The 121896-nt window shown below is 33.9% G+C and overlaps 3 protein-coding genes across 3 annotated transcripts; 1 reads left to right on the top strand and 2 right to left on the bottom strand.

Moving 5' to 3' along the window:
* Positions 1-12439: 12439 nt before the first annotated feature.
* LOC143912168 (progestin and adipoQ receptor family member 3) lies at positions 12440-30978 on the bottom strand. The gene is made up of 6 exons (XM_077431400.1): positions 30315-30978; positions 17033-17262; positions 16788-16944; positions 14148-14300; positions 13876-14064; positions 12440-13801 (listed from the first exon to the last, which is right to left on the bottom strand). Exons 1-6 carry the CDS (start codon positions 30399-30401, stop codon positions 13568-13570), a joined length of 1050 nt encoding a protein of 349 aa, XP_077287526.1. The 5' UTR covers positions 30402-30978; the 3' UTR covers positions 12440-13567.
* A 2079-nt stretch (positions 30979-33057) lies between these two features.
* eff (ubiquitin-conjugating enzyme E2 eff) lies at positions 33058-40719 on the top strand. The gene is made up of 5 exons (XM_077431399.1): positions 33058-33694; positions 37406-37469; positions 38207-38238; positions 38496-38679; positions 39014-40719. The coding sequence occupies exons 1-5, from the start codon at positions 33671-33673 to the stop codon at positions 39151-39153; spliced, it is 444 nt and encodes a 147-aa protein (XP_077287525.1). The 5' UTR covers positions 33058-33670; the 3' UTR covers positions 39154-40719.
* Cad88C (cadherin 88C) lies at positions 40684-55404 on the bottom strand. The gene is made up of 27 exons (XM_077431398.1): positions 55299-55404; positions 49083-49234; positions 48207-48425; positions 47839-48130; positions 47524-47696; positions 47139-47336; positions 46874-47067; positions 46595-46795; positions 46229-46506; positions 45998-46155; positions 45771-45926; positions 45521-45700; positions 45309-45443; positions 44958-45237; positions 44717-44881; positions 44476-44639; positions 44222-44389; positions 43999-44156; positions 43746-43927; positions 43294-43523; positions 43014-43202; positions 42658-42944; positions 42334-42586; positions 42076-42261; positions 41670-42005; positions 41382-41580; positions 40684-41293 (listed from the first exon to the last, which is right to left on the bottom strand). Exons 1-27 carry the CDS (start codon positions 55402-55404, stop codon positions 40938-40940), a joined length of 5595 nt encoding a protein of 1864 aa, XP_077287524.1. The 3' UTR covers positions 40684-40937.
* Positions 55405-121896: the final 66492 nt, after the last annotated feature.

Here is a 121896-nt window from a genome sequence, read left to right as displayed (position 1 = left end):
ATTAATATTTGCTTCCGATATTTGCGTTTTCCGGCATTTCACATTCCGGCCCGTGAGGTAGACCCGTTTAGATTGGGTCCAACGAAGAATTACAAAAATGCCTTCCGAACATAAATCACTTTCATATGATATGAGATTGAAAATAATGAATGTTTACACTTCGGCAACTAGAAGAATGAGAAGTGATCTAATTGAAGTCTATAAAATTATAAATAACCATTACAATAAAATTTTCCTATGATAAATCTCCTTATGTTTAACAATAACACTCATCTGAGAGAAAATAATTAGAGAATCCTTCTTTTCAAATAAAGTGGTTAAAATTTGGAATAATCATTCACTGAATTACTACTACATTCACTGAATTAAACCTTTTTAAAAACAAACTTGATTACCTTAAAAAAATGGGTTTTTGCATTTCTTCCTTTAAGTAACGTTTATCTTTTATTTTCTCTCGTACATTTTAATTTCATCTATTTTGAGTTGTTTATATTTTCTTTTCGGTTTTCTTTGTTTTCGATTTTTATTTTTATTTATTTGTTTTTTTTTTTGGTATCAAACAACAATATATTATTTGATATTAGTATTTTTATACTACTGTATGTAATATCAAACCCCTTGGGTCCATCGGCCAAGTATTATTAAATAAATATAGCAGCATGAAATAATATACCAAATTTGGTAGTTCTGTTATATATAATTCATTGAAAACAGTAGATTTGCACATAGAGAAAATAAATACAAACAAACAAAGAAAGTCACGGAATATCTTTACGATTAATTAGCTATTACTTGGTAATGCTTACAAAATAATATATTAGAGTCAAATTGGTCATACATATATTTTGTACTAGCTGAACCCAGCATGCGTTGCAATGCCACAATAACGCAGGCAATTCCCATTCCCGTTCCCGACCACATTCTAGTGCGAGGTAGGCGTGGCGCGATTATTGTCACACTCGCGGCGTGACGCGTTGAAGGCGGGAGGATAGCTTTACTTTCGCGTCAGTAAAATCGTAATTACGAATATTATTATAAAGAGGTTTTGTCCCGTTTTTTTTTTCACACAAATCTTCCCGGACATGCATACAAAAAATCCTGAAAGTTCCATCGTAATCGGTTCAGTGGTTTAGGAGCCCATTCGAGACACACAGACAGACAGACATTCATTTATTTATGGTTAGTTTTGGACCATTGTGGCATTACAGGAAGAACCTAAAAAAAAAAAACAAAAAAAAAATAAAAAAAAAAGGCAAAAATGCAAAGGCAGAAAAACATGATAAAATGAAAAAATAAAAATAAAGAAACAGAAAACAAAAGAAAAATAATACATAAGAAAAAGAATAAATAAACAAAGTTGTAAAAATCAAATAAATAAAATCCTCAAATCCTATTCTTAGTTTCACAATGAACAAAAAAAATAGTACCTAAAAATATACATAAGGAGAAAGAAATAGAAAAAGAAAAAGTAAAATAAAATAAAAATAAATAATTTATAGATGGAATCGTGTCCTTATCGTGTTTCATTTTTGAAAACAAAAATGAAAATGATTTTATTATTATTTTTCGTTTTCAAATAATCCTGAATGCATGTTAAAAAAAAAGAAATGTAAAGATATTGTGATCCTAAAAAAAGATAATGTAAATATATATAAATCAAGTAAATAAATGCTGTTACGTTTATATGTATGTATGTATATGTATGTGCGTGTTTTGTCGATATAAATAGATATAATAGATATAGACCGAGTTCGGCCCTTTCTCCGATCCGGCAGCTTGTTCTCTTCCGTTGCCATTCACATAATTAACTTGCCTTATTCCACCTCTGAGGCATTAAGGGCTCTCCGGGCGGCACCGCGTGTTCTGCCTTTACACAAATATCTGTCCCGGAGTCCTCCCTCCCGGTTCCGGGGCCCCCATTCCCCTCCAACCCCTCGGGCCCTCCCCGCGGGCCCTCTGTGCGAAATTCGCAGAGTTTGAGGAGCGGCGGGCGCACCGGGCCGCACTTAACCGGAAGATTTCCATTTCTTGCGGATTGTAATTATTCGATTACAGTTAAGCCCCCAGGCTCCACCAGGGATTATTGGCGAAACTTCGCTATTCAAATCAATGGGCCAAGACAAACTTGCCGACGGTGTTTGACAATAATTACCGACACCCCCTGCCTACCCCACCTAGACTTTTTCACGCATTGTCAATTCGAACGATTTGTCTTTCGATTTTTAGCCGTACTAAACGCCGGAAACCAAGTTGTCGGAAAGTTGGAGAAAAAATACGAACTCCTAGCTATATTTTTTAGCTACATATCTTCTATATATTCCTTGATATCTTTAGGTATATATGTATGTATATTTCGTTCGTTCATGGACATACTAGTTTGTTTATACACGAACCAATCTGGCCAGTTATAGTGTAGACAAAAAAAAAACAAATTGACAAATTGACTAGCATGTTCATGCACAAACTATTAGGCATAAATTAAAGTATTTTCAATCATTTGTCTCATTTGCTATGTATTTATGATTACCCTGGGTTGTAATATTTTAAATTTGGCTGACAGGGGAATTATAGAGACGTTGTAATGTAGTTACTATAAGATTTCCTCTATAAATACTTTTTGACATCACAAAGATTTTGACAGCTGAAAAGTTTTGACTAAAAATTTCATGCGATACCTGGTGAATGGGTCTACGTGACGAGCCAGAATGTTTAATTACAGAAAACACAAATATCGGAAGGCAAAGATCGAAAATCGAAAGATCTTTTCCTTCCCGAACAGGCTTTTCCTCCCGTATTCTGCGCGCGCACATTAATACGGGAGGAAAAGCCTGTTCCTCTTGTTCTTGTTGTATCCTGCTCACGCAAATTAAGTGAGTATATACCGTTTACCATGCACCCTTTTTTTTATCTTTCGACTTAAGATATTTCGATTTTCGATCTTTGCCTTCCGATATTTGCGTTTTCTGTAATTTAACATTCTGGCTCATCGCGGAGACTGCTAGTGAATCTATTTGAAAATAGCTTTTGACTTTCAGCACAACTAACACCAGTATTTTGCGTATGAACCAACTAAGGTGTTCATGAATGAACCGGAGTGAACACTTGGACTGTAAAATATACAATTTTTACCAGTGTGAAGCAAACCGGAAAATAGCATAATGAATTTAATACCCCATTGAAAAATCCCAAACGGATACTTTCACACGTTTGATTCAACTTTGGAATGGCTTTTCCGGAAGGAGGAGAAGACGCTCGAAAACTTGTTGAAATTCGCCTTCACCCGTGCGATATTTGAATGCACCGTCTCACCTGCATCATCATCAAATCAGCATTTACAGATTTGCGGCGGATTCGGCGGGATTCCGACGCAAAAAATAGACTGTTCTCCGAGTGCGATTGAGTCGGGGGGCTTCGCGTAATGATCCGGGAGCTTTGCGCTCGCGGGCTTGAGACACCGCCAAACCTCCGGAAGCTCGCCCGAGCCGAAAGGGTTAAAATGAAAAGTTGCCGGATGCGCACCCCCCATTCGAGCAGATATCTCGAACGCACGAAATGGATTCAATTAGACGGTGCATCACTATTGATTTTTCTACGGCTCGTGATATGTACGACCAATTTTTCAAGCTTCGTTAAAGTAAATTTGTGCTATTTTCCAGTGGAAGCACCCTCGCCCCCATTCACTTTATTCTTTTTAATGGTATTTTTAATGTTCCACAATCAATTTCTTCGCGGTGCGCCTCCCTAAGACTGTGTAAACTCACTTCAGCAAACCAATTTTTCGCCTTTAACTATTTAGCACATAAATTGTTATTTTACGGATTGATAATGTAAAGAGTTCGATTTTCGACGACACAGCTTGATTTTAATGTCATGAATTTATTTTCTACAAAATTAATATTTCACAGTACTCATTTTTGTATTACACTAATGTATGTATCATACGCCCAATTCATGAAATTGCTCAGTTCATAAACTTGTTGGAAAAATACTCAATTAACGTTACAAACTGAATGCTCTTTTAATAAATACTAGTTGTTTTATCCGGCTTCGATCGGTATTTGTAATATAAACCACTTAAACATGGCTGATCTTAATAGTAAACATTTTATTAAATTTATTTGAATAGTTTTGTTTTTTTATTAAATTTAACGTCACGGATTCTACGAACCAAAACTTACATAAATACAGTCTCTTTGGAAATTATATATTAAGATGTCGAAAATATCTGCTCATATACAAAATTTACTCAATCTTTTCAAATTAAATACTGCTTAGAGTAACTAAAAACACTTCTTCCTTATTTTTATTTATATAATCATTTTTACTATTCATTATCCTCTTCAACACGTTTCCATTCATCATATTTTGCGCAACTCTCGTCCATCGCATCCGGCACATTTTTTTCTAATTTCATCCAACCATCTTCCTTGCGTCTTTCCTTTCACGCTTTGACATTCTCTCGGGTACCATTACAGCACTTCCTTTGTTTACTTTTTATTCATTCTCCTAGGTACGAGACCCATTGCCATTTAAATCACATCACTCTCTCCACTACATATATCCACTACCATTTACAAATTGACTGCTATTTGCAGATTTCCATAGGATACTTTAAAAAAGGTTATTTCTTCATTGACTATATCATCATCATCACCATCATCATTTACAGCCATTCGCCACCCACAGCTGGATAAAAACCTCTCTAACACGCTTTCTTTCGTCTCTCTTTTGAGAAATTCGCATCCATTTCATCTCACACATTTTTCTGATTTCATTCACCCATCTCCCTTGTAGCCTTCATTGTACCTTCTTACAATTCTCTCGGGTACCATTCGGGCACTTCTTTCATCCATCTAACATCCGTTCTTCTAGCTACGTGACCCACCCATTTCCATTTAAGTTTCTTTACTCTAACCATTAACCACCTTTGTCATACTTCTCACCCACGTATTCTGTTTCCTATGTCTCCTTTTTATGCCGTGCATTGAAATTTGTGTAACATTTTGGCGTTCAATGTTCAAGTTTCACAAGCATACGTTATCACTAGCAAAACACATTGATCAAAGACCTTTTTCTTTAGGTAAAGAGACATTTTTATATGAAAACGGCGTTCATTCACTCAAATGCACTCCATCCTAATTTCATACGTGTCTTTATGTCATCTTTTTTACTACCGGACATGTCTATTATTTGACCTAAATATAAAAAAATTACTCACTACTTCTACTGTTTTATCATCCAATGAAATGGTATCAGGCATAAAACACACAAATATTGAATACTTTTATAAAATAACAGAAAAATACATATAGTCAACAACACTATAAAAACAATATTGAACTCAAAATAGTTTCAAATACAATCAATAAAATAATCATGAGAGGAGATTCAGGAATTGGATAAATGAAGAAGTTACAATAATAAAGATCTACGTAGATGAATGCAAGGAGTAAAAATATGACTCAATTTGGACAGGGACTATATTTAATGAAGAGCAAGATCTATGTGGGTAGTTGGATATATTTCCTGGCAGTATTTTAATATTAAAGAGGTGATGTTTTTCCAAATATCATGAAAATGCTAATAGTATGTAATGAAGGTCTCTATGGATGCTTCTCGAATTATTTTTACGACTATATCCATTCCATTTTACGTCAGTTTTTGATTATTTTATAAAAGGCAATTTTACTGGGATTTGTTTTAGACATAATTACTTCCTAGATACTAATGAATTGTAGAACTAAAAAAACGTCGATAGAGCTTTGTGTTGTAAAGGGATTTTTTTCAAATGAAAATGTACTGCGCGGGTAATTTTCTTTCAATTTTCCTGTATGATTTTGTGCGCGATGTAAATTACGACCGGGACACCCCTGAGGGATGAGTCCGCCCTACTGAGGGACAAAATGGCGCTTCAGAACCACGATTGTACAAAGGACGAGGTAAATAAGGGGACGGGGTGCGGGGGAGGGACTTCGACGGGAGGGGGAGGATCCGCGGAGGGTATGAGAGGGAGCGAAGAAGGAAGCTGAGAGGGTCTGGCTGCGTCTCCATGGCAACCTTCGCGTGCACCCAATTGCAACCCGCAAGGGTCGAGACCGACCCAGGAATACCCATGTTGCCATGCGAATTTACAATAGCGCCGATCCACATTAAAACCCAATTCGGAGGCCTTTTTATTAAGACCCAACAACGGTATAAAATAAAAATAAAATCTAGAAATGACAAAAACATCGCAACTTTACTGCTCTGAAATATACGACGCTTTATGCTAAATGTACGACTGCTGTATGTAAGTACTGATACCTCATATAAAATAATAAAATTTCACAAATTAATATAAGAGAGTATCATTTGACATATATATTATAAGCTGTTACATTTGAAAGTGGCGGAAATCAAATTTTCAGTTCCAAAAACACGATGTCTGTTTGAGTCTCACAAATTGTTATCACTTCCATTAATTCGATATGTCCAAATCTCGGAAAAGCAGAATAAACGTATTACAGACCAACAGTATTTTACAAGGCTTTTCTATGTTTTTAAATATTGCTAAACGCAAAACATTATATTTGATGAATTGCAAAATATTTCTCGAAATGAAGAAAAGAGGTCTTATTTCACTAGCAAATATGAAATATTGTATTGTGATTTTTTTAACGTACTATTATATAAGATCTAAACTCGATAAAATCATGAACAGCTTAATATGTTATGAATAGTGTTGTTCAAATAATTAATACACATGTAATGATATATGTAATTTATGACTTAATTTTATTCAAAATAATACATACATATATACACTTTTAATGGAGGCAAATAATAAATCATATGGTATTGATTAAAAAATGTTACATAATCTTTAATAGTAAATTCTAAAACTTTATATAGAAAAATGAAGACAAATAAAGATAAATCAAGTCATTCCATATTTTTATTATTCAATTCAATAATGAGTAGGTAATTATTTGAATAGATTTTCTTACAATTTGTGTCTTAATCGATCTAAATTATAAATACATAATTCAATTTTAGTTTAAATACACCTACATATCAACTATTTCTAATAATAGGTTTCTTTGTTTTATTTTATTTACAAATTAGCCACAGTAACATTACAGAGTACTCTAATGCGTCACTGTAACCAGACATATGTACATATTTATAAACATAATACAAATACTATATATATAAGAAAATAAGCAATACATCTATGTTATAGATAATAAATTTTTGAAATCATATTCAAATAGTGGTGACAGAGTGGGTAGGATGGTTTTTGCCAATTTGATGGAGGAACCGCTTCAATAATGAAATCAAATAAATTGGCAAACTTTGATAGGAAACAATCGACTTGGAGTCACAAATATCCAAGTCTGACCAGCAGCACGACAGATTGTACTCGGAATAAATTCTTTTCAATCAAGATCAACCCACGGGATTGAACCCGGCAACCTCTCAGTAGTTAGAATTAGCGCAACCACCGAGCTTTGCTGCTGGCATATAATATACGAATGTTTAAATATTCATAATTGTATGATATTTAGAGAAGTTATTGTATTATATATAGATATTGTTATAATCATAATCAGGGACGTCCTGAGGGCACGGGCAAGTATGGCCTAAGCCTAAGAGAGATTATACTCGGAATAAATTATTTTCAATCGTTAACAGCTCACGGGATCGAACTTGGTGACCTCTAATCAACGCAACCACTGAGCTATGCTGCGGGCTAATCAAATCTAATATCTATCTGTGATATATACGCAAAGTTTTCCTTTAAAAAAAATCTTACATAATGTAAAGATATCAAAACAAAATAATTGATATTGCAAACATCTTCGACAAACATATGTGCTTTAACCCTTTGAGTGCTGCCGTCTTTTCTGTTGAAAGCCCGCAACGCAGAAAATTCCGCAAACATTTCCAACTATAATTAATTAGAAATCCAATCGACAGCAGGTATAAAAATGTAGCTAATCCATACAGACCTGATCACTACCGCCGAGGAATTCGAGTTTTGTAAAGGTGAGTTTAGACTCTCTAATATATCTTGCAACAATATAAAATAAACAAAAGAAGTCTATTAATGAATGTATCTCTCCAAAACTAGTTCCATCTTCTTCACCGCTGTTAAAATGTAATGCTCACAATCTAAATGCCAAGTCACAATCTAAAATACTCAGCAGTTAGGGATTTCCATCGAGAAATTCTGCTAATATAAATTCAGAAATTCCAGTGTAAAATTGACACGGATTACGCGACTCATGTTCAATGCAATTTTTACTTTATCTATGTACGTAGTAACAATAGATGAAGTTTTGTGATCATGCGAAAATTCGAACTCGAGATTTTGACTGATTCGAACTCAGAATCGATTACTGATCACGTTTTCATGATCTAGAAAAAATGTGTGTGTGTGTGTGTGTGTGTGTGTGTGTGTCTGTGTATTTTTTGAACACCGTTAGTCCTATCGAACCAAAACTTGGTATCGGGTACTGAAATTCTTATAGACATGACGAAAATTTTTTTCAAATTTTTAAGTTGACCGGAAATGGTACCTCCCCTTATAAGTGTCCTCTTTTTTTAAGTTTTTGAATTCAATTATCTCCCAAACCGCTAACTGAATCGGATTAAATTTTTTTTAAATGTAATAGAAATAATAATATCTATAACCTTATATTTTTGAAATATTTTTATCTGAACCGGAAGTAGTAGTTTTATTTTTCAATGCTACCTGGAAAGGCTTAGTATTCTTGTTTATTTTTTAAACAACACTCTAAAAAAACAAAGCTCATTGGCGTTTTTCAGTTCCGTGGAATTATTGGAAAAACGCTGATCGGCGTTGGTCAGCATTCAAAAGGTTATATAATATCATTGGTTTCTAATTCCAAACATATACGTTTAAATAGAAATAAAATTGTACGACAAATTATTCATATCATCTTTGCGAAATCCTTGATACTAAACAGTACTGTATATTCAATGTTTATTGTAAGTCGTTTGAATTTTTCCTCAAACATTCGTAAGTACGCACGTAGTACAGATAATATTGTTTTAAAAGTAATAAGGATACGGTTAAGAAATGATAACGATATATGTATGTACGCAAGTTGATAAAAGAAATTCGATACATTTTTTCAGCAACCACATACGTACATACATACATATATCCATAATATATAACGGAGGTCTGGAGCCCTTAAACGGTAGTTTCCTGTAGTTCTTAAAAGTATGTCTGCGAGAGGAGAGGAGAGCTCGTCTGCGGCTTTATGATAACATCAACCGGGAGTGCGGCCACTTCACCTGGGGGCGGTGGCTTCCCGCCGCAATAAAAAAGAGTTATGGCCAGGAAAAAGGAAACTTGCCGCCTTTATCCCCGGTACTGGATCCTCGGGAACACTCCTAACCGCCATCCAGGATCACTGGATCAGGTACCTGCGGCCACGGGCGCGCGTTAATCATAATACCCGCCGTGATGTCGGATTTTCGCCCGCGAAAAGGTTGAACGCACCTGCTGACTAATAGTCGTCCTCTCAATACCTCACGTCGGCGTTAGTATTTCGCACAATCGTGTCGATATTTAACCCTGGACCACTTTGCCTCTCGTTACCCATGCTCTGTGTGGTAAATTGTCCGGTGCGTGAGCGTGTGCGACTTTCGTCGAGATCCCCATCCTCGTTTCGCGGCATCACGCATGGACCATTTGCCATTTATCATCGTGTATTCGCGCCGTACGCGACTGGCCCAAATATTATGTTGCCATGAGCGTTTCGGCGGATGTGCTCCGAATAAAATGATAGTCGAGAGCCGGCGGGGGTGAAAAATATTGCACGAGCTTGAGAAATAGGTCATCAAGTGTGCTTGTTCCGACTCGGTTGAATTCGTGATGATCGAATGGATTGGCTCTCAACGGTCGGGTCAGATGCTGAAAGGGATAATTCGAAATTTGCTCACCATGCTTGGGATGTTGACGGTCATTTGAAAACAGTTCGGAATTCAATTCTAATCTATATCAACTTTTTACTAATACAAATGTTAGGAAAATTTATATTTTTGGTAATATGTGTGTATCTATAAAAAGTTTTATAATTTTACAATCGGACATATTATTAAGAATTCTGATTGAAATTTTAAAAATATTTAAATTAATTTGAAATAATAGAATAAAATATATGTATAATATTTTATCATTCATAATAATTGTTGTGAATTTAAATTGTAATTTATAGCGACATCTTTAGAATTTTATTAAAACATTTACGAACTAAACGTGTACTTCAAAATATATATTTACCAATAGATGTCACTTTTTAATATATATTAATATTTTTTTAGTACTAAATAATTATAGGGTCCAAACCATAACGTTTCGAGTGCAGTTTAGTTTTTCAGGAGAGATTTAAAACTGTTTAATTAATAAATAATGTATAAATTCATTCTTGCGATATTTAATACTAAACTATAATTCTTTTGTGAGGTAATATAATCATTCATTGAGCATCCAATAAATCTTAGATATAATAAAAAATAAATAAAAATAATTAAGCGTTTAATTGCCATTATTTTTACATTTCATAATGTTGAATGTACTACTTTACTTGCACAACAGAATGGTTAGTGGGACGATTCATAATAATAAATGGACAACTTCTATAGCGTTGTCCGTGTGCCATAGTCCCTCGAGGACCGTGTACTAAAAATAATGTACAAACTAAACCATACCTATCTTTGACAAAATTTGAAATTATTTTAAACAAAATAAAACTCATTGTCAATTAAATAAAGTATATTAAAAATGAAAACATACAAAAAAACAAAAAAAACTACTTATTGACCTCTGGTTGCAGCAATGAAGTTGTAAGCCATGGGCTCATTTCACTACAAGCCTTGTTGTTTGCTCATGACGGCTGAAGATATTATCAGCTGTTGATGTTAATCATTTTTTTAGCAATATTCATCCAGTTAAAGAATGCCGTAGGACTCATTACCAAGAATCGATATTTCTATTCAGCATTTGCAATTAAGTCTGCCGGAACAATAGGAGCTGCACGTCTTTTCTGCTTCTCAAAAATCGTATAGTCTCAATCAGACTTTCGCGGGAAATTTATGAATGATTTCCGAAAAGTATCTTTTTGGCAACTAGAATTAGAAGCATTGAAAGTATGGCCTGGTTTTTGTTTTGGCCTGCACACTTATCAAACCACAGGACCAGTTTTGGTTTGTATATTCTATCTCATTACACGTGAAAAATTTGTACAAACAGGATTTGTGCAAACACTTATTTTCTCAGACAAAAGCTGCACACGGCGTTGAGTGATACCAAACGTTTCGCAAAATATCTTCTTACATACCTGTAATGAAAATAATAAATACAATAGATAGCAGAAAATTGAGGAACAAACTGTTTGATACACAAATAAATATTGACTTACCTGAACTTCAGACTTGCCTCTAATTATTAAAACGAATTTAAAAGTGTGTTGTCGTCGACTGTTCGCTGCTTCATCGTAATTCCCATGCCTTCTTCTTTTTATGAGACAAGACCGGATTAGATTTTTTAGGTAAGCTTGCTGCCCAAAAGTACTGAAATAGTCGTTTACGGCATTCCAAAGTTAAGCATTTGCAGGAGAACTGGCATTTACAAGATACCTAAAAAAAGTCTAACAGCAATAAATCTCACAACAGATCATGGTATCAGGCTACTTTTTCTCAATACATCTCTTTTGGTTCATTTTTTTCTGATACCACTATATTTTTCGAATTCGTATAAGATAATCCGCTGTTTCTGTTAATTTTTTTATAGTTTTTTTCCATTGGAGTTTGTTTGCAACAGGTTTTCTTGAAAAACTCGTTGTTGACGTATCCACTTCGTCTGCCATATTTACGAAACTGACGGTACAAATGACAGTGCAATTAATAAGGTACATACTTACAACGCTATGCATCACTATTTCGGTTTCTACCGCTAGAGGCGGCATTTAAGGTGCAAGTAATGCAAGGTGCAAGATATATGTGGCACTTACAACGTTATGGTTTGGTACCCCTCAGCTGTTTTTTATTCAGGTTTTTCATTCCAAATTGACCCTTTTTATTATTACATACCTCCTTTACGTTTCACTTACGATTACAATTCAGGAAAAAGTTTGCCTCTTATCCGATCGTTTTCATACTTTGCTATATTGCTCATTTTGGTCATCAATATAAGTAAATGGATCCTCCGCCATTACGATAGAGATAAAATTTCGTTTAAGAAGCTTTTCAAATCTGCCTGGCGAGATAGTCGGTGACGTTTACCGTTGACTTTTTTTTTTAGTTTTAAACATAGATGGCGGTAGAAAAAAAAATTATTGGTGTTTTTATTCAAAATAATAATTTTATATACAAATTATAGAAGAGGTATGTTTTTAAAAAACTGTTTTTTGCTTTTTATAAGAGTTTTCAAAACGAATTTGACAACTGCTTCTCAAATAACTTTACATTTATCTTGATTGTCTTACATGACATGATATACATGTGTATTGTTTTCCAAGGGGTTTTATCTTTTCAAATTAACTTCATTTCAATTTGAAATGAAAAAGGTTTAATTCGAAATGAAAATGGGTCGATTTGAAATGAAAAAGGGTCAATTTGGATTGAAAAACCTGTATAATTAATTATCTTAAATTTGTCTTTGTTTTCTTACGACTTTTCTGTAATAAAACTCGTTGAATAATTTTAAGTTTTTTATTCTTTTGTGTAAATATTAAAATTTAAGTTGTTTTACTAAGATAGGTGCTAACACAAATAATAATTAAAAAAACTTATACCTAAACCTAAAATAAAAAGAAACAACAACAAAAATAGTTTTTTTTTGGTCCGACAAGTAATAGTCTTAAACAAAACAAAAAAAATAATAGTAATTCAAAACTATGTGATGCACAAGATTCCCCTTAAGAATGTGCATTTGAAATATTTATATAAGGTCACCTAGTAGCTTCAGTTTATATTTATTTCTACATAAAATTTTACATATCCATAATAATAGCTCAACCCATTTAAAATATATACAAAAATAAAATAAATAAAATTCTAAAAAACACAAACTGTACATCTTGATAGATCTGTATGAAAATTAATTTTAATTTATGCGCACACTATGCACACTATTTTTACTATCACATGGAATGAGTTATTCAGTAAATGTATTCCCTAACTTATTTTCTGAACCCCTATGTATTTATAATATGGTAAATGGTATCAAGCAAGAAAAGTAAAAACTAAAATAAATATTAACCGAATGTCATTCAATGTGTGTGTGTTTTTTTTTATTACAAATAAATTTAAATTTAATCAAAGATCTTAATTACATTCAATGATACTGTACTATGCATTTCAATAAAGTAATTTAAATAATATTATTGGAATGATTCAAGACAATAAATAGACCTAAATCAATTCGAAGACAGCACAAGTACAGCATACTATGGTAATTTTTTTTAATATCATCATCTTTCACGCGTAGAAAGTTTACATTAGAAATTCGCTTGTTGTATCACAGGTGAGGAGTTCAGATTTTAACGATCGTTTAAAATATTCTCATAGTATTTGCACAGCCGTGGTTCATTCTGTACTGTACATATATCATACCCGAATTGTGCCAATAATAAAGTGCAAGGACGACAAACAAATGCCACCATTGATGGGAATGACCGATGAAGTCAAATTTACCGGCGCACCAACGCTCGGGCACTTTCAACAGATAAATAATAAACGCTATGCCGCTGATGAGGTACATGCCAATTACACGGGGGAACAACAACTGAAAACATTCATTATTAATAATACGGAGTAAACACATATTAAACCAAATTGATTAAACAGAATTTGACTCACTTGAACCATGGGATTGTCAAAACCTCCCATAGCAACTGCCCAATGCAGCGTAGGAACGACCCCGTATGCAGCCCATGCGACGAATATCAACATTTTAACATTGGCGTTGATTTTATATCTTGGTAATTGAACTAACATTGCAACAGCAAAGATCAATGTGACCGATATCAAATAAAACCACCTTAAAGTCTGGGAATAAAGATTCGTCAGTGATAATAGGACACACTCCAATAATTATGATTATAATGATATGTATAATATATAATGTATACCTCATGGCACCAAAAGGCGTAATAGACCCCTGAGGTGTATATGGCCAACAGGGATAGGGCAATTCCAAATAGATCATACATTAAGAAACAATTGTACGTGTCTTCTGATCTACATGAAAATGTATGATAGAGACTCGACGATATCATACAAACCTGTAATTACAATATTTTTCATGAGAAGTATACATTTACTCTATAAAAGATTCAATCTGTCGCAAAATAATATAATAATGGTTATATTTGGCTTATAAATAGTCATAATACATACATTCGAATGAAAAATACAATGTTTATTAAGATTTTAAAATCATATTCTATGTGTTATTTTATCAAACTATGAAACGTTGAGATTAACAGCTTCATTATACGTTTATAATTTGCTTGTGGACTACGGTGAGCATCATTTTGATCCATTGTTAAATATTTAAGTGTTAATTTATTAGTTACTTGCAAATATATCATTTTGAAGATAAAATTTTTATTGAATACATATGTATATGCAGTGGTGTCATAATATAATGAAATACCAAAATATAATGAAATACATATTATAATATAAATTTTAAAAAGCGCCACTAGTAATCATTCGAAATTAATAAGAAATACTAAAAAAATATGGATGTTCTAGTCAAAATAGAACAATTGGACAGTTTATTTCTTATGGAATGTTTTCTTTAGCGCCGCAGGAGGATTTTTTTCCGAAATATCAATATTAGTATAATAAGTTATTATTTATTACCCATGAAAAAGTGATGTGTTTGAGCATTTTTCGTTTATTATTATCGAAATTTACTGAAAATGGCTGCTCAAGGTAGATTGCATTCAAATTATAAATACTTTTTTTTGTTATAATATAATATATTAACCCCGCAAATGAATTTTTTTCTAAAAACGTTTGAATTTAATTATAATTTGTGGATTAATTTCAAGTAAGTGTTCCCAGCCTTTCATGGAGCTCGTAATTTTTAAACCTTGGAACTAAAGTAAAATGAACTACATATAATGTTTCTGTAAATACTCAAAAATATTAGTATTTTAAATAAACCAGTAAATTAATTATTTGTTTTAAATCGACAACTACTTTTTTTTTTAAATGAAAAGAGCTTCTCATTGCTAATAATGCTTATAAATGATTATTTTCTGCTGGGAAACCCGAGTCCATAGTGCATATTTCATTTATGTACTACCAGCTACACTATCAATTGTAAGTCTAACTTATCTCAACTATAGTTTTTTTCAAAGCTGTAATGAATTTTTATAAAAATTATGGATATTTTATTATTGGAACAACGGGTTTCCAGAAACTTAGGATTTTTAACAATGGGTTTCTGGAAACCCTCGGAAACGCACTGGGTGACAGCACTGAATTGTATGAAGGTTTAAAATGTATAAAAAACCTTGATTGATATTTCCTGACATGTAAAAGTATAAAATCGTTATTATTTAATGAATAAAATTTCCAATTTCACCACATATATTCAAGAAAGTATAAGAAATTCAATAATGTACTATTTGAAAATTTTCATATTACATATATTTTTTTAAATTTCACTATATATTTGCTTTTGTTTTGTTTATAATAATTTTAAATATTTGTAATAGGTATGGTGAGGTAATTATGATGCTGTTTCAACAGTATAACCTGTAAAATATTAGTTCTTGTTCAGCTTGAACAATATTAGTAAGTGAAAATCCCGATAGATGTCAATACTGAGATAAAATTTTCGCAACGTGCATACAGCACGGCTAATTGCACAAGATACGTATATTCTATGAGGAGAGAAAAAAAATGGTGTCGTTTCTCAACGAGTTGAATTTACCACGTCATTGTCGTTTTAGATTTTCGTTGAACGTGGACGTGATGTGATTGAAAGTGTCCTCGCGTACACGTGTTGTATAACACAGCCATTTTCCAAGTTTAACATTGGGTGTCGACCTTTAAAAACGCTTTCACTTTCTTCAACAAAACGAATTCCGACAAGTTCGACACTTCATCTCGCGTTTCTTGTGTTTGTGTGTATACATGTATAATCAATACTGTAACCTTTTATATAAATGCAACGTAACCTTCACCGTGTCCCTGGATATTGAGATACAATTTATGTAGAAAATCATTTGCATCAACATTTCACCAAAAACGAAAATGTCCTAATATTGAGCAACGATTTATATTCAATGCCTTTGCATAAATTTGAAAAACGATAATATTCCGCACCACAAATACTTTCTAAGAATTTCGTGTATTTTTCTATGAATACATCATTGACTTTCCAATTACATATATGCCTACGTACAACAAGTACATTATTTCAGACGGAAAATAATATGAAAGACGACTAATTACATTTGAAGTTGTAATTAAAATTTGTTTTATGACGCTACTTTTTAATTAAAAGAAAATTTTGAAAGGGGCTTCACATCAGAAGTATAATACATATATTATACTTTTAAATAAATAGATAATTAATGTAAGTTTTTCCGCTTTAGCGCTCCAAGACAATGCAAGATCAATATTAATATTTATAATAATAATACACCTACATACATACATATATCAGACTTTTCACTTTCAATTAAAAAGTGTAGATTATCAGTTAACGTCCACATTTAGAATTCGGCCAATCTGACAAGATGAATCACCTGAAAGCACGAAAGTAGAACGCCGACGACGACTTTATCTATGAATGAAGCGTGAATGTTCAGCAGCATCAGGTCGTTGATCGTTAGTCCGAGGAACAGGAACCATCCGAACACGTGGGACCATATGTTGATAGTCTCGTTCGTCCACCAAAAAATGCTGCAAAACATCACAACATTATATTAAAACGTAAAAATATCCACATGTATAATATATGTACATACACGTCAGCGAATCCCAATCGTACCTTTCCCAACATAGAATGGTTGGCAAAAATTTTCTATAACCGGTTCTGATGTAAGGATTGTGCTTGAGGTGTGGTGCAGCTTCTTCGAAAGGCAACAGCTGCCTCAGCTTGTGGTATTCTTGTTCTTCGGCGGTCATCTCGTGTGCCGTAGAAGAAGCTGCTGAACTCTTGCGCTTTATGCATTTCGACGTCGACCTATCTTTATCCAGTGGCTGCTTCGTCTGGTCGTTCTAAATTGACAAAATAAAAAATGAAAAAAAAATTGAGACGCATAAACACGGTCGGAATTAGACAGTGTCGTTGAAAATAAACAGTTTTCGTGTGTTAAATAAAAAGGAAATTTCGTTCACAATATAGACCACTGACCCAAAAGCGCGTCGAAGTAGTCTTCCGCGTTCAACGATAATACGAAGCAAGTTTATAAGAACACTGAACGCAATTTGAGAAATGGTGCAATGTGTTTATTTCCTCGTCTTTTGCAATCATGAAAATGTGCGAGTGTAACTTTCCGTTTATTATTTATCAAACAAAACTGTATCATCACCATTGCATACGACTGATCTGTCTCCTCGTTTGGTCATCGAAACATCAACGAATATCACAACGAGTGAAAGCGACAAAAATTCAACATTGCACACATCACAAAGTATCCATATTTAGCCGTACAAAATATCGTATAATGGTGCTTAAAGATTTTCCTCAATTAGTGTATGCACGTTATTAAGAAACGTTTGTATTGTATTGCATTTGAAAGAAAATCGTCTATTATACCATATATTTTTGCAACATTTCATATATTATTATGCACTTGAGGAATGACTTTTCAGACGTGACTGATGATAATTTTGATTCGTAATTGAATTTCTTTTATAATTAAATGTATGATTGAACGAAATAAAATGCCAATTTCAATAATTAAAATTTCCATACTGTAATTCTATTTAGTTCGACTTCAAAATCTATCCAGAAACAAATATATTTGTAGCACGTTTCTTCATATACAATGATTTGTTTAAGAAATGTTTTTTACTAATATTCTACAAGTAGAATTGTATATCTTTCGACCCATCATTTCGTGTCAGTATAAATATTAAGTTTAGTCTAGACAGGACAGTCATTTAGTTGACTTTAAGCCAATTCTATAATTCAAAGCATTACAATTTCTAGACATATAGTATCAATAGATTATTATAAATTAATGTGATTTTAATATATAATCATATATTGAGTTCTGTAAAGGGAATGGTCAAATAAATTATTCGAATACTTAGTCGACCGAAAATCATCTGTGACTAAAAACTTTTTAATTACTAAAAAAAAGTCGTAAAATTTCAAAAAGTGAAATTAAAAATGCCAGACCGATACACTAAATGTACTTAAACTTTTACTTTGGCGCAAACTGCTGCCGTTTTGAATAATACGAGTGTATAATTGACCACCTTTCACTATAGCTTAGAAGAAAAAAGTTTCATATTCGAGGTTTAATTTATATGATACGAAATTTATTCGAGAAAGTTCCTTCGAATTGATTGAAAGACGTTGTAAATAATCATATCTTAAAAAAAATATATATTTTTACTGATAAACGTTACAATAAATTACATAGTCCAAAATGTTTGAATTTTATATACATATATACACACTTAAAAAAAATATTAGATAAGATATCGGTTGACTCATTGCGAGTGTCTGCTGAAATTACAAAATTTCAATTAAACTTAACCGCATCGCGCGAACTGTGTCTGTTTGCATTTTGCGAAATTGTTTAACGCAAATTTTAGTAATGAATTTTAAGTGTGTCATGGTCGAGGGACATTTGACACGAAGAACTGGAACTGTCATTGTGAATACCAATGAAATTGGCGAGCCGATCCAAATGCAGATGATTCGGAGTGACGTGTCGGCAATTTCGATAATTCAATCGCTGAACATCACGGGAAAACGTCGGAAAATTTGCAAAAAAAAAATGTAACCAGGAAATGCCGTTTTCACGCACTTTCACAATCTGACAAAAACCGAAATTTTATTTACATGCGGCGAAGGTTAAACGAAATGAGATCGTAGCACGCACCTGTGTGTGATTCGAACACGCGAATCCATTATTATTAGTTGAATATTATGTTCTAGTTGAATTTTAGCACCATTTTAAGGAATATAGTTGACGGAATTCTAAAACAAACATACATGTATACATCTTGTAGTCCATTGTTCGAGTCACTGTCGGAATTTTGCAATGACATGTACCTACACGATTCGATCACGTTCTTACATATGTACATACGTTACAAATTGTATGAATTTTTTTTGATTATAGTAATTTTTCATTGCTGAATATATGCAATCATACGTATTATGCATTTGCGTGTATTGTGTCTATTTTGTTATCTATTTCCTAGTATCTAATGAGCTATTCAAGAACTTCATTCAAGGGGTGTGGTAAAAAAATATGATAATTATAGGTATTGCAAAAAATCTATTTAAATACGTCATCTTCAAATTAATACCATTGATTAGATACATGCTAATTTCAACAGTTATAAGAATTTCAAGTTCAATAATTCTATGAATCTACATGTTTCTAGCAAATGTATCTATCCGTTGACTATTCTTTTTATATGGGTACCATTTATCGACCCAGCAAATAAAAATAATGCCCCTCTCTAAAATAGCTCGCACGACAGATTCGGTTTTCGCCCGGCAAATCAAACGCCAAATAGGTTGCCAGTAACAAAAATAAAATTTGAAAAAAGTAAATACCGACCCTAACAACCTAATCTTAAATGAATAGGACCAACTCTAACTTAACCTAGCCTAACCTAATCCTTAAATAAATACGTGTTGGCTGCTAAGATATTACGATTACCCAGTGAAAATGTAACTGATTACGATTTCACTGAAACGTCAAATTTTATTTTTATTACTGAAAAACTGTTTGACGTTTGATTTGCTACGCGAACGCCGATTCTGTCGTGCGAGCTATTTTAGAGATTTTAATTTGACATTAAATGTCGTTTTGACTTTGGCCGTGTAATTTATTTTACAGACATGCCAAAAATATCATCCCTTTTTAAATTACATTACTTATATGTTGTAAAAATGCTATTAATACAGATCAGATCCGTTTTTAATCCAACATCCAAATCAGTGGCGTTTCATCATTGGACTAGAGGAGCTAGGCAAGTCCCTTAAAATATTTTATCTAAAATTTAAAAACATCAACAATTCAGTTAAAATAAATTGAAATCGTTGTCTACATTTGATATTGTTCTCCCGGATTAGCGAAGTTCAGAAACCGGAATCGTCCCTACATGAGGTAGTGGTAGTGGTTTGTTATGGTATGGTCCGCCGCAACGTTCGCTTGCACGGTCTCGCCTTCTCAATTCTGTTCTCTTCGAAGTATTGGCGTATTGTTATGTATAGGCGTTCCGTTGAAGACAAAACAATTTTTAATTTACTCTTCTCTAAAAAACATTTATGGATTTTTCACTAAGAATATTTTGATTTTTGTCTATCAAACATTATTCTGAACTATTTTTTGTTAAAATACATATTTGCACAGAACTTTTCGAGTAAAAATATGTCAAGGGACTCGGCTCACGAAACGATTCCCACAGAACAAATCAGTGTGGAGCGCGTGGAAACAAATAACGAGGCCTTGGAATGTTACATTCCCGTTCGATTGTTCGACAAATCATTCAGATGATTAAGTTTTGAAGACCAAAAATATGTTATTAAGAAAGGTAGGCTACTTCAGATATTTCTGCTAGCACGAAAATGAAAAAGTATACTCATCATTTGAAGACAGATTATTATAATTGAAAAATTAAAAATATTGTCCATACCTAGTCCCTTGTTTCAAAAGTCATGGCACGTCACTGATCCAAATCATTTAGTGATTACATCTTTTGGTATAATGTCGTGGTTGCTTTGGTATCCAAAAAGATTTCATTAAAATTCATAGAAAATACACAAACGCGTCGTACATAGGTAACATATGTATATTTGTACTTATGCATGTACATATATATATATCGGAAATTCTCTAGATATCACAATGATAGAGCCACATCAATACATTTTTTTTTTTTTAATTGCATATGCATGTGTAATACTTTTCACTTTTAAGCAATTCCACTAAATTTCGGGATGGATTAGACAGGTGAGACTTTTTTTTTTAATATGTTCGCATTTATTATTTTAGATTTATATTTCTTTCCATTTTTATTATTTTGCAAAGCGACTTACATCTGAAACGCAAAATTTTAGACTGCACGTTTACGAACATAAGTAGACCGAAAACGATTCGTGACTTTAATATTTCGTGGTGTACGTTTTTATAACGTCGTGTTTCATCTTGAAACCTATTTTGAACTTTTCACTGTCATTTACAAGAAAAGGTTCCAATATATTACGATTTTTTTTAAATATTTTACAGTAAATATTAATACAGGAAATAAATACAGTAATTAGCTGCGTTATAATATATGTATAAATATTTTGAACGCGTAAGTTTGACGTATTGCATTTACTTTATTAAGTTTCGATGAATACGACCTCATTACAATGAGCTTTACCGTACGTCACACGAGACCGTTACTTTCATTGAGTGCACGTTTTAAATGTATTTGCCCACTTCTATTTAATATTCACAAAAAATGTCTCGCAACAAAGATCTGGAGCGTTCTACCAACGATCTTGAATTATCCAAAATACCACAACGTTATCGTTTAACGGTAAAAGCTTCTACAGTGCAACCGCGAACGCATGAACGGCACGCAACATCTTCATACTAATTATTCATCGTTAACTTTGAAGGCGAATTGAATATTTTATTAGACCATTCAAAAAAAATATTGATACACTGAGCGTCATGTTATAATGGCGTGATAGCTTATCTAATGAGTCATAAATTAACCAATTTTCATATTACGGATGTCAATTTTGGATAATCGACTGAAAATGCCAAGCTTACAATTAATATATTTCTAAGATCGGTGGTATAGAAGCAATACAGCATCAAAAACGTATGGAAATCGGTATTAATTTGGCTGAGGTTTGAATCTACGGATGAGTGAAAGAAGTGTTATGAAGAAAGGTTATACTAAAAAAAGGAAAGAAAAATCTGAATTATTCGACAAAACTCGAATGTGTATTAATTTTTAAACTTTTCAATTTAAAAATTAATACACAGCTTAGTGCAGAAATTTATGCGAAGGAAAGCTCTTCATGACTACATATTTTTAATAACGAAATTAAATTATAATAAAATAATTAATAAAATATTATAAACTTCCACTAAGCAATCATCAAAATTTGAGTGAAAATACACATAAATTATTTCATTTTTTTATAATAAATATATACATGTGTATGTTCATACATATGTAGTACAAGTGTACATATCTACGTATGTATGGATATTAACACGTCCAAATAGTTTCTGAATAGGCATTTTTCATGGTTTTAGGAGGAACAAAAAGTTTGATTTAACTAAGTTCAATATTTGCATACATGTACTCTTAAAATTAGGGTGACCATAAGTCCTATTATTTATATTATTTAAGTTCGTCCCGTCATTTTCGTACAATTGATTGATTTGTCTCGCTTTGTTTGCCCACTGGTGCACAGAATTTTTTTTTTATAGGTACATATATTTTTCCTAGTTTTTCCACATCAATTTGTTTCCCAAAAACAAATTATATAAATATAACTATTATATAAATATTGATTTGCATGCAATATTTTAAATTAACAATCATTTTAAAATAACATTAAAATATTTTGTTATATGATTCATTTTATGTACATGTTTTTGAAAAAAAATCGCTTTGTGCTATTATTTTTATCATAACTAGTAAAAATATATTACTTAATAAAAGAATATATGAAAATGAGAGAATTCAAAATTTTCAGTTGCACATAATTTTTAGTTAATGAGTAGTTATTTTAATTATTAATTTACGCGTTTCAGGATCAAATCATCTAATATCACAATATTTTTTTTAACTTATTTCTATTTTCCTCGTACATTCCGAAAAAAATTATAGTTCCTTGACAATATTAATGGCTATTTGAGGGAAAATTATAAACACATCTTTTTTATATAAGGGGGGAAAATTTTTTTTGCGGAGCATCCCGTTTTGAGTCCTGAGAGATGTGCTCATCAATTATGAAATAATTTACAGAATCATAGACTTTAATCCAAATTCATATTTTTCTTTTACTCCGTGGATTTATATGCTTCATCTTCCTTTAGGTGGACCATACTGAGTCAAAAATATAATACAAAAATATGTTGTTAAAAAAATTATCAGTAAAACTTTGACTCAAATAAAACTTTGACTGTCCTAAAACCCAAGACAGTAAATTTTGTTTTTCCCATTATTAGGAGAATCTAGCGCATTGCTTTTGTGCAAACGGGATGCAGGCAAATTATCACAACACGTGTCGATTTGTCGTCTCGAATGATAGATCGACGACCAAAACTGGTTTGTTACGATTGAAGACAAGCGGGAAAGTTGAAATCCTACATTTCGCTATTACAGGCCGGCCGGTTCGTCGTGTCAATATAGCGTGTTGCGGAAAAATCGCCACCGTAATAAGTTGTATGCATTTTAATAAACAACGTAACCTGATGCAACGCTAAATGGTGCTGTTATAATTCGCTGTCTACCAATGCAATTTTCACTGTATTTTAATTATTCTTACACCGACATCTCAATCGACGCGAAGCCCCAGTCCATTGTCAGTTGGGCTGATCGATTTCCTCCATGCAAAGGTCGCTATTGAATAATGTAAAATAATAATTTAATCGATAGCACTATGGGTAGTTTGTACACATTCATCGTATGTAGATTTATATGTATAAATTACTAATTATTTACTAGGAATAAGCTATTAAAACAGTCGCCTTTGTTAAACTGGAATGGTAGGATTGTATGTATGTAGTAAGAGGTCAATGTGAATGTGAAGTAAAAACTTTCATCCAATTTTATATCAATCGATATTTTTCTATGTCAAATATTCTAAAATTTATAATATGTACTTACGTACATATTGGGATGTTTACATCGTACATATACATATACAATATATTGTATTTAGTGTACAAAATTCGTTTGTATATTACATACATATGTACATGTAGATAATGAAGTCAGATAAAAGTTAATAGTTATTTATATCTAGAACGAAATGGACACAAAAAAATGAGTTGAATGTTTAAAATTAGATTGTATAACATAGTGTTTTTAAATCTGAAATTCAGTTGAGTTTTTGTATGGATACATTAAGTTTATATGCAATATACATATGTATGTATTATATGTACATATTTATGTACATACGTACGTACGCAAGAATACTGTCTACGTAGAATCTAATATTCAGTGAAGGATAATTTGATAAGAAACGATCTGAAAAAAGTAACATGACTGAGAAACATGTCATTTATGTATGTAAATATATATGTACATAGTTGAGACACTGAGAATATTTAAGTGGTATTTTGTTGAATATGTACATACGTATGCATTAGCAATCAGATGAATAGACGTCAGATAGATAAATTATGGCATACAAGAGAACTTCATTACGAGATGTCATTACGGGCTACCCCTGAGCGACACATATGGTATTAAACTTGTATACCTATATATAAATTTATAGATTATAAATCTGAAATCATATTCAAATAGTGGTGACAAATAGTAGGTAGGTTGGTTTTTGTCAATTTGTTGAGGAACCGTTTCAACAATGAAATCATATAAATTGTCAAACTCTGAACAGAAACGATCGACTTGAAGTCACGTATACCCAAGTCTGACCTGCAGTACTGCAGAATAAATTATTTTCAATCGAGGTCAACGTAGGGCTTGAACCTGGCAACCTCTCGGTGGTTAGCATTAACGCAAACAACGAGCTATACTGTTGAATATACAATAAATTAATTTAAAAATGTGTGGAATATAGTGGATTAAGGCTGACCAAATGGTAGGAGAACTAGACATAAATGGTAGGAGAGCTATCTACAAATACATACATAAAAATGAATCTTAAATCTTTCTGTATTAAAAAATGTTTAAATTACAGCCGTAAGTTATACAATTGTTTTTATCGGGTCGGTAATAATTCCGCACAAAGCGATTTCGCACACGTCACTAAAATCTCGATCACGGAACATCTGGCACCCGAAAATTCCATCCATCGAGAGTTACCCACGTGAACTGACGAGAAATTGAGTGCCAGATATTCCGTATTCGCGATTTTCGTGGCAACGATTGTCGTGTGTAGAATAATCCGTTTACCGTTTTCATCACATCTTTTAAAATGTTTTTCTTTTAATACTGAGTATGTATCATACATAAGTATAGTAACCTGCATCCTGTATCCTGTATCATAACCTATATCCTGTTATATGTACATACATATATACATATGTACGTATGAAAATGAGGTATTTCACTGTCTTACTGTTTAATAAAAAAATTATGTAAGTAATATTTCTAACAATACTTCACATGAGTTCCAAAGTCTATCACATTTTTTACATCTATAAAATAAAGATCATGCTCAATTGTTATTATATCTATATTTCAATTTATTGCTTCTTAGAAAAAGTTTTGTGGTTTTCGATGTTAAAAAATTCGCATAAGAAATGCAAATACGTATTATACATATTATGTACATGCACTCAAAATGTAACGCAACCGGAATAATTTTATAATTAAATAAAAGAGTTTAATTTGTATTTTTACGTCAGATCAATTTTGCAAGATGTACATTTACGAGAGAAAGTCGGTCTTGGTCGAAAAGGCGAATTCGTTGTTAGGAATAAAATGAAACAAAAAATGATACTGCGCTTGAAGTGAGAAAGTAATTCGAAACACAACGAGAGAAATAAGAGTCGGTTGCCATAGAGAGTTTGTCGAATATAAGCAAGTGATATTACTTTATTTTGCTGATTAAATCCATTGACAGACATCACAATGGAGCGCTGATTACACTTTCAGGGAAAGCTTTCACGGCCAAGCTGGAACGTAATAAGCTTTTAATGCGGAAATTATATAAGTAAAAGCTGCGGAAATTGTCAACAACATTGACATATGTCATCTACTAACCAAATAACATAAACATGTGAAACCTTTGGTCATAGTACAATGCCTCTAATTCGCCGAAATAAAATGTTTATATGTATGTATGAAACTAAAATATAGTATGCATACTGTAAAAATAATTACACTTGTCAATGAAATTTTATGTTACGGAAGATATAGAATACGCGATTATTAGCTAGAAAAACTTAAAATTACTGTTTTCGAGATAAAACTTTGGTCTTTGGATGGAAAATTAAAATAATTTGATAATTAAGTTAATTGGACAAATTCTGTAATGAAACTTCTCGTATCTCAGTATCATTAAAATGAAACCGAATGCGAAGCTTTATACTAAAATATAATATATGTAGCAATTTGTGTCTGATTTTTATATTGTAAGAGTGCAAATTATTACATTGATTTACATTTTTTTAAATGTGCAAAATTCAAGAGATTTTATACATACATAGTATAAATGTAAATATTATTATTTTTTTGTTTAAAATCCGATCAACAGTGTAGTGCAGTGATGTACAACCCGCAGCCTAAAATGGTATACTTCAGTGTTTTATTGAATATGAAAAAACTTTTCAACAAATATCATAATATCGATAATATCATAATATCATAATATCACAATATCATAATATCATAATATCATAATATCATAATACTTAGATTTACTTAGATTTATTATTAAATTAGCAATTATTTAACATGAATATGTATCAATGATACTTCATTGAAATGCAAAGGTCCATTGGTCAGTCGAATAAATAATAAATTTTCCTAATTCGCACTTTGAATTATGTATTCCATTGTTTGTACGGAAAAATATTGAAAAACAAAGAAACCTAAATTAATCGCTTAAATTGTTTACCTGAAAGCGTGAGTGCTCAAAAATAGCTTTAATTGACCATTACATAAAACTTAGGACTTCAAATTAAAACTAATATCGTTGAACTCGTTAGCAGTAATTTACAAAACAGCTCGCTAAAAAATCGCTCATTCGTACTATTGCTATATTTCAGCCAAATTATAATACGTAAACTATTATTTAACCGTCGAAACATGTTAAATTGCTGTAATTTTGAAAGTTTTTGCACATACATATAGGTAAATTAAACATAAAATCATGCTATAGACCAGGGCAGCCCAATCTTTTTGTAGCTGTGATCTACTTATTTCCATATAAATTCATCGCAATCTGTCAATATGCAGGAGAGGGAATTGAAAATAATCATCTTTTTTTCTACATTTACATGGTGCCATTACAGGTTGCCTCAAGGTGACATCTATTGCCAAATTTGTACATACATATGTAAATTTGTAGCATCATTAAGCCAGCAGTATATATTGGTGGTTGCATTAAAGCTAAACACTGGGAGATTGCCGACTTCGATCCCGTGAGTTGACAGATTGAAAACAATTTATTCCGAGTATTTCTGCAGTACTGCATGACATTTGTGACTCCAAAGTCAATCGTTTCAATCGTCAAAAAATCAAAATATAATAAAATTAAAGTACTATGGCAAAAATTATCACACGGCGACGTTCAGGGCGACGATGTAAATCCTTTAATAATTTAATGCAATCGGAAATAACAATTAGTTTTGTTTGTTTATTTATATGATTTCATTGTTGAAACGGTTCCTCATCAAATCGGCAAACCCATCGTACCTACTATTTGAATATTATTTCAGATTTATAATCTATTAATTTATATATACAAGTTTATTAAACTTGTATATATAAATTGGTATTACCATGGTATTACCATGGGTGTGATGTGCGGTTGTTCTTGTACGATATTCATGAACAACCGTCTCGTTCTCCGACGAAAGAGTCTCTTGGACTGTATTCGTTGGGGGGGGGGTGGCCTCATGTTGAGGGCTTTAAGGGTCAAATTCCGTGACTTTAAAGCGGGCTTAGAACCATAGGTGTCGCTCAGGGGTAGCCCGTAATGGCCTTATGGTAAAATAAATTTATAATTTCCTGGACGTTCTCTTGGATACCATCTATTATTTGTCGCCATTATTTGAATATAACTTCAAATTATATATTAAATTATCTATAAATTTATATATGTACAATGTTTAAGTTTAATACCAAATATGTCGCTCAGGGGTAGCTCGATAATAGCATTATTGGAAAATACAAAAAAAAAATGGGTCCATCGGCTATGTCGACGAGAAATTGATGGTAGGTGGCCGATTTGATGAGGAACCGTTTCAACAATCAGATAAATTGCCAAACTCTGCTAACTAGGAAACGATCGATCTGGAGTACCATACAAATGTATATCCAAGGTCTGACCAGCAAGGTTTATATCCAGTAGAAAAAATACTATTTAAAATATAATCATATAAGAAATAATAAATAATTCAAAAAAATAGGAACAAAGACATCAATTTTGTGCTGCATTTGTCAGGACTTGGATTTATCTACATACATACATCACACATATGTACAAGTATCTGATTCATAAGTGAAATGAATACTTCAATTATGTTTCAGCTATTTTCAGGTTGCATTTATCAAAATAAGAATGGAGCAAAGATCGATTTAAAAGCACGACGCAATCGATTGGTTGGGCAGCCCTGCTGTAGATGAAAGATTATTTTAATTTATTCAAGTCAAAAAACGTCATAGACTTCTCAAAAAAATGTGATAGAAAAACAATATAAAAATAATAACAAACCCTCCATATGAAATATGACGAAATTTGCACTTGAACCAGTGTATACAACATGTTGCTAATCACAAACGAAAACAAATTAACAGCCACTCACACACAAACTATGTTTGGAAAAAAATAAACAATCGAAATGCAATATCTATAAAAATGTATAGCCATTTACTGAGTTACTACACTTGATAGCAATGAAAATATAAAGAATTGTTGCTCTTGAACCGAGCTTAAGAGTAGAAATGGCGTTCGGGAGATGAGCGTCAATCAGCTTCCACAATGACGCGATCAAACTGCGAGAAAGGCAACTTTCTTTTGCCCAACCGACGAATCAGCGAATCGAAACGACTTTTTGAAGTGGCCATACCGCCTTAAATATTTTTTCAACATTACTGAGGCAGTTGGAAAGAGAGAGAAAAATGATAATTTCTCCGACAAGCATTTATCATTAAATTGGTCTAGTCGCTCGGGGTCTAATCACTTTCTTTGATTGTTACTTCTCAGGTAACTGATTGTTTGAAATATTACATGCCATTACGAATAACAATCTATTTTTAAATCAATTCCAACGAGTATTTTGCTGTAAATATAATATAATTTATCAAATTCTGTTAATGATGGCCTCATTAAAAAGTTATATTGCAATTCGAAATTCCCATCTTATTTTAAACATTTATACGGATATTTTTATCTGTACAATTAACGACAATATATAGCATGTGTACAAATATTGAATATTTGTTAAATGGGTCTACCTCACGGGCCCGAATGTGAAACGCCCGAAAACGCAAATATCGGAAATCGAAAGATAAAAAAGGGTGCATGGTAAACGGTACATACTCACGTACATACTCACTTAATTTGCGCGAGCAGGGTACAACAGGAACAAGAGGAACAGGCTTTTCCTCCCGTATTCTGCGCGCGCACATTAATACGGGAGGAAAAGCCTGTTCCTCTTGTTCCTGTTGTATCCTGCTCGCGCATATTAAGTGAGTATGTACGTGAGTATTTACCGTTTACCATGCATCCTTTTTTTTTTGATCTTTCGACTTAAGATCTTTCGATTTTCGATCTTTGCCTTCCGATATTTGCGTTTTCGGGCGTTTCACATTCGGGCCCGTCACGGAGACCGTTGTTAAATATATAGTCGAATTTGACAGCCTCGCAGAAATACTCTATTAGTATTAATTAAAGAAAACGCAATACTACTTTATCTCTTCATTAAGTAATGATATTTTAAAATCAATTACACCTGCAAACTCAACTATAGATATACATATACTATATTATATAAGTTTGAGTGTATGTATGTAAGTATTCAAATAAAAAGTTGACAAACAAACAAACTACTTATTTGCAGATGATTGTGTTTACTAATAAAGTTAATCTTGAAGGTTAAATATCGCGTTGCATCTTATAATCATCGCGGAAACGTAATTTTATAACTTGTACATGCAAAATCATTTTCTGATTGACATTTGACGTCAATCGAAATTACCATTTCATTGAATAGTCCGTCGAAAGGCGAAAAGTCCATCTCGCTGCATTCTGCCAATTTGTTCGTCAAAGTTTTCGTAATCGACATGTTGAACTCGTTTACTTTTCAGCAGCTTAGGTAGAAATGTAACGAAACAATACGACGACAAAACGTAGTGGTTTAATTCATTTCGAATGCATTCCTTTCAGAAAAATGAAGACGTATAGGTAAACGTAAGTATCACACGAATGACACAAGGTGCACAGAAAACGAGACACTGGTTTAACACCGGCGCGTTTCGGATTTGAACACTTTCCAATTTGAATTCAAAATGATTGTAATTAATCAATCCCGGACTTTGCTATATTATAGAGGACAATGTCGAAACACCACTGGTAAAATACGTCAATCGACGCCGGCGTCTCACCACAAATGGCCAACTCGTTTATCAACATGATGGTGGAACAAGAGGCTTCGGAAACCATAGGTAGTGGGGGATTTTGCTCAGGTGGTATAAAAAAATCGAGTTTCGTAAACAAAAAGAAAAAATTGCGCAATATATCACCAACAAACTTAATGCATATTCAAAAGTAATTAGCGATTTCATATACAATGAAGATAGTCAATTATACACTTCAGTCATCTGTTTATCAAATCACTGTTCAGTAATATTATTTATAAAAATCTGCAAGAAAAATGTCTATTATTTACCGCACTAAATTTTATTAGTAAAATGCATTATGGAAATGCACCCAATGTGTTGTTATGCTTTGAAAATACGTTCAAGGTAAATGCATACGTATTTGATCCAAAGACGCCTATGAAAACATATGTATATAAACCATACATAGACAATTTATATTTGATTTTAATACAGAGTAGATATTTAATATGTATTAAAATCATAAACATAAAAAAATTCAATCTGCAAATGACGTAAATCGCGTAGTTGAGATATCATTATTTGTTTTCAATACTGAATTATCTCGATCTGTGCGCAAATGTACATACAATGTATCCATTATAAAATTTTCTTTTTATCAATTGAAGTCCTTGTATTATATGTCATTATAAGCATTTTCCTTCAGAAATCTAACGAGGCGTTTCAATTCCACGGAATGTAGCTTAAATTTAGATATCCGAATTTTTCAGGTTAAATTTAACCGACGATATTTTTACGATTTGTTGATTCGCATTCCGAAATTTGTGTTTGTTTAGATGCAATCCTTTTAAGTGTCGCGAGGTTATGGGGTCACTTCGCAATAAATCGACACGTGGATGTGACCAGAATAAGGAGTGCTATAAGTCCATTCGAGTTGAGAAATTTTCGAATGCAACCGGCAATAGAAATTCGTAAGTGGGCACAATGACTATCGCTTGCACAAATTGCGGCGAGCGTCAATTGCAGATAACGGAAACGACAATCACATCAGCTGAATCTTGACGACGATATGCGAAACGAAAAATAGGCATGACATTTTATATTCAGAACGCGAGAGTCGTTCAGAATTCCGACTATGCAACGTGTCTCGTGGGTTTTTCACGTTTTCAGCGACGACTCGCTCAAAAGTCACCGTCTGAAATATTTGGCATCACATGTGCCGATTAAGTCGCACCTGTATTCAGTATCTCAAATTGTCTCCCGGTGCGAATGAAAAGAAAAATCTAAATTTATACAAGCTATCTTCCACCATAAAGCGTCAAAAATATACTGTATTATTAAGTTCAGCGGTAAACAAAGTTTTTATTTCGACTGTTCTCGCCACGTGTGTTCCCAATATAATAAAACCGTGCAAGAGTGTGACTACTGCGTACAGGAAATAAATTATGCACCTTGGCAAGCTTTCTGAGTGGTAAGATCGGCAGAGAAAATACATTTTTTTTTAAATAACACTATAATGTGTTCTACTCCCGAAGATTATTCTTCAAAATCGTGTATAATTAAATATAAAATATATTATCGATGGAACCTATGGACAAAATATAGGTAGATACATTCCTAGATTTTCGGAAATGAAATCCATCTTGTTGATAGGTACTCTCAATGATAATATGAATGTGCAATTTCAGAGACGCAATAAAACGTTTATTGATGGCCATAAAAAGAGAAATTTAAGCAATTACAAACTTCAATCTCAGGGACGAAGCGCGAAGAGAATTCGTTTGTTCGTGTATGAAAATTGTTACAACATTTATTTAATGTGAAATTTTATGCGAGTAGAGGACACATTATAAAATAAAAGTTCACGCTAAATAAGATCTATTACCCATAACACACTGTAGTCACATTTTTTTTATTATTTTTTAAATACAAAGAGGTGCGTTTTTTCAGAGATTTATTAATATCTATTTGTCCCACTTAATCAAATGTCTATTTAGTTGGTGCTAAGATAAACGCACAAATATTTTTAAATTCTAAGACAAAGAAAAACGCACCGTGACAGTCAATATCGTATTTAATACAAGAATTAAAGGGAAAAGTGCTAGAAAGCGTTAATCGTTGTATACGGTTTGCGTCAAAACCGCGTGCTTCCTCAATGTGCCAAAAATACGAGCACTCAAACTTGAACCGAACCAAAAATAGCGCTCCTATACCGGTGACGTCACTTCCTCGTCATGTACCTTATCGCACTCGCGCACACGGCTGGCAGCCCTGCGTTCGAATTGTGTGTAACTTATTCGTCGAAAACGAATCGAACGTTCCAAATCGTAGAATCGGAAGCGTTCGCGAACGCCGCTCACGCCAAATATCGTTCGAAAGCGCATACGAGGTTTTTGAACGCAAAAAACACACAACGCGCAGAAAACAATGGAACAATTTTGGCCGTAGCGCTCAATTTTTCATCCAACCGGACGATGTATTTTTGCTTATTTATGAGTTATGAATATTTTAGTGGATTATTACGAGGGAAATTGTCTGTTTTGATTTATTTTTAAAATTTTCTGTGTTTTTATTTGTAGTATCGTTTTGCCCATCGAGGGGTGTTTTATCAGTGTTTATTTAAATTTTTGAGGTTTCAGGGTGAATTTAGATCGAATTTATACGAAGGCGAATGCGTTTGCACAGGGGCGCCAAGTGAGTCACACCCGTTCGGCGATTTTTTTTTTATCATATTGTGGCAGGCGAGAGCGAGAGCGGCCGGATTTCGCGAACGTCCCTCGGCTCGAGTACGTGTCATTCGTGAACGCGGTCGTCGCCAGTCGATCGCCGGCCAGCGAGCTCCCGCACCGCACCGCACCGCACCGCGCCGCCCCGCTCCTCGCCCTTCGCTCGTCTCTCGTCCGGCCGCCGCCCCGCGCCCCGCCGCCGCCCCCGTTCGCAGCGACCGCCATCTTGGTGAGACCGGCCGGCCCGTTCGGCCGCGCGCCCCGCAGACATGGCGCTCAAACGGATCAACAAGGTGAGCCCCGCCCCGCCCCGCCCCGTCCCGCCCCACCCCACCTCGCCCCGCTCCTCCGCGGCCCCCGCCTCGCGCTCGCCGCCCCCCCGCCCCGCGCGCCCCCCGCGGGCGCCTCCGACGCAGCGCGCCCCCCCGCCCCGTCTCCCCCCAGCGTTTTACATAATGCGCCGCCGCCCTCCGGGCGCTTTGTGCAAGCGCGTCGCGGCCCGCAGCGCCCCTTCGTAGCCGGAACGCAACGGCAAGCGAGGGCACGTGCGCGCTTTCGTTCGCGTTCGCCGCGGAGCACCCCTAATGGCCGCCTCCGCTCCCCTCTCCCCCCTCCCCCCGAGCGCGCCTCTGTCAAAATGTGGCGCTCGCGAACCCCGCACACGTTTTTACCAGATTCTCCTGCGGCCGCCTTTCGAATTCATGTCTTCGCATGACTCACGGTTTGACAAGCCGATGACCCCCCCCTCATCCCCGCGTATTTTCGTACCCCCGCCCCTCCCCGCTCGGCCGCCATAACCTTCGTCATCTTCGATGCGCTCGCGAACGGGACGCATTGACTTTTTCTTTCTTCTTCTAGAAGTTAGCGGTTCTCGACCGAGCGCCCCCCCCCCCTCCCTCCCCCCCTCAGATTGTACAATTTGACTAATTATGGATGTAATACAATCATGGTTGCCGATTCGAATTTTTTTTGGCCAAGACTAAGGCGGCCATTTTTTCCATATTCAAAGCCAGGACATTTTTTTCCTAAAACAAATTTTTAAATACTTCAATTGTTTAAAACGAAAATTAAAGAATTATGGATGCACCTTTAAAAAAAAAATTCATTTTCTAGAATGCTCTTATAAAATACTACACAAGGCTGGTTAAAATTATACCAAGTGATTAGCAAACATGTAAGGTTCCTCAAATTAAAAATCCTTTGGCCAATGCATTTGTTGCCGATAAATGGAAATAACATTTGACTAATTTGCCAATAATTTTGGAGGAGGCATCATTTTCGCCGAAGAATTTGTATATTTTTCCATCTATTAGATAAAAAAAATCAATTACATAAAACGGTGTACTGGTGTTATCTCACAACGTACCAGAACAGATACCAAAAAAACCAGTACTGTTTTGGTAAAATCAGTACGAATGGTCAGTACCTTAGCCAAGAAAAATAAAATAAATTAAAATTTGGCGCTCAACGATGAATATATTTTTTTTAGGGTTCTTCACTTATTCGAATTTTACTGATCAAAAAGGCACATTCGGTATGTTATTTGACTTATTTGCAGATTCATGTCCACATACAAAAATATGATGCATGCATTTCCATGTCGTGTATTAGTGCAGCTAAAACAATCGGGAGATACAATATTTTGAATAATTTTTGTTTATTTCCAACAGCATTTTTCACACTCGGATGAGAAGAAAAGAAAAATTGTCATCTGCTTGTTTCGACGACTCTCATCGTTTTTTATTTATTTGAATCTGAATTTTATTTCAATTTTTTTCTACTGTGAGAGCGTGTTATTGTATTATGTTCAGCCTCTACAAACAAATTAATGTTTTTTCTTCAAAAATGGATTCACACAATGGAGGGGGGGGTCACCACTGAGATGATTTTGGGCGAAAATACACTGTTGGTATGGGACATCACGTGTCCTTGTGAAAACAGTGGTTGTTCCCTAAACCGAATTTGGGTGTACTTACACGTGCAGAATGCATATGTTTGGAAGTTGGCATGTGTATGCATATCCATATGCATCTGACAAGTTTCTCCTACATGATACCACGTACCACTCAGTATGTTTTCGCCCTTGGTCTTAGTTGAGATGGTTTTTGAGTTGCAAGGTATTCTATATCCCTGGATTGTCCCGGTTTTAGGCTTCTTCTCAAACTGTTTGTCAATCATGACACCTCTCATTAGTCAGAAGTACCGGTACTAAAGATGCAAAATGTATGCAATTTTAATAGTTTAAATGTCCCATTTTGATGTTTTCAAACCTGACAACCCTAGTTTAGTCTAATTGTTTTTAAACGATGCACTTGAATCATTTCATTATTCAGTGCAGTATTTATTGATATACCTAGAGATATATGGAATAATGATTACTCTATGTAATAAAAAAAATCGGGAACATATGGCGATTTGAGTATTCAAACTATCGTACACACACAGGGTTGATAAAAGAAAGCTGGATAACCTTCAAGATTTATTTGAAATCTGTCCAAATGAAAATATATGTAGCGCCATGAACTGCCATTTTGTTAATTTCCATACATAACCATTTACATGCATACGAGTTCTTCAAATTATTTGATATAGTAACAGTACAAGAATGAAATTAGTACAATAATATAGCCAAACAAGTGCTCATTAGGTATTATGAGGTTACAGGTCAGACAACATGCTTTTGTTTGTAGTAGTGTAATTAATTACAAATGACGCTTGTTAGGTTTTTGATGCCAACATTAAAATTTTATAAGTTTCAAAAATTTCAATGTATAGTAAAAGTACATTTAATGGAAAAATCTCTACAATTATTGTGATGGATGGATGAAAAAACTTCCGAAAATATATACTTCGAATTTCGAAAATAATTCTTTAGTTGGGATAGGCATAGGTAGCAGTCATGGTAGTGTTTGTATGTTCCATCGGTCGATGATGATCCACATTATCAGCGTGTGTTGTGTAGTAGCATCACTGAAAGTGCACTCCTGACATTCTCATTCTTCACAATGCGTATGTTCGACACTTTCCTAGATTTTTGGTTATGTTTGTGATCAAACAAAGGATTTTCCATTAACTTATGTCTGTTTGTTCAAATTGAGCTTGTACATCTTGTTGATACTGTCTAATCACAGACTCCCCACAAAATGTGTTTGTGCAAGATTGGATAATGTTTAGCTGTTGTTTAGATAGCAAATAATCTTCCTTGGGAGTATATTGCTTATCCTTATACAAATGATGAAATGAGACTTGCTCATCAGCTGTTTTGTAATGCTATGTATGTAGTGTTTCGTCGTTTTCTTCTCAATTTGTGTTAAACATGCAAATAGATTACTCACACAAGTGATGTTGTTTGTGTAAATTTAATTTCGTATAATATAAATTATCTTGGGTCCCTTTGTAATACATACCTTTTTACATACCTCCTTTACGTTTCACTTATTGAAGATTGTTGTGGTTTTAAACAGCTCAATATTTTCCCTTGTTGATATCTATCTCAGGTCAGTTTTGGTCACATAGATTGTTAGGAAATAACATAATAAATGATTCGGTTATGGTTTATATTCCGTAGGATAAACACGTGTTTGAGATTTACGCAGAATAAAGTAAAAATATCCATGTCAATATGGAGCATATAAAATCTATAATTATAATTATTGTACATATGAAAGTCAGGCGTATGCTAATTATGCAGTCCGGTACAATTTGCTATTTCAAGTCGAATACGTAACTTTATTGGTCGTTTGCTTTCCAGTATTGATGCAATCAGCAAAAGATAACGATTTTGTGCAAAATTGTGAATCATTTTGTGTTTGTCCTTTGAACTTATGCAACTTTGTTTGTTTATTCCAGTACATGCAAAACGATTAAGTTTCAATCATGTTTAGCCATAATATTTTCTGTATATTTAGCGTAATGCTGCATCCATAAATTGTAACTTTTTGACCTATTACATTTTTATGCTACTGTTTTTTTTTATTTGTATTACAATTTTTTTTCCCCCCCAGGAATTACAAGACTTGGGTAGAGATCCTCCTGCACAATGCTCTGCAGGCCCACATGGTGAAGACTGTGAGTTTATCCATTTTTTTTTATTACACATAATTTGATGTGTTGTCACAGTTATTAAAATTTTCGTAACAAAACGTACCTCATGTTTTGCATTATATTGGTAATTTTTTTCTGATGAATTATCAAAAAAAAAATTTTGTTAGTAACATACATTTATCATATTAAGATATGAATGACTTCTTAATTTACATTAACCATTGTTTTCGTATTAATTTATTATTTTTAGTTTCAATTTTTGTGTTCGATAATTTTAAGTCGAAATTGATGTAATAAAGGCTTGACCCTTACTAGTTATTGACAACAGCATTTGCACTAAGTTATTCATAATCAAATGTTTTATGTAGCAATTTTCGTTACAAAAAATTGTTTACCAATATGATAATGATAAATAACTCACTGTGGTAATGCATTAACTGTTTTTTATTCTCTTCATAATTTAAATAAATACACATATTTGTGGCCACTTCAAATATATGTACATGTGTGTGTATTTTTGTGTACTTTTGATAACGAATGATGAGTAATCATTTAATTGGCTCATGTTTGCCTCATATATTATGAATCAATTGTTGAACTATTTTTAAAAATTGTAATTGGACAATATCATTGTAATGGTTGCTATCTCATTTTAGAAAATGATTATAATATTACATATGCATATAAGCATTTGATAACAAAAAAAATTGTAATTAATAATTTTCTTTCTAGTAATATATTTTTATTTTTGTGTTTTTCAGTATTCCATTGGCAAGCCACAATTATGGGACCTGTAAGTAGTCAAGTTTAATTTAAAAGCTATTTTTTTTTCAATTCCATTTAATTTATTAAAATGATGATTTTAATACAGTATTAATTGTTTCACAATTATATCTTATTCAAATTTCATTAATTTTTTAAAATATAAAAATGCGTAACTGATTTGTTTCACGATTCTTCAGAGCGCAATGGCACGGTGATATGACATATTTTACATTTATTTCTTTTGTGAGTGAACATTTCAATAAGTTTGTGTGTGTTATCTTTCAGGTTGACAGTCCTTACCAGGGTGGAGTATTTTTTCTCACCATACACTTTCCCACAGACTACCCATTTAAGCCACCTAAAGTAGCATTCACAACTCGCATTTATCACCCTAATATAAACAGCAATGGTTCTATTTGTTTGGACATATTACGCTCACAGTGGTCACCTGCGCTCACCATTTCTAAAGGTAAGAGTTAATCTAAATTTTACTAATAGCCATTTTGGGTATTTTTGTCATGTCAATCAAATTTAGTTTTAGAAATTTTTTACACCTTCATATTCAGTGATGAGTTTTTAAAGGGTAATATAATTTAAATTACACTATTAACAGTACAGGGATCTGATAAAAAATGATTATTAGCGCACATGTCAATTCTCAGAAGTTCCCTTGTCTAATTGTGGAGTGTCAACTCATGACTAATTGTGGAGTGTGCTATAAAAATATCGTTAATTGACATTATGAATTTTGATTTAAATTTAATTATCGATATACATTTTGAATATAAAATTTTTTGTTGCAGTACTTCTGTCAATCTGTTCTCTTTTATGTGATCCGAATCCGGATGACCCCCTAGTACCAGAAATTGCTAGGATATATAAAACTGATCGTGAAAAATACAATGAATTAGCTCGAGAGTGGACGAGGAAATATGCCATGTGATGAGCAGGCATCCCACAAAACCGCACTACCCACGCCTTTCCGTTATTTGGTCCCCTTATCCTAATCCCTTATGTCCTTCAACCCATGTCTTTCTCTCCTCTCCTGCACCACATTTTGTTACACAATTAATTGTTGTAAGAACGTTTTGAGCGGTTAAATGAATATCCGTAAATATCTGGAGTAATAATTTATATATCATAATGATTTAGTTAATTTTAATTTTTCAACTTGGTGAGTGATAAGTGTCCCATTTAAATTTACAATGAACTTTGTACGTCTCCACATCAGTTTGTCTTTTTGTGGTTCTTCAGTCACTTACATATAATCGATTGTCTAAAGAGACATGAAACACTGAAATGGATACTGCCTAGTTGCACAGAATCTGTGTGTGTGTGCGAAGGAATATGTATATGTTACTTGCTATTTATAATGAGAAAGTTTTATTTGGATGTGCATTTGTGGCTCGGCTAGGTAACTATTTCTCTCTGACCTCCGTGCCCATCATCCACAATATGCTTTTTGACAGTAAAATTTGGAGTGTACTGGTTAGATCTATTTTATCTGTAAGTATCTGATAGCTTTTTTCATTATGGCATTCTTATTATATTATTTAATATATTGTGGTTGTAAGGAGATATGAGTATTGATTTCCTCACCCATTTGTCTTATTCCTAATTCCTACCTTTCAGAATTTCCTAGCTGTAACTTGATAATTTAATCATTGTAATATGGATGCAAACGTTAGTGACTTTTATATGGTAGGGGACCGACTACACGGTACTTAACACAAGGCATTGTGACAAGTAATTGTCATACATTAAATAAGAATTTATTATAAGTCAGCTCACAACAGTCTTGACTCTGCCTAATCACCAGTTTATTCATGTGGGAGTTTTGTTTGGGTTTTCGAAACTGGTGTAAATTTATCGTAAAGTATGAAAATACATAATTATTTTTACTTGTATGCCCATTTTGGTCCAGCGGTCTACTTTTAAGCATATTCGTTGTGAAGAAATGAATGTATCCTTACATAAATATAAAAGGAGTATTATATGTATATAGCTTATACAATTTATTATGTTGTCACTCTGTTGAATATGTTTTATGATGATTATGGACCATTTGGGCTAGTTGTTAATTTTAGTAATCAAACTAATAGTCTTTTAAAAGGTGTACCCGAGCATGCTATCCATATTGAAAGATGCTCTCTGGAGAATTTGTAGCAATTCCTGTTATTCAAGTAGCCGATAAGATTTTTCTATTTGTAAAATAATTCTACTTTAAATCAAGTATTACGTATCATAATTTTTTTGCTCGCAAACTAGTTTAAATTTAGTTGATTGACTGATTCCGCTCAAGTGAAGGCTCGTTTGTCATATTATATCATTAACATTTATCATTTTATTCAATCAATACTCTTAATATTCTGGACTCAGACTTTGAAAATTTTATTTTATAATTGCATGTTGTATTTATTATGTTTTTTCATTGCTGATCAGTGGGCATATTTATGTAAGGAACAAAGAAATAAAAAATGCAAAATCTATTTTGCTTGTATATATTTACAAAATATCACGCATAATATTCCCAAACATTATTATAGTACTCCTTTGACTAAACATGTCTTGAGAATCAAAACACTGGTAGACGAAAATGCTAATACAAGATTTTACATAAAAAAAATTAGCATTTGTCACATCCGATCATTCTACCCGATTTTGTTTTTTATCCTTCCTAACACAATTTAAAAAAAACTTCTTATTTTACATTTTTATTCATTTATATTACAATTCTGTTGTTTCGAGATTTTTCATGTTATTAATTTGTTCTATTTGTTGGTAAACATTGTATTTTGACTGATTTGCCTGAAGGTCACTATTCAATGAATTTTCAGGAGAACGGAAATGCTCCGTGTTGATAAAGTATGGTTTTCCGTTTGCTATATTCTCAGTTACAACATTTTCATCCAAAGAATCCCTCTCCGATTGACTGACTTGATCCTCATCATTTTTATACCAGTCATTTTCATATGCCCTCAGCCAAATAGGGTTACTACCCTGTGTGCTGTGTTTGTTTGTGTTTGGGACTCGGCCACCCATACTTCTTATAGTCATATCAGATTCACCAGGAGTTGTCGTTTCTGCAATAAATACACGAAACCACACATGACATTCACACTATTACAATGAGAATATATATATTTTTTCAATTAAGTAAGATATACATACCATATGCAGTTGCAGTTGCTGCTTTAAGTTGTCGTACATAATTAGCTCGTTGAGTTAAACACAACATTACACACAAGATCAATAAAACACCCAAAAATAGACTTATTGAAACCAACCAAAACACAGTTTGATTAGCTGTCACCATATCTGCAGTCAAAGGTTGATACTCTGCAGGCTGCGTATCGAGTACGTTGAACTCCTGTAATGCAATAAAAACAGATACACATGTAAACTACATATAAATTATAATAAATAAATTACAAACATTGATGTAACGAGGCTGATTACCTTAAATAACGAATCCAACTGTTCAATATTTTTGTCTACAAGTGTCAGAACTTCATCCACTTCTAAAACGGAATGATCTTTACCATTCACCAAATGTAGATATAGATCGGTTTTAGTTCCATCGACTGATCCATCTTTGTTTTCATGAATTCTAAAATCATCAATATTAACTATGGCTCCTGTCACATTTGCTAAACTTTCTCTGAACGGACGGACTCTGTCTCTGACTTCGAATGGATGCTGCCTCAGCACGAACCTCACTCGTTGATCTTCCCTAAGCAAGTAGATGAACACCCTTGCTAAGTCTTGAAGACTTCCCGTATCATTTGCGAGTACCTAATATTTTATCATTGTTGAATATTAATTTAATAGAATACTTTTGAAATTACTAAAAAAAAGATTTTACCTTAAAATCAAAATATCCTTTCATGCCCTTCTGTGGATCGAAATTAAGTTGAACAGCTCCTGTATCTTTATCTACTAAGAATGGTGGTCCTTGTAAATTATCTAATCCTTCAGATAGTGTTTTTTGTATGTCACCGACTTGGTAATATGATATTTGTGCATTTTCACCGTTGTCTGGATCGAGTGCCTATAATTTTTACTAATTAGGTTTGAGATACGAGCTTTTGCAGAAGTAAATAAAAATGAAGATATTTAATACCTTGACGTGCATAAATTGAGTTCCAAAGTCAGCGGCTGTCGTAACACCACCAGTGAAGATTTCATTTATAAACTTTGGAGGATTGTCATTGATATCTGTTATGTTGATGTAGACGTATATAATAGTATCTTCGAAGTCGTCCAATTCTTCGTTTTCAGAATATTTAGGCGCCAATATACAATCTTCGGTTGCATGCACTATCAGCGAGTGATCGGCTTCTATCTCTCGATCGATTTCTTTTGCTAAAGTAAGTCTAAAATACGAATGATAACACTATAGTTACTGTGTTACGATTGTTTTACAATTATATTTATTATGCTTTACTTATGACTATCTTGATCCAAATCGAAAAGTTCTTTATGATTGCCTCTAATTATGAAATAACAAACTGGCACGGTCGGATCATCTAAAATATCAATTTCGTCCCTTTCAATGACGGGAGGTAGTTTCACCCATTCTTCACCAGGCGTGGAGTGTTCGGTGAAATTCACAAACATTTTTGATTGTGCAAAACGAGGTCTGTAGTGGTTTACGTTTCTAACATAGATAGTCAGATCCAAATCTGAACTCAAGGGTGTCGGTAAACCCAAGTCATACGCCTCAACTCTAATCTATAAAATAAAAGTATTTTTGTTAGAGCATGTTAACTTATGTAAATGCAAATGTGGGATTATACGTACGTCGTATATTTTTTGCTTCTCTCGATCCAGTGGATGCTTCAATTTTATTATACCGCTTGTAGAATCGATCGTGAAAGTTCTCCAATTTCCCGTGGCGTCTTGTTTTAGACGATACCTGACTGCACCATTGGGACCTATGTCACCGTCGATAGCATGAACTTCGACCACCATCGTTCCCACTGTAGCATTCTGCAATATTGGAAATGAGTAGGAATATTAGAAATGATTCAAGTTCATCTTCAAAATTTTCGAGAATGTTCTTCCTGTGTGAACACTTTACCTCTGGTATTCTAATTGTGACATTTTGAGGTGGGCTCACAAAAAGTGGAGCATGATCATTATAATCTGTCACACATATTGACATATCTTCCTGCACGCTATTAGTCGGTTCTCCAAGATCACTGGCTTCAATAGTCAATGTATAATTTCCATATCTGTCTTTTAAAGGCTTGGTTGACACTATTTGTGCACTTGAAAAGTCGCTTGGCAATTGATTTATTTGAAACAATTCTGAAAGTAATGAATTATTTAATTATTTGTCACTAGTGTTTTTAACCGGCTTCGCTCGGTATTTGTAATATAAACCGCTTAAACGTGGCCAATCTAATAGTAAATGTTTTATTAAATTTATTTGCATATTCATTTGCTTTTCTACGAACCAACAATAGTTACAAAATCTCTTTCGGAATTATATATTAGATTTGAAGTTTTTTGCATTCATTTTTATCTTACCTTGTTCATTTCCACCGACAATTTCAAAAACTATCTGTCCATTTTCCAAGCGAGGATCATCAGCATCTGTCGCATGTATGGCCATTATCGGATCACGCACCGAGTGAAATTCAGTAATAGTTATACATTCACGAGGTAGTGTTAGAACAGGGGCGTTATCGTTCACATCATCAACTTGTATACTGAATATAAAGATAAATAATAATTACAGATGTATAAAATAGAAGCCTATTATATTATTTTTTATACTAACAGAATTTGTTTGAAAGCGTTTCGGCTCTCTCCGCTAAGGTATCCGAATTGATAGTTGTCCCACGCTTCGACGACTAATGTGTACGTAGATTGGGTTTCTCTGTCCAGCCAATCGGCTACACTTAATGTTCCATTCTCAGCATTTATTGAAAATTTACCCTAATCATAAGATTGCTATATAATATTTGTCATTTTAATGTTTAAAGTGTTGCATATTGACGTACTTTAGTTGCAATGTGATCCATCAGGTATGTGATTTTTCCATATTCGCCAGAGTCCGAGTCTCGTGCCGCAATGACGGCTAACGGTGTACCTGGATGAGTATCTTCTAAGACGCTAATCGTTGTAGATTCAAATACAAAGTATGGATTGTTATCATTCTCATCTAATACCTTTAAAATGTTTTTTTTTTATTATTATAAGGTACATATGTTTGTAAATAAAATACTTTTTAAATTTTTTTTTCATTATAAATAACCTGGATGAACAAATCGACTAGTGAAGAACGTGGAGGAATTCCAGAATCGGTTGCTTTCACTGTTAAATTTAACCATGGATAAGTCTCGTGATCAATTTTATTAGCAACCAATATTTCTCCAGTATCAGGTTCTAAATGGACTAATTTAATCATTTCAGAAGGACCTATAATCGCATAAATAAATAGGTATCATTTTGAATATAATATTGATTAAAAAATTGTTATATAATTTGTTAATTACCTTCTAAGGAATATGTAATGGATCTATTTTTATCAACATCGTCTGCTACTATATTCGCTATTGTCGCACCATTCTTTGTATTTTCCGTTATAGATCGTTTATAAAAAGGTTTTCTAAACTTCGGATTGTTATCGTTTTCATCTTCTATGATTATAGTCAACGTTGCTGAAATTCAAATTTATTCACTCGTTTCATTCTTCAAGGTTTCTGAATATTTTGTATCTGCATTAATAATGTTTACCTGAAGCTGTTTGTTTATCCCCGCCTGTGACGGCTGCAATGTCCTCGACGACTATACCTAAACGTATAATTTCAACCTTCTCACGGTCCAACAATCTAACTACTCTCAACATTCCGTCTAACGGGTTCAAATCCCAAGCTGTCATATAATCATAATCTGAAATTTTGACAATAGTTCCCTCTTCGTTTTTTGCAATGCTGTTTTGAAGATCTAAATTGTATCTGAGTATCGGCATGTTGTCGGGATCGTTTGCAACAGCACGATATACGTATGTCCCAACCTTAATATTCAATAACATTAGTTTCATCAACAAAAATTATATTTTATTATTAAATCACATATTTTAAATACCTGTGTATTTTCTTTAACACTTATTGTTCCGGGTTCGACGAACACTGGTGGTTTATTATTCACATCAACTATAGATATATTTACTAAAACAGCCGCATTCAATTGCTGTTCTCCAATGCCACCATCCAAGGCAATCTGAATATTAAAATTTAATTTGAAATTTAAATTCAATTGAATTTATGTATTGTATAAATCTATATGAAACACTGTACCACAGTTAATGTATATTTATTGCTTTTAGGATTCGTCCTATCCGGGTCGAGATCAGAGCCCGGCGCAACGGAAATTATTCCATTTTCAGAACCAATAACAAATTTGTCTCCAGCTCCTTTTTGTATTCTGTAAACAACTTGATTGTTAGGCGACGATCCATCGCTGTCAAACGCTTGTACCTGAAATTTTATGCATTGTTTGAGAAAATGTCACCTTTCGTCTAGGTTAAAGCTGTATAAACGATCTGACCTCTAAAACTGGAGTGCCTCCAGGCATATCTTCAGGTATTGATCTCTTGTATATCATCTGTTGAAACAATGGAGCATGATCGTTGACATCTTGCACGTAAATAGTGACTGGTACTTCCGACGAAAGTGGTGGAATTCCAAAATCACGTGCACGTACCTTTGTTTAAATGAAACATTTAGTTTTGTGAATGCATGCATCATAGAAATAATGTAATGAAACTTCCTTACTGTTAATTGGATCGGTCTGACGTTCCCATTGTCGCCTGCCAATTGTTCAAAATCCATTGGTTCACTCGGCTGGAGTACACCACTTGTCAGATCTATTGTAAAATTATCCTTGTAATCTCCATTGACTATTGAGTATTCAATACGACTATTTCTAGTTCCTGTAATTATTTTTAATATGATTTTATTGAGAATGCGTCAGTAATAATTTTATTTAGTTTGAAATTTATTTACCGTTTAAATCAGCATCTCTAGCTTCTAACACAAGCGGCACTTCAAAATCAGATTCTCCTTCTAAAAGTCTTGTTTCATATTTATTTTGCAGAAATATAGGCGCATTGTCATTGACGTCTTCAATATTGATCACCAATTGTACAGTGTTCCTATTCCCTTGACCTAAATCATCCCGTGCTTCTACTGTTAGAAAATGTCTTGAAACGAGCTCTCTATCAAAACTGGTACCACCAGGTGATTTGACTGTTATTACTCCAGACAGTGCATTCAAACTCAAACTGCAAAAAGATTCGTTACAAGGTTTATATTATTTTCATTATTAAATAAAATAAAAATATAATACTACAACAATAACTCCAAACTTACAGGTGGGATATACCTCCTCCGAGATTAGTATATCGAATACCCCTAGTTCCATAATTTCCAGAATCATCATCGAGTGCTTGAATCCACGCGACAGTTGTGCCCACACCACAATTCTCCTGTATAGATACATCGTACATGGGTTCAGTGAATTCCGGAAAGTTATCGTTTCCATCTCGAATGTATACCGTAATTGGTACAACACTGCAAATTTAGAAATGTCTTAATACTACAGATTTAAACAAAAAAAAAAAATTAAAATGGGTTTTTATTTAGTAATACCTCATTTTGGGTTTTGTTAGAACGGTTTCCTTGGCTATAAGTGTAAAATTCATCACAGTTACTTGCTCGTAGTCTAAGAATGATGGGTTGTTGACTCGTATGAGGAAAGAAGCTTCATTTACACCTCTAGAAGGAGTAACTTCAAACACGTCTTTATCTCCTTCAAGATACAATTCGAACGTTCCATTTTTGCCCTTAAAATAACTTTATTAGAATACGTAGTTTATATGCGTTGTAGTTATTTTGATTTTCGTAAGTAGAATACCTGATCGTAGTCATAAACTTCTGGTATGGCATCTTGTAAAAATGTTATGGGAGTATTTTGCTGAGCATTTTCGATGACCTCGCATATGTATCGTTTACTGCGGAATTGAGGAGTCTCATCATTAACATCTGTCAATATTATTGTCACTTCTGTCATGGCAGTAGGAAGTGGTGTGATTGTGTGTGATTCCTCCGTAGCCTAGATCGAAAGTTTGCAATTTTTATTTATTAATATTTTTGATAATTTTTATAATAAATTTATTCTCTTCGATGTCAATATATTGGAAAATATTTAGCGACATCTTTTGGCTAAAATTAAAATTATAGGAAAATTGTGGTTTGTGTCTGGGAGAAGTGAACGATTTTCCTTCGGTGGTTTTACTTACTAAAATTTCCAAAATATAAGCGCCATTATTATTTTCAGGATCTTCCCTATCTAATGGATTTATGGTGAATATTACTCCAGAATTGCGATCAATATCGAATTGTTCTTCACCGCCGGATATGATACTGTACGATATTCTATTATTGACGCCACGATCACCATCAATAGCATGCACTAAAAGCATAATTAATATATTAATATATAATATATTTTATATCAACATTTCAGTTAAGTATTTGAGCTAACGATAAAATTTTCAGAAATGTGTAATGCACGAGATTTTCTCAAGACGTATGTATGTATATGGGATTTTCACCTTTTAAAACTGACGTGCCGACTGGTGAATCCTCACTGATTCTAGTAACCGGTGTGACACCTACGAATTGTGGAGGTTGATCTTCAACATCCTGAACTTTTACTAATATGGCTGCCGTTCCCGTGTTGACACGCCCTTGATTAGCTCTATCGATGGCTAAAATTCTTAATTGATACAAAGACTTGTTCTCATAGTCCAATTCTCCAACTAGCCGTATAACTCCTCTTCCGTTTATTGTTTGTATTGAAAATACATCTGAATCTCCATCCAATTCTTGCAAATTGTAAACAACCTGAAATTAATCAAAATATTTAGCTACATCATGTAATAATCGAATAGTTATTTATTTTGTTTATTATATTATGTACTTGTCCATAGGCGCCTTCGTCTAAATCTGTAGCTTCGACCGATGTCAATATTCCTTGTGAGGAATCTTCTTTTACACTAAGGGCAGTGGGGTATGGCTTAAATACTGGTTCGTTGTCGTTTACATCTTCCACCAACAATAATATACTTTGGGTGATGAAATTACCATCACCGAGGTGACCGTCTGTGAGGGTTAACACTAAGGCATATTCGTCTCTTATCTGTAAATACGTTTAGATATGGATTTGCTCAAATGTTTCAAATATAATACAAAATTTTTGTATCGTAGGAATATAAGGTGCACAAAAATAAGTAGAAAGTTTTTCAGAAAGATCAGTACCGTGTATGTATAACAGTTCTCATGTGTTCATAATGGTAAATTTGAGGACATGTGTACGATGAAAATCTTATAAATTAAATTGTTAATGTAATAATAAAATAATCTTATTTATGACGTACTAAGTGTATAATATTTTCGTGTGAATTTGACAGATCTTTTCGCAAGTGTAAATTATCTTTCACATCGGAAAAGTGAAAAAAAAATCACATTGTTATTAACATGCTGAGGTTCATTATATAACGACCGAAATGAATATAATTAATTATGAATAATGTTATGGGATCAAACATGGTAATAAATTTATAATTCATTTTGTACCCAGTTATGTATGGCCGCTTAAATTTTCATTGTTTTTCCCCTATGATTGCTGTTTAATTATAGTTCATAGGAAAAATCCTTGACACAAATTGTATACTGTGTATATTTAACTGGTTTTTTTTGATACTGAACACCATATTTGAAGACTATTGTATTTTGGAAACTTTATATGGAGGTGCACGTTATTGAATGAAATTGAATATTTCAAATCAAAGAGTACTTCTCTATCTAATTCTTTGGCTAGGAAAACATTGGCTTCGTTGGCTGAAGTGGATTCTATTCTAAATATGTCGCTTCCGGGCTGATCTCGAACTCCAAACTGAAGGCGATCCCCATCTGCATCGACACCTCTCAACCGATAGATGAGATTTCCTGTGAAAAAAGGCATATTAATTAAAAAAAAAATCAGATGTGACCAACCCATGAATATATCTATGTATTTGAGGAATATATGAAGGTCACAAAACAAAATTCGATAATTAGACATACATAAACGTTCACACATACCGGCTATGAGGGCATTTTCGATACAAATTAAGCGCAAATGTAGGGAAACTTACACAAAACAAAAGTTCTACTTCTGGTTGTCGAATTTTGTTCAAATTATTTTTTTAAAACAGAATCACTATAATTATTATACACATTAAATATCAAGAATATAAAAATAATTTAAAAGGTCAAAAGGAAATAATGAAAAATTGTTTTAAAAAAAAATACTACTTCCGGTTTACAAATTCTGACCAAAACCTTATCAGCTCTAAGTGAGTACATAAAAAATACAAATATAAATTTTCAGCTTGATACGTTCAGGGGTGTGGAAATAATCGTATAAAATTTATAATTTATATTACATGTAAAAAATTTTAGTCCGATTTGATTAGCGGCCTGGGAGATAATTGAATTCAAAAACATAAAAAATAGAGGACACCTATAAGGGGAGGTACCATTTCCGGTCAACTTAAATATTTACGTCGTTTTACTTAAAAATTTACGAGTAAAAATACTCGACTAGTATGTGAGCAAGCACCATTTTACGAGGTTATATTTTACTTAAAAATCCAAGTGGTCAACTTCTACAGGCCACCTTTCTGTGGTCTCACTCAAATATACCATCGAGCTTTCTCTTTTAATTATTTTCTTTTTCAATGCCAACACTTGTTAATAAATCTTGCAGTAGAATTGCGGAAGTATCAGACGAAGAGCAAGCACGCGCCCTTCCTGTCGTAACGGATGCTCCAAACCGGTTCATCGCATTTAACTCTTCTTTCAGTCCATATAAATTTATATTGTTTATATGTATATCCATTAATTTGAAAAGATTTCTATCGAATCACTTGATCGAAAGCAGTTAACACCGTTCGTAATTGTATGCATTGCACGTGTGTACGATGCCGTGTGAGAATCGTTACAAAATTGCCTTCAATTGAGCATATGTATCACGATAATCGCCCATTTCAATAAACCTGCAACGAATAGATGGTTTGAATCTTCGGTTCGACAAACTCAAGAGTTGCGTAGTATCATTAGCATTTTTAATCACAGACCTGCTTAATTATTGCACTGATCCGTTGCACGTTGGCCCAGAAATGTATTGAATCGGCAGACAATGTCCGCATCTCAGTCGAATAACTCACATTAAGTGTCATTTCTTTGAACGATGCTCTCGCATCTTAATAATTTTAATATTGTATTTTTTAATATGATGTTTTGATATCAAACTCGACATCTTCGGAAAAAATACTTCCACCTAAACGGTAATATTTTTTTTCTGTGAGAAAAATTTTTTTTTGTACATCTTTATGTAAAAACAATGATGTTGCCTTGTTTTTTTTTTCAATGTTATTACGGAACTGCTATATTCTCAAAATACAAAAACAGAATATCCATTCATATTTAATTGTATTTTTATTCATAGTAAACTTTAAATACATTTAATCTTAAATATGTCTATTATTATTACTGTACTGTTTAATCGTCGAAAAGATGTTTTCGGTTTTATTACTGTTATTTTTGATGATAATTATGAGAAAATTATATGCAAGACTATGTTTAAAGATAAATAAGGTCAAATCAATAAGTAAAACAATCTGTGTGTAAAATTAACATACAAATACCAAAATCTATGTATGCACATGTGTATGTATGTATGTTTCAGTGGCGTGCCGTGAAAATCTCCCCGTTTTTGTCGCACAATAGGGATTCCAATTTACCGTCAAATTTCGTGAACCGGTTAACGGTAAATGATATTTCCTACTACCGGTATATCGGTATTTACCGGTAAATGAAAAAACCGTGGATTAGATATGTAACTGTATATGATTATTTTTCTAAAAACATTAACCTAGATTGAATCATAACCAATTAAAATACATCTCAGGTGAATAATGGCATATAAATGTATTAAAGTAAATTCGTAATAATATATAAATTTAATTTTTTATTTATATATGTATATGTATTTAAAGTTTGCTCCATTTGAAATTTTCCATCATAATTGAAACAACCGTCCGATCGCATTTATTATGATTTGGTCGGTCTGTGTTACCGGTAAATTTATCAATTTTCCACATTTAATACTAAAAATAAATAAATTCCAGACAACCTAATCCACAATATGTACGTCATTTGCATCGATTTTTAATGTAATATTAATCATGCAATCATATGCCAATATGTATATACATACATATACTTAATTCGTGATAAAATAAAATTGGTTCCAGTAATTGCCGGTAAATTTTAAAATCTACCTGTGGCTAAATTTTGCCGATTTACCGGTAAACCGATTTATCGATATTATAATCCCTATTGCACTCCCTTATTTACAAGGGGCTAGGTGACAACATACCGAGTCCCCTCGTATCCTGCTCGTGCACACGTGAGGCTGTGCTACAAAAAAAAAACGGGCATTTTCACGGCACGTCACTGGTATGTATATATGTATGTTGACTAAATTGAAATTCGCAATTGCCATTTTGATATTTTATAAATTTATATTCGCCTTCATAAAAGCAATATTTGTATAAATTATAATTCGACGATACATCTGTTAGTACCGTGAAATGATAATTTACAATTTCGTTTTCATTATTGAAAAGCAATAATAACGTTTGGGCCAGTTTTCCAATTTCTTGGTGCGGCATTGATTGGCTTGACCGGCAATTTGTTTTAGTTCGAAATTCGTGTAATTTTAAACTAGCACTGTTTACTGATCCGAAATTGTGTATTTTTCACGGATTTAAAAGCAAACTTTCTCTAAATACAACATGTATTTCACACGCGTGTAACATATCAGATGTCGAATTGCAGAGTATCGCGTAATGGAGTGTGCACCATGATAATGACTAATTTGTATTGTTTTGTATCTAACTTGCGCGAGTTTTCTTTTTATTATATAGGTATACATATGTATATATATATATATTTCTTGTTTTATTTTCGTTTGTTTGTAGTCGATAACAAGTTGACAATGAAGAAAGTAGAAGGTCCAATTATATTTAGTGTGTCGCGCTGCGTTTTACCTGCACGACTTTTACTACCGAAACAATACCGGATCTATTTCAGCGTGACGCCATTGAGATATGTAATTACGTTTCTGGGTAAATAACGCGTTACAATTCTGACGATGAAAGTTGCGTAACACTGAGGTTAATATTCGACGGAAGCATCTGATCTGTGACGATATTGTGATGGTTTTCATCTCGTGTAACCTGTATCGAATGATTCAAATTTGGATTAGACGTGACACTCGAAGCATTATTTTTTTTTTGAAAATGGGTGGCTTTAAACTGGATATTATAAAATTAATGTCATTTGTTTTTAAATCAAATGAATTTTAATTTCCGACCATTAACAAATTTTCTTAAATTGGTGAGGCTATTTTCCATGGAGCAAATATGTAAGTAAAGTAAGAGAAGTAAACTATAAGAGAATTAAAGTGAGAGAAGTAAAATAAGATTTTTGTAAGTTAATAAATATACACATAAGATTGGTTAATAAGAAAATACGTTCAACTGGTGGTAGGTTTTAATAAAAAAATGATATATTGAATAAACGTAATAAAAATATAACTTTAATAAGAGATTGCTTGAAAAATTCTACTACGACTACAACTAACTCCGACTCAATATTAATGGATGAAAATGATATCAGATTTTTTTTATGATGTAAGTATATATTTTTTAAATATGACTAAAAAGATCTGAAGGCGCAAACACACTGAATCGAGTAGTACGGGCGCGTTCTTGGCCTCCTTCGGTGAAAAAGCATGTTTCACACCGCAGGGGGTTTTTTTTTCGACAAGTTTCTTATACATTTCTTCAAATATAGGACGAAAGTCAAATCTATGTCAATACTGAATTTTAGATCTGGGTGCCATAGTATTAAATATACGTCTTAACTTTTATTTTCCTTTTTTGCAAAACTATCTAAAAAAACGTGCCGCTTTCCTCTCTGTGTGTCTTGGCCCTTTCTTATATTTATATGATTTATATGGAAAATTTGGAAGAATTCTGTTAAAATAGTTGTGAAACTGGAAATTTCTCTATAGTTGGAAAACGATCAAAATTTCATTTAGATTCCTAACCATATTTCGACTTCATAAATTAATGTTGAGAGAATGTAAAAGGGAATAGGGGAGATGGATGAATGAAATCGAAAAATGTGTGGGATGAGATGGATGAGAGTTGCCCAAAACCGAGACGAATGGAACGTGTTAGAGAGGACTTCATCCAGCAGTGGATGGCGAATGCCTGTAAATGGTGATTACGATTAAATTAATATTAGGGTGGACCGCAATTTTTTAATAAATTTTTTATGCCTGTGATTCTTTTGCTTATGTATTCAATTTGAAATCAGTTGATCAGTTGCTAAGCTACCCAACAGCTAAATAGGTAGTTTAGTTTCGGTTGTCCGTTATCTGGGCTAAATTAACGACATTTGAATCGTTTTAAAGTGTTCGTGTGTTTCTAAATTTAAATAGTTAAAAGCATGCTTTAGTATCTGATAAAGCAATCGGTCATATTCATCAAAAGTATAAAGAAACTTTCGCTTACAATATGAATAACAGTATTTTTTCTTCAAATTATGTAGTACGGGGATTCATTTGTTTTTTCGTGTAAAAATTTGAATTTTTCGTTTTAAATAAATATAAAACGTAATTAATTAGTGTTCGCGTTATAAATGCTGTGTTTGTGAAAAGTAAATAGCCATTAAGTATTGTGTGTGTGTGTGTCAAATATGACGTTGACAAGAAATCATCAACAGTCTGCTCCACCTGATTTGAAAGATGCTGAACATATGATCAAGTAAATACATTGATACTGTTTTATTTTCTTGTTATTTTATATATATGTAAATATACATATATTTATATCATATTTATGTATATCATCTATGTATATAATATCGCTATTCTATGTGTATGTCTGTCTGTCTGAGATAACGCTCGCCGTACTATAATAGTCGTTTCGATTCGATATACATACATACATATGTGCGTTACAAAACTTCTATATACACTGTTAGACAACAAACGAAAAAAACTTCTATATATACTGTTTGCTACCAATGTTTCCTCTAGGCAAATAGACCTAAGTCTCGGTGCATTTACCGCCATCTGTTGAAAATTTATTTAATTAGTTAATTTTTCTATTGTTTATATGTAGGTAGGTAGGTAGTTTTTAGCATTTTTTTTTCATATTAAACAACTGATTGCGATGAAACATACACGAGTTATTGTGTGTATGCCCGCGATGGTTTCTGAAAAAAAATAGCCCAAAAAACGGGAACGGGAACGGGAAAACAGGAATGAGTGGCATTGCAACGCAATAATTTCAAATGTGTTCGCGTCGCCAACTGCGTTGTAAGGGTAAAATAAACAAACAATTGCATAATTTCAAATGTGTTCGCCGCCTGCGTTTTCCCGACAAATTATCATTACTGTAATTTAATTTGATTATTAAGTATTCATTTGAAACTGAAACATTTACTTATTGAAACACATCGATAAATAGGAATTGCATGCGTTATTGTGGAACGTTAAATATGAATATCAAATTAAATATATTTAAAAGGTATTAAAAAAAAAAATGCCTACACCCATGCGATGATATTTCATCGGGTACATTCTAGTAAATTATAATTATGTTAGAAATAATTTGAATCCCGTGTGAAATACTTGAAAGTCTTGTAACCACATATGTAATATGTTGATCGTTTCAAGAACAAACCGTGAAATCTCAATTCGTGTGCATATTACCTCACCAATTACATCGCACCGTGATTACATGATAATGCTCACGGTCGATTCTAGCGTGATAGTACACACCATACATCGCGCAAAATCATCGATTACGCAGCATCACCGTAAGGTTATTTAACACGGACCGAGGCGATGATTAAAATTAAAACAACAGGAAGTGATTTTCGGACTCACCGACAGGGGTGTCCGGTCCTTCCTTCAACCGTATCACAATTTCCGTCTGTCCGTCGATCAGGAAACGGGGAGGTCTGTTGGTCGCAGCGACACAAGTCGCGACCATACACCACCATATCCACACGCACGTCACGACACTTTTCCTTAACACTAAACTGCACAGGGCGTCCGTGATGCCACTCAATGTTAATAAAAATCGTCTCCGGGCCATTTGGACCTCTTCGCCGGTGACACTCCGCTTTAACCTAACTCTGGCGAAATTTTCGCGCATTTCGCTCATCAGTCATCGGTTTCTAATTTTTTCCGATTTTCCCAACGCCTTGTCGCCACCGCGGGCCGCACTGGTTTCCCATATCGCATCCTCGACGGCCGTGGAACAATGTGGAAAGTCACACATCGCAATAATTGACGTTTGTCATGGCCGGGACACAATCGAGATGAAAGTCGCCTCTCGATGACAATCCTCGAGCTGATGACGGCCGAGTGACGCGTGACGATGCTCCCAAGACCTGCAACAAAGAATGAAATCGTTTAGATCGAAATGGGTTTGTTTCTCATCGTATGTGGGTGAAGAGCGACATTTTTTTGCGCTTCTCGTTTGAGGTGATGATGTGCGTGCGTAATATTCGTATGTATGTATGTTGTACATATTACGCTCGTGAGAATTGGTTCATTAAATTAATATACTATTGTTATGCACGCAGCCCTAGTATGAGATGTGTTCGAATCTCCGATGAGTGCTCTCAATATTTAATTAACGAAGTCAAAACAGAAATCGGTGCCTGTTATGTTATGCATCACAATATGTATTTCAATCGACATATTTTATTTTAAAATAATGGTTTGCAGTGTCTTTACAGTTGCCCAAAACGACACTGTGGCCAAACATTTAAACAACAAAAAAAATTCACACGAAACAGAAAAAATACAAAAATAAGAAAAAAAATCAAGAAAGAACATGATAAACATATAAAAATTGTAATGCAAAACAAATTGAGAGAAAATAAATAAAGAAACAAATTTTAAAATTAAAAATAATATACATTCATATGTATGTACATATATAAAAACGGACGCGATCTGTGTATGCATGTGCGTATGTGCCAGACCGTGGATAAACAGCGAATCAGAGTCAATCGAGAATACGCGGGAAAGCGTGGTAGCGTGGAAGTGGGGGGAGGGGTCATGTGACGTCAGGCCGAGCTATGACAGGCATGCGCGACGTCAGGCTGAGCGACGGGTTACACACAAACACACACACACACATTCATTCATAATTTCGAACGGGTTGGACTAGTGAGCGTGTAATGCGCGCACTTTTTACTATGATTAATATTACGTACGCACGCGCGCCTATAAATTACCTTACATTATATTTATATAGAACATATAATTTTATTTTAATTCGTGTATCAATTCCTTTCCGAAACCACCCGTTGAAAAAAATGGGCACAACACTAGTAAGTAATAGAATTGGAAAGGTTCGTTGAAAAGACGTCGACGTGATTCGCTATCAGGTTCAGGCATTGAGAGCCTGAGCAATGGGTGTTCAGCCAGGATTCTAGTTCTCGCCTTGACTTCATAGATTAAGGGACGGGTGCGAGACTTGCGGAAGCATACATACATACATATGGTGGCCCATAGTTTCATCTCTTGAAGCACCGAATGGTTGTCAATCTCACCTCTCAACAATTTACCGAAGTGAGATACTACTCAGTAGTATCGGACTAGTACATAGTAAAGAGCGGACGGAATACTCCGATGTCTAGCAGCAAATCTCTACGAGAAGATAAGGAATCATAACCCACAGCTCCCTGTACAAATGCACTTAGAAATAGTAGGGGATAGTAGCCAAACTCTCTCATGTACATATAACGAAGAAACTTTATTTTTATTCGCACAATCTGTAGACAGTGTGTTACCTCCCTAGGATTCCAAATTAAGGATCCAGTCTCTAATATGCTGCGTATTAACGCGTTATATATATGTAAAGAAGATAACTATTCTCATATTGTTAAAATTGTGAGTGTTACGGACAACTAATCCCAACATCATATAAACATATTTGGCAGTTATCAACTATAGTAATGGCCATATTTTTTTGGAAAAAATAATGGACATATTTTTAACATTTATTATTAAATGTTAAAAATTTACCATTTAATTGTTAGATATTGTACGTATCGGAAGAGAAATTGACGCAACTCGCCCGTGAGACAATGCGGGACTCAAGGGGGAGTCGCTGGTGTACATACATTGAGGAAGAGACACGGAAAACGGGAGGTACATATATTAAGATTTGCTGTCATATTGGAGTGAATGAACATATTGAAATGTCAATCATGTTGAGGAATGGATGAAAGGTTGACAGAAGAACTACTACATGGAATGGTACCCAAGATAATATAAAATGATGCAAAGAAGGCCACACGCGAGATCGTTGGACGATATTGGGACATTGTGTTTGATTCGTTAGATGAATGTGGGTAGTGAACTGTAGCATATGATGATGATGATGATGTTGATAACTATCACAAATTTTCACCTTAATTTTAATTCTAATTCAATTAACGGTATGCTATTGTTTAATCGAAATTTATAATTAAAATTATCGTCTCGAGCTGTTTGTTCTCAATCCCCGTAAGTCGAGCAGATATTTATTAAATCTTGTATTTTATAATTTAACAGAAGTTTTCAGTTTGATAAGAGCAGTGCTTAAAATTAATGTTTTGTAATATGGAAAATGTAATACCTAATAAATATTTTTCTGCCGAAAATAATTAACCTAGACCTCTCGTTGTTCTCTAGAGTGAAACATTGATCCAAAAAAAAAATAGTTAAAACGGTATTTTCTAATTAAAACTTATTTGCTCAAACGTTCCACTTGTGCTGTGACCGTAAGTTTAGCGAACTGACGTTTTAACAAAATACATAGAGACATTGTACAACAGATTCACTTGCCGATATTTGTGTATGTACATAGTTTTAGCAATGATTATTATAATTGCTTGTACAAATTAAACACATGTTTTCACCTTAATTATATTTAATTTTTTTCAGACTTGAGATTATACTTGTAAATTCAAACATTCACTTTTATCATGCATTCACGTTTAATAGAACGCTAATAAATTGCCAATGAATTCATACAACCATCGGCCAGACGACTATTACGCGAATAGATTGGCGATGCAATTCCGAATTAAATTTTTGCACAATGGACAGACGGGTCGATCGCCCCAGGAATTCTCATTACACTTCATGCTCGGCATTATCATCATCTAAATTGGAAATGAGTGGATAAACAACCATACTGACAGTTATGTGCAAGTGGGTGTTGTGGTGTCCGAGTCCACCGCAACTGGAGCATGCTGGCTACAAACAACCACAAGCCCTAAATAAAACATTAATGATATAACAGGAAAATATAATCGATGCGCACACTGACCGATTCACATAACAATTGGGTCTCGAGAATGCGATGTACCAGATTGAACGGATAAATAGACCGAAGTTTAACCGAAAAACAAACCAGTGAAAAAATGGACCTTTGAATCATACTCATATATGTAGGTATACATACATATATTCCGATGTACCTGCATAGACTCTGAATAAATATGTATTTGAAAGTTTGAATGGCTTTCATTGAAAGTGGGTTTGTTTTTTTTTCTTTTAAATCACTATTGACTCACACTGTCTGTTTGGATTTGGTGAAAATTCGTGTTTTCCTGGGCGGTTGCGTTTTCGCCGGATCTCTCTCGATCTGGATCTGTTTCCCGGCAAAGTGTTGCACTCTGAATGGACATGAATTATGCAAAAGATGTCAGTAGATTCGTTTTTTAGTTTTTCAACGCGATAAGAACAATAAATTTCGCTGTGGGAACAATATTCAAAGAAGTTGCGTTCGAATGAATGAATAGCACAATACGAAATTTCGCATCGAAGGAAATCGCTCAGACCTGTGATATAGCGATATGAAAATAAAATTATTATTATTTATCACGAATTTACGAGTAAAAGATTTTCGCATTGCCGTGTGTACCCTGTATACGTTTTCTGTAAAGGATTTATTTACATATGGATTATACATTGGTTGTTGTTATGAAATATTATATAATCTGTAATTGGACTCGGATGTTATATATACATATATTATATATTTACTCTTTGTTTTTATGCATGTCTACATCTTGTTGTCTGTTGATTTTTCAAAAAATAAAATAAAATAAAAATAAAATATAATACATGTGTATTCTTTCATGTAACGCGATCCGATAGCGCTAAGAATTTATAAAATTGGTTTACTTCTTTGCAATTCATTGAATGTTTTAAATTTTATCCGTTTTGCGAAATTTCGGACAGTTATATATGTATGTATGGAGCGTAATGATGCTTAATAATTACTTAATCTGTCGGCCAAGGAAATTCTTTTGTTCGGAGCTTTTCTTGTGCTCATTTGCATATTATCAGTGAAGTATCAGAATTATTGTGTTTTTACAATTGAATTTAGTTTTTAGTTTTAAAGCGAATGTGAAACCAAGTAGGTCAAACGTATTAACCTACTTGAATGATTCAAATGTAATTAAATAGTATGTGCTTTTAATTTTTGTCCAAAATGCATCTAAACGACAACCAACGGGTTTATTGTCGAGTGTGTGAGCACGGTCTCCGAAATCGTGTCGAATAATTAGGTAAATATACTTATTCGTAATGAAATAATTTTATATTTTGATCAATTTTGAAATATTAACTACTTTTTTTTAAATTTTGAATTAAAATTAAAAAATGAATATTATTCATTGATACAGTATTATTTAATTACCTTTTTTATTTTTATTTTGTTGTGCTTTTTTAATTCGATCAAAATACATATTTAGTAGTTAGTAGACGTGATAAATTATGTTTAAGGAACATCGATAACATTGGCTTTTGAGGTACGCGCGACGAAGTTTCAGATTTATTTTCGTACCTGTAGCAATGTGAAGAAACATCACATGTGAGGTTTTTTAAATTTAAAATTAATTAATTTATATGATAAGGTGAATTAAAAATAATAAACTACTAAAAAGAAGCTTGAATTAAAAAAAAACCTTCGAAAATCGATAAAATTTACGACTTTTATAAATTAAAGCTGGCGGCATTATTTTTTACGGATTCCCATGATACGTTTTTTCCAACTCGAGCTATTTCAAAATTCCAAAATTCGCTGTTTTCGATGTACCCAATGTACACGCATATGTACATATATATGTACATTTTCTGAACATACTATATTTATAATTAGACACATGTTAAATTTATTATTAAGACATTTCGCAAATAGAAAAAATAAACAAAAATTGCATTGCTAATATTGTTTAGTTGTGAGAATGTTAATAAACTTAATTAAAATTTAGTGATTAATAGTAATGTTCCATTCTTTCAAGTTTAGATATGAGTGAGTTGATAATTTTTTATTTGTCTAATTAATCCAATTAGCAAATTTCGTAAAAGCAGCACATTTTGTATTAGCCAAACAGTCATATTAGCCATACTAGGTTGATTTCACGATTTTCATTCTTATCGTAATCATTACTTTGTAGTGGGAGATTTAGAAGGATGTTATAGTTAATAGTACATTCATAGTATGTATGTATGTATCTTAGAATGATTTTCGAAAATTGGATGATATTACATTACATAACGTTCAAGTAAAGTCGATCTAGTAAATAAATTTGAAATGACGTGTAATCAAAATCGAAAATTGCGTTACTTATTCGGACTAGCCATATCGATTACGATTCGGATTCGGGCTATGATTGTAAATCGGTAACGGCCGATCCGCGATGCGTGGAAACAATTACAATATTTTGCACTGAAGCACTGTTATATCTGTCGGTCGAAGACAATGGTAGCAATTGACCGAAGTTTCGTAGTGGCCGGATGAGGGGTGGGACAGTACGGTTCTTATGATGACCACTCTTCATTCACGAGAAGATTGCAATTTTAAAGCGGATTTCTTGTATTAAGGTGGACGGCCCATATTCCACTGTTGGTTTTTCTTTCATCGATTTTTTTAACATCCACTTGTAAATATGTAGTTACTATATAATACATACATATGTACATGCATATGTATATAAATCTCCTGGTTCAAATTTTCAATTTGATAATCAAGCTCTTAAAATAGAACTGTCTTCTTTGTTATCCGACTTTTCTAAAGGAAAATATGTATTCTGATTGTGCTCGGTTTTTCACAGATACGCGTATTTCTTACAACCCCTTCTGTGCTACCTCACGGGGTAATACTTTTCTACAAAATTTCTTCAGGTATTTTGTGTGCGTGTTCCAAGTCAGTTTGCCAAAGCAAACTATGCGTTTGAAAATACATACATAAATTTAATAAAATTGATTCTGATTTTTAATAAATTTTAAAGAAAAAAATCAAAAAATGGATCAATATCTTATCCATATGTCACATTAATTATGTGATGAACTGATCTTACAAATGATTCTCTACTTTTTCTTCTTTTCTTATACCCTTATCCCATTTTTTTGGGGACGGCTCTCCTAGTGTGGCATCACCAAGATCGGCCTGTATCTGTGTGTGTACTTTGCCATGCTAGGAGGTGGAAAGTTAAAATATTCCGAATTATAAATAATTCTCCAAATATTTGCAAGCCATCTCCATTATGTTCTTTCTCTATTCACAAAATATTATAGCAAAAACACAATCTTATGTCGAATCCACAAGTGACTTTAGGCATGAACTAACGTAAGTCGATGCGTTAAGTAATTCGCGCTGTGAAGAGCCGTAGGGGATCAACAGGTTGTCCAGTAGTGCATGTGGAGAAGGTCGGCCACTAGAAAATTTTTAAAATAGTTGTTTCTCCGTTTTGTGGAGTTTTCTTATAATCCGGATATATTTTTAATAAAATTTAAACATTGTTCATATAATTTTCAATGGTTTTTTTTTCAAAGAAGCACGGTGCTCTGATACATTCATTAATTTTTCGTTTTAAAATTGATCTCATGTATTTTGACGTATTTTAGGTGCCTCTTCCTCTGGGGCGCCTGTGTGCATCGCACACTTCGCACACGCTACTCAGAGCCGCGCCTATGAGTTCAGTCGCCAGCGTGAAAACTTAAATGGGCCGCTCTTTAATTTTATCAGCATTTATATAAATCATATTAATAAAAAAAAAAATTAAAATGTAGATGAAAATGAAATTGAACAAAAATCTTACTTTGTGAGAAGTATAGAAAAAATAAAAATTAACCAAAAACACAGACAGAAAACCAAAACGTTTAGTTCTGAACAGGACGAGATGACAAGAGATACTCTGAACGCCCAATCCCACATCTAGGAAATTGTTCTTTCGATGACCAACCAATATTCCTTGAAAAAATACATGTGGCAGTCGCAAAGATAATATAACATAAAAGACTTAGCTCTATGCGAACCGAAGCTATAACTACTATCCCATTATTTCCCCAAATTATAGTTCAGGTGTGTTACAAGTTGTAACTTGCAACAGCAATCCAAAAGTACATATACAACAGGACAACCTAAATGCATTTTAAAAAGTACGATGTCTTGTTTCGTATTTCTTAAGGAATATAATATTTTCGTCTCTCAATTCTTCCGGTCGCCTGTGTGCATTGCACACATTTGTACTTATGTTGGGGCCCTGACGCCACTAATCAGCTTTGGGTGTAATATACCATTTACTCGTATTCATCTTATAAGTACGTACATAAACCGTCATAGTAAAATATTAATATGTAACGATCCGTCCAGTAATCACGTCTGCACTATTTAATCCAGAAGTCGTACAAATAACTACATACACGGATTCACATTATGGAATATGCACAATCTGGGTTGCGTCATCGCGTTAACAATCCCTGGTCTGACGGTTTGTCACTGAGCAAACCAGCTGGCCAGTTTAACGCTACCGCTCCACGGACGCTGGTTTGCTCGGTCAGAGCGGTCATCCAACCCTCGTTTGCACCCCACCTCCTTCCGGCTCCGTCATACCAATTTTTCCGGCAAATTTAGACTGTCCGAAAAAAAAAAAACATTTCCAAATCAGACCAGGTCCGATCGAAGCGTTGGTAATCGGTTCGCAGCGGGAGATAGCGCCGACGCAACGATAGTGATAAAATAATATCGCACGGCAAATGTTATAACTGAAAATTATATTATTATGTGTTTGGTCGTTTAGCTGTTGTTCTCCACGCTCGTTGGTTATTCATGAAAATTCTCATATGCATCTTTTCGCCAACACGCTCGTATAAATATCAATTTCATGTCGGAAGGCGTTGTTTTAATCGAATCGGAAGTAACGGCTGTCGGTAGTTTGTCTCGTATAACGCTTTGGAACATAATTTAGTTACGATGTAACACTGTCTTTAATTGCCATAGGCTTTGTAATTTCACCGAATTTCACGATGAATTTTGATTTCTAAAACTGTTTTTTCTTCGCAAAAAACACTGGTTTATTCAAGGAAGTAACATTTATAAGATGCAAGTTGTTATTATCAACTTACAATATGGTCGTACCTCCTGCCCGCGCAGTTCTTTATCGAATGGCTCTTATTCAAGGAGCTATCCGACTTTTCAATGAAATCGTTGCTGCTGAGCCTGAATGTGATATTTTTCCATCCTTAGTAAGCGTAAATTATCGGAGATTATTTTAGCCTATTTGTCTGGTAGCCTGCGCTCGTCCTTATTTTCATAATTGAATGTGATGTATGAGTGGAATTTTGATCTTCCATTTGGGCCTCATAGGGATGTTTTGTATTTGCAGCTGGTTCTTATTTATTGATACTTGCTGTATGTAGATGCAAGACATTCCCTACTTTGTAACTCATTACTTGAAATTTTTATTTTATTTGCTTCTATTACAATGCTTTAGTTTTTTTTTAAGATTGTGTCTAAAAGTATTTTTGTTTGTGTATATGTATGTCCATATATGTATATATTTTTATTTTTTCTCATCTGTATTTTCATTCGACCGTTTTGGTGTATTCGGGATTCCTGTAATGCCACAATTGTCCAAACTTAAATAAATAAATATTGATACCATTAATTAGTTGGAGTTTTCTTTTATAGTTTAGTATTCAGAAGGATTCTGGTTTGAATTTCATTGTAAAATAGCGTTATAATGATTTTTTCCTAAGATGCGACAAAAAATTGCACCGTGGGTGTTTTTTTTTTATCCTAGGTAGTTTCGTCTTTTAAATTGAGACAATTCCATACAATATTAGCCTCAACTAATTTCATTTTATTACGCAAAATCGTTGTCCATTCACACTTTACACTCTATGTAAAAAAAGACGACGGGAAATCACCGGAGAAAAAATCTTTCCCAAGACTAACTTCATTAGTTAGCAAATAGTTTGACATCTTGAAATCGTCACGCTTGTAATCGAGTATGTCTAAAATCGTTCGTTTCACATTTGAATCAGTAATCTTAGTTCGTTATTCTAATTCACGATTTCTAAAGAACCATCAATACGTGTTGTTATGAAAGCTTTCGCTGTGAAGTAATTAGTCAATTACGCCAATATAAACATTAAATGAAGGAATACACGCGAACGTCAACTTAGACAATGTACATATGTATGTATATTTACAATGGGTAATTTGAGATCTAGGTGGAATACTGGAATGGGTAACGAGATTGATCTTGGAGATTTAGCGAGTGTGACATGAGCCGAAAGCGATTTTAGCATTTTCCGAGCGGAAAGCTCATGTTTTGTCACAAGGTCATCACAAAACTACCAAACCGAGACATCTTTACAACAGACGACAATGGCACTGACTCTCAGCTTAATCACATAATGACGACTCAAAATACCAGAACAGCCTGTCGGTTGTAGGATGTCCTCATCTCACACAAAATCCTATCATCATACTATGTACATAAACTCATATATACATACATACATACATACAAAGGTTATTGAAAATTCCACTGTCAGGTGTAATTAGGTGAGGATAATTAACCATCAGCCCTGAGCCTATCTACTAAAACTGAAAGCAAACAAAGGTCTTTGATATTGAGATTAATCCGATTCTTCCTGTAATATTTGGATATTTCATTTAGGATGTACCTAATAGTTGTTAACGAGTGTGATAATCTTACATCTTCAACTGTCTTAAATTTACACTCGGATGTGTTATTATCATTATGATGCAGGAATGCGAATTGAGAAGCTTATAAGCCGTTCATGAAGCATTGAATCTTTTAATGTACGGTGACCACTCGTGTAGAATATTTCTACACGTGTAATTTAATACGACAAACTTTGATCTACATAATTCATAATTGTTTTCAAGTCAAGTCTAAATAAATAAAGTAATATTATCGAAAGTGTAGGCAAATGTATGTATGTATACATATTGTTAATTTCACGCGGCTTAAGAAACATCTATAGAAAGCAGGATGACATTAAATTTTATACTGAAAATTATTGTGCAGAATCATGCCATAGCATAGAAATCATTATTTATTTTAAATTATACTGATTCGAGATCATTATTATTGTATAATAGATTCGGCGAGGTATATATTGCTAAAAAAATTCAATTACTAATTGATTGGATACTTGGAACTCCACTCTAGATGCTCCAGAGAAAATGACCAAACTTGTATATTTTAAATTATATTTTTACATAGTTCTTTTGGTAAACTGGTCCCTTTCGGACAAATATAGAGGAGAATGATTGTCTCACTTATCAACAGTGGAGAGAACAACAGCGAGAAAATAATATCAATCTATGATTAAAACATGAACAAGATTAGACTTTCGTATATACATACTATGAGTCTCTTTTTTTTATTTACAAGGTTTATATTAGATTTACTTCGCCAATCGGTCAATATTTCCTATATTCTTCCGATCGCTTTAAAACTTTGCCATTTTGCGAGGATTGGCCGCCAATAGAGATTTCAGTTGCTTGCGCTATTTCAATGTTGAAATATAATCGTAATAAACACGTTTAAGAATACAAAAATTTTGGAGACGATGACAGCTAACCATTTGCCACTAGCCTGTAGCCTTATATGTATGTTTGACTTTCCGCCCCCCACTCGTTTTGTCAGATTTTAATTGTTTAAATCCCTATAACTATAACTTTTTCACACTATATCTTATAAAATTTGCATTATAGGCTTTCGTTATATCTCGTATATTTTTTTACTTCACTGATACTTTATCCGATCATTCCGCTAGCTGACTATTTAGGTAAAATTTACTGTAGTTCTTTTAGTAAAATGGTCCCTTTCGGACAAATACAGGGAATAATGAATTTTTCTGTCTGTTTTTTTCACTTTTGAACAAAGATTATTGCGAGTACTTTCTTCCATATAAAATAAATATAGACCGATACTTGTAGCCAATTTTCACAGATTTTGTGCAATTTATTATGGAACCATATCGATTATTGAAATCCATTTTATTATTTTCTATTTTTTCTATTCGTGGCTTCATTTAATTCTATCCATTATATTGAACAGTACAACATAATCAAATTAGTAAACTTTACAGACAATCCTCTAAAATATTGAGAAAAATTAACAATTTTTTTTATCTTTTCAAGGATAAACTATCAACTTCACTGTCTAATTTCTATTGCAGTATAGAGTGTGAATATTTTTATTAAAAAATTGAATTTTGTCGGATATATACATTCGTTCCGCGGCGCCGATCGCAGACAGGATGTGACCCTTCAGGTGCTTCCCTCCGGAAGTGACTCATGTTGTTTCCCCCAAATGACGTGTCCAGTAATTTCTTCGTTTCGTGCCTGTAGGGGATATGCAAGTGCGATATCCAAAACCTTGGCAACTACAGCCTAACAACTCCGACGATCAATACAATTAAAAAAAAACACACTACGTTCGGAATTAAAGTTCCAAGATTGCTTTTCGATTCGATGTCCACCGCAATAAATCAATTCGATACGACTTCGGCGCTGTATCAAGTTCGGGTCGTCCGCTACGACTTTTATTATAAAGGTAGGTATGAAATATTATAATGTTGGGCGTGTGAATGTTTTCCAAGCCGAATCCGGTGGAAATTTGGATGCTGCTGTAGAACGTGGTGTATGGATGATGTAAATGTGGAGCGCTGTTCTAGATCTCCGGCGCGATAATCTACTTAAACGCACAAAAGTGCCTATGTTGCAATTTGGTTATGCGAACAAATTAGACAAACGATAATTTTTGGCGATGGAAAATTTTGTGCTCGAATGGATAGAGTCGAAGAAGTGTATTTTAAATAAGTGAATGTGTACATGCGTGTACTTTCTAGAACAAGAGTATGTATGTAAGAATGTAAAGGATGATGCAATTAATTGAGGAGAGCATCACTTGCAATTTATTGCCGATACATTTTTATGTAAAGTGAATTCTTATGTTATATTATTACACATAAATTATAGTGTTTTAAATTCAATATAAATCATATAACGCGGTCAAGTTTAACTGGGAAAACGTTTTGTAAATGAAAACTCTCTTAATGAATAGTTGATAGTGATCATTTTCGTATTGTTATAAAACACACATAAAACAATGCTAAATGTTAAAATAAAAACGATACAGATCAATCACACCGAGTTATTTTTTTGTGTATTTAAATAGTTACGTACATACATAATTTTGCGAAATTATATTTGAAAGATAGGCTTTTTTAATCAATAGAAATGTTTTTGACTGAATGCGTTTTGCGGTTGGTTTTATATTATGTTTTATAAAAATTTAAATATTCGATTGCGATGAATGAAAATTTTTATCGTTGCTTTCGCAACAGCTTTTTTCGATTTTTTTTGCAATGAAAAAATTGTAATCAGTATTTTTGAACCATTACAAAGTTTGACTTTCGGTTCCGGTGTGAATCAAGTTTTAATTGTACGTGACGCGAACGAGTTCAACCGCCGAACCATATTGTTTAACAATTTGAAGTTAAAAGGTTAACATTTCCGGTTTTCTTTACACTGTAGATACAGGCGAAACGTAAATACAACTCGGATATTTATTTTTATAATTATCATACTATAAGAAGTCTCGAAAAACCTGTCTATACATTATCATTTCTTTGATAAGCCAAATCAGATATATGTAAATATAATACTTACATATGTATGTATATACATATGTATTTACATGCGATATAATAGATGAGGGAAATTCTATGACGTACTGACTTTTCAATGTTTACTGTAAAAGATTTTATGGACAATTCCCATGAAAAGTTAATACATACATACATATTATTTTTCCTTCAAATTTTTTGTGTAGCACGTGAATGTTTGTTAAATAAAATTAAATGTATTTTTATATATTTTATATATCATCATCATCATCATCATTTACGGTCATTCACCATCCACTGCTGGATGAAGGCCTCTCCACAACGCTTCCACTCGTCTCTGTTTTGCGCAACTCTCATCCATCTCACCCCACACATTTTTCTAATTTCGTCTACCCATCTTAATTGCGGTCTTTCTTTTACCCTGTTTCATTCTCTCGGTTACAATTCTAAGTACGTCTTTTGTCCACCTTTGTCCATTATTCTAGCCACGTAGCCCACCCATTACCATTTCAATCTCTTTCTCTCTATCCACTACTCTTGTCATATTTCTCCCCCACGTATTCCGTTTCTTGTCTTTCCTCGTTATGCCAAACATGCAACGTTCCATACTTCTGGCTGGTTTTGGTGTTCAATTTCCAAGTTTCACATCCATACGTTATCCCTGGCAAAACACATTGATCGAAGATCTTTTTCTTCAGGCAAAGTGACATTTTTGATTTAAAAACCGCATTCATTCGTCCAAATGCACTCCATCGTATTTTAATACGTCTCTTTATTTATTTTTCTTTACTACCGGACATGTCTATTATTTGACCTAAATATAAATAATTATTTACTATTTCTACTATTTTATCATCTAATAAAATGATATCCTGTATGTCTTAATATAAAATGTGCGTTATTTATGTTTTATATAGCCACAGTGTCATATTGGGGTAGCCTATGAAGACACTGGTGTATGTATGTGTATTAAAATAAAATAAAAAAATACACATATGTATGTATGTATGTATGTATGCGCATACCTATACATGGTATGAAACAAACGTTCATACATTTCGACTTCCCCGTATGTGTTTTTTTCGCCCCCATTAAAATTGCAACGAGGTGCAGCCAACCGTGGGGTCCCAAGGGCAAAAAAACCTTCTGAATACCCGTTTTTAAACGGATTCTCACCGAAACCATTGTCGAATTTGCATATTTACAATTGAAGGATACCCATTGCCATCGTGAAATCTAGATAGCGAGAGTGGTTTTAATAGTGTCATTTTGGTAATTAGTCACAATCGACAATTGTTTTTATGTCGGGTACGAAATTTTACTGGACAACATTTCAATTTCTCAACAGCACTGCGAAAAGTCGAAGAAAATATGATTATGGGGAAATCTGCACGTCAGAATCGTTAACCTCCATTTCGTAACTATTTGTAAGATCTACTCACCCATTACGGTCAGTAACTTCTACAGATGACTACTTTAAATGATATACGATATCATCTCTATGTATATTCTATATTCAAATTTATGTAAGTGTACCCAATACACTATACAGTTATCTTATACATACATAAATATATGTTTTTTTTTATTTTATATACATACATACATTCCTTTAACATTCTTGGAAAATATTTTAAAGCTTTCTATTATTTTTAATTTCTTTAGAAAAACATTCAATGTGTATAAAATATACACATTGAAGTTTTATATTATGTGATTGCATTTCCAAATGAATGTAATATCATCATTTCACTTCACTATAGGGCCGTTTTCAATACTCCCGGTATGTTTCCGTTGTTTTGTCAATGAAAGTGTTGGATTCATCATTGTCACACGTGTTCTAAACAATAATTTCACGCAAATCATTAAGCGCATCAGCCGTTAATTCGTATAATAATCACGTCCTACTTTATTTAATACTAAAATTAAAAAAAAAAGCAACAGAACGAGGAAAAGTTTTCACGAATATTTTCTACATAAAAAAAATTCACGCACAAGCGACGCAACAATTTCCATTGTTTGTCATATATGAGGAAGCCCAAACACAATTGTAATATCGTTACAATTTCTCTAATTATTATCATGGAACGTACCTGTGCCTGAGTGAATCACACCAAAACAACGTAATTTTAATATGAAAACAAGATTTTATTCAAAAAATGTACGTTCAGCGTTGACCAAAAATCTGGAGTACTCCCATTTTTGTCGAAATTTTTATGCACAAATAATTAATCATAAGCGTTCTGAAACATGCTTTTCTGCTACCATTTAAATCCTTTTTTCCAGATCGAGGGTTTATAATGTTTGATCTGGTTTTATAAAATCTTTTTAACGTCTTTTGAACTGCACCGCAATTGCTGTGCAATTTTAACCTGACTCACCACTTGAGAGTTGAGTAATATTTCATCCCCTTGGATTCAATAAGCTCACTAATTGTCGGCATTTATTTATTTTTTGAGATAATATTTAACAAAAAAAATGGGTTTAAAAGTAATCAAACAAGTCAAAAATAACAACTCTTTTCTTCACGACCGTTCTCGCCAGAATTAACTAAAATTCATCATTCAAAAAGACAATGCAAAGGGGTGTTTCCCTTTATGTATACTAGTATACATACATATATGGAGATATAGGAAAAGGAATAAGTGGGTGAGAAGTATGACAAGGGTAGTGGATATAATGGAGAGAGTGAAGAGATTGAAATGGCAATGGGCGAATCTCGTAGCTAGAAGAACGGACGAAAGCTGGGCAAAATAAGTGCTGGAATTGTACCCGAGAGAATATAAAATGGTGAAAGAAAGGCTATAAGAAAGATAGGTGGATGAAAGTAAAAGAATGTGTGGGTTGAAATGGATAAGTGTTGCCCAAAATAGAGTGTTTGTTAGTGAAGTCTTGACTCAGAAATGGATAGTTAATGGCCGTAAATGGACGAAAGGTTGACAAAAGAAGCGCTGGAATCATACCTGATAGAATGTAATAAGGTGAAAGGAAGGCTGCATTGAAGATGGGTGTACGAAATTAGAAATTAAATGTGTGGGGTGAGACGGATGACAGTTGCGCAAAAACTGACAAATGAAAGCGTGTTGTATAGGTTGTAGAGTGTACATAAATGATATTTTTGGCCGAGGCTGTACGTAAAATTATGATTTGAAATTCATGAATGAAATTTACATGCCATCGTATGCAAACTTACCTTAATTTTCCTTCTGAATTATACAGATGCACTATTGAGGAGGTATCACTGCGGTTAAAAGCAACTTAATGTCATGGGATATGAGTGCGAATGTTCGTTACAGGCCACATACATATATGAGTCGTGCGGAACTAGAGTGTGGTTTTTTATTCGAAGTACATCCGGTACAAGCGATCTCGACCAGTAGCCGCGGTTGACTGAGGTGTTGTTGTTTGTCGGCGCTCGTGTTCAACGGTGCGTTACCCCTTCAGGTGCGTTTACCACCTGCACCCACACCACTCGAAGACGGAAGGTTCGGTACCCTCTCGTTATCCGAAACTTTATATAGGTATCCAAATACAAGAGAAACAATACGGTAAATAGGATTCGAGCGATCCGAGATCACAGTAGTCTAATCGAAATTTAATAACTGCCTTATGAATGTTGTGATTTTAAATTGCGAAAATATATGCATGGGAGTCGAATAGAGGCATTTCTCGATGTAAATTACACGATGTCGTTTGTGTAGGGTAAAATGTAATAATTGAATGTGATACGAACGGTGAGAGACAGGTGTAAGTTTCAGGGGGCGCATAATTAAAACGGGGATGTAAAGTCGAACTAATTTTTGTAATTGTTGAACATACAAAATTAATTGTCTAATATATAATTTCGAAAGAGACTTTGTATGTATGTAACTATCGTTGGTACGTAGAATCCGTGATGTAGGATTTAATAAAAAAACCAATGAATATTCAAATAAATTTAAATAAAATAAAACAATTCAAATAAATTTAAATAAAATAAAACAATTCAAATAAATTTAATAAAATGTTTACTATTACATTAGCCATGTTTAAGTGGTTTATACTACAGATACCGAGCGAAGCCGGGTAAAACCAATAGTTTATTATATTTTTACTTTATCTATGTACGTAGTAACAATAGATGAAGTTTTGTGATCATGCGAAAATTCAAACTCGAGATTTTGACTGATTCGAACTCAGAATCGATCTCTGATCAGTTTTCATTATCTAGAAAAAATGTGTGTGTGTGCCTGTGTATTCTGGGGATTTTTTGAACACCGTTAGTCCTATCGAACTTAAACTTCGTTTTCTGAAATGCTAACCGATACGTTGTAGCTTTTTTAATTTTTTAAAATGTAATTGTAAAAAAACCTCAGCTGTTGGATAAAGACCTATAATTTATATCCAATCCTTCTTGCTATGGGCTATATACATATGTACCCATTTATCTGACTCCACGCGTTTTTCTTATTTCTTTGGTTCACTTGTGGTCTACCTCGTTTCTTCTAGAGTCAACCTACTGCTGACAGTTTTTCAGATGTTCTTTTTTCTATCTCACATACAGTGGAGTAAAGTGAGAAAATAATATTAATCCACAATTAAAGGTCTATTTATACTGGCTCATCACGCACCGGAAAATGCACGTAAACAGCAGTACGAAAAGTATTCTTTGGTACATTCATATGCTCCATAATGTGTACGTGATGAAGACGTAACAGCAGTAACCGACAAAATCTATTCACATTATACTACAGCAGTACATGTCACCGTAACGTATTGTTGCGTAGGGGTGGGTGGAGGATCCAAGTAAAAGCCAACAGTCGTTTCACAGCATTTATTGATGATTCAGGAGTTACACACACTGTCACTGCTCCGTCCAGAATGACATGATATCGCCTACGTACCGCCTTATAAGGGGTAGATCTCTCAGGACGTCTAATCTGTTTACCTACAGTATAGTCACGTATTCGGATATGTATTCCCACGGTATGAGAAGTGCAATCATTGTTTAGCTTTCATGCACTTAGCTCGTCGCTAATCCCTAAAACCACTTACACCGGTCTCACGGTCTCTCAGGACGTCTACCCGTCTTAATCCGCTCGCAGTTACTCGGCGGCTCTGTTTAGTATACGTTACATTGCCCCCCACTTAGGTCAAATCGTCCCGATTGACCAACAAATCATAACTGATAAATCTGCAGTAGTTACATTTATCTTCGATATCAGTCACAGTTACATTTACCATTACAGTCGTTATCTTTACAGTTACAATGGAAACAATGACATTTAAAATCTATTACCGTTACATTAACGTTACCTTTACAATTTAAATTCTGTTACAGTTAGATTAACGTCACCTTTACAATTTAAACAATTACATTAAACCTTCGTTCAACTTCAATTTACGACACCTTTACAATGTAAACAAAAACATTTAAAATTTCGTTACACTACGATTTACGTCACCTTTACAATGGAAACAATTACATGAAAACTTTCGTTAAACTTCAATTTACGACACCTTTACAATGTAAACAATTACATTAAACTTTCGTTACACTTCAATTTACGTCAACTTTACAATGGAAACAATTACATTACACTTCATTTTACGTCACCTTTACAATGGAAACAATTACATTAACTTTCGTTAAACTTCAATTTACGTCACCTTTACAATGGAAACAATTACATAAAACTTTCATTACACTTCACTTTACGTCACCTTTACAATGGAAACAATTACAGTTATATTTCTAATCCCCTAAAATTAGTCATCCGATGTTTTACATTTGGAAATCATTCTTTGTCAGCTCTTCGGTCCAAAATTTTCTCACGTGTTTGGTCCATGTTGCTCGTATCACCAAAGTCCAAATTTGTTGCGGTGGCCCCGTCTTCCTCTCATGTGGCCCAGCATCTTGCTGCAGACCAACGTTCCACCCAGAACGTGCTTCCGTTGCCATTCCCTCTGAAGCGGTGCCTCTATCCTCCCAAAAGTGACTTGATTGACTCCGCCGACTGACCAACCAACATTTATCCAATCTGATAAATATGCCTCTCTGCCGTTGCATGGTTCCGATTGAATTCCATTTCAATCCGTTTACTTTCCGACTCTTCCAATTAGACTCGATTAGTTTCCAATTAGATTTTTTTTCAGTTCGTTGACATCTGCCCTCAACAAACAGTTGAAGGGAATAGTGGCTTGTAATCGACATCTCTCAGTTGTAGTCGATCTCCGCTCCTCTTCTGACGACGACGCCCTCCCGTGGATCGACGCCACCTACAGCCGCTAATTCCTGCCACCCGCGGTGAATTGGCGAACCGCCCTCGTTCCGGTCGCCCCCTGGACCACTCTGCAACTGCCGGATGCCGCTCTCCGATGCTGCCCTTGACAACGCCTCAAGTTGTCCTCTCCCGGCAGCACCTGCACGAAACCTCCCGTTTCGCAACCTCCCTCCGTCATCCCGATGAATTCTTGCTCCTCCCCATTCCTGATCTCCACTCCTCTTCTGACGACGATGCTTTCCCGTGGATCGTCGTCACCTACAGCCGCTAATTATTGCTACTTGCGGCGAATTGGCGAACTGCCCTCGTCTCGGTCGCCCTTTGGATGACTCTGCAATTGCCGGATGCTGCTCTCCGATGTTGCCCTTGACAACGCCTCAAGTTGTCCTCTCCCGGCAGCACTTGTACGAAACCTCCCGTTTCGTAACCTCCTTCCGTCATCCCGATGACTTCTTGGCGGCCACCGCCGATAATGTCAAAGTCGAGTTGCAGTGATAACTGCAATTCGACAACCGAAAATGTGATGACCGATTCTGTGTGTTGCAGTGAAAACTGCATTTTTTTGTTTCGTGTCTCCATGGCTCGAACTCTCTCCTACAGCTCCCGAAGATGGCTTCGCTGTAGCTTCTCTTCCTTCGCTGGTGACTTTGTTCCACGGCCCATCTTGGATCCCACTTCTGACGACCAGTGTTGCGTAGGGGTGGGTGGAGGATCCAAGTAAAAGCCAACAGTCGTTTCACAGCATTTATTGATGATTCAGGAGTTACACACACTGTCACTGCTCCGTCCAGAATGACATGATATCGCCTACGTACCGCCTTATAAGGGGTAGATCTCTCAGGACGTCTAATCTGTTTACCTACAGTATAGTCACGTTTTCGGATATGTATTCCCACGGTATGAGAAGTGCAATCATTGTTTAGCTTTCATGCACTTAGCTCGTCGCTAATCCCTAAAACCACTTACACCGGTCTCACGGTCTCTCAGGACGTCTACCCGTCTTAATCCGCTCGCAGTTACTCGGCGGCTCTGTTTAGTATACGTTACAGTATCAAGCAAACCCGGATTTCTTTGGCCACTGTGGTAATATTCAAGCACGACGTGACGTCATATTAGCGAGTGCACGCGCACTAACAAAAATGCATATACATATGTATATTGGGTCTACCCCACGGGATCGAATTAGAAATGCACGAAAAACCAAATATCGGAAGGCAAAGATCGAAAATCGAAAGATCTTAAGTCGAAAGATCAAAAAAAAAAGGATGTATGGTAAACGGTACATACTTACGTACATCCTCACTTAATTTGCGCGATCAGGATACGACAGGAACAAGAGGAACAGGTTTTTCCTCCCGTATTAATGTGCGCGCGCAGAATACGGGAGGAAAAGCCTGTTCCTCTTGTTCCTGTTGTATCCTGTTCGCGCAAATTAAGTGAGTATGTACGTGAGTATGTACCGTTTACTATGCACCCTTTTTTTTGATCATTCGACTTAAGATCTTTCGATTTTCGATCTTTGCCTTCCGATATTTGGTTTTTCGTGCATTTCTAATTCGATCCCGTGAGTTGCACCCAAATATATTGTATCGGGCAAAAATCGTCGCGCTCTGTAATGTAAATATAAGCCGATTGTATAGGCATAGTATTTTATTTTATTTCATAGAACATGAACACTCGCCTTAACATATCGCTCCAAAGCGACGAGTGCACTTACGTATATAGATACAATACAATCAATATATGTACATGCATAAGCATTTTATACAATGCGAATTCATACAAACATCCACAATGCCATCTATGGAGAAATATTTGAAACATTTTATAATCAAATTGGCGAACCTTAAGATGCTGAATAACTTGAGATTAGCAAGAGAGATTGGAGGAAATGCCAATTTTACAGGAACCGTTTCAATGAAAATCAGAGAAATTGGCAACGCTGATAGGAAACGATCGACCCGGAGTCACAAACTAAGGTCTGTCCAACAGCTACTAGTGGAAATCGAACCGTGACCACTCTGCTCGAAAGCATAATATGCCAACTACTAATCCACGCCGCTATATGAATAGAAGTTGTCTTTTCAGTGCACTGGTGTGCCGGGTTGTTGTATTGCAGTGCTGGATAGTTTTCGATCTCATTTCCTCTTTTATTCGATTTACCCGCCGGCTGACTAGATATATTTTTAATACAGGTTAATCTTGTAAAATGTGAAAAAATGTCTAGTAAGAATTTAATTTCACGTTATATTATAATATAATCATCTTTGAATTTATACAAACTTTGCTTGGAACTGATGTTTTAATTTTTTAAACGCAAAGCGAAATATACATATATTCTTTTGACAATATAATACAACGCGGTTAAAATTTCTTGACAAAAACTTGTTTGTTTTTTAAATCGCTTCCAAAGAAAATCTATTGCAAATTCTTATTTCAAAAGCTTATGGATCCAATGAGCAACTACAATTGAGAGTTAGATTATCAAAAAAAATATATATATATGCAATAATAATATCTAGCGTTGCATAAACGACATACTCTAATATAATTTTTTGTCATTGCAGATGGTGTAAAATCGTTTAATAATGCTTAGCGATTTCAATTCAAAAGCCGAAATATTTTTGTTACACATTCACTTACCCAAAGTTTGTCATGTGTGTCTCAAGACGTTTTTGTTATAAGATTTGCCCAATTCACCAAGCGACACTAAAGGTTGCGTCACTTACGTTATATCAAATCGTACCTCTTCTCAGTTGAATTATATAGTCACTACTGTTTTGATAAGGTGTTTGGTTTGTAACTACATCGTGTGGCATTCACAGACTTGCACTCCAGAATGTGGGAATCGAACCGTGACCCGTGCCAGTGCTTTCCTACCTGACTTCACTAAGAACCGTCACACATACGTATTTGTTTTGTTTTGTTTTTGATTCCTTTTCTACCATTTAATAGCCGTGCGAGAGTCATACGAGTAGCGAGATCGAGTCAAGATTTCCTTTTATTTATAACTCGTTCAATCATTATCTCCGACGGTGCTACACGTTGATATTTAACTTCATTAAATTTCGTCAATTTTTAATCGTTGTAGTCGATTTTGAAACACCATACGTGCGAATTCCCATAACGGCAATAAAGATTGTATCGGCGAGTATTAATTGAAAGGAATGTTCCATTCTGATTATAATACAATTAAACATATAAAATTAGCTTTAAATATGTTACGAAAAGTCATAAAACTCGAATGAATGAGTTAGTATAATGTTTCGTTTTATACACATATTTTGATATATGTACATTTTAAACGATTTCAAAAAGGCTCATTGACAGAAGAAGTTATTCTCGATTTTATTAGCAATTATAAATACATGCAATTTGATATAAAAAAGGCCTTTCTAAAGTTATATTCTTATGTACCAGAGGCGTAGCTATCTCATTGCAAAGCTATGCAAAGTATGAGAGCCCATCTCAATGTGGGATACCCAGCGATTGATTCGTTATTTGTGGTTGGTTGTAAATTAGATTTTTTTAGGGTACCATTTATCGGCCCGGCAAAATAACCCATTTCCAGACAAATTGGGTATTTATCACGACATAGTATGCAAATGACAATCTCTAAAACATTTCACCCTGCAAATAAAAATAGTGCTCCTCTCTAAAATAGCTCGCACGACCCAATCGGGGTTCGCCCGGCAAATCAAACGTCAATTGGGTTGCCAGTAACAATAATAAAATTTGATAGTGAATTTATTACTACCAACCTTAACAACCTAATCTTAAATCAATAAAACCAACCCTAACTTAACCTAATCTAACCTAATCTTAAATAAATAAGTGTTGGATGCTAAGATATAACGATTTGTTTTCTTCCGCATCCAGATAAACATTAAATATAAAATAATATTAGTTTTTATAATAAATTCACTATTAAATTTATTTAAAACAAATATTTTTACTGCACTTATTAATGCGGGAATCTCGATTCTCGCATTTATTGATAAATTTAATACTAAATTCATTCTAAATCGGCATAATATTCGACTAGCGTCATAATATTACTCTAAATTTACAGAATAGGTCTAATAATTGTCGGTATTATCAATTTACGATTATTTTTTTAAATTTATATACATATAAATACATTCAATTATGCACAAATCACAAAAATATTAAATTTGAGTGGTTCAAATTTTAAATAAAATTCAACGGAAAAAAATTCTTATAGCCATCTATATAATATTTATAATAATAGGATTAATTTAATTAGTTTGAAAATTTCACCCCGACAAATACGATAAAAAGACATTATCAATTTTATTAATGCTCATTGTGTTAAAATGAACTTTTTGAGTATCTGCAAATATTTCAAAATTTATGTCTTAAATATATTAATTACCGTGAATAGTTATATGACTAAAGAAAGGCTTTTATTGGGATTTTTTTAGTACTAAATATGTATTTAGATAAAAAATGGTATGATTTGGTAGCGAGCAATGGTTATAAACAACAAAGTTTAATAAAATAGTCATAGATGTCACTATATTTTATTTTATTATTTAATTTTTTTTAACTGTGTACGACATATTTAAGAACATTTTTTTACATATTTCAGTTTTCCATAATTTTTAAAAGGAAAATTTTGAATTGAGTACGAAAAACCAAATTTACTGCGAACTTACACTCGTTAAAATCTGCGTGTAACATACACATTGTTGAAATAAAAAATATCAATAAAAATGTGAATTTACATATAATACTCATAAACAATAAACGTTTTGCCTCGGTTATCTACGTACATATGTACATCCATACATATATACATACTTACTAATAAATAGCAAGTGCTCGCACGCACAATCTTTCACGTAATCCCGCACCCATAAAATGATATTCGCCGAATGTTTATCGTATCATAAAAAGTTCCGTAGGGGTTGCTTTTACGGCAGTAAAGCCAGTCTCGTTAATTCGCTGTCGCAACGGCTCGTCATATCGGCTAAATGGCGAACGGCGATTTCATGTTACTTAGCCGAATTAACATACGCCAAATCGGCGACATTAAACACTTTACGACCAGATATCCTTTTTATTCGCTCGCAATAAAACCGGATGCGAAACGCACTACACAAACATCACCCCCCCCCCCCCATCCCATATGTGATACAATGTACGGGACATAATATAATAAATACAAAAACGATTTTAAATGCCACAATAAACGTAATATTTTTATAGGCGATATGAATTTTCAATTTAAAACAAGATTAAACCGTATGTAGGTATGTACATAATATGAATAATTGAAATATCCATTATATTATACAATAGTACAGTCAAAATTCAACTAAATCCCGAAACATTCCTCCATTGTATTGTGTTGTAAGCGTGAAGCGCGATTTTATATTGAATTTAAGCGGTAAAGGGATAGAATGTTGTAAATTACGTTATTTCATTGATAATGCTGACAACCCCCGTCCACAAATTTGGCTCGACTGTTCCAATTTACATTTGCTTTGTGAAGCTTCCTCAGAACTACACCCGGTTTCCGAGTCGCTTCACCACTTAAATACTATCTCTAAAAACGAATTTAATTTACAGCACTCGCTCAAGAATACATCCACCATTAGAGCACGTAGAAAATGAAATCATTTTATGTAAATACATATACATACATATGTATGTAAATAATACGAAACTTCTTATCAGTTCATTTTTGAATGAGTAATTTTCAAATATATTATTATTATATAATAAATACATAGTTTTACACCGTAAATATAGTCGTTTTATCTACATCTACAACCATTCACCATTCACTGCAGGATGAAGGCCTCTCTAGCACGCTTCCACTCGTCTCTTTTGCGCAACCCTCATCCATCTCACCCCACACATTTTCTTAATTTCCTCTAATTATCTTCTCTGCGGTCTTCTCTTTTCTCTTTTGTATTCTCTCGGATAGCATTATATCACTTCTTTTGTCCACCTTTCGTCCATTCTTCTAGCCACGTGGCCCGCCCATTGCCATTTCAATCTCTTCACTCTATCCACTATATCCACTACACTTGTCATACTTCTCACTCACGTATTCCGTTTCCTGTCTTTCCTCTTTATGCTAATCATACAACGTTCCTTTAATCTTTGAGTGCATTGGACTTTGTGTAGCATCTTGGCGTTTAATGTCCAAGTTTCACATACATACGTCATCACTGGCCAAATGCATTGATCGAAGATCTTTTTCTTCAGGCAGAGTGTAATTTTTACTAACCTCCTTTACGTTTCACACGGTCTTCGTTTAAGACGTCATTTTTTATATCTCCTATCAATTTGAAAACAACATTCATTTGTCCAAATGCACTCCATCCTAATTTCATACGTCTTTTTATCTCTTCATCTTTACTATTGGACATGTCAAATATTTGACCTAAATATAAATAATTATTTACTACTTTACTAAAATACATAATAAATATATATAAAACACATTTTTTCAAAAGATTTGATGCACTATCAAACATATATTTTTTTTAATTTTCTTAGATATGCCCATCTTTTAAGCTACTCTATATATAATAATTATATAGGTTTTGGAAAGGCAAATAATACATATGTAGATACAAATTATATAGGTACATAACTATAGGTACATAATAAGATGTTCATTTACTATTGAGTGATAAACGTCTCAAGTCTTTTGAGCATGTCTCGATCTTCGCAGTGCTTTTCCTAGTTTTACAAAAGAGGCTTCACGTTGAAAGCTTCAACGTCGACAAGGGAGCTTTCGGGTTCACCTGTAGTGCCAGTAACCGTCGCAGGCGTTATTCTCTTAACGAATTAATTGATAACTTGTTTAATAAATACAGCTTTCTGCGTGCTGAATATTAAATTTGCATACGTTCAGTTCATTAGTTGCTAGTTGAGCTTGTACGTTAACATATACCCAAATAATTTATACGCCGCTTTGAGAGCAAAACCCATAAAGTTTATCGTACAACACACAGTTCTCTTCGAAATTTACATATAAACCACCGCAGTACACATTCGAATATATTCGCACATATACATAAATACATATGTACATACACGCACGCGGACACATATTCGCCAACTTTTGTTTTATCGTTCGACTTTAACGAAATTATTTCGTTTCGAAGGGATCAAAAAGTCGAAAAGCGTCGTAAACTCGTCGCGACGCGTGAGTTCCGATAGCGAACGTTCAATAAATTAACTTTATCTTGGAGATTGCTTTAATTTATTTACCGAACGAGCTATTTATCACACGAATAGTGGAATATGACGGGAAAATCTATTCGTGTTCGATAACGATATCTTTTCAAATAAATTCAACGTCTAATATATCTACTGCAACTCATATAGTGCCGTCCTATAGTTGGTTTCCAAGCGTTTCCAAAAACCCTTAAGTTCAAAACAGTTTATTTTAATTTCAAAATTCCAGAAACATGTATCTATTAATTATTTTCATATTTAAACTTTGATTTTCCAGAATTGTGCTTATAAATTACTGGTAATGTAATTATTCGCGGCCCCAAATATCGCCTTCTACAAACAATCATAGAAGGGAAAATATAAGGCAAACGGTGGTTTCGGAGAAAAAAGCTCTCTTGGCTCCGGAACATCAGGTCATGGATGGGACTCGGTTTCGAAAAGTTATTTCGGCTTGCCCATGATAGGGAAGAATTCACACGGGCCATAAACGATGTCTGCCCATGGTAGTCGCCTACGTCCGAATACGGATTCGGCATTAGAAAAAGAAGAAGAATATTTTGCTCCTGCGTAAAGTAAAAGGGGGGAGAATTCATTTAGGACTCAAGATAAACAAAAAATAAGACTAAGCTTCTTTTCGTAGTCTGATTCGGGACTCAGAGTCAGACAACTCTTTAAGAGATTGCGAACAGGTCAACGATTATTTTAATCTGGGTACATTTGTACTCAAAAGATGTCAAGAAGATCTGAAGACCTGAAGAAGAATTTGCATTGCAAAATCGGCAATGACTAGTGTGATCAAAATATGGGAGAGTTGGTTTATTGTGAATAAAACAAAGACCTGGCTGATGAAATCATTAGTGTTCTCGATCGCACTTGGAGACTTGGAAGTTGATGAGGAAGGAGAGAAACATCCTGGATGCCCGTGAAATGACCATTAAGCTAACGAACGTTTCCATCCTCCAGGAGCTTAAAATATCAAAGACTCTCCACCGCGTGCAGATAGAGATTTTTTTTTGTATTTCATACACGTTGACAGAAGGAATGATGAGTCTAGAGAAGCTGACAGTAACTGGATCTGTGGAGGGGACGTGGGCATGAGAAAAATTCTCCACACGATGGACGGATCAGATCAGATTGTCAGCTGGAACCTCATTAGCTTGGCCCAGGACTGGGAGGAGTGGAAGTAAGTCGTCTGTCAAGTGCCGAACATTCCAAGAGACCACGATGCTCAATAATGAGCGATCGAGAAGAGAGAGGGTGCTTTTGAGAGAAGAAAAAAGTTAAACATAAATTTATGATGAATTGAAACAAAGTAAGAAAGTGCAACTGGTTGAAATAATGTAGCATGGGTTGTTACCAACTGCAGGGTGTATGTATTTGAAGACTCTTTTGTTTGAAACCCGTTGTAATGGTAAAGATGACATAAACGACTACACGTTCAGTGTATCGAATTAGTGTGCAACTATTATTCTTTAATTCGTGTTTCGATGGTCTAAATCGAGTTCGTATGCAAATTGTTCGACGACAGTGTTGGGTTTATCAACGGCGTTGGCCTGTTTGTTCCGTAGACCCTCTCTACGTGCAGGGGATTATTTGCTCCCGTCGTAGTACCGGAGTAAAGCTCCTCTTGAGAGGATTGATTGGGAGAAAACACTTAACAATCTCACTACATACTACATATAATTCGTATATGTGTAACGTGGGTGTTCACGTGTGACCTGCGGTTTCGCACATCGCGAAATCTCTCGACGCAAACGAGACTGTTCGGAGAACGGATCGACTCGGATCTCTCTATACGTATTACGTATGAGAAACACTTTGAAATATCATCCTGACAATCTCATCGGCGACTTTGGTTAGTTTAATATTAGCTGTCGTTTCAAATTTGGCACTGTGATTAGGGTTCTCAATTATTCGTAGTTTTCGAATATACATACCTATTCGTATTTTTTTTCGACTTTCACTAGTATTGGTTCATTTAAACAATTAGTGCAAAACATCAATCAATTGTCAGTAAAATATTATTTAATAAAATAATTATTGGTTAATTATAATCAATCATTAATAACTTTAATAATCGTTACTTTTTGAATTTTATAAAGTATTCAAAACGTTAAACGTTTTTTGCCGTATCGTATCATATATGTACATATATAATATCGCTATTCCGCCTGTGTGTCTATCTGTCTGTCTGTCTGTCTGAGATAATGCTCGCCGTACTATAATAGTCGTTTTGATTCGACATAAATATGTACGTCACAGCTAAACCACTGCCAAAACGAACAACATATATATACGGATACTTTAAATTATTAGTATTTACATGTATTGTATACGTTTAATAAAATTAAATTGAAAGAAAATAAATTAAAAATAAAAGAAATTGAAAGTAAATTGAAAAAAAAATGACATACATATATTGCTCAAGTGTACATAAAAATGTATTCCAAAATACAGTATATAAAAATTTCATTCTGAAATATTTTAAAATTTCATTTGAAATATTATAAATGTATATTTTACGAATTTTCGATGGATTATTTGAATATTCGTATAGACGAAAATCGGATGAATATTCGAATATTTGATTGAGAACCCTGTGATGCTTGAATTTGTCACTTAAACAATACAAAAAAATCGACCGTGTGATTTCAGCTACATACTATAGAAGTAAAACCTTATGCAAAATCTACTACACGTGTACAATGTACATGGCGGGAAGTTCTAGAAGCTTTTCTTCAAAAACTTCAATCAAATTTTAAAAATCACCCACTTGTATGTACATATACTCTTAGACAAAATTCGAATCATACATACACACATACAATAAATTAGCATAAAATCGTATCACATCATTACATCGGCGATGATTTCATCTTGCGCGTGCGCTCCCCGCGACTCTTTTCTTTTCATTTGTCACTGTTCGTATTTACACACGTAACAGAGGATTGACGCATCCATATAAATCATTATGCCCACCGGTGATATTGACGTGCGCGCATATTTAAATAATAAAAAGTTCATGCATAACAAGTGGTAAATTACGCTGAAACACAAGCGATCGGAGATAGCCCAAGTGAGGTGGCCTCCCGATCGTTTTTATTCGGTCGCCGATGATCTCATTCGGATCCATCGATCATGCGCGAATAAATAAATATTGTTTCGGGGCCGTCTGGATCATCGATCCAAAATCCAATCGTGATGGATGATCCCGGCGCGGTGGACTTCTACATACATACATACATGCATAGTCGAGTGCGCGGATCCAATCGAGAATTTTCGCTTTTCAATCTCGCGCACAGGGTCCATATTTTTCACGGACCCGTGCAATGAATGCAATGTATATTCAATTAAGTAAATGTAGTGTATCGAAAGCGGCAGTTTAGCCGTTATTGCCGAACGTTCGATCCATTATTATTCGCTAGATTAATTTCATCATTCTACGGCGTATCTCGCCGAACAAACAAATTTTTATAACCGCCACTATAATACAAATCGCCTGTCAATGTGCGATAAATAAACGGTATGTTCGGCTTTTTTATTGATATTTTTATCTTTTTTTAAATTTATTCGACTATTGCGAATAAATTTGGCGCTTATCCCCCCGCGTGCGGTTGATACGCGACGATTTTTTAATCCTTTCGCTTCATACAGTGTGATATTCGAATTTGTATACATACATATGTACATATATGTAGGTATGTATTTAGATGGTAAAATTTGAATTTTATGAAAACATTTACGGTTTTGAAAGTTGGAGCAGTGCTGATTTATGATTTTAATACGATAGTCGATATTTCAAGTTTGTTATAAAAATTGAAGCATATTGTGAGTTCAAACATATTTTAAAAGTATGTAGATGTTTCATAGACGGCATATTTTTTTTGAAATAAAGTTCAAAATATTGAATTTATTAAAAAAAATTATGATCATGGCATAATTTTGGCATAATTATGATCATGGCATGGCATGGAATAATTCTTGTCATGGCACATATAACATTATGAATGTATATATGTAAAACTAAAAATAAAACAAGAAATAAGTATCTTCTAATTTTTTTGAAGTGACGGATTGTGTCTGATGTCATTCTTTTATTTCTTTCTAATCGCATTGCATTTTCCGTCGCTATATGTATGTATGTATGTACATATACATATGTAGCTTGAAGTGCCGGTGAGAGAAACATCTATGGATGAAGTATTGACTGAGCGGACATTTGATGGATGAACTATGAAAAATACATACATATCACCTCATTTCAGCTAACTATACACATTTACAGAATCGAGATTCATAGTTTATCCACCGTCAAGTTGACTGAAATGAAGCATGGAACATGGTGGGTGAGGTTTGTGCAGGATATAAATTTGTACATGCATGAATAACGAATAGAGTGGATTTCATACAGTAGTTGATCAGATTTAATATGATGATATTGATTTCATATTACATAGAATAAATATAATATATGTACATTTGTATATACAAATAATTTTATCGAATTTCTCATAAATTGTTAATTTCATTAGCTAAAACTTATCTATGGTGTTTTGAAATTACTTAGAGACCATTTTAACAATTTACGCCGCGCAATCGATTAATTTCCAAGCGAGCGAAGCAAACGCTTTACAAATTGTTGAACACGACTGGAATAAACGGTAATTTATTGACAAATGCGCGTTCGGTGGCATAACATCACGTGTATGTATTTTATTTAACATCGGTGCTAAAATACTATTTTTACACGCGTTGAAACGTGACTGAAACACAATTATTTAAAGTCTTCGAGACCCCCTCCGTGTAAACTGAGTAAGCGGAGAACTTTACACTCTCCGTGAGCTAGGTGAGACCTCAATTTGTCACACCGTTTTTTTAAGTTTCACTTCAAATTTACCTCTTTACAAACCGCAACGAATTCCTCGAAATTTCGTCGACGCTCATTCACACGCATTGTATTTTGAAACTTGGTAGTTCAAGCTACCTACATACATATATGAAATTCGCAGCATTGCTTAAGCGTTTGCCAAAATGCACGCGTGACCATGCAGGACGTCGCATTTGAGCAAATTTTATCACATTGTACAATAAAAATAGTTTATAGTTCTCATCGTTTGTCATTGAAAGCGTTCCAAATATTGGAGATCGACTTTCAATGAAAATTTTAGCCTGTTTGTCAGTTGTCTGCGTTCTTTAGTGTAACATACGAATTGTCATAGGCAAAGACCAGAGTTCGATGGATGCTTTTTGCAGAAAAAATGGTTGACTTTTGTCAATTTATTAGGAAAAACCATGCTTTTTTGCTCTCTTGCTTTGAACGCATTGGAGCGGTCTATTGTTGTTTGAAAAGTATCCATCGAACGTCTATATTTAGTCAAGTTTAATCAGAAGGTTGTTATTAAAATGAATTTTAAAAGTTTTAATATATCTAGATATGTAATCGTTTTATGCAATGATTTATTTACTAAGAAGATGTCTAAATGATATATATTTTTATACATTTATGTACATATACCAGGAAGGCTTAACAGTTATAAGCCAAATATAAACATTGATTAACAATTTATAGATCAATTTTAGAGAGCATTTTAGAGACATCTATGGATAAATTTGATTCTTTCTTTCGCATTCTTTGTGTCCACGTGAAATCGTACCGTTATATCGTAATTTCTTATTCCGTTATTTCAAAAAATAGCATTTAATATATAGGTATTTTTCTAATAGTTCTAATAGATTTTTTGCATATTAAAAATATATCTATAAGATGTTTTTTTTGGTTTTTCATAGGGTATGGAATTATTTTTATAGGTCCCGGGATTCCTCTCGGCGGCTCTGGATACGTACATAATTAATGCTTGGAATGTAGTGAAATGTTTTAGAAAAGTAGTAGATTGGATCTCAAATTATTTTTATATATTGTAATGTATAAAGAAAGAAAAATGCATTATTCATTAGTTGGAATTGGACCAACTTGGTACATAAACATAACTGTTTCACCTGCTGAAGCAATTTGTTAAAATAAAAAAAATGTAATTAAAATTCGACTAAGCATTCCCACAAATTGTGCCAGAAAAAAAATACTAAAAATCAATTAGAATAAAATAAAATATTAGTCTTCTATCAGGGTTTGATCCAACACCTATCAAGCAAGATCCAAAGAGCCAACTGAGGTGTTGCCACGATGTATAAATGTAAATAAGGGCAGTTGCAAAATTTATTGCACCATTTCCCTCCAGATGCAGCCTTAATGTATTTATTTACACTTAGAGACGATGCAAATTAATTATGCAGATTTGAGATACGCTCGATCTGGGACGACACTTATCTCACGCAAGTCAGCCGTGTGTGCATACACGCAGACACTCAACCCCACGTACCCCGAGCCAATAAATAATACGATACCTTATCTCGTCTGCCTGTCGATTTTCATATAATTCTCACTCTTTCTCTCTTTCCCTCTGGGGGAACGATTTTTCATTCGACTTACATACGCAAGTGTGTATGTACATATGTATGTATGTTCGCATACACATATATATGTATGTATGTACGTACCCGAAGAGCGAGTACATAATAATTTAACGGTCGTGTAAGGCGAAACACTTTAATTTGCACCGCAAACATCGCCGTGGATCGTGGATGATTTACGGCCGCGTCGTGAGCTTAAGTGACGGCTTTTAAGGCATATTAGGATTATTGAGAGCTTTTGATTCATTGTTCGCGCTCTTGTAAATGTTATTGAATCGAAAGCTTCGAGCGTGAGCTTTTTCCCCAAGCGCGCGCGCGCGCGAAAGACGCGATAGGTGATTAAGCGTAATCACGTTTTAATAAGAAGGATCGCTTTGTTGCTCTGGAAATTTTTAAAATTTATCCTCCTCAAGACTTCGGAAAACTTTTGATATTTATAATGCAATTCGCGATTGTTGTAATTGGAAAGTTGGTAATGTATAAGCGGTATTCGATGGGAAAGTTATTCATTTTAAGGAAAATTAGACCATGTGAACGCTTCTCTAATTATATATCTGGGGACCTTAATAAATGTAAGAATTGGCTATATAATATTGACGTAGACATGTACCTAAAATTATCCAATATGTAAATTTCCAACACTAAAATATGATGATTTTCAAGTATTTTCTAATACTAACATACATATGTATATACATATATAGGCAGTGGTGTAGTGCTAAATAAAAAAGTACCAGGGTGGTGTTTAAGTTTTACGACCCCCCCCCCCCCGCTTTTTTCGTTACTTAAAAAATATATATCCTAATATTGGTAGTAAAAATATTTATAAAAAAAATCAAATGCCAATAAACATGAAAAGTCAATCAAAATGGTCCGAGTTATTATTTTTTGCAATATAATAATAAATTGTTCTGATGATTCGATTTCGGTATCATTCAATGTGTACCAAATCGGCTTTCAAGAGTATGTATGATTTAGATTTTTTTGTATATATAATAAATACATAATGCTTCATCAATAATCCTATGATAGAATGACATAATTAGACATCATTCTTTTTACGAATTGGAAGTATCGTGTATCAATGAGAGATTCTCTCCTACATAAAATACATATATTTTCAGTTACTATTTTTTTTTCTAGAATGTTGTTTCTTAAATTGTATTCTGAACGATGTGTGTAATTTTGTCTAAGAGTGGAAATAATTCAAAAATAGTATGCAACAATGTAAGAATTGTTGTTTACTATCAGTAGTGGGTGGTTTAATAAAGCAAAACTATGTACACATGTACGTACATATGTATATATTTTTTGGAAAATTCCCATACAAGTAAATATATGTACATACAAACATAAAATTTTCGGCTATTTTTGTCTATATTATATATATCGGCAGTAATAGTAATATAAAAGTGTAGTATTATTAATTAATGTAGAAAAGCAACGTTGTTCACCAAAATGAAAATTTTATGAGTCTTATGCGCCGTTCATAGATGGCAGTTGCTTATGATCAACGCCACCATCAATAACAAAATGTTTCACATACTAAAAAAGTGATGGTATATTTATAGAAAAGATGAAAATTTATACCGAAATATCAACGCAATACTTCATAGCAGAGTAAGTTTACGTATACATAGCTAGCATGCATAAAAAATTTAATATATTTTCCTGAAAAGGAATTTTTTATATCAACACGCATATAATGTAGGATGTATTATAGATTCCTTTTGAAGCGCACATTTTACATGTACATATTATATTAGCCGAAAAACTGAAAGGCTCGTTTATTGTTATATTTCGTTTGTACGCCAGATCCGTCATACGATTTCCATGGAATGAATTAGAATCGCAATATTATTCCTAACGTGCTTTTTCAATTTCTTCCACTCAATAAAGTGTACGGCTTCGACGAAAAAAATTCCGAATGTGTTCCATTATTATATTTTTACGGAGAATGTTATTAATCGATATTATCCATATAACGTATGCATTCACTCGAGTCGAGATCAACGAGTTTTGAAAAGTTTATTTTAGAGTCAGTTTTGAGAGCGATTTCTTGAAGCTTTCACGGCTAGTATCGAGGCGAGATAGTAATTACAAGTGAAGCGTGATTTAAACAATAAAGTTAAAACGTTGAATCGTTAAAGTGAAGCGCAAAAGCTCATCTGGAGCTTTATCGGCTCGGTGCATCCGTAAATAAAAGCAGCTGATAATGAAAGACACGACCCGATGATGCATGGGCCGCGAGCTCAATGTACGACCTGCATTCTCAAATGCAACCAACTGCATCGATAGCCGATTGAATTCGCATACTCTTGAAAATGCATAAAAACTACATACATATACATAGGTATATCGACAAACGATCTCCAGACGTCTAATGCATGTTTCCGTGCTAATAACGGGTAGCACTTGTGTTTGATCCGTGCTAGAGGTGCTTTGCTATTTAGATAACGTGTAAATTGTATGCGTACAGTCCTTGAATAATTCAAGACGCATTACCAGCCATTTATTCCACATCAAAGACTCGAGCATGTGCTACAGTTGTTTATATCAACATATGTTTGTACATATATGTACAATTGATATATTTTATGGTACGAAAAATATTCGTTTTCCTTGCATAAGTGTATTGGAGAAAATATTTGTATTTTTTATACCTACTGTTCGTAGGATTGAAAGTATAGGATTTTATTTTATACATGTCATATCAATATTTTTTTGACTTTTAATTCCTACTCTCTCCAGCGAATCAGAGCAAACTAGAGAGCTAACAAAATTGATTTTTTGTGAAATCAGCAGTTCATTGTCGAGCGGATTTGATTTTCGTTTAATGTGCAATCATTCACTCTCGTTGAGAAAAAAATCAATCCGAAAAGTCGATATTATAGAGTTGAAAACAAAGATGAAAGATATCGAAAAGGGAGACGTCAAACTAGCGGCGAGAACGACTGGCATCGGCCATTTGAATTTTATAAAAGCATGTTTTTATAATTCATTATATAACCTATTAGTGAAGTATATATATATATATATATATATATATATATATATATATATATATATATATATATGAGAGATAATGAGAGCCTATAATGCAAATTTTATAAGATATAGTGTGAAAAAGATATAGGCGTTTAAACAATTAAAATCTGACAAAATGGGAAGTCAAACATCTAAGGCTACAGACTAGTGGCTGTCACCGTCTCCAAAATTTGTGGATTATATTTCTCCATAAAAATAGCGAAAGCAGTTTAAATCTATATTGGCGGCCAAACCTCGCAACATATCAAAGTTTTAAAGCGATCGGAAGAATGTAGGAAATATTGTCTGACCGATTAGCGAAGTAAACCTAATATAAACATTTTTAAAAGTTCAAGCTCCAACCAATAAATTATAATGTTATATATTAATACTCAGTTAAATAATGATTTTGTTTTTCCCTCGACACACAATCAATCAACACACTAAAATAAAAGTACTGTACTGTAGTACTGTTTAAACTTAAATATCATGTTTGTATTGGAAATTTGTCATGCTATTAGTTAAATAATATCCAATAATTGAATTTTCTATTTTTGTCACCAATCTACATAGTACGTGAGCGCTGTATGTTTGGCGTAACGAGGAGATGTAGGAAATGGAATATGTGAGTGGAAATGGAAAGTGACAAGGGTAGTTGATATAGCGGAGATGTTGAAATGGCAATGGTCAGGTCACGAATGTAAAAGACTGCAAGGACGGACGAAATTAGAAAATTGTATCGAGTGATATGGATGAGAGTTGCGCAAAACAGAGACGAATGGAACCGTGTTGGAGATACCTTCTTCTAGCAGTGAATGGTGACTGTAAATAATGATGATATACTACAACTTATGACCAGCAGTATACATAATTCAGAGGTTGCGTTAATGCTAACCACCAACAGGTCCCGAGCTAACTCCTTGGTTTGACCTCGATTGAAACGAATTTACTATGAGTATTTTAGCAGTGCTTCTGGTCAGACTTTAATATTTGTGACTTCAAGTCGATCGTTTCCTATCATTTTTGTTTGTTGTATATTTTGGATATAAAATATAATACATGGGTGAGAAGTAAGACAAGGCTAGTTGATATAGTGGAGAGAGTGGCGAGATTGAAATGACAATAGGCCGGTCACGTAGCTAGAATAATGGACGAAAGATGGACAGTAGAAGTGCTTGAATGGTACCCGAAAGAACGTAAAATGGTGAAACGAAGGTCGCAAGGAAGATGGGTGGATGAAATTAAAAAAAATGTGTGGGGTGAGATTTATTTATTTATTAAAATTTTGCCATAGTGACATTACAAAGTAGTTTGAAGTCGTCATTATGACTAAATAAAAAAAAAGAAAAATATACAATGAAAAGGAAATAAAATATAATAAAAAAACAAAATTCGCATAAATACAAATAATCAAAAACATATACAATAATAGAACATGTAACGATCTCAAATTTAGCGATCCCTCAATTATATCAGCGTATATTATTTTTATTTTTATTGTTACAATCAATATACACTCGTCATTACAGATCGCTCCAATGCGACGGGTGTACGATAACGAAATACAGAATACATAAACAATCAGAAATCAGAAATACAATAATACATATACAATCAGAATATATAGCATATAACAATTAATTATATAACAATTATCTATGGATTATTTTTAGATTTTTGTGTACAATTTTTATACATATAATAAATACGAAATTATAGAGATGTCTATAGAGATATCTATAGATTTCAGATTACTGTGCATAATTTCAGATTACAGATTTTTGTGACAACAGGAAATGATCTAATACTAATTTTTCAAGAACCGTTTCAGCAATGATCAGATAAAATTGGCAAACTCTGATATAGAAACGATCGATTTGGAGTCACAAAGCCCCCAAACCTAACCAGCAGTTTGACGATTCGAACCTTCGGTCTCAGTGGTGCTAATTATATACGCTACCGTTAAGCCAAACTGCTGGCTTATTATATATATGTATTAAACAAATCTAAGTAGAAATCTGGTTGAGGAACTTGATGCCCTTGGCAATTTCTGGAGATGAATGAGAGTTGCGCAAAACATAGACGAATGGAAGCGTATTGGAAAACTTAGCCCAATAGTTGATGGTGATTGGCTGTAAATGATGTTGATGATATAAAAATATAGAATCGGTAAAAAAAAAAACTTTTCCATTGTTCAAAATAGCTTGGAGGTTGAAATGGATAGGTTAAAAATCTCTTGTATTTATTTTTAAATAAATTATTAATAGAAGTCTTAAGTATTTCATAGTAAATATTAGAGTTTAAAAGTCAATCTATTTACTTCGGATGAGTTTGTATTAAAATTGTAGCGTAAAAGCCTTTCAGAGGGTTCCAATGAGCTTTTATGAAGAAAGTTTTAAAAAGCAATTTAAAATTTTTAAGCGATATTGCATTTCCGCTAAAATCGGCTCGCCTTGTCTTGACACAAAGGTACAAAAAGGCAAAAAAAATAAAAACAGTAAAAATACTAATAATAGCGAAACACAAACACGGTCGCGCGTTAATTTCTACCGAAAGTTTTATCATCGCGAGTGCGACTTTTTCTTTGTAGATAGTTTTCACACGTTTATTTACGAGGTGATTGATACGGTGCGATAATTCGAATTCCTTGTACCATAAGACACGCATGGGTGGCTATACTTATAAGAAAAAGATTAAATATTTGTCGAAAGACAAGCCACCGTGCCTTGTCTGTGTCGACTGTGACTTACAAACCATTAATAATCTCAGTTACATTATGTGCGAGTATACACATACATTTTTTATCACGGTTATTGTTTTTATTTTTATGACACAATTTACACGAACCCTTTCTAATCCAGTCGGCATATTGAATTTATCAAAAATATACAGATACAATATCATGGAAACACATTTCGTGAAATCGAATTTCCAAATATCAATCATCTACTATGGATAATTCCAATACATATTTTTGTTATTAATTTTTTTTTATAAATTAATCGCAGTCCATTCTACGATTTTTATTTTTGATCAATCCGACGTTGCGCTATTGAATCATCACTTTGTTCCGTGAAATCATTTATTACGCGATTTTTCATTTTCTTTGTACGAACAGCGTGATTGATACGTTAGAGTCGATTTTCACACAGCATCTCGTACGAATCGCGACGAAACCTCACGCGGCAAAACTTCGGTTTATTTTGTTCCAATCGAAACGAAAGAAGTTACAGATGGATCCCTAATGATTAATAGTGTTTCGGATTGATTTATAGCCGTGGCAAAGGTCCGGTCGAGCGACTCTCCTGCCCAATAAACTAATACTACAGTTGAGGAGAATCGTTTAAAATGTGTCCAAACGGTTAATTATCCCTCGGTTTTGTTTGATAAATGTTCCTATTTATCGGCTTTTCCCTGCACACGCTCAGACCGAATATATGTGTGTATAATATTGTATAATATAATACAAGCTCGGTATGCGAATATCAAAGCTAGTGTGTGTATGTTAATTTTTAATTGATATAAACATCTGATGTGGATATAAAAAAAGTACTAATCAGTTGGTATCTATTTACCTGTTGTCGAACCATTTGTCAAAGGATAATTAATTATTCACGCGAAGGTCCAGCCCCCCGTGAAGGGGTCCGATCAAATATTTATCCAAATAGATTGATATACAGCCAATGTTTGTTTTCAATGAATTTAAATTCATAAATCTATCCAAGAATGATTTATTACTGTGACGTAATCGAAAACGGTACATTTTTTTCAATTAATGCTCACACTCCTTCGAACACATCCGACGAGTGAAATAAATATAAAACTGATGAATATTTCATATGTGGTATACATTTATTATAATTTGAATCTTGCTATTGAGAACATCTTACTGTACTGTTTTTTTTAGATTCTAGATGTAATGTACATATGTTTTCAGTATAAAGTCGTCTAATTTCGTTTACTATCTCACAGTATCATAACTTAGGCAAAGTCGGGTTTTGAAGAAAGGGCATGGAGCCCGGGATCGAAGGACTTCCACACAAAAGCGTCCTGGAATTATTTATTCTCTCACTTGGACCGCAGATTACTATGTATGTACATTTTAAAATTTCCATTTTTTTCAACCTTAAGGGCGAAAACACACTGAGTTGTACGTGGTACGTGTTTTTTGGGATATTTTTAAACATGCGAAAGAAAATGCAGCACCCCTATCCCATATACATGGTACGCAGTCCCGAAAATCACCCCCTAGAGTGTTTTTGGTGATATTTTATCCATGTATTTATCTTTGCTTGACAGTGATCGATAACGGTGAATCCCATATTTGAAGAAATGTAGGAGAAACATATGCAATCTGCACGTGCAAATACACGATTTCGGTTTGGGGAACACCCACTGTCACAACGTGGAGCCAAAGACTTGACATTACGTACTATTCAGTGTGCTGTCTCAACAAAGGTTCGGTTATACCATTACAGCTCAAGTCGTAAACAGCAGTCCTTTGGTCCTTTTGGTTCTTTGGTCCTTTTTCTTTGAAATATTCACGAATGAAGTGACATAATAGTGGCGAGCGCACGTGTACTGAATGTGTTATCATGGGCGTATGAATATTTTTGGAAACGTCATATTCAGACAATATTGACTGAAGATACGATGCAAGAAATATTGTGCCGTATCGTCGCGCTCTGTGCTGTATACGTAAGCCGATTTTGCCTTGCACTCCTCTAACACCAGTATGATTGTGTCAAAAACGGGCGGTGTTGTGTAGTATGAGTATAGGTAGTCTTTTCCGTACAGTGTTGGATATATATAAACTAATTTATACTCGTACAAGTAATTTGGCTTGTTTACAATTAAGTTGAAATTTTAGACGATGAAGTTAAGTGAAATTAATCAACATGAATAATCTTTTTACTGGAACCTTTTTCTACAATATATAAGCCGAGTAGTATCATATTTGAAAGGTAGACCAATCTTAGTATGCGATTTTTCTTCTTAATTCTCTTGTTAAAAAAATACTCTGTAATACTGAAAACCAAAGTACCGACTTTGATACAAACAAAAACGAAAACGAATGATTGCGCCGACATAACACGGATTATTTAATTCAGCAATTAATCAGCGCGACCGGGAATAGCCGTGAGATAAATTCGTTGGAGTAGAAGTAAAGTAAGATGTCATCATTACTCGGAAACGTCTCGTAAATAAGACTCGAAGGAGACATTTTGCGCTTCATTTCTCTCAAGCTATCAAGAGTACCTAACGAAAACTGAACCGTAAGAATCGTCGCAAGTCCTTCATTTCTCGTTTCGTATTATTTATGAAACAATCCATCCGACGGCTAAATACGAGACGGAACGCAATTTTAAAATCAGAACTTTTATATTCACGGCGAATCTTCGGGAGGCGCTTTCGAAAGTTTACGAGCCACTTGTTGAGACCGGGGATTAAAGTATGTAACTTTCGCGCGAAATTATTCATAGTTAGCGTCCCGTAATGTATGCAAAATATGTAAGGTGCATATTTTAAAGACGCTAACTAACTCGCCGGTGATTAGCATACCGTCGTCGGTTTTGTTTTAATATTGTATACGTGTGTGTGTATTCTTTCGGGTGCATCGGAAGGTTTGAGATTCGCTGCGTTTCGTTCCGCACTATCGCGTCCTCGAATTGGCGGCAAGAGCACAAATCCCTGGTTCGAAATCCAAATGTTCCAAAACGAAGTGTCGCGTGACGTTCGCAGACGTCGTATGCAATGAATTAAATTAACCAAGCGGAAACCTGGAACAAATAGGTGTCTCTTGACACTTGACACACCCATTTATAGGGATTCGTCTGCTTGAATTCTATTTTATTATTTATATTTTAACTTTGCTATACCTACATACATACATACATACATGCATACATACATATGTACATATATATAATACATTTTAGGAGACAAAATTTCCGTTCAATGCCTCCATTGTTCCCAAAATTAATACAAACTAATTAATATGTATGTCCACTTGGATACCCATGTATTGGTGTCAGTTAGACACCGAGTGTTTTTGGGAGTCGATAAAATAGAAACGGAAAATTAATGAATGATTATCGTTCCTATTCTTATATAATACTAGTGGTTTTACCAGACTTCGCTCGGTATTTGTGTATGGCAAAACAATCTAATAGTAAACATTCATTTGTTATTTTATTAAATTTATTTGAATCGAAAAATAATAATATTCAACGATATCGATATCGTCGTCATAGAAACTTTGATTGGTGTTCGATTTTCCCAACAAACCTTACATACATATGTACATATGTAGTTATAAGGTCTCTATCGAAAATATATATTCGATTTATATTTTATTTTTATTTTAATAAAAATATAACATTTTCTCTTCATAGGTTACCCCAATATGACACGGTGGCCAGATAATATACATAAATACATAACAATACACATTTTATATAAACACATACATATAAAATATATAAAAAAAACATTTCATTTTATTTAACAAACATTCACGCGCTAGCGAAAATATTTAAAGAAAAAAAAGCAATAAAAATACATATTAGATATTGGTTTTATATAAATGTCAATACAAAATTTCAGCATTATCAACGCTGTACTCTGTGGTCGGACTACTTGCCATCTTTAACTAAAGCCTTTCTAACGCAATTACCGCTCGAGTTAGTACGTTTAGATATAAAAAAATCTTATAACCTTATAAACGAGGTGAAATAAAAATCTATCCAAATAAACGTATAATAGCATGAAAAATTTTTTTTTTTACTTTATAATTCTCTAGATAATTAATTATAGGTATTCTAAAGCAATGAAATATCAAAATCAATAGGAAAAATATCTGACTATTGATTTCAATACTCATTTCGAACACAACAATACTAGATTTTGAGTTAAAGACCGCAAAAACCAAAAAACTGTAAAAATTGCGCATTTTTAAAACGCTCATATCTCGCAAACAAGAGCAAACCAAAAAAATCATTATCATATTCGAATTTAGTGGGTCAAACTTAGTAATGACTGATTAGTTTCCGCTCTGGTTACTCAAAAACGTGATTTTTTGTTGCTCAGTGTAATTAATATGTATAATGTTTTTCTTCTTCAATACTATCATTGGGTGAATGTTCTATATTAAAGGAAAGTTTGATGTAGGTCCAAAATCTTCTAAGAGATACATATGATAAATCTCACGCGTACTCATTTTTTTATGTTTACAAATCTAGGAAACGGATATTACTCGATCATATTTTTCTTCCATATTAGTGCTTTTATAAAATCTTAATGATGGTTGTAATCAAAAATTACATTGCCTCAGAAAATCTTGACGCACAGTTTGATAGCCTCTGATCTACATAGGTGTATAATAAATGTCAGGAATACGACCGATAAATTTTCAATACTTCAAGCTTTGCTGGTAAATTGCTTGTTGTAATGGCACAAGGTGCATCAACTTGTATGAACATGCTGACTTTATCTTGCTGTAGTATAAAATTCGATTACTTTTGTAATATTAATTTAACATTTATTTCATCGGTAAACAAGATTGTCCATGTATTAATTGAACCGCTGATATTTTTGCCATTTTGCATAAAAAAAGTTTACTCAATTAGGAATAAGATTCTTAATCATTTACTAGGTACGATAGATATAACCAAATCTATCTTTATAAATAATTAATGTGTAACAATACTGTTATAAATAATTAATGTGTAACAATATTAAATTCACGTAACAATATTAAATTAATGTGTAACAATATTAAACTATGTTTCTATAGGAAAATTTCGCATCGAAATTTTGGTTAATTAGCACAGATGGTACAATTTAGTTAGTTAATACATAAAAAAATCAAATTGATCTGCATGAAAAACGATCGAATAATTAATGTCGTGTAAATACTTAGATATGTAGACATGTAGTACAAATTTGTACTTGAAATGAATAGCTTGAATCCTGAATATTTTTTTTAGAACCACTCGTAAATATTTACGACTGGTTGTATTTAAATTTGAACATTAATTGACCAGGCTGTTAAATAATCAAGATTTATTTGCACTCTTTGGGTTTAACGTTTTTTTTCTTCTGCACATGCATCTATGCACTAGTGCAGTGGCAAAGATCCATAATTTTCGTCTTATATCCAATAGAAGTCATATATTTTATACTTTTGAGACGTATATGGAGAACGGTTGGGAATTGATGGTAAGATCATTCGCACATGCGAAAAACCACAATGGAGATAATCGCAGTTGTAAATACGAAGATCATCCGGTGACTCGGGGGATATATTATAAAATGCAGCACACGATCGCGTTTATTTCCATATAAAATTTCACAATTTGAAATATATCTGAATGTTCTTTGGAATTGCAACTACGGGTTTTTGCTTATAATGGGATGATTTTAGGTCTTTTATAACCCACAGTGTCCGTTGAGGGGGTTGAGATAATCTGCAGTCGGTTTGTACATACATATGTAAGCTAGAATGTGTTTTTCTGCATACATAGGTTAAGAATTTCAATGTGCGTCCGGGTTTATTATCGAGTGGAAAAATCGCAAAATTTCAATGCTTTGCCACACACAAGGAATAAATAACGCCAGAACTACCATTAATAAGTCAGCACATTCGAATCGGGTGCTAAAACTCGAGGATTCCGCGAGGTGCTGTCAACTCGGCTCCTAGTTAGTATTTTCTTTTAGAATATCTGATTTATCTATTATAATATGATTGCATATTCCGTTGGGTAAACTATTCGATGTAATATTTAAGGCTTCGTACATAAAATTTATCGCAAAAAAAGTCTAAATGAATTATGCGTATGGGGGGAGTGATCAATCAAACGTCCCACTGGAATGATAGATTGACCTTTTATTATTAAGTTTTTCTATTGCGTAAAATTGTCTAAAAATATTACACCAAAAAAGCCCATTTTATAAAGTAGATACGTTTAATTTAATTATATAATTATAAGAAATATATTTTTTGGCAAGTTCATCTTCGTTTCTGAGTGAAATATTCAAGTTTAATAACTGACGTTTCATTATAAAATTGACATTTTGGAGTCGTAGACAGTTTCTTGCAAAATATTCAAAAAAAAAAGCTAAATCGGCAATGTCTTGTTTTGACAGAGAAATTTTCAATTCAATTAACTTGAATTTAAATATTCCCAAATCTTAAAATATGTTAAATATTTTATTTTCGGATGTAAAAAGGTACTTACGGTATCGTAAATATGTATGTTCATACATACATACATATGTACATACATTGTACACAGCCCACATTCAAGTAAAAATTATTAAAGTAAAGTTTAAATTCAAACTCGAATAAGTCAATTTGAATTTACCGAATCGCTATAATTTAAGAAACATTTTATATTGGAAACACACTGCACCTTGTTTACCGTATATGTATCACAAAACATGCAGTTCATTCGCATAATCGCCGCATTAGAATGCTGCAGTGTGCCGTTGCAATCGTAAACTCGAACCATTTTCAAAATTTTATTAATCTTTAGAATTTCATTTCAAACACGAAAAAAATGATACGTTCGAGGGAATATTTTAGCCTGGTAATTTGATCGATAATAGGTAGCTCGTGGGAGTTTGGGACAAAGTGGGACGGCGGGGGGTGGATTCGCAGTTGTCACCCACCCCGTTTTCAAGGTGTTCTGGACCGATAAGGGAAGACAAATAACTGTACATCAACCGAATCAATTATACCATTGTCGACGTTCGTTTTAAATCACAACAGACGGGTCGATGTGAACTTAACATTATACAGCCTTATTCGGGTACATTTATAAATTAGTGGAGACACTGTTATACTCGAGGGCATTTTCGCTGGCTAGTCTTCAAGCTGTTGGCAGATGAACGCGAGATAAAGAAAGCGTGACGAAAGTAACTATCAGTGAGTGACATTAGTATAAGAAAGCGGCGAGACCGTTCTATTGACAACCAATGGTTTCCCACCACCGATTCTTCGGAGATAAGTGGAATAACTTATAGGACAAGCTAAGCTGTTAATTATTTACATATAAGGAATTGCTAGTATTCACACACTGGTTATTGGGACTGTTTATTGTCAGTGTGAAAATTAACCGAATCAACATGGAAAATCTTGTTTGTATTCACAGTGTGACTTTTCACATGCAAACGACGTAATATTTTATATTGTATTAAGCTATAAAACACGCTTATATGTATGTATGTATGTTTAGAGTGAAGGTCTTGATCCAATTCCATAAGAAACTGTATATATGTACATACATACATATGTATGTTGAATATCGTACATTAGAGAGCTTTCATTGTTGTAAAAGTCGTCGTATATTGTAGTAGTAGAACATTACAACTTCTACCCTGTCAATAGCTTTTTCATTTTTTCTTTCGTTTCTCATTAAATTTGAAAAAGTAAACTTTCTTCCGCGTTAAGGAGAACTACGGACAAAGAAGACAAAAGGAGAAAGATAAAAGCGTATTATAACGTGGAAAGTTTGAATTTAATCGCAAACTTTTACTTTATACAAACAACAAAAAGCCTCGCTGCTTGATGTTTATAAAGGCAGCCAAGCAAACGTGTTCGCGTATTTCCACGTTTATATGTATGTATCCAATTTTTTTTATACCCTCGTCTACCTATTTTATTTTGTAAGTGTTTCACTCGAGAATCCTTAAAATTTTGTTTACACAATGTACTACAATCTCATTAAATGCCTATTTTAAAAATAAACTTTTCCATTTCGTCTCGAAGAGGTCGTGAGCCTACCTACACACGTACATATTTGCATCCGATGTTATGTACAATTATTTGTTTTCTTTAAAAAGAAAACAACACAAATTATAATTAGTATTGAAACTTTTTGAACGTATTTATTACGTCGCCAGAACTGGCGAATGTGCTTCGGCGATAAGGGTAATAATGGGGTTCTTAAAATGCGTAAATGCTGGGGTTATTGTCGAAGGGCAACAGATGACGGCTTACCTCAAATGAAAGTTTCATTCAAGAGTGCGAGTGCTTTTTTCGATAATGGCAAAAGCTCCCTTTCGAAGCTTTCTCGTGATCCTTCGACGTGCTAGGCCGACAAAAGCGAAGATCACATTAAAAGCTCGACGATAATCGAAATTCCAAAGACGGAACCAGTCAAAAAATACGTCACATAAAACTCGTTACTTTATTTTAAATATAGAATATGACACGGATTTGATTGACAGCAATGTACATACATACGTATGTGGCTTCATAATGCGAAGTTGCTTGAAAAGGGAGAAATTTCAATATTTTTTATTAAAATTATATAACATTTTCAGTGCCGTGTATATAGCAGCCAGCAGCTTGACTCAGTGGTTGTATTGATTTGATACTAACCACCCAGAGGTCGCCGGGCTCGATCCCGTGAGCTGGCCGCGATTGAAAAGAATTTATTTTGAGTATAATCTTTAATGTTGCTTGGCCAGACTTGGATATTTATAACACCAAGTCGATCGTTTCTCATCAGAGTTTGCTAATTTACCTGATTTTATTGTTGAAGCGGTTCTTCCATCAAATTGGCAAAAGCTAATTTGATGGAAGTGTCAAAATACCCTACCCACTGTGTCAAAATATTATCTATAACAAAGATGTCTCGCTGATTTTCTTATATATACATAGTATGTAGTAGCGGTCATACTTGTTTTGGACGAGTGCAAGGCAAAATCGTATTTCATATGCACTACAGAGTGCGACAATACGGCTCAATATTGCTAGCGTCGTATCGCCGGGTCAATATTGTCACAATGTGACGCTTCCCAAAATATTTATATGCGCATAACAGCGCTTTTTTTTAGTACGCGTGCACTCTCCACTATGACGTCACGTCATACGCGAATATTTCCTCAGTGGCCAAAGAAAACAGATTCTGTTTGATACTGTAACGTAGAGATTACGTGATTAGTGCTTGTCGACCACTTGTTTAGTAGCGCTAATGACCTGATCTCGTGTTCGCGCCAAATAAACCGTATACAACAACCAATAAGGTTTCGCGACTCATCGACCAATGATATCTCTGTGTTGAGAGTATATGCTGGGTACATTCGGAGCAGACAGGCCGATGGATCAATAACAATAAACTACCTCTACCACAATAACTGCATTTTTCATTTCGATCTCGGAAACCGTTGTACACGTCCAGGCTACAATCAGTTTTGGTGATATAAATATAATAATATCGTGGCGGTTAGTGTTGTTTCGGATACGCCACGAAAACATTACAGAAGATATGAATGTGTCCATAGATAATGTACTAAAGAATATTTTATATTTTCGTGCAGTTGCTGAATTGAGCTGCATTGGTATAAACGAAAATTAAAAGTTTAAATTGTCAAAAAAAAGTAACAATTCAAAATTCAATGATACGTAAAGGAGAATCGATTCGATTTCATTCAAATCAGACACGATAATGGTTAATTTTACCGCATACATATAGGTAGTGTCGCAATGTATATACCTCGCAACAACCACATGTATGATAATGAACAGACGAAAACCGGCAATAAAACCGGTCGATTCGCGCTTCAACACGCGGAAACAAATCGGTCGAAAATGAAATTCATTTACGCGACGAAGTGCATGGAAACGTTTACGGTGAGTCGTAAACTATCAGCCTTTATTGCGTCCCTGGCTCGTTTTACACGACTTATTCGCCCTCTTCAAAACGGTTAAAGCCATTCATTTGTTTGTCCGGACTTTTGACTGGTTTTTACTGAAAATGTGCGACAGTTAAAAGCCACACTTTACGACGGAAGCGAGCCTGGCCGTGCACACTTATGACATTGTGGAAACTTAGTTACACGACATTATGGAAACTTAGTGCACTTTTTCGGACTTTACATCAATATTATTGTTCTGAATCCCTTTACATTTTTTAGACTGTAATTTTTGATTTTAAATTACACACGGGAATATAATAGATGAAATTCCGTTGAATAGAAAGACCATGATCAGCTCAAAAAATGAATATTACAACGATATGCAAACTAGTGTATGTACATATGTCACACTGAAATTATAACAGCAGTGAAATTATCATTACACTGATATATTATATTATCATAGTTATATTTTCAAAACGGAAATTACATATTCACCCATTAGTGAAATTATATTTTTTGATAGTTGTATGATAATGAAATGCCATTATTTTAAGATTATTGTGAGTATTTCACTGACAATAACAATTTCACTGTAACATATGTATATAATTCTTCATTTTGATATATTGACATGTGACTGAAACAAAAATGAATAAAAATATTATCAATACAAACGATGACAAATAAAAAAAAACGTTTTTTTTATTTTATTTCCTCGAATAAAATGAGTTAGATCGTTAAATTTGTTTGCGAAGTATTATAATGCGCTTTGTATGTAAATACCGTGCAAAGGTATTGTTGTTTTTGATATAAAAATTAAAAGTTTATTGAAATTACCGCAGATAGTAATCGTTTTCATTGTATACGAGCAACATTTAAAAGTTAAAATGCATAAATTCAGTGTCGATACGTTATTGAAGTGTTGCTAGTTAACAATGTATTTTATTCGTTGCTAATTGAATACCTTTTGTCCGGTACATAAATAAATGCTAAATATTTTTGGTTTCGGCGTAAAGAGTATTTTAAGGCAATGTTGTTTTAAACTGAGATAATGACCCTTGGAATTTTGTTTCCTTCCGTTTTATATTAGGCTAACGAGGAAAATTAAATGGTTTAATTTTCATACGGTTGTATCTCACACATAATTAAAGTTGGTCGTTAGGAATTAAGACAATAGAATTTTTTTTTCTATTTGTCATACAAATTTTGCTCAGTTACGACTTCCGAATACATATGTACATATGTAAACAGTAAAATCAATATATATATATATATATATATATATATATATATATATATATATATATATATATATAATATATATAACAAAAGGAATAACAAAAGCTCGTTCAGATTGGGCGAACATGACGAATTTGGAATTCCAAAAGGAAATTCTTTTTGAAATTTCATGCTCGTTGCATTCATGTTCGTCTAGTCTTGACGGACTTTAAAAATATATTATTTTGGTGATGCCTATATTGTATAAAATCATCAACTTTGTATGAAACTACGTCCTTTTAATTAATCAAGAACCATCCAGTGTTGAATGAAGATCTCCCTAAACGACGTGCTTGTCCTACCTCGAATTATTTAATACCATTCTCTTAGATCCTATTCGACTTTCTTTTCAGCCATTTCTCTTTTCCTCACCCCCTTTCAATATTTCACTCGATCTACTATACCACCGATATATTTTGTTGTCTGTCTGTACTCGTCGTACCAAGTGTTCTAAATATGTACGTATCTACGTACATATGTATGTACGTCCAAGCTTAGCATATGCTGAAAGCTTTTTATTGTTTTTTATGAATAATGTATTACTACTGATGTACATAGTTTGTATGTAGTGATATCCCGAGCTTATTCGCCGCCCCTAGACAACGTTCAAAATATAATTCTATTAAGTTTTATGAGCTTATTTTTATTATATGTAGTTTCTAACCCTCATGCGCTAAATGAGCAGTGAAAGCAAAAAAGGTTTGTTAGTTTTTAGATGGTTATTTGAATTTCGATTTCACAAGGATCGCACTTTTGCTATTTTCTTTCAAGTTGTATTTATATTTCAAATGTCAATGATTCCTGTACGGGCTTAATTTAAAACAATAATAAAAATCACACAGCGTAGCTCACCGGTAGAGTCAATGTACATATACCAGTATAGGTCGTGGGTTCAACTCTTGACCGGAATCGAGTAATTATTCGATGCATATACGCTGCTGGCGAGATCTGGGTGGTTATTTAAGATCAGATCGCCCGTCTCCTGCTAGATTTGCCTATTATCTACGGATTTGACGGATTCAATAAAAAATGCCTTCTTGAAGGGTGTTTGGATACCTCTTTGGAAGATTAATTAAATTAAGTTAAAACACATACATATGTAGGATATAATATATTTTGCTATTTTTGGTTGTATGTAATAATTATCAAATTTGCTATAAAATAAAATAGAACAAATCGGCATCCTCCCCCCCCTTCAGTTTCTTGTGAATTCGAGTTTCTAGCATATCGAAACTTTTGAATATTATAAATACACTACATTCACACTGTATATCGCTGATTGTTGATCATACTAGTTTTTCCATATATATATATATATATATATATATATATATATATATATATATATATATATATATATATATATATATATATATATATATATATATATATATATATGTATGTATGTATGTATGACTCTATTGTATTGTAATGTTTAGAATTGTTATTACTTATGTACAAAAATCTGCCATGGCATCTTGGTAAAAATGTATGTATAAAATAAAATAAAAATATGATTTGTTGTTCCTCAAATTTTGTCACCCTTAGGCGTCGCCTTACTTGTCAATGTCCACGGGACGTTCCTGCATGTATATTTACGATCTAGGACCGTTAAATTAGGTATACTATCTTAAGGTACCTTCAACCTAAATCTTAGAACGGCGTAAATGGAAAGGCGTAAAGCCCTGGATTCAAGAGCTCTTATTCAAGAACGCCCGGCAACACAAAGTGTGTTCGTTCTTTGTGCAATTTGACATTTTTCAATTTAGAACCACCAAATTTATTTATTTATTTAAATACATGGGGGAAGGCTGCAAAGCCGATACGTCCACGGGGTTTGACTCAAATAAATAACAAAACAAAACTAAAATATTCATAACAATAATAATAAAGAAGAAAAAAAGTAAACATGAAAAAAAAAACGAAATAAGAGAAAATAACAAAAGAAGATAAATAAATAAAAAATATCTGGAACGGTAACATAATAAATAAAAGAGAACAAAAATATAGAAAAGATATTGGAAAAGAAGAATTACAAAAATCCTTTAAATTTAAGAAAGACATCCTTTAAATTTAAGGTTTGTTTTTAAAAATATTAAGGTTTCAAAATATTTACTAAATTGTTGGGAATACTATTCCAAACTGAAACCACTCTGTTTGAAAAGAAGGAATCTCTGATCAATTTATTCGATTTTTCTTTTTAGAGTCTGAGAGTGTGACCGCTAAGATGAGTGTTTTCATTGAAGGTAATAAGTTTGGACATACGACAGTTATAATGATTATTTATTATTTTAAAGACTTCGATTAAGTCGCCTCTCATTCCTCTCGTCTCCAGTGTAATGAGATTCATTCTTTTCAACCTTTAGTTATAAGAAAGTGTATATTATCATATCAATAGTAAATTTGGTATATTATGTTATAGAATATATCTTAGCCTTACAATTTTTCACCCGTATGAGCAACGCCGGATAATTTATCTGGATATTATATTGTATATTGTACGTGCAGTTCTGTGTATGTATCGCACTCAAAAGGTTAACGTATCCGTTTCGCTAATTAACCCGCGCGGTGTCGGCCATTGTCCATGGTAGACAATAAAAAAAAAGTCACAGTCCAATCGAGGGACAGTTGGCAACCCGTGACCGACCACGCACTCGGAATGTGAACGTCCGGTTTAATTTTCCCCAACAGCGTTGGGTATTTGCGTGCGGCCGCACGTCCTGTAGGATTTCGCTAAATTAAATCCGCTCAAACCTGAGCCCCACGAGAGGTCCTTTCCCCGGGAGGGTTCTTTGTTCGTGCGACGCAACCGCATTTCTAGAGAACGATTTTTGGACAGGCTCGTCGCCACATTCGGTACATTACCCGGTCAAAAACGGAATATTAGACTCGACCTCTAGCTAACATTTTCCCTTTTTTTCTTTATTAAATAGAAACATTTCGGCAAAAGGAAAGAAGAGGCGCCTCTGTGAAGGCCAATGTATCGTAAACGGAGCGTAATTCGTATAAATCTCGTTGCTTTTTTCGTTGACGGGGTGGCAATATCAATGTGCCACCTGTCACCCCTTCCGAGATATTGGAATTCGCTCCTGCCACTTTCTTTGTTCCAGTATTTTAGCCAGCATGACAGCATTTCGCTCACGTTAATCCATCAAACCTATCTTCGCCCTCACTTTCTATTAGATTTCCCTCTACTTTGCTCATAGCGATTTAGCTCTTTGCCGTACAACTTTCCTACGAAACGTCGTAAGTTTGTTTTACGTCTCTCGAAAGCATGTTGAATGTAGATTCTCCTTTTGACATACCCACCTTAAATGCAAAGAACTTCACAGAATGAATTTTCTCTGTGAAATTTTTATTTAAAAATGCATTCCATTATATTTCACACCTCGGGGAATTGAATTTATACACGAAGCTATTTTCCGCGAATTAGGGCTTTGCTCTCCAGTGTGGCGTACCGTTTCCTCCAAGTTTTCCAACACGTCACGTGTGCTGGCGTCACACGTCCTTTTTGTCTACTTCCATCCTCCCTAGCAAGCTATCCCTCGTCTCATGATTTATATCCTGCGGAAGCAGAATAGTTTCAAAGCGTCCCTTGCACGTACTTTACCTACAGTTTCCATTGCCCGCATGTACTATGTACTATTATACGGAGCACCCTCGTTCCTGAAATTCCACGTCTGATAATATAGTCAAATTTGCATTGCGCAAATTATTTTGCAGTTTGGACGACTCGTACGGCGTCCACACTTTCGTCGATAAATTTTCATATGAAAAACAAGGGCTGGAAGTTAAAGCCTTTTCGGTATTATATAGGGCGGAGATGGAACGTAGGTAAACGTGGGGGAAAGAGGGCGATAAAGCTCTGCTCCTCGTACAAAACTTTGGCAATTTTTCGTTGATGTCACGGCAATATGTTCTTCCACATACTTCACGACTTTGGCTGTAACGTCCGTGTGCAGGATCGTGTCTTGCGAATAGAGCCTTCCGTCGCACTAAAAAATGGCCATATATAAAGTGAAATATACCGCATTTTCAAACTCACACTGAATTTAAATGAAATTCTTAAAATTAAAACGTTTTCTACTCTACTCGGAAGAACGGTGTGGGGATGGGGATGCGCTAAAAAGGATTCGACGCGTCAAAAAGGACTGTTCCAAGAGACAAATCATCCACATTGTAATATCGAAGGGGATGCCTGCAGGAAACAGGAAAAAATATCACGTGACTTATGTAAATCTGCGAATATATATGGCCCCTTTGTTTTAAATTTATTCTATCTACAATAAAATCGCGTATAAATTCAAATTGAACACCGGAGAACTTTTTCCAATGATTTACGCCCGACGAAGAATTCAAATTTGATTAAAAACACGTGAAATATGAACCTTGATAATAAATTGTGATGATTTTTTAATAAATTGATAGATGTCACTCATCTAGCGCAGTTGCAATATTCCCAACGCCCATTTGCGTCATCATTTGTATAGCTACGCCACGAAAACCTTTCATGCCATTTTATATGTATGGATCCAACATTATTATATGTATATGTACATATGTATATATGTATCAGTTTTTTTGTATGCACTTTATGTATGTAAATATAAATTTTTACTTTAAAATAGATATTTGTTCTTTTTAATACAAGGGAGACGTTTCTAACCAATTTTCATTGATATTGCGGTTGTTGAAAGTTTGATTGAACCTAAGAAACCAAACAAATACAAATATATGAATAAACAAACGGTGGTTGATGTTATAATTTTCCAATACGTTTTTAACTATCCTTACGCGATGTTTTTTTGAAAGTGACTGATGGATACCGGTAAGACATATAATAAAATGTAATATTTGCATGTACATATATATTTTATATTTTTACATATGTAGGTATGTATGTATTTTATATCTATGTATATGTAACAGGTTTATTTTTTATATATGTATAGGAAGGTTAACAGGTAAACCCAATGCGCTCTCTTCTCCAATTACAAACATCGATAAGCATTTATATTTATACAGTATCATAGAGGCATCTATGGACAGATTCGATAATATTTCGAGAAAACATACATTTTAAAGAGTGGGTAGCATATTTGTATCATAATCACTAAATTGGAGATGCTACAATAAACTCTGAATTATGGTGGGAACAATACAAAAATGAAAAATTATAGGCTTGCCACCCCTAAGATTTTGACCCGGAGTCTCCGGGTTTCTGGTAGTCGTATCCGGGTCCGAGTGTTATTTCTCCGAGAGTGTTGTAAAATTATAAAAATAAATAAAATTGTATATTAGAAATTTACCACTTGTATACAATGCGTTTAAAGAGCTCTGAATAGGTGGCACATATCTCGAGTACGAAAATTTGTTACTAAAGTGAAGAAGGTATACATACAAATGTACATAAAGGCTATTGATTTCTTGGTAAAATTTAATAATTTTTAAAAGAAGCCCATTCAAATATTTTTCAGTAATTAATGTCAAGAATGAGACACTAAGATTTTTTAGATGCTGCAATAGAAGTAAATGTAGAATTATCTAGATGCCGATAAATTGTATGATGATATCTGCCGTCTTAAAAATATGATTCCTTCCATCAATTCGCTTGATTTGCCTGCCGATAAACACATTTACCTCTAATGTTTTCACCGAAAATTATTATTTTATATAATTTAGAAATGTGATTTTTTTTATTAATAATAATTTATATGAATAAAATATAAATAAACATAATCTCCGGGTGAGACTTGGGTCTATATGGCAACCCTATGTGTAACATAGGTAAATGCACACCACAACCATTTTCCTTAGTATTTATGTTTAAAAGTGGACCTCTTCTTATTTCGGACGAAGACGAAGTTTGGGTTCTTATCCGATCGTTTTCAAACTTTGCCATTTTGCTCGGATTGGTCATCAATATATGTAAGTGGAAATGACGTCCGCCATTACGATGGTGAAAAATAATCGTAATAGACACGTTTGGAAATACTGCATCTTCGTTCACGGTGACGTCTATCGTCCACACTGTCGCATTTGTCCACACTGTTCTGGTCGTTTTTTCCCTTTTCGCCCCCCTTGATCTTGATCAAAGTTTACGGAGAGAATTGGTGATTTCTCAATTAGGTTTTTTTTTATACATTTATTTTTTATATATTGTCTTGTTTTATTTCTACATAAATATGGCGGAAGTCAATGCAATAAGTATATTGAATTTCGTGCCATATCGTGGTCTATACCCGTACCTAAATGAACTTCACATAAGCGTTTTTTGACGCTTATGCCTAGTGGCCGGTTCCACAGCGCACCGTTTATTTTTCAATTGTTGTAAATGCTATTTTTCAATTGTTTTAAATGGTTCGCCCAACCTTTTTTTTGTACTCTAGCTTTGTAAGTAGAGCCAAACCGCCCCGATTCCTGGAAAAAGCACGGTCTCTATCCGCAGTCTACTTATGACTTTATGACGCGGCGTCATTTTGACGCGCGGTTCAAATTGTATTAAAATGAAGTGAGCGATGTACAGTGAACTAAATGAAACCGGCTCGTGTGTAATACACCTTATACGATAAATCACGAAGGACTTTTACTAAGGAGTGTCACGGAATTGCTCTGGACGTAACGAATCCGCTGCTATTTAGGTGGTCCTGGAATTCGACCGTAACCGGACACGTGCGCCGATTACAAATGGCGCCCAGGTGTTAATCACACGGACGGACGGACAGATGCCGCCGATAAAGGCGCCTTGCGATTAGCAATATTTAAAGTAAACGCCACGCGATACACATACCGGAGATATCTCGCCGCTCGATTAAGTTTCGCGTTTTATAAGGCAAGGCGCCTTTGAGGCCGCTAATTGATGTCGGCTTTTTTCTTTTCTTATTTATTTTATATTTTTAAATTTTTTCACAAGTGGGTGTGTGTTTAATGTGCCTTTAGTTTCGATCAACATCACTCTTTGACACTAATGAGAAGTTTCTCGTAACACCTTGTCTCGCTGCAACGCCATGACGATTTGCATCGTCTTGCGATTTGTATGCACGAGGTGCGATTTCAACTGGCGAAACTTAACTTCAGTCCACATTCATCACTCAAGTTTTGCTCAAGCTGGTTAAATTTCAACTTTGGTTAATAGTAGTACTCTAGAATACACCATACTTAATACGTATGTTGTAAAATTTCTCTTATGCCGCTATTTATTCTTATTGAATTCTATAAATCTGTACCTTAATGTCGGAAAAGCCTGTCATATTGTCAATCGATGTATATATAAAATATCTCGCATTATTATATTGGCATAGACATGTATCTCAATTTTTTTTTTTAATTAAGTTTCTTAAATTTTTAAATTAAATTAATTAATAATAATAAATTTTTTAAATTAATCTTTCTACCACGATGCCATTACGGGCTACCCCTGAGCGACTCCAGTGGTATTAAACTTTATATAAGTTTATAGATTTTTAAATCATATTCAAATGGTGATGAGTCCCAGAGATCGACGCTCAGCGTGCAAAATGGGTTCACTATTGTCAATTTCTATTGTTATTTTTGCTCTCTAGCTTGGTAGGTTGATAATAGGCAAATCCTCTTTCCTGGAAAATAGCACTGTCGTGCCGAAGCTTAGTGATGACTAGAGATAGGCGCGGGAGCGTGCTTCTTGGACAAAAAATGGGAGTTTTGGGGCTTTTTTTCAGGAAACAGGGCGAACTACAGAGCTAAAGAGCAAAAAAAAGGTTCACCATAAAATGAACAATGATGCGCAGGGTCGCGCCGAAGCTTAGTGATGACATACATACATGTATGTCCATAGTATGAACATATGTATGTCACCACACATAGTAAGTACGATGGTTTTGACAAGCTGATGAGGAACCGTTTCAACGATTAAATCATATAAATTGGGAAATTCTGATAGGAAACGGTCGGCATAAATATCCAAGTCTGACCCGCAGTACTACATAAATACTTAAATATATGAATTATTTTTCAATCGACGTCAACCAGGGGTTGAACCCGGAAACCTCTCGCTGGTTTGTATTAACGCAACCACTGAGCTATAGGTATTGCTGGCAATAACATGAAATAGGCTATTCATAGCACTAAAAATGACATAATTTTCAAGTAGGTATTTTACAATACTTAGTTTTAATTTGTCAAATTTTGAAATAGGCACTTATTAGAATAAGTATTAGAAATATTTGTAGATTTGTAGGTGTAAAAAAATTATCCGTTTGAGTTTTTTAAAATAGAGATTTATTCTTATACGTATTTTAAACATTTGTGTAATTAGTGTTAATCGCAAATATTCACGATAGCTCACAAATAAGAGAATATAATAATAATCTATATAAGACCCACTTTAAACCAGGAAGTTCGTTCCTACAATGATTGATTTTGTTTGTACGACAATTGGAGATATTTCAAAAAAAGATACGTAATATTTATTGACTAAACGTCTCTTGTACTGATCATCCCTTGTTGCTAAGTTACATTTTTCATGTTTGATTTTACCAGTGTGACTTATAATGAGCGTTTTTTAAAATCATTTCAAATAGCAATATTTATACGTTGATGGTTTTGCTGGTAGTAGTGTTATGTTCACAATTCTTTACGATTAGGTTTTTTGTATTTCAGGTAATTCAGTCGGCATATCCAGATAGCTAGCTCACCGTATTCGATTTGACTCGATACAAAATACTTATTCATTAACAATCGAACATTATTGGCAAATCGATAAATTAGCCACCGGTCGTAAGATACGCTTAATTATGTGCAATTATACAAGAGAGACAATGCTGCACGTATAATAAAACGAACGAATTTACTCGGTGGAAACATCGACGCGTCGTACGGGCGGGTTAACCCACTCGGTGTACCATTCGATAAAGAATGTGCAAGAGAGGCGAAACCTCCCAAAGTGAATAATTTATGGTTGTGTCGACGCCCCCGAGCTGTTTGTAAACGAAATAAAAGTAAACACACATACAAACGTGGTGCAATATCGATGCAAACTGTACGAATGCAAGGGAATCTTCCCATTAATCAACAATCTACTGCATATATGTATAATATACACACATATGTATGTTGGTATGTTGATATAGTTGTCCTTGGGGAGATAAGTTCCTGAACTGCTTGTTGACATAATATAGGGTGTTTTACAAAGTGATTTCATGTTCAATGAGTTACGGCTAAGGGATGTTCCTACTATTGAAAGTAACCAGCATGTAATGCAGTTTAAATTAGTTTCAATACATTTCTTCCGAAACACAACGATCAATGGAACTCACTCTCTGCATCTAAATTAATACTACTGTTGTGTATAAAATTATAAAAGAGCCTTATATAACAATAAAATCAATACCCATCCTGGATCCAATCATCGCCAGTAAAAGTAAAAAACACGATTTCTTCCTTTACAAAATTGAATCTATGTATGTACTTCATATTTAAAGCCACAGCGTAGTGCACTGGTAGGACTATTGTATACAAGTAGAGTGGTCGTGGGTTTCAATTTCCGGAAAATACGCTGCTGGCGAGATTTTGTAGTTATTAAAACATTTATTTATTTAATTTAATTTATTATTTTATAATAATAAAAACAATAAAATGACCAGTGTGACCTAACGGGTTGCTCCAAAGCGTTACACCAGTCTTACAAAAAAAAGAAGAAAATAACAAAATAAAAACAATAAAAATTCCAATCATTCATCTCATTCAAATAATCTCGTGTTGAATCTCAAGAAACTAACCAGCTCATCAACTTGAAAATCGAACAGGTCCAAATGCTCATCAATCACATTAAGGAACCGGATAGCCTTTACAAGAGACTAGTTATTGAAAGCAGATGTTTTCGCAGGAATAGGTTGGAAAAGTAAATGATGACGCAAAGCTCTACCGCATTCATTCGCCGAAAATTTAAATCCCAATAAAATCGAAGGGTTGTCGATTCTTCCCTTTCATACTTCAAAGAAATATTTGGAAATGGCAATAATTCTTCTCGAAGATAGTGAGTCAAAGCCTAGCATACCTTGTAAAAAGGCAGTGGGAAATAAATAGGGTTAATATTTATATTTCTTCATATAAAGGCGTCTAAGAAATTTTTTTGAACTCTTTCTGTCAAGAGAGTGAATTTAATTTCAATGGGACTCCAAATTACAGACCCAAACTCCAATATGCTCCGGAAAAGCGAACAATAAAGTAACATACATATGTCTCCTCTTAGAATATCCTATTTTTCTCACTTGATTGTTGTGACAAATCCAATAAATCGGTATCCTCCTCCTAAGTTTCTCGCAAATTCAAGTTAAATGCATCTCGAATTTGTTAAATCTTATAAAAATGCTACCTACATAATGCATTTCCAGCAAATTTTTCAAAAAAACAGTTGATTGTCCATATATGTCTCTATTGTATTATGTCATATGTTTAAAAAATTGGGTAATTCCTGTCATGGCACATATGAAATAGTAAAGAAAATAAATCTGTGGATCTAATATTCCTGATCTCAGCATTGAAGTTTATCTCCTCTAAAACAAATATGTTAACGTGAGATTTCCAAATTATATACAAAAATTTTGAGTTCAGAAGTTATTCTTTGATTGGAAGTTAATAAGTTAGCTGTATTGCATTGAGTAATGAATAATGGAAGCAATTTCCATTTGAAGTAAAATAAACGATTTTCACAAATGCAAATATCGATTATTCCTACTATTCACTAGTACAATGTAGCAAGTAGAAATGCAGTTAAGGATATATATTTTAGATATTTGAATTGAAACTCGAAAACCATTAGTTATATCCGTCCCAGAAGTTAATCCGTCCTCGTATACATACATACATATGGAATTGAGAAAAAAAAAATAAACGATGAAATCTAGAAGTGCATCATATATTCAGTTGTTTGTCGTGTAAACAAATATTTTACCCTTCCGATAGTAGAACACTGTGTGTATGTGATGAAATGCATAGACCATTCCGTGTACTGCCACAATCGATTCCAGATAGGTACTTGTGTATGTTGTGGATTCGCTACATGCATTGGCCGATACTAATAAACAAGACGTGGAACGTTCTCGTTGGCATAATTAAATTTCGAGTACTTAGCTGGCTCATTATTATTCATCGACGACGATTGTTTGAGGTGAGCTGCGGTGGTCTTGGGTCCCATGGGAGTTACGTGCAGAAGCAGAAGCCGAAGCCGAAGCAGCAGCATCACCGGCCGCAACAAGGTACCCACGGCAAACAAATCTCAGGAGCGGTCCGTGTCGGTGCACCTCGGCCCCCATAATTAGCCGACCTCATTACCATAGCGTTGGCCTGCCCTGACCCCATCCTCCCCCTTTTCTCCTTCCTCCCTTTCTGGCTCGTATTTGAGTTGATCGAAAAAGCACCTCCGTGGATGCAGTGTCGCTCGCTGCTAATCGAATGCATGCATTGTTTGTATTCTAGCAAGTGCATGTGTTGTGCATCATGTTTGTACAAACAAAGATAATTAATTTCAACATTTAGTTTGCAACACGTCGAAGCTGTTCTGTTCTACTCCCATGTAACGTATAGGTCATTTCTATGCACCATATATGTACATATGTATGTATATACATACATATCTTGCAAAACGTAGAGTATTACCAAATTCCGTGTTGGAATTATGTATGTAGGTAGGGGTTCCAAAAAACCGCCCGAAAGAAAAAGCCGGTTTTCGGTTTTTTGAAAAATGGTCAAAAAGCCAGCGTTTCGATTTCGGTTTAAACCTTATTGGAAGCCCTAGTATGTAGGTATATGTAGTTATTCATATACATATTTTGTAGGAGAAATAGAATAATAAATTTGTACATACATACATATCATCATAGCATCATCATTTACAGCCATTCGCCATGTATTGCCGGATGAAGGTCTCTCCAATATGCTTCAATTCATCTCTGTTTTGGGCAATTCTCAAAATCATACATATCATTTTTTTTTATTTCATCCACCCATCTGCTCTTTGGCTTTCGTTGCACCATTTTAAATTCTCTGAAGTACCAATCGATAAATTGTTTCGTCTTCTAGCATGCAATCACAAAATCGTTTATTTATTTATTTTTTACATATGTATATACCAGGAAGGCCTTATAGGTAAGCCCCAATGCACGTTCCTGGCCAATTACAAATTACAATTACAATGCAGCATTTTTATATAAATCACTGAATTACGAGACACTGAAAAACTCACAAATCAATGAGACATCTATCAATTTGTACACAAACTTATTTATTGTACATTAATTAATAACAAATTATAGGTGACATATCGTATAGGAAGGATTTTAGCCAATTTTTTCCGGGAACCGTTTCAACAATGAAATCAGAGAAAATTGGCAAACTCTGATAGGAAAAGATCAACCTGAAGTCACAAATCGAGGTCTAACCAACAGCATACTCTGAAAAATTCATGTTTCATTCGAGGCCCGACCCTGGGATCGAACCCGGCGCCACTCGACGCTAAGCAGAAGCATAACGACCGAGCTATGCTGCTGGCTATATCTGTATTGATATTATTTTTCATCGAAATTTTGGAATACTGTAAAAGAAAGACATGCACTACTGGTTAAAAGTTAAAAATTAAATTCTATTATGAAACTGTGCTAAAAAGCATTTATTTATATTACATATTTAGTTTTGGGTTCCTGCCTTATGACGAACTCTCCATAATGGTTCTTCAATAGATTTCAAGGAAAATTTGAAAAAAAGGATTCCTCAGAGATCTAGAGATCGTTTTAGAAGCAAGATCCCATACCTATCTATTGATTGAGTGGTATCTGATTGAGATCAAGATGAACAGGTTAAAGAAACGCATTGATATTGTGAAGTCTTTTGATGAACAAGCTATGGAAGATATAATCAACGAAAGGGAATTAAGACAAAGACTGGAACAAATTAAAAATGGAAAACGCGACAAAAGAAGTAGTAGGGCACAGAATAAACTTTTGGCTAAAATAGTTGAGAAATTGGTTTGGATTAAGCTCCGTGGACTTGTTACGTGCTAGACTATCAAAATTTAAGTTCGCTTTGATGATTACCAACCTCCATTAAATGGAGATGGGATTTCAAGAAGACTTAGGAAAATAAAGCTACTTATTATAAATAATACTTTTACACTATGAAATATTGGTAAATGTATGCGTTTTCGGTGATGTTGAATTATATATGTACATATGTAGTATGTGTGATCGACGATGAAGTTTCCATGTACTAAGAAAGTCGCAAGATTTTCAACATTTAATTTTATTAAAAACGTTGCAACGAGATGCTTGGGATATTCCGTACAGAAGTTTAGTTGCGGTTCAACGTTCCGTTTTTATTGCAACTCTAAAGTGCAACGGTGCACAAGTTAACTGTCGATACGTCGCCGTTCGACGTATTTATTGCGTTACGCGAAACGCCGAGAATTAATGCGCGCATTCGTTTTATTTATTCACTTTTTTGTTATTATTTATTTTTGCAAAAATGTCTGGCGGCGAACAAAGGCGAAATTTCGACGGTAAAATTGTTTGAATTACGCGCAATTTTCCACGTACGTGACTATTTCGGGGAAAATCTGTATCGTATACAAAAATTACATTATCTTTAACTGAAAATTATTATTTATAGTAAAATAAAATTTGTTGTGTTGTTTAAGTAAAACAAGTATTATGTATATTTTTAGATATTTATAAAAAATACAAAAATGCTTCTTATTAACAGAGATTTTGAAACAATATTCGACGCTTGAACCGTTTAACCCTTTCGGCATACTGTTAACTGTAGTTTGCTCAGAAGGTGAACGTACATATACCCCTTGAGTTTTCCCAGATGGGAAATTCGCTCTTATATTTCTTTTAGAAAGTAAAAATAAAAAGAATTCGTTCAATATAGACAGTACAAATGTTTAATATATTTTATTTAAAATTTTAATGTGTTTTTAAATTTAATAATATTATATGTATGTAAATAAATATTATATACATATATATGCGGTTCATAATATAATGTATATGTACATACATATATAGTCAATAACAAGGATAAATATATTTTTTTACCGATATATTGTGCGGTTACGAGAAATTTCGTTTTGTAAACCTGGCAATATCGTTTTTGAACAATACAATAAATTCAATTCGAAAACCAAGAATGCCACGAAATTATTTTGTTCAGAGCATAGAGCGCCACAAATGTTCCGTGCAAAATTTTACGATGCAATTGCAAATGTCACTTGTGTGCAAGTGATTGGTTATCGGTGAATTTCGCTCTATTTTGCCCAGAGCGAAATAAAACGAACGGAACTTTTAAATTCGCAAAAATAAATTAAATTTGAAAATAGTGATACGGGAGCGCTAATTAAATTCAAAATGCGTAACAATTAGATTTCATTATGTTATGTTAGTTTAACATACACGAAAACGCTATTATACATTTGGACACGTGAGTGTAACAGTCGTAAAGATGAGAAAGTGAGCCGGAAAACGTGTATCGGGGGTGCGATTTTCCTCTGATTTTCACCGTTCGCGAGGCACGCAAAGAGAAAACTTCGCGTTCTTCCGACACATTATTGCTTTGCGCATTTTCATACATTATTTTCGGAATATTTTCCGCGATAACCTTCGACCTGCTTTTCTGCACGCGCGCGCATCGCAAAATTCATGTATAAAACATACAATTCCATTTTTTTAACTTTCGATATTAAAAAAAATATATATGAAAGCCGCGTGCGAGCGAAACTCCGCCGTCGTAAAATTTCACCCTTAATTAAATGTTGTACGGAGTTTTCGAAACGAAATTTATTGTGATATTAAAATTTTGGCATGTGACTCTACTATGATGTATACGGTGAACGGAGCGGGCCCGATTGCTTTATGGTTGTTTTTCCATTTGAAATAACGCGATCGTATTTTACGGTTTATTGCGTTCGCTTCGCCTCTGCCTGAGAAATCTCGGGAAAGTTATAATTTTCATTTATAGTTCTGTTCTTGAAGGGATAAACTTTAATCTAGCGCGACACTTGCAACATACATATTATATTATATAGGTATATAATGCGAGCTACAACAAGCGATACACGCTCTTAAGAATGGTCTCAACACGTATTAAATACATAGTATTGTATGAATTATTATGAACACTATTCTTCTTACATAATTGATCGTCTTCATTTGTATATCGAATATAAATGTTTCTGAAATGATTAAAATGATGTATTGCGCATTTAAGACTGTAAGACTTTACTAGATTTGTCACTGGTTTTTCATTGTTATTTCTGAAAATATTATACAAAATGGAATCAAATTTCATATTTAGATTTTTCCAGAAGGGATTTATTCTGGCTAGGTATAATTTTATTGTTATATTTTTAGAATTGATAGCGTTAATATTTCTCTACAAAGTACATAAATGATAAAGGATTCGTCTGGTTTTAGCGTTTCACATTTTTTTACTTATAATAATAGGTTTATACATTTTTTTTACTTATAAATTAGTTTATTCATGTATAGGATTATTTGTAAATTGGGTCGTGGTTTGCGTGTGGTTTTCTTTTCTTGATATATGTATGTAGGATGAAAACAGCCTACTTATGAAATATTTTTGCATTATATATGAATTCTATCAGATATGTAAATGTGAGTCATTATGTTATAGCGGTAGTTCGCTCTTTTCGTTATCTTTCTAAGAGCCGGGCCACACCGGGTGACTTGCGAGGAACTTAGTCGGTGACTTTGTTGCGCGACCAGATCGAATGTATGCTAGTATGTAGTTCTATGGAGCGTGCCACACCGATGAACTCACTGGTTTCCTTAGCAATAAAATCACTTGATTGCTTGATAAGATTTCTTGAAGCACGAATCTTCAAAATGTATAGATCACACTAAATGAATTGCAAATGGCTTTGTTCACTCTTGGTCTTCCAGCTCAGGCAACCAAAAGCGACCAAAAATCCGCTCTTATAAGTGTTTTCAATGTGTGTCGATATAGTCACACGTCTTCAAATACAGTGGCAATTTAGATTTGAATAGTAAGATCTTCGATCAATGTGTCTTGCCAGTGATGACGTATGGATGCAAAACTTGAGCATCGAACACCAGAATGCTGCGTGAGGTCCAGTGCACTCAAAGAAGTATGAAGTGCTGTATGCTTGGCATAACGAGGAGAGATATAAAACGGAATACGTGGGTTAGAAGTATGAAAAAGGTGGATAATGTAATGGTGAGAGTGAATAAATTGAAATGGTAATGGGCGGGTCACGTTGCTAGAATAACGGACGATATATGGACGAAAGAAGTGCACGAATTGTATCCGAGACAATGTACATAAAAGGGCCACGGGGGAAATGGGTGGATGACATCAGAAAAATGTAATGGATGAGAGTTGCTCAAAACAGAGAGGAATGAAAGCGTGTTGGAGAGGCCTTCATCCAGCAGTGGATTGCAAATGGCTTTGAATGAAGATGATGACAGTCATGTAGTCGCCTGCAACTCGACCCTTTAATGCATCATTTGATCATTTGAGGTCATCGTTTTTGGTTCCGAGTTCAAACTTGTTCACTAGTGATCAAATCATTGTTTTATACGGAGAAGTTTTATTTTCAT

This window comes from Arctopsyche grandis, chromosome 5 (assembly GCF_051622035.1).
Source record: "Arctopsyche grandis isolate Sample6627 chromosome 5, ASM5162203v2, whole genome shotgun sequence".
NCBI lineage: Eukaryota > Metazoa > Arthropoda > Insecta > Trichoptera > Hydropsychidae > Arctopsyche > Arctopsyche grandis.
Note: the sequence above shows the minus strand (reverse complement) of the source record. Positions and strands in the feature narration are given on the sequence as shown.

Coding starts and splice junctions, on each gene's coding strand:
- LOC143912168 (XM_077431400.1), bottom strand. CDS start 30,401: ATGTCGATTACGAAAACTTTGACGAACAAATTGGCAGAATGCAGCGAG. Junction 16,945..17,032: donor ACCATTCTATGTTGGGAAAG/GTACGATTGGGA, acceptor GATGTTTTGCAG/CATTTTTTGGTGGACGAACG. Junction 14,065..14,147: donor ACGCCTTTTGGTGCCATGAG/GTATACATTATA, acceptor CTTTATTCCCAG/ACTTTAAGGTGGTTTTATTT.
- eff (XM_077431399.1), top strand. CDS start 33,671: ATGGCGCTCAAACGGATCAACAAG. Junction 33,695..37,405: donor CGCTCAAACGGATCAACAAG/GTGAGCCCCGCC, acceptor TTTCCCCCCCAG/GAATTACAAGACTTGGGTAG. Junction 37,470..38,206: donor AGGCCCACATGGTGAAGACT/GTGAGTTTATCC, acceptor TGTGTTTTTCAG/TATTCCATTGGCAAGCCACA.
- Cad88C (XM_077431398.1), bottom strand. CDS start 55,404: ATGGTCGCGACTTGTGTCGCTGCGACCAACAGACCTCCCCGTTTCCTG. Junction 46,156..46,228: donor TAGAGATGCTGATTTAAACG/GTAAATAAATTT, acceptor AAATAATTACAG/GAACTAGAAATAGTCGTATT. Junction 43,203..43,293: donor TCACAATTAGAATACCAGAG/GTAAAGTGTTCA, acceptor CCAATATTGCAG/AATGCTACAGTGGGAACGAT.